The sequence below is a fragment of the Anopheles coluzzii genome, chromosome 2 (genome assembly GCF_943734685.1).
Source record: "Anopheles coluzzii chromosome 2, AcolN3, whole genome shotgun sequence".
Lineage (NCBI taxonomy): Eukaryota > Metazoa > Arthropoda > Insecta > Diptera > Culicidae > Anopheles > Anopheles coluzzii.
In genome coordinates, this window is record NC_064670.1 from 104202604 (window position 1) to 104317226 (window position 114623).

General features: G+C 47.2%; 11 protein-coding genes and 1 non-coding gene across 13 annotated transcripts; 6 read left to right on the top strand and 6 right to left on the bottom strand.

The window, feature by feature from the left end:
• Positions 1-3034: 3034 nt before the first annotated feature.
• On the bottom strand, positions 3035-4327 carry LOC120952687 (uncharacterized). Its single transcript, XM_040372145.2, has 2 exons — positions 4297-4327; positions 3035-4078 (listed from the first exon to the last, which is right to left on the bottom strand). Exon 2 carries the CDS (start codon positions 4068-4070, stop codon positions 3204-3206), a length of 867 nt encoding a protein of 288 aa, XP_040228079.2. The 5' UTR covers positions 4071-4078; positions 4297-4327; the 3' UTR covers positions 3035-3203.
• Positions 4328-53402: 49075 nt separating this feature from the next.
• On the bottom strand, positions 53403-62139 carry LOC120947831 (TBC1 domain family member 31). The gene is made up of 9 exons (XM_040363596.2): positions 61735-62139; positions 61549-61668; positions 61331-61479; positions 60153-61258; positions 57718-58915; positions 54887-55089; positions 54502-54690; positions 54220-54396; positions 53403-54144 (listed from the first exon to the last, which is right to left on the bottom strand). The coding sequence occupies exons 1-9, from the start codon at positions 61812-61814 to the stop codon at positions 54064-54066; spliced, it is 3303 nt and encodes a 1100-aa protein (XP_040219530.2). The 5' UTR covers positions 61815-62139; the 3' UTR covers positions 53403-54063.
• Positions 62140-62669: 530 nt separating this feature from the next.
• On the bottom strand, positions 62670-68306 carry LOC120947835 (uncharacterized). Its single transcript, XM_040363600.2, has 5 exons — positions 67223-68306; positions 64611-64738; positions 64249-64536; positions 64031-64154; positions 62670-63958 (listed from the first exon to the last, which is right to left on the bottom strand). The coding sequence occupies exons 1-5, from the start codon at positions 67263-67265 to the stop codon at positions 63813-63815; spliced, it is 729 nt and encodes a 242-aa protein (XP_040219534.1). The 5' UTR covers positions 67266-68306; the 3' UTR covers positions 62670-63812.
• A 266-nt stretch (positions 68307-68572) lies between these two features.
• Positions 68573-69870, top strand: LOC120947834 (deubiquitinase OTUD6B). Its single transcript, XM_040363599.2, has one exon. It carries the CDS (start codon positions 68851-68853, stop codon positions 69775-69777), a length of 927 nt encoding a protein of 308 aa, XP_040219533.2. The 5' UTR covers positions 68573-68850; the 3' UTR covers positions 69778-69870.
• Positions 69871-70342: 472 nt separating this feature from the next.
• LOC120947837 (protein SGT1 homolog) lies at positions 70343-71232 on the top strand. The gene is made up of 2 exons (XM_040363602.2): positions 70343-70940; positions 71047-71232. Exons 1-2 carry the CDS (start codon positions 70581-70583, stop codon positions 71230-71232), a joined length of 546 nt encoding a protein of 181 aa, XP_040219536.2. The 5' UTR covers positions 70343-70580.
• A 122-nt stretch (positions 71233-71354) lies between these two features.
• On the bottom strand, positions 71355-72684 carry LOC120947833 (deoxyribonuclease TATDN1). Its single transcript, XM_040363598.2, has 4 exons — positions 72561-72684; positions 72320-72499; positions 71632-72229; positions 71355-71535 (listed from the first exon to the last, which is right to left on the bottom strand). Exons 1-4 carry the CDS (start codon positions 72607-72609, stop codon positions 71424-71426), a joined length of 939 nt encoding a protein of 312 aa, XP_040219532.2. The 5' UTR covers positions 72610-72684; the 3' UTR covers positions 71355-71423.
• Positions 72685-72926: 242 nt separating this feature from the next.
• Positions 72927-73965, top strand: LOC120947836 (uncharacterized). The gene is made up of 2 exons (XM_040363601.2): positions 72927-73280; positions 73353-73965. Exons 1-2 carry the CDS (start codon positions 73135-73137, stop codon positions 73798-73800), a joined length of 594 nt encoding a protein of 197 aa, XP_040219535.2. The 5' UTR covers positions 72927-73134; the 3' UTR covers positions 73801-73965.
• A 5-nt stretch (positions 73966-73970) lies between these two features.
• LOC120947832 (DNA repair protein RAD51 homolog 4) lies at positions 73971-75212 on the bottom strand. The gene has a single exon (XM_040363597.2). It carries the CDS (start codon positions 74975-74977, stop codon positions 73988-73990), a length of 990 nt encoding a protein of 329 aa, XP_040219531.2. The 5' UTR covers positions 74978-75212; the 3' UTR covers positions 73971-73987.
• Positions 75213-75729: 517 nt separating this feature from the next.
• LOC120950147 (helicase domino) lies at positions 75730-103057 on the top strand. 2 transcript variants are annotated; one of them, XM_040367954.2, is made up of 17 exons: positions 75730-76112; positions 77355-77464; positions 77553-78607; positions 78943-79114; positions 79249-79480; positions 80389-80490; positions 81211-82694; positions 82773-83773; positions 84060-84246; positions 84760-84896; positions 85016-85202; positions 85303-86880; positions 87233-88147; positions 88722-88946; positions 95490-95525; positions 95747-98995; positions 99090-103057. In XM_040367954.2, the coding sequence occupies exons 2-17, from the start codon at positions 77366-77368 to the stop codon at positions 99813-99815; spliced, it is 11385 nt and encodes a 3794-aa protein (XP_040223888.2). In that variant the 5' UTR covers positions 75730-76112; positions 77355-77365; the 3' UTR covers positions 99816-103057. The 2 variants fall into 2 exon arrangements, with proteins under 2 accessions (XP_040223888.2, XP_040223889.2); XM_040367955.2 differs by lacking the exon at positions 80389-80490 and having other exon boundaries at positions 75731-76112.
• LOC120954304 (small nucleolar RNA Me28S-Am2589) lies at positions 83851-83956 on the top strand. Its single transcript, XR_005751677.2, has one exon. It is a non-coding gene; the product is annotated as a small nucleolar RNA Me28S-Am2589 (small nucleolar RNA).
• Positions 103058-103148: 91 nt separating the features above from the next.
• On the bottom strand, positions 103149-111621 carry LOC120950148 (protein PTHB1). The gene is made up of 7 exons (XM_040367956.2): positions 111537-111621; positions 106754-111471; positions 106216-106689; positions 106004-106137; positions 104781-105931; positions 104538-104713; positions 103149-104465 (listed from the first exon to the last, which is right to left on the bottom strand). The coding sequence occupies exons 2-7, from the start codon at positions 107254-107256 to the stop codon at positions 103868-103870; spliced, it is 3036 nt and encodes a 1011-aa protein (XP_040223890.2). The 5' UTR covers positions 107257-111471; positions 111537-111621; the 3' UTR covers positions 103149-103867.
• A 9-nt stretch (positions 111622-111630) lies between these two features.
• On the top strand, positions 111631-114352 carry LOC120952580 (odorant receptor 4-like). Its single transcript, XM_049606720.1, has 6 exons — positions 111631-111979; positions 112045-112493; positions 112566-112662; positions 113149-113250; positions 113317-113475; positions 113539-114352. Exons 1-6 carry the CDS (start codon positions 111635-111637, stop codon positions 113596-113598), a joined length of 1212 nt encoding a protein of 403 aa, XP_049462677.1. The 5' UTR covers positions 111631-111634; the 3' UTR covers positions 113599-114352.
• The last annotated feature ends 271 nt before the right edge of the window (positions 114353-114623 follow it).

Sequence of the window (114623 nt, forward strand, 5' to 3'; positions counted from 1 at the left end):
ATTTTATTGTTTAATTAAATGTTTCAATGGTAAAAAATCAGAAAGAATTAATTTAAAAAATAGACCTATTAAAAATGAACGAAATTCCGCTCCGATCGCCATCTGCGACCTGGTTTTGTAAAACACATTCAACCCGTAAATCAGTTTTCCCCGTATCGCATCGCCAAGCGCACGAGCAGCGCACCGCCGTGGTAGTACTACGTCCCGCGGATTCGTTAATCAGGCACCGAACGAAGTAATAATCCGCCGGCCTCATAACTCATGTCAATCCTTTCACTAATTTATAATTCACCCTGTGCCACGGTGGCCGGGGAAACGCCTGGGGCAGCCTGCAACCGTCCGGATAATGTGTTCATTGTCCTGCAGCTCATCGGTTCTGGGAGCAGAGCTTCATAATTAGCGAAGCATACGTCGAGCTCAGCTAAGCCATAGCTCATCGATACCAAACACCTAAAACGCACACACACACGCAGACGCACCCACATGGCAGAAACAGTCAACATTTCTTAAAGCACCCTTCTGCAGCTTAACAACGGCGCCAGCGTACAGCCAGCGCTGCTGCGTAAAGGTAATGAGCTCTAACTAATGTATTTACATCGACCACATTCATCACACCGGTCGGTGCCATGAATCAAGGTGATTAATGCATTTGCGAATGCTGCCTCAAATACATACCATATATCCCTGCGTGAATTATGCTCCGAGCCGGAGGTTCTCTTTCGGTCGAAAAGAAAAGAACAAGCAATCAGCGCGCAGCATCAAGTGTTGAGCTGGGATTTGAAGATTTAAGAGCACGGCAGGAAAAAAAAACGGAACAAGACCCCACGCTAGCACCAGTCGATATCTTAATGGTAGCTTAAGCAAACAATCTCACTCTACCTCAAACCGGGACCGAAAAGCGCTTGCATGGTTCATAGAATCGTTTCTTCGCAGCCCGCGGGGCGCATTTGTCGTACATTACGGCAAGACAATGGTGCCACATTTGTCATCCGCTATTCAAACGAACATAGCAATCGGAAATGGCTGGTTGTAAATAAGTGCGCTCGATTGATAACATCAGCTGAAATAAGTATCCCGGCGGTTTCCGGCCAATCCCGAGCCAATGATTGACAATGAGTGTTGAGTTTGTGTTCTGATTAGGTGTCGATGTTAATAAAACATCAATAAACGTGTTGACTAATTGGGTAATTAATTACGCCAACAAAAGGTAAACTATCACGAAGGGCTGATAAGGTTAGCGTTGGTTCTATTCATTAGCGAATTGAATAATTGGTATACCGCAGGTGGGATGGAAATGTTCAAACCATTCACTTATTACATTCATTTACTTGAGTTCTTTGCATGCTCTCTATAATGTTTTCAAGCAATTTAAATGAAAGAAAACCACAACACAAGAAACTTTCAATATCAACCACCCAGACGTCTCTGCTAGACGAAAATCAATTTTCTTTGTCGTAAAATATCGATATTACCCACGACAGCTAACCGAACCTTGTATGTTTGTGGTGTCACTGTCATCTCCACAGCCTACGAGGAACTGATCCAGAACACACACGCACACGCCTACAAGATTTTTACACTCCCGTCGGTATGCTTCTTGCCTTTCCCACAGTTCAGCGTATATTCTTTTCACCGAGCCGTTATGAAGATTATCTTGCTACAAAGCAACAAAATTGCCTCAAAGTCTCAAGCATCAGCATCAAGCCAGCACCAGACCTGGTTGGGCCTATCAAACACGATCGCCCAACGCACTTGATGGTGTTCGCGCCGTGTGTCCCGGTCCAAAGGATTGCCGGCTTCTGCGATTCCGCATGGACACTGGGGATTGGATTAGTCCCGGGGGGGAGGAGGTGATGTTACGACGCACCCGGCAAAAGCTCATCCGGCCGGTCGAAAGTTGATCGAGAGAAAGTCACTTTTCTGTCCGGGCTTGGTTTGCCAGCTGAACGCCTCCGGCCGAAGATTATTCACCGTCATAAATCACGGCGATCTGTACACGGGCACCGTTCCAGCCACTGATGCTGCTGCTGCTGCTGTCAAAGCACCATGAATGGACAGCCGGCAGTTGGGCTGTGTGTCTGCTCAGCTAGCGCACATCCACTACCAATGCCATCACAGTTGTGTGCGAACATTAAATCCGGCAAAGACGCTGGATTATCACATCGTAACACAATAAAGATTGTGCTTTACGGTTTAGCTTTCGGGCGCTAGTTTTGGGAGTTTTGGAGGGCGCGCGGATGTGCATGGGGTGTTGGAGCAAAAGGGGAGGAGCAAGTTGGCCAAATCAGGCAGACATTGTCTGGCGTGCTTTGAAAAGAGCGCTCCACTGTTGGCGAACTGATGCAACAGTCGTCACATTGACAAAAGGAACGTCGAAGTACACAGCAGCAGCAGTTTCTGTCTAGAAGTTTAAGCTTTGTACGTGGACATAACGACACATACACACGCGTTCCGATGGTCACATGCAAACTTATATTCTGCTCGAACAGACCAGCAATATGCAGATTTTTGTAGGATATGTGGGAATGTGGATTTTATATTGTCATCGTACGCAGAGAGGATTAGCTTTCTGGCATACTTTTAACTATCCAGCTGGTTAGAACCCGTAAACGGGCTTATGATACAGATGCGAAAGTACTGCACAGAAATCAAAGTCTGTTTCTTCTTGTTCTTCTGCGGCGCACCAACAGATGTTGGTCTTACGTGTCTATGCCACTGATGGGCCAGGCTTTCTGCGAATGATTGGTGTACCCAAAGCACGCAAGTCAGTCCTACAAATGAAGGAGCCATTACTGGACTTCCCGGACCGGAGTCATGACGGATGTGCTGTCAGGGCATGTCAGGAGTTGACGACTGTACCGCTGGACCCAAGTAATTTTAATCAATGTAATTATTTTTACATAGAACACCCATAATTTTCCACTCTTTGGCATGAATTTCAATAAAATCATTTTAAAGAAGCGTTCTGAATAAACCAAAAAATATAAATTAGCAAAACTAATACAAAAAACATCCACTAACTAACATCTCAAAATTAAAGTGCATAAAGTGCGATGTTAATTACATTTTATTCATAAAATAACAGGGAAGATAATTAAGAAGTAAAAACAAATCCAACATGTGTATTTTCTCTTGCAAGATCTCAACGCTTTTCAAAGACAACAACAAACCTCTCAATTCAAAACCACGTCCCAAGCCCCTGCCTAATCCTTATCATTGACTGCGTCGTGCCGCGCCTGTGTAAGAAAAAATCGCTCCAACGTTGGCTGATTAGCAGCCACCTCTCGCGGAGCTTCTTTGCGCCTCGCCGTACGCGGCATACGAACGGCGCGTGCTGCGACAGGTTGTGATTGGCACTGCTTTTTGAGCCCCGGCTCATCCATGCCACTGGAAGGTGGCGGCGTAGTGCTTGAACCATTGCCGCACACAAACTCTCTCACTTGCAATCCCAGTGGCCAAGTGTTGGGCAGGAAAGCTTTGCCCCGGAGCGTACCCGGGATGCCTACTTTAAACGAGAGCGAACGTACGGTAGCGGCATCGTCACCTTTTCGCAGCAAACTAAAGACAATTATATCGTCGCTCCCCAGCAGCGACGCAACGGCGGAAGTAACGTGCTCGCTAGTAACGCTATTATCCAATCCGGATAGATGAAGCCATGCACGGGATGAAGCCGGTGGGCATGATTTGTGAGCAACAGGCAGTGCCGTGCAGTTTAAGCTGGTACCGATGATGGTGCGAGGGAAGGATGTTGCGCTGGTGGCGGTGACGGTGGTATGCCGTTTCTGAGACAGCTGAGAGTTGTTTACTGAGGAGTGTATGCGCTGCGATGCTTCTGTTTGAGGCTGTACCGCACGTAAAGCCGCCGTAAGTGGTATACTGTGAGGCATATTTAAGACAGTAGTGCATCGACTGCAACTCCAATGTAAATCGATACGCCGTCTTACTTCGTTGGCGAGTGTAGCAGGAAGCTGGGTGCATTGGATGTGAAATAATTTGTCACAGCAGCTACATTTGTTGTAAACCGTTTCTGCAATGATAGGGTAACCGCAGTACGAGCAAATGGATGCCATTGTGGAGCCTGACATGGGATGTAAAATAACAAACAACTGAGTCCACACGATCAATGTGCTACAAATAAAACATAAAAATGGTAATAGTTTTCCTATGCTCTGTCAACTAAAACTGTCGTTTTATCCACTGTCAATTGTTGATAAAGAGAGCTTTCCAATGTTTATTTATATCCAGTAACAACGATCCAAACAACAAACAACTTTAAACAGTATTACACACACATACCCGACAAGAAACGACTCACCTCGAAGTAGATTGAAAACTAACCAACCTGTGCACACTGACAACATGGTCGCCCCGGGGTGCACATCCCACTTGAGAATCTTTATCTGCAAAACTATTAAGATAGTCTCTCCAGTGTCACTCAACTGACACCGTACGCTCCCGACACCACTTGGGTGCCGGTGTGCTTGTGACCGGCAGCTCAGCACCAATCATTCAGCGGTCAGAGAAGTGGTTTTGCAAAGTGCTCACCTCCGGCACCGTTTACTCCAAACGGTTCACACCTTCCCGTTTTGCAAAACGGCAGAGCACGCACACTGGCACAAACTCTTCAAAGCTTCTCCATCAGTACCGAGTGCCGATAAGGCTCTGTCACCATGGCGACGCTTAAGCTCAAGTGCGTTGCCGAAATGAAACAAATAAATGTAAAGTCGCTTAGCTGAAAAGTTGCTTTAAGTATCTTGGTTTGTATGCAGGCGAACGAGCAGCGCAGAACGGGCGGTCGGTGGGGTTTGGTGCAGCAAGAAATAAATTTATCATGCTTCAAACCTCGACAGTTTGGGCGAACTCTGTAGCCATACCGAAAAGCATCCTACGACGTCATACGACTGTCGGGAAGTTGGTGAGCCTTTGCAGGAGTATATCGCTCCCCAGCCACGTGACAAAAGCAGGTGTGCGGTGCAGCGGTGGGAAGCATCATTGAAAAGCTTCTCGCTAAATGCTCCAATCACTGGAACGCTGGAGCTCGACAGCCTGCTCTTGACCCACACACTTCAGGCGGCGACCGTTCAAGTGCTGCAGAAATGCGTCTCGCTTCGAAGTTATCTAAAAAAAGCTTACGCCAAGCTTTGTCAGGCACCGGGAGGAAAGGCACACAGGCCGTGGGGATGATTTTTGAGGTAAGCGTTTTTCGTTGCCAGAAGCAATGCTACCCATCAACCACTTCTACCAACGCATTTTCCCCTCATCGGTAAAGCCGCAGCCCGTAATCTCCCGATCGATTTGTCATCATTTTCTACACCCTCACACCACGCGAATAGAACGGACGGTTATGATAGCAACTGGGGACCACGAAGGAGGGGAACGCAACATTTTGAAGAATTGGAAAAGTTTGTCTTTGACGATGACGATGGCCTAGGGAATGGGATGGGAGCCCTCTCACACAGCTCTCACTCACATCCACTCTCAACTACTCGGGACATTTTCACGGTCTACGATACGGCCGAGATCCGACCGCCCACCCGTTCGTGAATCGCTTGGCTTGGGAAAGCCGGATTTTATCCGGGATCCGTGGCGATGCAACCGTATACCGTCCCAAAAGCGCCAATTTGTCCTGCTTAGAATCCAATCCACTCGTGAATTTCCGCGTGCCGCTCGACTGCGCGCTGCTCCACGTCGGCGGTGGAATCACATTCCAAGAGCCTTGCCTACTTTCTCGGCGCCGACAGGAAATTGGTCGAATTTGCCGTCGGAAGCCGCTGATGCGAAACTGCGCGGCTGCGGATTACGTTAGCTGGAACGGCTGCTGCTGCTGGAGCTATTTTAGTATAAGATAATTCACGTAGGTAGACGCGTGCTGTAGCCTTTGTCTCTGAATTCAGCCTTCTCGGCTTCTTCCCAGCACTGCGCTTCACTGAAGGGTGTATGAACATTTTTGGATAACTTATTCTATTTATTTTTCCCCTCTACTTAAGCTACCTGTTCAAACACGTTGCAGTGCTGTTTGAACCAACCAACGGAAGTACTTCGTTGACGAAAAGGTATCAGCATTACCAGCAGTAGTACCCAGTACTGTGGTACATTCCTCACAGTTGGTCTTTGCACTAGAACATTTCAGCATACCGGCAGCAATTGGACTGGAATAATTGAGCCTTTTCTTGTTGCATTGCTCGCTGAGCAATGGACTACAGTGAAGCTCGCATGCTATAGCAAATGCTGGAGCAGGTTGCAGGATTTGATAACGTCTTTCAGCCAGTGCCACTCGTTGTGCTATCAGGGATTTGAAAGTAGATGAGCTATGCAAGCCTTTCGGAGAATTCATAAAGCTCATAATAGCAACAAAGTACCAAAAACACGAATGGCTAAACACAGATTGTGAATGTTTGAGGAGTGCATTTTTGGGAACGCATCGCGGAACGCATTTAAATTGCAATCAATTCACATCTGGCTACAATGTTGCAGCTGCAAAAACAGTACTGCATTTTTATGCCCGTTATCTGCTCTGGACAGTATTTACCTGCGAGAGATCTATCTCTATATTTTTCCATAACAGCACAAAACCCCGTTGTCAATTTCATAAGTTGAACATAAATTTCAATTTCAATAATCAGCGCATCGCAAACCGCCGGGCTTGGGCGCCACCATACACGTCGAGTTGTGCATGCACGGCGAGTTTACATTCGATTGATTAAATTTCACCGCGTTGCATTATCGATGCAATCGGCAATTATTTTCCGAGTTGTGCATCCCATAATTAAAACGTGCCCGCGTGCATGCGTCATCCTCACCCGGTTGCCGCATAATAATTTGCGTCCGTGTTGCACAGCTCCGCGTTCTGTATGTAAATCCACAGTTCCTGCAATGCATTTCGGATTTTAAGATGCATTTGATTAAATATAACCGGCATCCTCTCTACATACACTGAATTTCGGGCAGGATTTTGCACATGGTACCTGATATAGCCTGCGACTCTGTGAAAAACATCTAGTCCCGGATATTCATAGCACTGCAGACAAAGCAAGATGATTTACACATTTTAGTGGGAAACAAAAATAGTATGATAGAACTAATTCATCGTAACCAGCTGAATCGAAATCTGCGCCGTCTGTCACTCTTGGCAACACTGTCTGGTATGTGTGTGTCATCGGAACCAGTGTCGCCGAGCGTTCGCTATGCGTCTGATGCGATTTTTTTTTGCCGCTTTCCTCTTATTTCTATTGTGACAGACGATCTTTGCAGCGGAAAATCCAACCATGCAAGCAACACGCCACACAAGCAACACGCCACACATGGTTGCTTCTTATCCATATCGGTGTATTGTGATGCACACTGCACCAGTCCGCCATAGTTAGTTTTGCATGCAAAGCACAAAATCTGTTGGTCCGAAACCACATTCGGAATGATGCCATCACAGTACGGTGCACACGACATAACATTCCAATTTTTACTGGCAGATCGTACGTACCTTTCGTTGTCGTTGGAAGGTAAGAGAGAGGGAGGGCGGGGGATTACACGGTATCCATATTACGTGGTGGCTTTCATCCGAGTGAAACCCAGTAGCACGCCAAAGATACTCACGAAATAATAAACAACTAATGCGCTAGTCAGCAAAGCTCCGACGGTGTCAACCTCAATCGTATCCACTGCACATCAAATGGAGAGACAAAAACAGCGACAGCGCCCCCTGGATAGGCGCCGCCGCCTGAATGTAGGCAAAACAAGTGTACCGTACTAGTGATACAATGCAATCAAACCGTTGTTTTAACTCGTACGGGAAAATCGTTACCACAAACAAGTAACGTATTCCGGTGTTCACGTTTTCGATTCGGCAACGAAACGAGATCAATCTAGCTGTAAAATTTGATTAATCGCTCAACAATAGCCAAAGCCTCTGGCATTGCAACTGCCCGTCCGAGGCGTACTCGCTGTCGGTCTGTTTTAGGCTTCCTTTTTATTATGTTGTTTTTGAGAGAGAGAGAAAGAGAAAGTTAAATCGATCGAGAAACGAACCACCCAGAAACTCCGGTCACACCAGTGACACTGCCACTGACAGCAGATTAGGCTCTAAATATAATGATTATGAAACGATGAAAAATGTACCATTGGCGCGCCGGACCGCTTCGCGGCACCCGCACATCATCAATCAACGGAAAATTAATGAAAAATGTGGATTACTACTGCTGCTACTCCCACGGCCAGGGACGTGGGTGCGATGCGGTGTACTTTTCGGCAAACTGGTAAGCTTTTTGGCGCTATCGCTTTCGGTCGATTTGTAGCCGAAATTGGTTTACGTTTTTCACGAGCAATGGTTCGCGGCGCGTCAAAACCGGTACAATACATTAGTCAAATGTTTGATTTCTTAATCGGAGTGTAATGGTTTGTTTAAAGCATGGGCAGTGTTTGTTGTCTTGGCGAGGGTTATTAATGTATATGTATAGTCGTGGCATTCATTATTGGATTCATTTCAAGTTTATTTCAAGGTTGAACAGTTATGTTTGTTGGATCTTAGTATAATATTTACTGTACCAAAAATAAACATATAAGATGGAAACAGTATTATTGCAAAAATAGCCTGGAACCAACAAGAGCCAGTACTCAATCAAACATTACGAACCTATAAACAAAGCCCACGATCAAATTGCCATCAGGTATTTTAAGAATGGAATTTTTAATGGTATTGTTTTACATGAACAATCAGCCATTGGAAGTTACTGTGCTATTGTTTTGTTCGCTGGCCTCACTCTACAAACAAAGCGTTACACGATACGTTCAAGTGGCGCGAGTTGTTTCATTCATTCATGGAGCTCAAATAAACAACACCTTTTGGGCAGTCACGGTGGAAACAAACCAGGATAAAAGCGATGGGAATATCAATGCATATGACTTTGTTCGTTAAATTCATTTCAATTCCAGCCGGAAGCATTCCGCAGTCTCGAATTGCAGTTTAAAAATAAATACTGCAAGCATTGGCATTGAAACTGATAGCATTTTATTCTGAGATAAAATACGGAAAATTTATCGAAATATCTGAACAAACTAAACATAGGGAATAATCTTTGAAAACGGGAAACGAATCCACTCATCTTACCCAGCAACAGCCCTTATTAGGAAAAAACAGATGAAGAGATCTTCAAAATGGTATTGCCCTTTCTTATGGTTTTATGTGTCTTCACTACAAAAATCCACATGAGAAACAACACACAACCAAACAATATGAAAAAAGGACCACTTTCCCACCCATCTCAACACCATTAATCAAGCGACTAGTTACAATGAGCAGCTGAACGCCACGGCCTGCGTTTGGCTTGACGAAGACAACCGGTGTACTATAGATATGCCTCCTGGCAGCTATTTCTTTGCCAAACCACACGACGTCGAATGAAAAATGATCGTCAGTCGAATGAAATATTATGACAACAAAGCAGATACACCTCCTGTATGTTTCTGGTCGTTCCGTGCGGAAAAGCACACGAATGGACGATTTCGTTTGTATTATACCGGGTAAAATAAGTCGCAATCAAAACCCTTTGTCTCGTTTGAGGCTTTGGCTAGATTTGAGGTTTTGAGAACCGTTTTTCGAGGCAAAAAAACTACCTTCACCGCATAATTACCTTCACCCGACACCAATTTGAAAGTCACACTCGTGTGAGGTTTAGATTACCAAAGCAACAAAAAAACTCCACAATCACCGCACATATGCTCCGGATAACGTTCTCAAGAAGTCATCATCATTATAATCGCATATTCACGCCACCATAATGGGGCCATTTGGTGCGAGTGCCTTAAACTTTGTGCAGCTTACAGCTCAAGGCTACCTTCTAATTGCCCAAGATACTAGACTTACTGCTCTGGCGGCAGGAAACGCTCGGAAATAGTATTCTTCATTTTCACCTCATTACTACCCAAACGCAAACGCACCACATATCCCCTGCTCCAACGCCGAGTGGATAAGCGAGAAACTTTCACCCGAAACTGGCCACGAAACGGGTTGTTAATTAGTGTTAATATTCGGGAAATTCTTTCCCACTTTTCAGTAGCCACAAGCAGGGCTGCTAGTTTTGGTTTACTGCGGATCCTGTTGTGATAAAGTTTGTGTTGTATTTTCTGTAGGAAAAGTTGTTGCAAAAACAACGAGCAAGACGACCAAACACAACAAGAAGCTAAAATCGTTTTTCAACACACGCCGAAACGACTTTTGGGAAGCTCGAGAAAGTCGCCAGTCGCTCATTAGATGTGCTCGTTTCGACTGGACGCAAGCGAGCGTGCAAGTTTCTCTCCGTTGCCAAATTGTCTGCCGGACCTATTTGCCATTAGGAACCGGTCGGGTATGCCAGAAGTGACTGAGAAATTAAATCGCGAACTATAGTCATTGCCAGAATGGTTGTGTATCCTACAGTTCGGAGCTGATGATGAAGTGAGAAAGAAATGAAGATCATTAGGCAAACTATAAGTGCGCCAAAATGTAATTAAAATGTTTATTAATTAGCTTAAATAAGCCCCTGCCGCCCGATACGATCCCGTCAGCCACCAAATCTTGATAGAGTATTTTACTTTAAGTTTGCATGATAAAGTGAAGTAAATAATTAATATGGCTTAAGCAAAGCCTTGCTTAATCTTCACTTACAAAATCGTCCCTTCTTTCACATTCATTATCCAAACCTTCGAGCAAATTCGGCACACCGTCCAGCGCAGCGAAAAACATATAATTAAATTGATCAACAAGCGCGTGCAGGCTGGAAAGGTTTTCGGATAGGTTTTCAATTACATTTTATTAACCTAAAATTGCCACGTTTATGCTCGGCAATACGCATTTCGAGGACGGCATGGGATGGGGCGACGAATGAGATAAAAAGATTACCAGAAGCTTCTTGCAACAGCAACAGCAACATCAACAAAAGCACGGCACAGCAAAAAAAACGCACCCAATCTTGCATCGTGATCCCGTGGAGAGTTGGGAAAAATGGGCACGGGAAATAGGTTTTTCCATTCCCCCTTTTTTTTTGTTCGTTGCTTGCCTGCCTAGATAAAAGAGAAATACAAATTCTCACACACCAGGGTAAGGGAAACGGGATTCTTCTTACCATTTATGCCTATAAACATCCCTATCGGGTTCATTTTATCAAACGACCTTTACTACCGACCGTAAAGCCACCGTTTGGCTTCCCGGCGACGGCGCAAGTGGCAGGGGGGGGGGGGGATAAGAGGGCACAAATTCTTATCTGTACGTTCGTTCTTTCAAAGGTGGTGTCGCAAAGTTGGTGAAGGGAATAAAAAGGAAGTAATAATAGTGGCCCGTACGATCAAAGGGTCAGCGAGCGTAAGGGAACTCCGCGCCGGTTTTTGGATACGATACGGCAGAGTAGTACAACACTCGGCGAGATGTAGCAAGAAATGTGAGAGATTTTTAAAATTTATTAAATTTTTATTAAAAAACAGCAGTAAACATTACTCAAATCCACACACCGTACGCATTCAATTGTCTAAACATTTGCCACCACAGGTAGACATATTTTAACCAGCGCTATTTACATTTATTCGAATGAAACACAACACTTCCGAGTAGCGGAGTAGCGTAAACGGGGTTTTAAAGCGAATTTACGATAATCGAATGTCACCAATGTAATACATATCATTAATTCTCGTATTTATACGAAGCCTGCAGCGCATTAACGCAGAAACCGCGCACCGAGCGGGGCCAGCAAATTGAATGATGAACCATCGAACCGTCTTCCCCCGTTTTGCTCCATTCTGCACCTTATTTGCATTTAAATTACAGTCTTTGGTCGGGGTCTCACTTATCTACCCGGGCACGCCCGCGGGCTGCCTACGGTCCTAATACAACAGGCAAGAAACGCCTATGCAGGATACGAGCAAAATTTTCGTACGGCGAGAGAAAAAAGCTCCAACAAAGCTATGCGTGTGCTCCTCCGGTGATCGTACGTTTGGTAAATTTATATCGGTAAAATGGATCCTTCTTCGGATACGCCTACCAATACGCGTGCATTAGAGAAAGAACAACGGCAACCCAACATACAGTATGTGAGTGAGCCGAAAAGAAGAAGGAGAATTGTACTGTGCGCTTTGAAGTGTTCATGTCAATTTGTTTTGCAATGAATTCCAGACTAAACGTTTCAAACCAGATTGAAAAATTGAAGCAAAAAAAACACGATACAACTGTACGAGTAAGCAAAATATTGCCTTCCTTCAGCCATATTGTTATCCTTGATCCGTAGGATAAATGTTTAAAATTAGATTTTTCTTAGCACAGTTAGGCTAGTAGGGCTTTTTTCTGTAAAAAAAAATAAGGATGCTATAAATTGATTGCCAGGCAGCAAAGATTTTAACCATAAATGCTCCGAAAAAAAGTGTCCACAAACTTTTTGAAAGGTATTTCTAATATCACTTAAAATCCCAATTTGACTGTTGATGTCAAATATTTCACATCAATAGCAAGAAGATCATCATAAACCATTGCTAGCCAACCTTACGACGCACTCGTCAGCCATCTTCCAAGCATCAAAGTGTCACCCAACACATTGCGAACGAGGAAAAGTTCTCTCAACCTCATCCCGAATTCAACTCAATCAAACTTTTCAAAGTACATCAGTCACGAGTTGCAAAACTTGCAAAAGTCTTGCATAAGTAGAATGACGCTAACGCGGGTATGCACTGTCGGGTAAAGCGAATGTGTACTGCGAACAGTTGCTCGCATCTTCGCGCACACGCTAAGGGCCGGCAAACTTTATCCGACACAATCAAACTGACGTTTGCTTGTGTGCAAAATGTCTTCACACAGTCCGACGGAAGATGCGGGGAGGGGGGGGGGGAGAATCGAGGAAGAATAATTAAGCATGTGCTTTGGTTCAAAAACTTGCTCTATAATTATACACTCACACCTGGAGCAGTCGAGAGAGACAGCTTGCCAGCTTGTTGTTAACCTATAGCCAAAAACATTGGCTTGCGTTTGAACCGTAATTTGATTCCGCGCGGGTAATTAATCGTTCCATCATTACGCGAGGAATAGTTCCTTTACTTAGCATAATGTTTCACTTTGCATAATAGCATCTACCATGATGGTGCAGGTTGTGTCTCAATCCAAGCTGTTTTGCACATTATATTCAATAATTACCCAATCTGTGAAGAAAAAATACTTACAGATTTGTATAAAATATGTTTAACAGCATACTCTACAGTATGTTTTGTTCTTTCGATATTAAATAATTAAATAAAAGTTTCATGATGATAACATTGAAGAGAATATATATTAAAATAAACAAAAAATGTTCGGAACAAATAGGTAACAGCAATAACAATCGATATTCTGTACGCAATATCCTTCTTCTGTTATGTTTAATGATTTCCGATGCACATGTTAATCGGAATCGCATAACCAATCATTAATGTGAGAGTGATGCTGCTTGTGCGAAGCGGCTTGCTTTGCTCCAGAAATGCTTCAGCAGCGTAACAATTAAATCAGTCACCGGAAAGAGCATCCTGATTGCAGCTGGTCGTATTTTCCTTCGCTTCATCCATATTAATATGAAGTGTGCAAGCATAATTCTGTTCCTGCGAATTTTGAACAAATAGTTTAAATTAGCAACAGGCCGCAACCAACCGGCAGTGACAGCTGACAAATGAACAGATCTATAGGCAAATATCGGGATTTCATGGCAATTGTTTCTCACTGAAGTGCTACAAAAGGTGAGAAGCACAAAGAGCACGTGTAATGTGCAATTACGATCACACTTCCAGTGGCCAGCGCCAAAAATTGTTCACAAATCAAACAAAAAAGTTACTTGAGAAAACAACAAAAAACCGATGTAACTAACCAAGTGGCACACGTGCATCCAGAAACGGTGTTACACGCCAGCCGAGCACACCGAACAGATACGTGTGCGATAATTTATGTCCAGCTCTAAACCGGCAAACGGCAGCAGCAGCAACACTCACCTAAACCACCCACCCAAACCCGCAGGGATAGGGAGAATAGTGCAACAATGCTAGCGATATGCAAAAATTTGCATACAACACACTAACACACGCACGAAGTGAAGTAGCTTAACTGCTCGGCTGGTGTTTTTCAGCGTGCATTCAACTCCTTTCGCACTCCGCACGCTACATAAATTAGCATAATTTGTATCTGGAAACAGCGTTGGGACTGCGTGTGAAAGTGCTTTCCCAGACACACACACACACACACACACACACACACATACGCACTCAAAAGGTCTGATAAGGGTATGATCAATCTCTTTTTCAAGCAAATGTGTAACTGTGCTTGGGTCTAAGTGGGCAACGAGTGGTCCCCAATGTGCAGCTACACTTCCCTAGCCGGGAGAGCAGTGGAGAAGATGTGTGTGTGTGTGTAAATGTAAATTAAGCTACACCAATCCTGGCACCAGATATGTTCAAGGTCAGTGCCATTTGGACGATTTGGAAGGCGGGATGTTTTAACCAAATTCTACACCACACACACTGCACCAGACAAACGAACTTCAAACTTCAAAGACCAATACCACCTCATCTATAGCACGTGTACGCTCATTTGATTCCATATTTGCTCGAATCAAACACCCGTGACCAGCACGAATCCGTCACTACGGAGTGCATGAGACCACGATCCTAGCCTTCAACCTCAAAAACCGAAAGAAAAACTGTCCCACAGCAAAACCGGAACGCCTTTGCCGAAAACCGAGCAAAGCGAGCAAAAATCGTTTCCAAGTGCAGTAGGTAAGTGCACATTTGCACCAAACCAAACCAACCGGCGACAGGCATCGGCCGGAAAATTCTGTTACCCAACGAGCCGTTAAACTAGAACGTGTGCTAGTGAGTTTGGACGAAGCTTTCATTCGATTCGGTGGTGGTTTTGCCCGGAAACACACATCTGCATCTGGACGGATACGGTCGACTGGGTGGATGGGGATCTTGGTTTGATCTCCGCCAAGCGACATGGCGTTTGTTTCGTGCCTGCAGTCCACCGTCCACCGAAAGGGAATCGCGTAAGGAAATAATGAAAAACCACCGTTACCATCACTGCCATCACGCTCACTGGTTGTGTATTTTGTATTACGTGTGTGTGACAAAATCAATGCACATTTTCACTTTAACGACCTGTGGCTTTCGATGGTGGTGCAGCGGTGCATGAGACGGTACGATACTTATTTAATTGCTGCCATCGCCAAACCCGAATTTACTTTTTAAGAACACATTGCGGTTATCGTTGTCCTATTTTGAAGATTGTCTTTCTATAAGATTGTAGTAGCAAAACGTTGCTGAATGATAATGGGTAGATGAGTTGAAACGTTATTGAGAGCACTTCAGTATACTCCTGGCACATTGGAGTCGTGTTAAGAGCTAGAATACCCGATGGTTACTACTTCCCAAAATCGACACCAATCAGCCAATAGTGCTTGCTTTCTGCAATCTGCCAACCAAGGTATCTGGAAATGCCGGAAACTACAAATCAAATCACACCCTCCCAGCTCCAAGAATCACAAGCAGATTGATGTTGTCCAAAATCGAATTTCCATTGATCAATCCGTCCAACCTTACGCCAATGAAATTGCAAACAACTGCACCCAGGCAGCCAAGTTGTTCGCCAAATTACCGCCAGCACACAATGGAGCAGGACAAAATAGATATATACACACACACACACACACACACACACACACACACACACACACACACACACACACACACACACACACACACAGGAAAATCAGTCAAACGAGACAATCCAATTGTCACCGAGGGCGCACTGTCCAGCGTCGTCCAGCGTACTGTCTCGCATCGTAGCCACTGTGCGCCCCATCATACCAGTACATTAGCACCGTGTTTAGAATTACCGGATGGCACCGGAATTATCCACAACGGACCCATCGCCATAATTGCAGCACGTATTGGCGTAGTACCGGTGCTGCGACAACGAACGGTGCACCGCGTGATCGCACCTGCACCTGAAACGAGCTGAGCCATCAACCTTTGCCTGATGTGCTGGTAGCACAAATTCGATTGTGTCCACGAGACCACAAGACATCACCGTCGCATGCGACAGCAGCTTCCCGGACAAAGGTATCGTGAGGATCATCGTGTATAAGGATTGCATCGTGGACGAGATACAATTTGCCTCCCTGCCTCCCGCTCCCAAACTCCTCCTTTGAAGATGCTGCCCCATGCGGAGATACACCCATCGAGGAAGCAAGGATCGCTAGTCACTCTTAATCACCGGTAACACGTTTGTTTGTGCAACGTTCAATTCCGTCTAGATAATCCCCGGGACAGCAGGAAACGACCGGACAACGAGCTTATTAACATTCAAACATTGCAATGATGCAGTTTAGCGTTAACCCTTGGGTGTTGATATTCTACAAACATGTGCGCATGAATTGGATGATGTAGCTACAATTTATAACTTTTCTCAAATTAAATTAACATTTTTATTTGATTTTGCTCTCCTGGTGTACTATAATGGCATTCATACTTTCAGTAACCAATTTTGAGGAGTAAGGCATTAATTACTGAAAGTTAAACTTGTTTGTAACAAAAGTCCTTGAAACTGTTTGATATCAATTCAAGTCGATAGAGCAATAGCTTCATGGCCAGGTGCTAATATATTACGATCATTATGCCAATTTTGAAAGCTTTAGCGTCATTATTTATTACTTTTATACAGCAAAATAGTTGTAAAGTTTTCCTGATTTAGCTCAAATACATGGTAAATGTAATAAGAGATATATTTTAGAGGCCAAAATCTAAACACACTGTCAACCATTGATTTCTTGGAAGAATAATGTTGCGGTAATAACTGTAAGAAAAATGAGAACAAATTGGTTTTATATCAAAAATCATTTTTTCCATCGAAATTTGCACACGGCTTTGCAAGAGCTTTTAGTGAAAATCATCTTGATATAATGAACAAAACTCTCATAGAATAGGAGTAATTTAATTAGATAAATTCAAAATAACTTGAAAACAAATGGGTACAAGCTGTAAAACTTAATTAATATATGAAACTGCCATTCTCCTACATTCAGGTTGTGATCCTTGTGTAAGTCTTAATAAAAATAACCCCGTATTGTATATCAAATTTCAACAAAGCTCATTAGACTAAGCACTACCAAAACTAAAGAAAAGCTAAAAGGGATTAAACGGCCCCTGCCAAAAATGCACCGCTCCGCATAAACAATCATTACCCTGGTATTATCCCGCGTACACATAACATCCGCAACAACGCTAGAAACTACTATCGTCCATACTGATTGCGAAAAGCGTTGGAACATTGTTCCAACTCTGCCTCGCAGCACTGCTCATCCAGCACACATGCATAAGACATGTATGCTTTCCAAAATTCTCTAAATCCCATTATTCGACACCAGCCAGCCATTCCCTACGATGCGTATTTCTAATTATCCTTCCCCAGTCCCCTCCACCTTGATCCGCTTAAGTAAGACTTCGCAGCACCGTATTCGCCAAATACGCCAAAACTTGGCACCATCTTACCTGGGTGCCTGGAAAGCGCCGCGTCACTTATTCCACACAGAGCGCCAGAAGGTAAAACTTCTAATGAGCCATTTGTTTAATACCATTGGATGGAGAGATGGCGTGAGAGCTGCATTCGTTGCATTCATTACACGTACCAGAAAGGGAGCGTTTCTCGCTGCCCCGGGAGGACCGTTCCATTTCGTTGGATCTCCTTGTGTTGAAGCACTGTTGCACCGGACTGTTCCCAAGCTGTTCCGGCAGAATGGTTGTGTGCGCTGCTACCATCGTGTGCCCTGGGAGAATCTTTTCAGCGAATGGAAACATTTAGAAGGCATGAAGCCGAGCGGACGAACACACACACACACATTCGCACACTTTCAGCAACACTTTCTGTTGTGCGAACTCTGTTCCTGTTACGTTCCCGGTGAAGGATAATCTGGCAAAGGTTTCCTGATGTTGGTGCATCTTGCCACATTGCCACATTGCCCTGCTGCTGCTACATCCGCATGCATGCAATCCGTGATCTTCAACGGAAAGGGCATGCAAGCATGGCTAAAGGCCCGAATGCACATACAGACATACAATCGTGGCAGGTGGTATTCTTCACATTTCCTCTGCACGAGTTGCACGACCATGCTCCCTGCAAGCTCAGTGACCGTTTATAGCTCGCGGGTGTTTATCGGACGCTTTAGCGTGCGGAGTCTACCATCCAACGTAATGGATTCGTAATTATCAAACCCCTCGCCGTAATAGCGAGAATTAGAGAACTTACGTTCGGAAGACGTGCTTACAAAAGATTCCTGTGCACCTACGACAGTGCTACACCGAACATTCCCAAGCATTGGCTACATTGATCGACGTCCACCCACCGACTCGGTTGTGTCGTTGCCGTTTGACTGTTCTTCATTCGATTATCTACCATAGCAGAGCAGAGCAATGTCTCGCTGTAGCATTGACCAACCGAAGGTAGCCAAGCATTCCACAAATGGTGACTTCTTGCATTCGCTTGCAAAGCGAGTGCCCACTGGTAACGCTGGTAATGAATGTTTCATTTCCTCATCACAGAAATCACAGACGCCGTAACAAAATGCCACGGGTTTCTGCCAACTGAACCGTGCCGAAGCACACGAAAAACAAGGATGGCAAAGCTTCCAACGATTTGAATACGAGCATAATCAGGGCACGCAACCGACGGGCAATTAACGGCTAAACCCTCAATCGGAAATGGGTGAGGATACTGCGCGTCCCAAACTGCGCTTCAAACGGGAACAACATCAAAGGAAGACGTCGCTGGTTGGAGAATTGCGGGAATCGTGAATTTAATCAAACCACTGTAGGAAATTGTGTAATTAGAACAAACTCTTACACGCGCGCACACTAACTTGTACTTAAAAACTTAAAAATAGGAGGAAATATTCATTCTCTTGTTTGTGAGATTGATTGGAAGGCTTTTTACCATCTTTTTTGCGGAGATGTTGGCCTTTTCAAGACTTATTTTAACATGTAATGAGTCTTGCTAGGAGAACATAGCCAGCAATTCGGAGAGTGTCGTCCGGAATGGCAATCGAAACAGGCCCTTTAATGTACATGACCGCCCTTTATGGATTGAAACGATGTTCTACCTCGTGAGAAACTTTTCAAGTGATCTCCTCAGGTCAGGCAACACGTGTAGCGCGTTTTGGAACCCGATGGGTAGGTGTTGCTATAATTAAAAATCTTTTCCATGTCCATTTTCCCACATAATGCTGGGTTTTGTGCAAAACACAAACTCAAACATTGTTTGCTCTGCATAGCTTCAAAAGATATTCGGATCGCCTGGCAGGCACCGCTTGCAAAACACCTTCCAGGCCAACCACTGCCAGAAACAAAGTGCCGCACTTGTCCCTTACCTTTTGTTCCCGCTCTCCCATCCACCACCCTTCACCCCTCCAAAAACCAAATTAAAATATTATAACATCAAACACGAATGCAGAGTAGCCAGCTTCGGAGAAAATTACAACGTAGGCCATTTTTCTTGGATCGCTTTCAAAGTTCGCCAGCGCCTGCAAGCATTGTTTAGTGCTTGGAGGCCATTTTTTCCACCATTTTTCATTGTTTTTGCCACTTTTCTGGTTCAATTTATTCTTCTCCTTCCCTGAAAAAAACCCCACTCCAAAAAGAGCTTTGTTTACTGAATAAAAATTTCCACTTGTTTTCTAACACGTGTTGTTCCGAACATTACACACACACACAGACGAGACGCTCACTGACATGTTGATGTTATTCGAAAACCCATCGCATCATCCTAAACAAGCAACAGTAGCATAGTGGCATGGCATTCTTTCGTGACAATTTCGGAACCTCAATTCTCGGTTCAGTTCCAGCTTTCCAGCACAAGGGGAGAGCTTCTATGTCACCGTTTTCTAAACACCCCGCTACCTTGTCGCTAGAGTGGAGTTTGTAAATATATAAACTAATCTAAAACAACATCAAATTCTGAAAACATCGATTGACGTCTGGGAACCGGAACTTATCGCAGCGGTCTTCGGTCTGGTAGCGTGAAATTAGCCCACAGACTGAGACGAGACCGTACCAGAACTGTTTTTCGGATGAACGGTAAACTTCTCAACCCGTGCTACCCGCGTACCCGCATACCACACCACCCGTACCCTGGCTGGGGCCATACGATTGAGACGTCGGGCACAAAATTTGTGTCTCCGGCTCATAATTGATGCCGATTGACCTAGCGTAGAGGAAACCTTTTTTGCTATGGCGCGCGGCACCAGCTGGCTGGCCCACCGTGGTGTCGTCGTCGTCGTTCCGAGAACTCCGGAAACTCAATTTCTCAGTTGATAAAGCATCCAAATCAAACTGGTTTGCAACGTTTTCAGACACAGACCACCGCTTGTTGCCGCTTCCACCTTGGCTCCTCCACCACGGCTGCTATCGACAGCTGTTTTAGAGCGTTGGTAAACAGAACCATCCGAACCCAACACTGTGTGAAGGGGGTTTTGTTGTTTCAACTCGTTATTTTACACATGCAAATTGTGGGTACCGAAATCTGGGAGGGTGAAGTGTGCTGCCTTGCTAGCGGTACCATTTTGCTGACAAGTTTTGACAGGTGTCTCCCTTGTCATCAGTATGTTGTTACACGTTTTCCTTAAAATACATACCGTAGTATTTTTTATTTTTTTTTTTTTTGCATAATCCCACAAAAGCTCTCCCACACACACAGCGTCTCGGAGCGTCCCATAGGGAGGGAAAGCATCCGGATATTACATATTTAAGGGTTTACTGGTGAAGCGTAACAGAGCATCTCGAGCTCGAAACGGGCCGAAGATTGACCAGCTTTGGTAGAAAATTTTATAACCGTTCGTGTGCCCTCTGTCAGGAAAGGCCAATGGGAAAGAAAGGCAAAAGCTAACCTTCCGCCCGGTAAGGGTCAAGTCAATTCTACGACAACGTTTTCTGTAAATATTCCTACATGTGCGCTATATCTTGGTGGACCGTATCCTCCATCCAAAAAGAAAGATGGGGCGAACAAAAAGGACCAAACCCACCAAACCACTTTTACTTTACAAGATGGTTGCCGTTCTCGTGTAATGTACACGGTAGACGAAGGTCAAAATCGAACGGTTCGACAGATTTTGCACAGTGCATTGGCACGCCCGGGGGGGGGGGGGGCACCCCAGGTCGGTTCATTTGTCCTGCGGCCCAACATCGGGTTCATTAATCACACCGAAACTACGCCCCAGAGCGCTGCCGTTGAACGGTTTAAACAGACACACACACACACGTTCGAAGAAGGCTATTTATTTGGTATGGATGGTTTGTGAAGATCGTCTTAAAATAATGGCACACCGTGGCGTGGCATTTAAAGTGCTCTTCTTATCTATGTCGGACTTTAAGATAGGAGTTAATGTGCTTTCTGTGGAATAGCGCTCTGACTTGATTAATTGAGGCCATAACTCAAAAGCTGTGTTTGGTAGAGTGTATAGACAGTCTGGAGGTAAAATTAAAAGGCATAAATGAATGTAACCTATTCACTGTGGACTTCCATAACTCATGAAATGTTACTGTTCATCCCGAAAGTAAAGTTCTTGGTACCAGTGCTCCAGCACCTTTACATTTAAAGGCAATCTGAAGGCCTGCAACCGTAACATCCGTGGAGATCGTGGAGCTAATTAACTGATGTCTAAACTTACGGCTAATCATTTCAAATTGACTGTACATTTGCAGTGTATAGGACAGGTCGACTCCAAGGAATGTGACTGAGGGCTTGATTTTTCATGACAGTGATTGTCCTCTTTAGTAATACGTGGAATATGAGCAGTCAGATAAAGGATGTTCTTTGAATGTTTTAAACTAAAACTTGTACGATACAGACCCCATAATTTGGAGTTTGTATTTGGTGCCTGTGAACTGAGCCGTACAGTATATACACACATTTAGAACTAGCATCTTAGTGGTCTATTCGATAGATGCGTTGGTTCCTACAATGTCAACCAAGATCGATTGCAAACTGGATTGTCTCTTCGTAGCAAGAACTTAATTGCCAGTTACGTAGCACTAATCAGTGTCGGAAGCTTGTATAGACCGTATTATAGCTTAAACAGGAGCTAGATTAGAAGACATCCAGCTTTGTTGGTTGGTGTGAGCACATTAAACAGAGCATGAGACAGAGCATGGTGTGAGCATGAGACTGAGTCTACAAAAATCCTTGTGTAATATTACAAACGTCCTCAGTCCTGCTACAAAGGCAAAGCTTACAATAGCATGACCGCGTATAATGTATAAACTTACAAACCCGGGGAAAAAGACTCTGTAAATCCAAACAGGAAGTGCACTTTGGTATAAAGTTCAACAATGCGTTAAATTGTATTGCTGTGCAAGAGAACAAAGCGTAGTTGTTTTTGCTTTCCCGGATCACTTTCGTTTAACGAGCATTCAAATTGACCCACTTTGTTGTTGCTTAAATCATAAAAAAATCTATTTTTAAAGAGAAGCTCTTGAAACGGTGTCCAGTTTTCCCTGCTCCTAAAAGCGTCGTAAACGTGCGTTTAAGCATTCCCGTTCCACAGCCCAATTCTACAGCTGCATTGAGTAATGGTGGTGGTACGTTAAAACTCATTGCTGCTGCCAGCTTCGTTGCGGAAGTGATAAAATTAAATTGTAGCACAAAAAAGTGACCAAAGCCTCCATAAATGAACTTTCACTTTATTCTACTGGACTGTGTTAAATTGTATGCCCGGGTATATTAAATCTTGCTTTGGTCGTAGTAAAAACTTGACCAACTGCTCGTCCTGTGTCATTTTATTTTGTTTTGTCATCCCACAAACCATATTTTGTGGTGTAATTCTTCACCTGTCGAACAAAATTCCACGAAAATACCGAACTTTACCGACGGCACGTACGGTGGTACATTTTGCAGACAAAATAATCAAATCAATTATTCACATTAACGCACACCCTCAAGGTAAAGCGCTTAGCGTCAGGTTTTAAACTGTCTTTTTAGAACAGTTTTGTACTAGACGTGCAAAGGGGAAGGGGGAGGGAGAGGGGGTATACACATCAACAACAACAGCAAAAAGCATACGCACAGCTACCCACACACACACACACACTTCTCTGTGGCAGCATCTCATTTGCAGCATAGCCTCAATAAAAAAAGAAAAAAATGGAAACGAACAACAGGCGCTTGCGGTGTACATGGTACAGAACTTACACTCCCCAAAAAAGGACGAACGAAAAATACGAGCCCATCAATTGAAGAGCGGCACACTGTCAAATGCAAATCCAATTACCACAAGATCCAAGCGGAGGTGGAATCTGGAACCAGCAAAATTCCAGATAAAAAAAAACATCCAGAATAAAAATGAAAATAAATAAGAAGCCACTCCAACGCTCGGTGGGAGACGAAGAATGCTCTCGTCCTTGGATGGTGAAACCGAAATTTTACCATAACGATCTGCTCATCTTTCTTTCTTACTTTTGTCCTTCCCTCTCCGCTCGAAACCATCGTTTCTGTCCTCATTATCTTAATGTCCATAATGTCCATTTTCTTCTGCTAGAGGTCATGTAGTTAGTGCAAAACCGCAAGAGAAGCGCATCCACTATGATTCTTACTTTCCTCCTCTACACCAACACACTAACACAAAGTTGAGATGTTTGTTTTACTTACACACTTTCCGACACTTCTCCAGTAGATGCTCTATTGCTCGGTGACGAATCTGTTCTTCTTCAGCGATCGTCGAGTGCCGGACGAACTTCCGTTAATACCAAAAAGGGACCAAACTCGTCCAGCTCGTCTCCATTGGGGAGTTACACGGGAACACGGTAAACCACGCGGCTACTTGAAACGCGTGACTGACACGCTTGACACGCTAACCAACAGCTTGTCTGTCCAGCGAGCTGACAGCCATCCAGCAGGCCTTGGATTTTATTTCTGTTGACCATTTGGGAATAGAAAGAAGTCGGGGGGGTAGAACGAGATTTTCACGAAGCCAGCGCCGTCCCACAAATTACCAAGTAGCGATGGCGGGAGGGAGCCTTTCATCGCCCACAATGGGATACGGTTCGAAAGTGGCAGAATTTCTTATTCGCAATTTCTAGGAAGCGTGTTGTTATCATACTTCAAGATGGGTTGATAGTGGAAAGTGCGCGTTTGGTTCGCTTTGATGCAGCCAGCTGGAAGAAAGTCAGCACAAGACATTTGCAAGATCATAGGAAGCGTTGAAAAACATCTCACAACGTACATGGCGTATGACGAATACTCCAACGTTAAAGCACCACCAAGTAAGTAAATATCGTAGGATCTAGCACTGGAACTCTTAATTAATCTTCTGTTGTTTTTTTCTTCTTCAAAATCCAAAGAAACGTCAAATATGTTGCCAAGGACCTCTGCTTCAGAGTTTCACCCATTCCATCGCGGCCAAACCTGATGGCTAGTGCGCTACCGATCGATCCATGTAATCCACACCGCTTTGGCCGCTTTGTCATCACCGCTGAAGGTAAAGTTGCTGTCAAAACTTGTCCGACAGGATGATTTCGGTACCGAACCGGAGCGCCATTTCGTCACGCCGCTCCCGCCACACAAACACGCTGGATCATTGATCAAACATTGGAACGATTTTCCTTATCGCCCTCCCAGCACGATAATGCGTGGGTACGGCGAAGGAGAGCCAGGACCACCAAATTGAGCCTCACATCCGTGCTGACCTTTCACCAAATCACCCGTCGCACCACGGCATGGCATTTGAGCAGTGACCCCGTGGTGGCTTTCCGGCTGATACCCCGGCAATGAAAACGGCCCCGGGTCGCGTGTGTGCGTGTGAATGGGCCGTGTTAAAATTGAAATCTCTCACCCTCATCATCAGCTGTCATCCCGATGCGGCCATTAATCATAGCTTAGGTAAGCGGAAAACGTGCGGAATGCGTGTGCCGCGCACGGTCGCTAGATGGCCGGCCAACGTGCCGCGCTGCCGCGACTGTGTGTTGGCGGTGCGGATTGTCACGCGGCATCGCGGCAGGAAGTGGTGACAAATGAGTGTGGAATCGTTTATCACACTGCGCCCTACCTACCTGAGCCTGCCTGGGTGATACCTGTGGTGGTGGTGTGATGGTGCGTTGACGTGGGAGGTTGAATTGCCTTCACTTCCTGACGGTACCACAAATATGCTAACTGCCAAAGACAGTGCCACAGCCCGTGCCTTTCATCGTTGCTGTCCCGTTGCGCGCCCGTGCGCTACCGAGCAGCAGCACAGGAATGCGGGACCGCATTGGAATGCAAATTTATTCCTGGACGATGCTACAACGACGATGCAGCAGCAGCAACAGCAACATGCGGATGCGATGTAATTAAATTAACTTGCCACACACTTTCACTTTAAATCTGGGAGCATTATTAGAGCGGTTGCGTATGTGGTGTACCCAGAGCAACGCCGGAACCAGAGCTTTAAAGAAGGATGTATCAGTCCACATTGTACATGCATAGGACGTTGTAAAAGGTAGGAAGGGTTTATGAAAATTAAGCATAATGTTTAGTCCTGCAGATAAAGTATAAGTAGAAAGTAACAATTAAATTAAAATTAGAAAAACCCTTCCAAATAGCTCAAAAGTTCAGCAGAGGTCTCTTAATGAGGGTTTTGAGATATCCCTTTTCAAAATTTTCACAATCAACCGGCAATGAAACTGCACCCAAACCTATATCGATCCTGTAATTGGTCGAGAAACCATATCGATCCTGTTACTGATCCTGAACTCATACAACTTCTCTAGATCATCCAGATATAATATTGGTTCTGGAATTGATATAGAACCCATACGGGCTCTGGAACTTATCCTAATTCTATACAGATGTTGGAACATATGCCTACATATATGCCCTACATCGATAATGGAACTGATCCTTAACCTATACCAGTAATGGAACTGATCCTTAACCCATACCGGTCGTGAGACTGATCCTGAGCCCATGCATGTCTTAAAATTGATCCTGAACCTACACTGTTCCTAGAACAGATCACGAACCCATGTAGGTACTAAAACTGATCATGAAACCATAATGTTGCTGGAACTAATTCAGACTCCATGGCTGATCCTCAAAATGTTCCTAAACCCATACCGGTCCTGGAAATGCTTCCGAAGCTTCATCGACCCTGAAAACAAGCCTTAATCCGTACCTTAAACCTGATGCAGGATTTTATACATTGACCATAATAGTCCTGGAACTAATCCTGAACTCATACAGGTACTGGAACATATCCAGACCCCATATTGATGCTGGATCTCAATCTTATATCGGTCTTGAAACTGGTCCTAAACTCATACCAATACTAGCAGTTATACAGAACCCAAGATACTTCTGCTGTAGGCGTTGTACTGCTAAATATAATTAAGATTCAAGTAATAAATCAAATTTCACTAGCAAAGCTGACCCTGTTACTACCCCAATCAAACGCATAAACAAGCCCACAAGAAATCAAATCATTCCTCCAACGCTACGCACCTCCCACGAGAGAACTGCTCGTTCAATTTGGAAACCCGCGTAATTCTCAACTTATTGATTAAATTCAATAGAAAATGATGTAATTTCGGTTCCATTCAACGGTGCACCGAGCAAAGCACCAATTAGCTTCCAAATCCCCTGGCCATCCCTTGTTCCCAATTGTTCCTCACCCCTCTCTACAACCTTAATCGCGCATGTAATACCACCGTGTAAACGATTCGCGAATCCTAAACGCAGCAGTATTTTGTTACGCCGGACGGGTTGAGCAAACGATAGCATTAAGCTACTGACCGGGAGGACTGAAGGTTAGAGATGGAGAATGGAGATGGCGGCGAAAAACCCTGCTGATTGAATTTCCAATCATGTGGCACATTAGTTTTGATTTCATGTGCAGCGGGGTGTACCACTACTAATCGGCATCGGGCCGGGGTTACGGCGGATACAAAGTAGCTGCGCTACAAAACGGCTCAATTTAGCGGCACAACTACACATGTTGCTGATATGCTGGGTCGGCTGCGAGACTGCCTACTACGATGGTGTAGAATTTCATTGCCTACACGGTATAGTAACGGTAACCGTTACAAGGCGCATCATCGATTTACACCCTGCCCCCGCTTCGCAAAATAGTCAAACAGTGCTCGGCTCGGTGCGAATTTCAATAGCTATGTTTATTGTGCGTGCAAATTGTAACAAATCATTACAAACATAACCTTTCGAACAGGCGAACCGCAAAGGGAAAGAGGCGAAGCAGGGAGGCTCAAGATTCCGTTTCGCGCAATGTGCGCCCAACGACGTTGAACGCCCGTTATGCCCCGCTATTTGCAGTGAAAATCAAATATACACAGTATAACAAGCAAAAAAACAACGAAAGGAAATTCTAGCCGCTGTCCAATTTGCAAAACGGTTCGGTCCAAACAAAACGAATAGCGCCACCGGTTTCGGCCGTTGTTACCAATTACGCATTCGGCACGCGAAATTCAATTTGCAAACGCGTGTGTCGACAGGCGGCTGGTTTAGTTGGTTCCCGCGGCGGTGGTACCGGATGTTCAGGCAGGGGGATTGTAGCTGAGGCTGGATGGAAGCAGCCCTGCCTGCACGTTGTTTCAATCGCCAAACGCTTTCATTCAGCACATTCATTCCGTGTGTAGGTGTACACGCTCAAACACGAGAGGCCGTTTTGTTCGGACTCTCAAAATGACATCTTACAGTGACTGTAAAAAGACACCCACCAGGTCTGCCCTTCCGCCTGCACAGCTAGGTGACATTTCGCTTGGGGACACACTTCACGAAACGACCATTACGAGATCGCGATTACTGGCGCGAGGCTCGCTGTGCTGTTGTGCATTCATTTCAACCCCTTTCGGGTGTAATTTGTTCAGTCGCGCTCCTATCCTACAGTCCATCTTTCCGTTCACTGCTCAGCCAATGCTGGAAAACGACACAGCGGAGTCGGTGCGTGACAGTGCTCCGCTGGACCGGTACGAAACGGAAACACTTTGCTGTAATGGCCGGATGAGCTGCCAAGGTACAGCCGAGACTGGGCCGTTGCAAGACACCCAAATGCCCCAACCCAGCTAGGTGACGAGGTGCAGCCTGTTGTACCTGAGCGAAATTTTAAAATGGGCTCAGTGCCACAGGAAAATCCTCACAGCCACCTTACACTGTAGACTAAGCCAATGCGGGAGTGAAACTGTTACCATTCGGTCAGCCTTCCAGTGGGCCCATCCGGACCTCAGCTCAGTGCGAGTTCTGCACACTCAAAGCTTCGCCTGGAAGCGTTTCCGGGAGCGAGCGTTAGCGGGATGCTGCACCGATGGCTGCTCTGGTCCCGCTTGCATTCCAAACTTCATTAGCAATAAATCACTGTCAACAGTTTGCACCAGCACCCGTGCAGTTTCGCCGAAGGGTCATACGTGGCTTTGCACACGTTGGGCTCCGAAAAAGGGTGAGCATTGTAAAAAGCGAATGTAGACAACAACAGTACCAAAAAAAAGGCTAGTTCCAGCATTCCCAACGCTCTGGCGGCAGTGTTTGGCACTGGACACGGAAGTACGTAATGAGAAAACGCGAGTCCAGTCGCGCAAGCTTTGCCGGGTTGCGCAAACAAACGCGAGGGCTTAGAAATCAGCTTCTCGCTTACATGCAATGTGACAGGGGGTGGGAATACTTTTTTCGTAAAAGTCAATTAAGCTCACCCATCGGGAATCCGGTGTATGTGTGTGTGTGTGGTTGTATGTGTGCTTCATGTCGTACCCCTAGGGCAGCACACGAAGTGTAATTAAAATATGCAAAGCTAGATATGATAGATAGGCGGAGGAAGAGTAATGTGATGCTACAAGAAACCCTTTTTGCTGTATTTTCAATTAAAATTTGAAATGAAATCATTGAATGAAGCAAGATGCCTCTAGTGGTAATATCACAGATCAACATATTTTAAATAGCAGGCATGGTCTCTTTCTTTCCAAGAAGTCAACTTTCGTCAACTCATACGACTTTACTACATGCCCGTTATGGGTTCAAGCCCCGAAGGGGATCGTTCTGCTTTACGTCGGACTGACTATCCTGCTATGGGAAATTAATAAGTCAATGAAGCATCTTTTACGAAATTTTGTAACCAAGACAATCAAGAATTTTGCGACCAAGAATTTTGCGACCAGGATTTTTGCGACCAAGCTTTTGGCGACCAAGATGTTTGCGACCAAGGTTTTTACCAACAAGATGTTTGCGACCAAGACTTTTGCGACCAAGATGTTTGCGACCAAGAGTTTTGCGACCAGGATTTTTGCAACCAAGCTTTTGGCGACCAAGATATTTGCGACCAAGATGTTTGCAACCAAGATGTTAGCGACCAAGATGTTTGCGACCAAGAATTTTGCAACTAATAATTTTGCGTCCAGGGCAAGGTGGATTAAAAATATCAGGTGATGGATTAGGGCCTTTGGGGGGTCGTCATAGTTGAGGGACTTTACGTCATTTTTGAACCGTTAACCATTGGTTTCCGCACACAAAGCTTAGCAAATAGAACAGATTTCTTTGTTATTATGTGCATTTTTGTGTGTCTATTGATTTTATCGAAAAAAAATGAGATATATTAACAAAAGATTTGATTATTTGTTTATGCACGAAATTTAAAATCATGTGAGTATGAATTCTAATCTCACGTAAATTGTCCATGCAGCTCGTAGATAATAAGGAATCAATGTGAAAATTGAAAAAAATAATGTTTTCTTAGTTTTTATCTCGAAAAATGTCGAAAAAAACAATCAATTATAGAATAAATTCACGGAATAATACAAAATAATACACTTTAATCCATGTTCTAATGTTTAATAAGAACTCGCAAAGTCCAAAATATATTTTTAAAGAATATTTAATCGAAAAAATGGAGTTGATAAATTATATGAACAAATTTAATAATTGTAAACAAAGTTTGAATCCTGGGGACCTTACGTCAAGTGACGAATTGTCAAAATGCACAAGAGTCCACCACCTGATATTTTTAAATCCACCTTGGTCCAGGGTTTATGCGACCAAGCTTTTGGCAATCAAGATTTCAGCGACCAAGGTTTTTGCTAAGAAGATTTTTGCGACCTAGCATTTTGCGACAAAAAATTTCCGACCAGGATTTTTGCGACCAGGATGTTTGCGACCAAAATTTTTGCCAACAAGATGTTTGCAAACTAGATTTTTGCGACCAACATATTTGCGACCAAGAAGTTTGCGACCAAGACTTTTGCGAACAAGAATTTTGCGACCAAGAATTTAACGAACAAGACTTTTGCGACCAAGATGTTTGCGACCAGGATTTTTGCGAACTATTGTAGATTTTTGCGACCAAGACTTTTGCGAACAAGATATTTGCGACCGGGATGTTTGCGACTAAGACTTTTGCGACCAAAATGTTTGCGACCGAGAATTTGTGAACAAGAATTTTTGCGACCAGGAATTTTGCGACCAAAATTTTTGAGCAGCCACGAACATGAACATCTGCAAAACTTACGGACGCATATCTACTGGACTTCAAAATGCAAATCAATGCTACCGCCTCTCTACGATCGAGTTTGGGACAGTGTTTGAAAATTACCAACCGATTGGTTCTCCCGTTGCAAGGACGTCGCATTATATTGCCTGATTCATTAAACTCTATAAAACCTGTAAAGTTCAGCATAACTGTGAAGGTTATTATGGCTTACAGAGATCCATACCTACATCAAATACTATCATGCAGTGGTACACAAATTAATAGTAAACTCGATGTGAACACCTAAACACTCATAAATTGAAAATACTAAATTAATCTTTCACGCAAACAGTGCCCCAAAGTGTTGAATAAACATGCTCGGGTTTGTTAGTGTATGCATCATTAATCGTTTCCAAATGGCATAAGCTTAATTAACTTTCATCTATTCTTACACACACACACACACACAACGTGCAACCATAGACATGCATCCACTCTACCGTTTGGTGAAGCACAATAGTTTCAATTTGCCCATTTCCCTGTAAAAGAGGCACTCGGGCATTTTGTCGCATCAGTGCGCTCGGTCAAACAAAATCTCCCGCTCGCCACCTCCCGCTGAAAGGGGTCTAAACCGATCAGCATTACGCAGCAATGAATAGATTATTTGCAGTCGGCAAATGCACCAAAAGGGCCAACTGCACACAGCGCAACATACGGCTTACGCTTAATGAGCTAAGCTGGAATTTTAATCGACACTAAATCGTGCATAAAATCGTTTCGCTGTGTTAGATGCGGGTGAGCGAATTTCACAACCCGCCCTGCTGCCAGAGACAATTTCCACCCGGAAACCCCGAGACCTCGTGAACCTATATTGAATCCACATAGTCCTGCTTGAAAGAGTATAATTTGCATATATAGAGCAACAGCGCCGGGCTACACTGATTAGCTTTAATGTAGATCACAATCTCCGGCCGGCGGGTTTCCCCCGTAGACCGCTGGCAAAGCAGAGGGGAAAAGTACCGAAAGGTTAACGAGCCCGGCAGTTAACAAACTGACGGGCACAACATTGTCCTCACAAAAGTTTGGTCCCTCACAACACCGGGCTGCAATCGAGGCTAGTTTTGTGAAATAATAGTAGTTGCTTCCGCCTGTTTGTTTCAATCGCGATTCCACACCACACCAGCCAGAGCAAAACAGGAAACTTCTGTCCGCACTAAACTTGCAGCAACTTCACTTCCTGGCACCCGGCTGGACCGTAGCCAATCGTGCCACTTTCCCGGAAACGGCCAATATTAAAATTACCTCCCGCTTCGGTGCAGCAACACATGGTTCTTCCCTGTCCCGGTGCTTCATCCCGGTGCGCACTGGCAGCTTTCTTTTGGAGGTTTCGGGGATGAAAAGTTTTGCCACCGTATCGTGCCGTAAAGTCTTGACCACACACACACACACACACACAACCACGCTCTGGTCGATTGCGATTAAGGTTTCGCTTCCGGTTCCGCCCGTATCTTTCCCGCTTGAACGCATGAACGCAACCGGCACACATAATAGCGAACAACATGGCTAAAACATCGAACTCGAGAGCACGGTTTGAACTGAGCGTTATGAAAAAGAAGAAGAAAAAAAGTGAATGTCCGCAAGACTTCTTCTTTTCACTTTCAAAGTTTGTCGTGGCTTCCTCCCGGGCAGGAGCTGATGCATGCAACCATACCCGTTGTGCTTGTGGCCGGTGCTCCGGGTCCAATCACCAACCCAATGTGGCACCAACCATTTTGTCCGGTTGACTTGTGTTTATGGCCAACGCAGTTTCGCTTCTCCGCCCTCACCGATAATGTTTGTCAACCGCCGGGCCACATGGACACACACAAAAGGCACACGGTCGGGACAGACCCGTACGGGTATGGGTGCAAAGTTATGCCACAGAGTGAGTGTGAGTGTGGAACATCTCGTTCGACGGCATTAACCCCGCACACACAGAGAGAGAAAACCCCTTTTTTCGTCCTAACGCCCATCGAGGGGAGGGAGAGGTTCGGGAACGCCAGCAACGAAAGCGGTATAACAGGAAAGTTATGTCGTAAATTGTTTTTTACGGGACAAATATTACTTTTTACTTGTCGCTGTTCGAGTTGTGTGATTTTTTGTCGTTCTTTGCTTCCCTTTTATTTCCCCTTTTACTTCTGCGGTTTGACCAGTTTTCTCTCTCTATGTTCCCGCAATGCAGTGGCTGGACGCCCCGCACTGTTAGCTAGAGAGAATTTAAATTTATTGAATCGACCTCATTACTACTACTACCACCACCGCCTCGAGCATGGTGGCCAAAAGGTCATGAGGGATTGGCATTTCAGTGCCCCGATGTTACCACGATCGCTTCGCTTCAAGCTCCATTGTGCTCTGGAACAATCGAAAGAATTCATCATAAACGCATGACCACGAGAGAAAGTTTAAAAAAAAGCACACAAACCTCAAAAACTGCCATACATCTTCCCCCCGGGGGCGAATGGAATCGGTTAAAATTTATGTGCTAATATAGAGCAACAATAAAAGTCAATCCCAACATTCCCAGTTGACATAAAGCAGAGGCGGTAGAAGGGTGGAGCGGTTAAAAAAAGTCAGCGTACGTTTCGGTACAATCTGACAACATAATCGATCAATTGTTTAAATCCTGATGTATCCAGGGCGTACTCTTGTTTTTTTTTCTCTCTCATAAGTTTCAAAACAGAAGCGAGAGTTAAAAAAATTGACCACATTTATCCCGTTCATAAGTCAATTCCAATGTGCAGGGAGGTGAATGTAGTGAATGCTTTAAATAAATTAACCCCCTCGCACACTAACGGTCCCCCGGTCCGTTATGGCACGATTTTAATGAAAATAAATCACTTTATTAAAAGTCAATCAAGCTCCAGCTTCCCGCGGATCGCACTGTTTTGCGAGCCTAGGGGAAAACGAGATAAATTTATTTAATTGCCCATTATCGCCCATTTACGATCAATTAATTGAACGGTTTTATATTAAATTTTCCACCCCTGCTTTTCGTGTTTGTGTGTGTGAGTCTTTGTTTGCCTTTACCTGCAACAATGTAATGGGCCACACGTATAATCCTTCTCCCGCCCGGCGCATTCATTTACGCAAAGCATTACGAGCCAACTCATCCAGAATAATTTCCCAGGCAGTAACTCCATCGGTCAACACGCGGCACACAGATAGAGCAACTAACCTGCTCTGAATGTGTGTGTATGTATAAGAGATGGGAATGATAAAAATAACCAGCTGATCTGTTATGAATAAGTACCTAGTTACACAAATCAAAGTAAATAGTTACTCATCCTTTTCAACTAATAATAATAACTTCCGTCGATCATTTATTTGTGACAGATTATTGTCAACTGGTAGCTTGTGCTACCACCAAAGGTCTGTGCCAGTGGGAATTCACCCAAAATTCACCTATCTTGGGTCAAAGGTCACGACAATAGCATGGCAACGACAATAGCATGGAAGCTGAATTGCGCGCAAGGATGCTGGATGGAAACCGGTCTTTCTACAGGCTGAAAAATCAGTTCACCTCGAAGAACCTGTCGCGACGCACGAAGCTGGGACTGTATAGTACTTATATAGTACCGGTACATGGACACTGTACATGGTCACATGGACACTGTCCAAATCTGACAAAACCCTCTTAGCCGTGTTCAAGAGTAAGATGCTCAGAAGTATTCTAGGCCCCGTATGTGTGGAAGGACAATGGAGGAGCGGCTATAATGACGAGCTATACGAGATGTATCAAGCTCGCCATGCTCCGGTGGGCTGGCCAAACGGACGACCCAGACCGTAAAGTCTTTTTAGGCCGTCCGCAAGGACAGAAGAGGCGTGGTTGGCCCAAACTGAGGTGGCAAGGTGGCGAAGGCGCGAGATCGTGAGTGGTTTCGGACACTCCTGAGGCAGGCCAAGACCGCAAAGCGGTTGTAGCGCCGGATAAGTAAGCTTGTAACTAGTTACTTTTGACAATTTTATACAATCCATTGCTATTACTAGTTTTCTAACTGCTTGTAACTAGTTGCTCGTAACTAGTTCATTTTGCCTGTTTCTTTTACCCTTTGAATTCTGTTATTCTGTTACGATCTGTTATTAATTTCTGTTATATAGTAACTGTAACTAGTTGTTTCAACCAGGTACTGGTAACTAGTTATGTTTGCTAGCTACTTTTACTATTTCAATTTATTTCCATCCGACGACCAGTTACTTGTAACTAGTTATTCCAACTACTTAATATTGCCCCTAACTATTTTTGGTAGTTACTTGCTCTCTATGTATTTATTCCAATCCGACGAAAGTATTTAGTTACTCTAACTAGGTAATATCTCCATTCATTATTTATTTTTTTATTAATTTCTCTTAATACTTCTTGTAACTAGTTATTGTAGCTAGTTGTGTTTAGAAAATGAACTAGTTACTTTTTGGTTATTTTTCATTTTCGTACCTCCCATCTCTAGTGTGTATCCGTGTGCACCCGTCAAACTATATTTTCCATCGTCCCGGTATCCCGCGGGCGCTTATAAGCAGATTAGCGGAAAACGGATCCTAATCCATCAACCCACGGCACGGAACAAAGCAATATTATAAAACGAGATCAAATTCAATAAAATGCCCTCGCCCTAGTCGTGGTCCATGCTTCGTTCAGCTCGGCTGACCAACCGCCCGTGGGGGGAGTAGAGCCCGTGTTTCTCATTTTTCAGCACCCTAACCTGGTTATCCAGTGTAATGCAATCTACACCGCGCGCCCCCGTCCAAGGGCCCCAGCTGGGTGCGGCAAATAACATCCAAGCACCGGGTGTACATACCGATTTTGCAATCGACGCTGCTGGCACTCTAGGACAGCAGAACCGGGACAAGAAAAACAACCACCGGCTAATCGAATCGCCAACAAAAACAACCAACAAAAATGCTCACTTCCCAGCGAACTATAAAGAACTATAATATTGCGAACCGAACCAAAGCAGGAAAAAGCGCTGCACTGAACTTCAACAAAATCAAATTGCACCCATTACACCAAACGGGGGAGCTGCCAAACATGTCGAAATCGGTCCAGTTTTCCGGATGCATAATTAACGCGGTAGTGGGCGCTTCTTGCAAAACGAAACGGCTTGCAAGCCATAAGCATCGCGCTCTAGAGTGCATCTCCCGTTAGCCGGTTGCGCAGCGCTCATAGAGATTGATGCTGATGCATTTTTAATCGAGCTTTCAGATGCAGATTTTGGTTTGCACCAAAACATAAAAGGGCTGTAAGCGTTGCTGGATGTTTTTGATGCATCTCGGTGCACAAATAAAATTGTTCATTTATTTTCGGGGATCTTTCAGGGTTTTTAGAACAAAAAAAGTATCTAAATCCCATGAATATTTTGAACACGTAGTATAGCAACTTTGTAACGATTCTATCAGCTTTCAATCAAACAACAAACTCTAAAAGGTTTTATTTTACAAATGTTTGATGTTTGCGACGCGGATTTAACACATTTGGTAATGAACGCAGAGAAAAATGGTTTTAGTTGATAGCTTTTCCAAACTAAATGCTTTGATCTTGATTTTGGTTGCCTTTATTTACCTTTTTTTCTCATTCGTTTTCTGCAAAATTCTCCTTGTTTTAAAAATTGGTATTAAGAGGATAGATTGATTCATTAATTTTTCAAGTTTTTTAGTTCTATTCGGGTTCAAATGCTCTTCGTTTGACATTCAACGGACAATTGGAAACAAAATACCTCCTTTGATTGCTTTTATTTTAAGTGAAAGTTAAAGATTAAAGCGATCAAATCATTTAAGTTAAAAAGTAGAGTAAAAAATTTTTTTCATGCTAAACACAAAGTAATATTGCAATAGATTAAATTAACAAACAAAAGAGAAAAGATAGTATTTAATTGTCATATGAGCTTTCGGATGACGTTAGTTTATAAATTTACGCATAGATGGCGCTTTTACAACTCATCTAACTGATTATCCAATTTATTGATTTATCTTACGATTCACCATTACACTGTTTGCTGTTAATTGCTTGTCCTCTTTCCAAGCAAATTCTATTCTCGACATAACCCAAAATTACGCCTGTAAACGTGCCGTGAGCTACTAAGCACTAGAACAAATGTTATTCGGAAGCACGGCAGCCTTAATTTGTGCATTAGCAAAACTTCACCATCTGTCATTTCGATCGATCTTCTCCATTCTCAGTAAAATGAATATACATCCCACCGTCAATAACAATGCCCACCCTGTGCACTCTTACATTTGCCGACATACAGGCAAAGCTCAACCCAGCCCAACCACCCCCCACAAACCAGCATCAATCGCTGTCTCCCAGCTCCAGGAACGCGAGACGTTGGCAGCAACACACACACACACACCGGGGATGGTGGGTGAACCTCGTCCACAGTCTGTATCTTTGCCGTATAACAAATAGACACCAGCCGGGTGAAGATAGACACCAACGCCGGGTTTGCCGGAGGACTCCCAAGGGCACCTTCCATTATTGGCCCATATGGTTAGGAAATGGGAAATCCTTCCACCAGTAGCGCTAAGGGAAGACGCATCGTAACGAGCGTCTTCCGGATTTGGCTCGCAACCCATGCACAAGCGATTCCATTTCCCCCCTTCGTATTGCCCTTCAAACCCCTGGCAGCCACACGCTGCACCGTCAGCTGTATTTTCCCACGAAATCCATCCTCCCAGCTTCAGCCTTCTCGCGCGAGGCTGGGCTGGGCCAAAAGAAATTGAATTTCCTCTTGGATTAATCTCAGACAGTAAATCTCCTGCTCGCTGGGGCGCTGTGTTGTTGCGGAAGCGAAGATAAATTTCCCATTGTTTCCGATGGACTTTCCGATCGACCGGTTCGGTGGATTAAAACCGGTGGAAACAACCCCTGCCGTGCGGCGTGAGGTGAGGGAATGGTTTCCGAAGGCCATCGGGAACATTTATTCCCTGCTGCTGCTGGGTTTGGGTTTGGATCTCATCTTGGGGAGAGATTCCATCTCGGAACACCGATGCGATACGATACAGCCGGTCCCGATGCAGTCAGTATGGTATACGGTGGTGCATACTGCTGTCGAGAATGCTGCTGCTGAACGGAACTCGAAGCGAGGAAGAAGCAATTTTTGCTTCCATCCCGTTCGCGGTACCATGGAGCGAGCCTGCTTGAATACGCGCGATGCCCAAAAGACAGCGCTTCCGCTTGGGCCTGACAGTTTGCTACAGACTTTTCAATTTTCCAATCAGCTCCCATCAATCGACCGATTGCCTACACTACAGGGTTATAGGCACGCACGGTGATGAAAAAAAAAGAATGGCAACAATTCATGCACCAGCTGCTGTGTGGCACCCATATCGCGAGAGCCGCGAATACTAAACGCAACGCTGAAGATGCTGCTAGCGATGATGCAGACGCTGCACAATTGACAGCAGCAATTGCTTAGCAACGCTGCACTGTGGAAGCTGATACAATTAGTAGCCATATGTAATGGGTTTGCTGTTGCACTCTGCAAGGAAGCAGCCACCAATGCAACAATACAATGGAGCGTTTTAAATGGCACAGCAAAGAATGCACTCCTCCAAGTGCAAACACCGCGCAATGTGAAGCTGCAAAGTTGGCTGTTGATTAAGATATTGCACCCAACGCATCACTCACTCACTCGCCTGCCCGATCCGAGGGCCGATGGCGTTCCATTAGCGCTAAATCAATCAGACCATCCATTTGCCGGAACTCCTCCTCGCAACCAATAGCTTTCCCTTGGGCAGCGTTTCCCACTTTCCGCCTTGTAGCGAGACAAGACAAATCGTTTCATCTGCCATCCAAAGCTTCTGGGCGGTACATTGGCATAGCAGCAACAACAGAAATACGGTGACATTTACACGATTGGTGATTTCAGATGAAAAATAAATCCACCCCTAATCCCGAGCGATGCGTACCGGGGGGGAATTGGTGTTTGTTGGCGTAAAGCAGGGAAAAGGGTGTTTCATGCTATCGCCCCCATTCGCCGGGTGACGCAGCTGTGTGGGAAATTGATCATTTCTTTAGCCACTTAGCGTTTTCGATGGAATTGTTTCCACTTCTTTGAAGCGCACAGATAGTTCTACGACCTGGTAATACTGGTGGATCGTTTTAATGAGCTCCATTGTATTGAACAATCAGTTTTGATGGATTCTGCAATGACCTTTAAGAGTAGATCCTATAGATAAGTTCCTATCTCATTGTAACAATATTCAATACTTGCCTACTATAATCATAGGTTTTCATACTTAGATATCATGTTGGACCTTGATTATCCGTTGGGTGTGCTTCAGTTTTTGATTTTAGTTATTCGTGCTTTTCTTAATTGATCGGAAATGGCTTATAGTAATTCCTGAACCCCTTCCTTCTTTTTCTGATTAATGGTTCTCCTCCCTGCTTCCTACTGTACACAGTACTGTATGAGATTATTTGATGAAGTTCGAATTTGTTTTTTGAAGAAACCTTCCTGATCTGATTTTCATGTTTGATTTCGGACCATTATCATGCCATTTTGATTTTGATTCTTAGTGGATCCTTAGATCTGCATGTTCGGCAGTTCGGAATGGAGCCGCAGAGGTGCACAGCGAACTTGATGGCTGGATGAGATCAAACCAAACCTGTCGGCGATCGGATGTCTACATGAATGGGAGGCAGCAGCCAGGGACCGAGCATCCTGGAGAATGATAGTTGACCGGGCGCTATCACGTCCACGTGCTCTATCGCGAACAGGCCGACAAGAGAGAGACAGAGAGAGATATTAGATCCGATAGTTTTGCATGAACTATAACAAACAAGTGATAAAAACTAGAGTTGTGATTCGTAATTCATCGTTGGTTAAGATTCATTCGCAATGATGAATCATTAGAATCAACTACCAAATCTTCACATACGCATACATCTTTCTGAGTTCAGGAATGGTCCAACATATATTTGAAACTCCAAAGATTTATGCATTTCATTGGAGTTATGAATCTGTAATGGTGCATGAGTTCCCAATGGGTTTCTAGTCTCTAACGATTCATGTAACGTTCATGTGCAGAATCCATCGTAAAGCTATATGTGATCTTCGGATGAGAAGGACCTTCTTTAAAGGTTTTTAAGTTTGAAGACAAGAACTTCAATTCCCAAGATACTCAATTTTGAAGATTTATTTCAGATTCACAGAATCGGATATTCATGAATGTTAAGAGATTCGAGAAGCTTTAGAAGCTCTTGCTTGGAGATTTGATTTAATAGATTCACTTTTAAGCTTTATTCTGCTCTGATTCCTTATCAGAGCGACCCATCTCTAATAAAAACCAACAAGCAAGTAGGATAAGGCTACAGATCTTTCACTGAACACTTAAACATTCTTGGCATTCCTTGGGATTTGTGTAGTGCCATCTGACCCAACAAGGCAATTCATATGAGAAAAGCTCTACTGTATTAAACATACTACTTTGTACTGCCATCTAAAGCAATCTATCACTATGGATTAAACCAGCACTCCACTATCACCCAGTCGTCACGTATTTACTTTAATTGCTCTCACAATAAACCAGCATTAGCATCATTCCATTCCCGTCCCCATGATACTGAGTGATAATTGAAAACTCGCCCATTTGTCAACGATAGATTGTGGGACAGCACAACGGAACACATCACAAGCAAAGCACACCCGTCTTGTCCAATTGCCAGGCTAATCCACTGGACCAAGTGTGTCCAATTCCATTTCAAAACCATTCTACAATCTCACACCGTGATACATCTCGTACGGGAAAACGACACACTCACACGTCGTTCTACAACTATTGCCCGACTAAAACTTTATCATCGACCCTTTCTCCTTGCCCGGGGTTTGTCCTTGCTATAATGCGATGTCATCCGCATCCGGGATTGTTTCTGTATTTATTTGCTACACGCAAATCTTCTCCAATTTCCCATCGAAGCAGTTCGAAACGGATTGCCCATAAAACACATGTATCCTTTTACTGTTTTAGCCCAAGCCCGAATCGCCTAGCAGCAACATTGTACAACCGAGAGTCCGAGAGATCCCAGTAAATCCAGCTAAAGCGAAGAATGTTCCTTACTAGCCACCCACACAACCTTCAAAATGTGTTTGTGTGTGTGGGCGTCACGTTCATTTGTGTTGCAAAATTTAGATTTCTTCGCCGTCGGAAATTACACACCACACTACCACCATACTAGACAAAGCTGCCCGCCATGGCAAAGCTGCCGGAAGTAACGCACCGGAAGGATACGATTATTATGCGTGGTATGGCTGCGTCTCTCCCTCTCTCCCTCGCTCTCTTGCGAGCATGTGTGAGTTTAGCTTAACTATACATGCCCGTTCTATCCCGAATGAGATAATTAAACCTCACTCGGGCACACGATAAACAACACGATAATCAACACCATCGCTGGCAAATATTTAGCTTACGTCGAGGGGTTGAAAGACAGAAAAAATTAATTAAATGTGCATTAAAGCAGTAAGCAGTGGAGGAGGGAGGACCTTACCACCACTTGCTTTCGGTTTTCGCAATATCCCGTTTGCGCTATTGCTTGCGTTTATCCCATTCCTTAAGCCGCCGCCCCCTTTTATTCGGAAACAGGCAACGAACGGATTCCCTCTTCATGTTTAACAAACTGCCAGCAAAAGGCAAACGCACAACAAATCTCCAAAGTCGAAGAACGTACTGTAAAGAGCTACGAGAGCAGGCGATTGTTCTGTTTGCACATTTGTGCTGCTGTTGGTTGTGTGTTTATGTTTGCGTATTTATGTTCATAAACGGTTTTGTGCATTTTGTGCAGGGTTGGAGGGGATGTGCGACTTCCCTTTGAAATATGCAGCCCCCCCTACATACGCTCCAGCACGAATTGCATAAATAAAGTGCAAACGTATCGTCGTAAAACTTGCCAAACACAAACAAATTTAACTCCTTGTCCCCGTACATGCGGCCGTCCTTTTCCTCCATCCGACCCAACCGTGCTGTACCGTGGAAGCAACACAAAAAATGGGCTCCACAAACCCCCAAAGATCAACCAAGTAAGCAAGTGTGTTGCAAGCGACACAAACAATTGCGCCACCGCTGCCTCTGCCAATGGATGGAGCGGGGCTGGTGTAGTCCGTAGTACAGCCGTCATTTGCATAAACTGCTGCGCGAACGAAGAACGCGCAAACGCACCGTGTGTTGCTATAGGAAGGGTTGCTTGGATGGGAAGGATGGGAAATGCTGCATGCTTCCGAGCCCCGTCAACGATAAGTAAACATGTGTACAGAACGTTGGTTTCACGGCGTAGAAAGGTGAAAAAAGGGAAAGGATGTAAACAAGTGCCTGATAGATTACGCGCGGATAACTTTACAAACACACAAACACGTACAAAAGTTACACAAATTTCAATTACCCGAACTTTCTGCAGCACAAACGCGTGGGGGAGGTGTTTTAGTTAATTGAGCATGATGCTTGCGTTCATTGGTTTTGTGGTTTAAATCCTGTACTTCCGATTGATAAACAGTTTATTGTAAAGTTGCATACAGCATGTTTAATGTATTGTTGGATTTTTATTTTACAAAAACATTAGCATTCATTGGTATTGGCAGATGATACGCATTAGGCCAATTTGCCCGTGAATTTGCAAATTTCAAATATATCTTTTATCATTCATTAAAACAGCCCTGAAATTAATCAAACGTTTTTAATATAAATTTGCCCTCCTCTAACGGCCAATTAATTGCCGGAATTCTGCCATTTAATTAGACCTTCTACCCAAACACACCAAGGGCAAACCCACGCATAATAAGGGCCGAAATTTGCATAATGAGCAATATTATCCGCCAAAAAGATGATCTGCCAATCCCACATCACAGGGGACACGTTCAATTGTATTGCCGGTGCCGATCGGTGAAGGTGAAGGCTGCACCTTTTCCACAGTATTAGCCCCCTCATGGCTTGGCGAGGGAGGTTTTTCCCTTCTCATCTTGCCACGATTCGTGCTGCTACCATGCCTCGTTGGCAATTGGCCCCCCAAACACCAGCAAAGCCGGTGTAATGAAAAATTCCTCACTGATAGCCCCCGCGTCTCTAGTCATCTCGGCGTGGCTGTGTCTTGCGTTCTCTTTGATGGAAAGAACTCGGAATACATCAGGGCTTTGATAAGCCACGAACAACAAAAAAACAATCTGATGGCAAAATCAATGCAGAAAACAGTGGTTTTGCGGCACGAGACACGCAAAGCCAAGCGACGATCCTACACGTATTGGAATTCAATTTCACTGCCGGGTCGTCTCTCGTTTGAACTTGCCATGAACGGTACACACACACACATACACATTTATACGGGTGCTGCGGGTTAGGATGGCATGGTCACGGGGGACGCCAATCCGCTTATTTGCTGGACCATTGATTACATGCCGGGCCGTTTTATGGCTGCATAGATCAGAGAGAAAAAGATGTGATTCGTTATTGCAATGTGTTATTTTAGGCGATGTCCTTTTTTTCTCGCATGCTAACCATACCAAATCATCTAAGCAACGCAAAAACGCCTAAAAGTATGCAAAATGTGCGCAACTAAATTGAGCAAATAAACGACACGCTGGTTCTGTTACTAATCAACAGTCCATGGCGGTGCAGTTTGGTTCTGTTGTACTAATCACATTTAGTACACGACCATTTGCACACACACACTGCCATTCGTTTTACAACACCAGTTCCATGAGTAATTCGAATTCACTTAACTTTCGTTTGCAACGCAATAAGGTCGGAACGTTAGAAAACCCATCGGTGGGTCGAATTATTTACAAACTTTTTGCCCCGTGCGCCAAAATATCATTAAAAATGGATAAAAACTTTCGCTTCCAACACGAAGCCATTTCATCGATCACAACTAAATTGATCGACAATTTGCTTAATCCGACTGTAACTCATCGCCTTCCTCCCCCATTCATATCGTTCAGTTTTTCGCAAACCCATCGGCAACTTATCGTAAAGCCAAGCGAAGGTTAACTTATTTTCCAACTAGCAACACATATAAATTCTCCGCGCCTTGCCATGAGAGGACCCTTTTCCAAGCGCTCGCAATATATCCGAGAGCTGGTAGCCGGCACCACCAATCCACAGGATCCAGGGCCCCTTAAAAAAAGTGCTGATCCAACCGTGTTGAACGTTCCAGCAAACATACGTCAACAGGAGCTTCAACGCACCGGAGAATGGGAATGCAACAAAAAAAAGAAAGAGAAACGAATTACTTTTGCCTTACATTTAATTGCTTTTTGATACCATACATGGTACCAGCGCGGCGGCATGATCACCAGCATAATCATCATCATCATCATCATCATCATGCACACCATCTCATCACTATCATTAATCATCATTTCAAACACTTTCAACTTGTGCCTTCTCACAGCGTGTAGTAGAGGAAAAACTTTTTCCCCTTTTACCACACTATGCTTCTGCTGAAATTAAATCGTAGCTCTAAAAATCGAAAAAATAATCACCTCAACTGAAACCCGTAGGCGGGCAGCAGCTCTCACTACTAGGAGGGGACTCTCAGCAGGTTCGTTGATCTCGTATGAGTAAGGGGAGCTTTCTGCTGCTGCGTTACATTTGGCAAAAGTTTGTCCTGATGCCGCCGCTGTTCAGCCGGTGAACGTTGTCTGTATGTCGGGTTGGTTTCCAAAGCGGGGGCTACTCTTCTCAGCGGCATAGTAAGTCTTCAACCGGTCTACGGGATGGTAAAATCTATTTTTTTGTGCAACTACGTACACTTGTGATCACTCATGCCAGGTGGAGGCAAGGGCTGTTAAAGTTCTAACTATCAGCAGGAAATGGTGAATCCTTCCAAATACAGCTACGATTCAGGAGGTGTTTCGTTATCACTGTACTACTACTTATGCGTATACTAAATATTTTTACAGGATTTTTTTTTGTTTACTTATTATAGTAAATACATCTTGGGAGAGTAGTAAAAGCACACTTTTTTTTAAATTCGGATTCAGATGGTATCGACTTACCGTAATGCGATGGAAGTTCTCTTTATACTTTCAATGATCCTCTTCTATCCTGTTTCAGGTTGTTTAACCACTTTTATTATCTCTTTGATTTAGACTCCTCTTTTAACTCTTTGCGTAATCGTCTTCTTTCTTCTAATTTTCTTTGATTCTTCTTCTTAGTTTCTCTTCTACTCTCTTTTTTTCTCTAATTTTATGATAGTCTCTACGCTCTACCTTTTTATACTTTTATTTTTTGCTAGGTCAGGACTAGTTTAGCTAGGCTTAGTATTTTCTGAACGATTTTGGTTATTTGTTAGTTATTAATTAGTTTCAAGTTTTGCGTTATTTAGCCTTCATGGTGGATATTGAATTTACTAAGTGGAAAAAAGTTCTATTTAAAACAACGAAAAATATGTTAAATTTTAATCAAACGATCATATTTCGGCGTTATATTCTTTTCCATAATCAAATAATGTCGTATATAACGTCTAGTAACACTAGCGCCTGATTTTGTATCCCGTTCAGTTAAGTTTTTAGTACAATGTTTCAGTTTCAGTTAGAGTTATTAGTACAATGTGTTGTTTAGAACATTTTAATGTATTTTAAGATTTTTTATTTTAAAAGTCGTTTTGAATATTTCGACTATATTCTTGCGACTTGATTGCCTGCTAGCTTATGTCTTTCAACGATCTTGCATGGTTTTTTGCTAACTCTACTCTTGAGAAACCGTTGAGAACGTGTTGATAAATTTTGTTATTTTTAATCAAATTTTTCATACTTTTGACTGTTTTATGCCGAATGTGTACTTCAAATATGCCATTTTTATGTATTTTCAACTCTTGATATTTAATTTTCAAAATTAAGCTACTCGAACAGCTTTCATGAGGAGCTTCTTCAAAGTGATTGTATTTAGCTTCCGATCGCATAGACACAGTAACTTAGCATCTTTACCAATTGCAAAAGGAAACTTCCAAACAGCCACTCGAAGAGTGGAAAACAGAAATACAAAACACCATAGTGTATGATTTTTTTTTCTTCCAAAAGAGAATTTAACTCCGCGACAGCTCGTTAAATAACATTTACGCTCAATAAACATACATACCGCTTCCTGCTCCCAGCTGCTTGTACAGCGCGAAGGTAAACGAAGCATATTTGCTCGCTCATAAGCTGGCAGCTTCCGTACACTAATCAACTATAGCACTATTGCAAACAGTCAAACACGTATTCGTTCCCATTTTTTTGCCTGTTTTCCTTCACTGCTACTCCAGTGCCCTACTACACAAAAAAACAACAAACAAAAAAACTCTCCTGCACACTCTGTCCCGGTAGAATCTGGAGCAGTTCTTTATCCTTTTCCCTTCCCCCGTTTGCAAACTTTTTTACACTTTCACCGAGCACAAAATGCAGCCGCGTACGCTTCCGGAATCAACATTTGTGCGAAAGTTTAACTACAGCAACGGGCCAACCCAACGCTTCATCGTACAAGCGAACGTATCCCTGAGTGGCGAAAGTGTCTGGTTTTTAGGCAAAAGAGCATCTGCAAGCAAATGCTAGAGAAGAGGAAAAAAAAGCTCCGGTAGTCGGACTCCTCAAATACATCCTTTGCACTACAGCCCTCCCTCACCCTCGCTTGGGATGGGATTTTATCACTCATAATTAAATGCACCAGCTGAATGTACCCGAAAATACTAACAAATGTTTGAGGAAGCCAAAAGGAACGCAGCTAGCAAAGTTTTACTTCTGGGAAGAGTGTGTGTGTGTGTGTGTGTGTGTGTGTGTGTGTGTGTGTGTGGTTTTTTTTTCTTTTCTCGGGTTAAATTTTCGCTCTCCGTTTTCATGTCGAAAGGCAAGTTGGAAAAGGGTAACTATCCGCTAACTAGCCGGTTGCCCGCAAGCCACACCACCCGTCGTAGGTCAACTTGTGATTTATGGTAAATTTGTCTTCCGTTTTTTTCCTCTCCTCTCTTACGTGGTCAATTTCTTGTTCCATTTTTTTTTGTTTTCTTGCTTTTCTCCTATCCGAGCGAAAGGACGAAATGAGCCATGCACAAGCTTACCAATTTGCTGCCACAGCAGAAACTGGCAGAATCACCACCACCGGTAATACCGGCACGATCACGGCAGCATATCGGGGCCGTGCTGAAGCTTAATTTGTTGATCCTTCGTTCGAGCTACCACACTCGGCGACGGCCCCTCCCACCCCAAGGGAGCCCAAGGGAGTTGATTAATTGGCCAACAAGTTTTAGAGTAAATCGCACATAATTAGACAAACTTTAAGGTAACGAGACGGAAGCAGCATACGGCACCGTCACGTGTAGACCGTCACCAGCCACCACCAGCCACCACCACTGGGTTAAACTTTATCGTATAATTTTACCAACCAACCGACGACCGCCGTGGGAGCTCCTGGGCAGCTACCACCTTTCGGTCAATTGATCCCATCGAAACTGGTACAGTGAAAGATGGGGATGCAAAAAAAACAAGGAAAACTGTAACTAAACTGCATACGAGCGGGTCAGGCACTGGTAGGGAAGGTGCAATGCGCTCCAATCTGCATAAGACTCAATTAGCACTTTCTAGCAAAGAGAGGAGAGCAGGCGGAGCAGGGGGGAGATTCTTCTGAATCTTTAAGCGGCAAAAAATGTGATCAAAGCTACGGTTGGATTTTAATCAAAGTCAAACGGATCCTACCCCCAAGAAGGAAAGCTTTTACGGGATTGAGGGTTTTTTTTTTTTGGCGATAAACTTTTCTAATTGAACGCCTCTGGACCTGGTGGTAGCAATTGTTTTGTTCTACATCGATACTTTCAAGGCATTGTTCGATTGTAGTAGACTACTGTTTCCTATGACACGTGGGTTTCATGCAGGGATTGCCGATATTATTTTCTATTTAAACATCGCACAATTATTTTTCCAAGGTCCATAAATGGCGAGTGTACTTTGACAAATCTTCATTTGACATATAGGGAATCCAGAGTTACTTGGCAACTCATACAAAGTCCTTAGCAACCATAACTCCCAGACTGTCAATCTCCGTAGAAATCTCCATTCATCGTAGCTATTAAAATCAAATCTAGGAACCCACCTGTAGTTTATCTACCGACCTTGGTTATGTGATCATTTTCAACAAGTCACTGGTGAAGTGTCTACTCAAAGTGTATGAATATCAGGTGGTCTCATAGCCTGTTTTTTATAGCAAAAGTTGAACGTCACTTTTTGACAGCATGGGTGAAAACATTTCCCCAAACAAGCTTTCTGACGACTTGCCTTACACACAAACAATCTTAGAATCTTCGTTATTTGCACTGAAATACCTTAAAAAGCACTCAAAATATATATTACTGTAAGCTAAATCAAATCTGAACTAATTAAAATCCATTTTTGGATCAAAATAATGTCGTCGATGAGGACACCAATGTGTACTACGTATGTGTTGCTAAGAACAAAGCGAACGGTTCCTATGGAAATTCACTTCACCCATTCTGTCAAAAGGAGATTTTTTTGATTTCGAAATTAGTTGTCAATTTGTATAGGACGAGACCACCTAATATTCATACACTTTGTGTCTACTAAACAGCAGACCTAAAAGCAGACTTTCGGCCTCAGTACAGTTTACTTCCTACGCATAGTAGGCTATGCATTCTTATGCGTAATAAATAGTTCATACTTAACCGCCCACCGAGCAAGTTGATTTAATAATTGCTCTCCAACTGGACTGTAACATTGGTAACAAGGTAAAGTTCTCCAAGCATCTCGAAGGTCTTTTAGAAAAAGCATCAATATCAAGAAAATGTCCGAAGCGCATATGCGGAACGCCATCGTCCTGCTAACGAATCTCGTCGCAAAGCAGGAACGGTAGCAGCAGATTGAAAATTTAGCAAATCAAACTTTTTCAACGACAGCTAGCGAAAGCGAGAAGATTATCCACTCGTTAACAAAGTGGAATTCAAGATTTCCTGTACAATCACGACGCAGGTGTTATCTTTGATGCATCATGGTACGCTAGATACGAAGACGTCTTCATTCAGGACGGTCATTCTCTAGACGACGCCGCCCGTGTAGGATTGCTTCTACGCAAATTTAGCAGCCCCTGTGCACGATAAGTACGTCAACAATATCCTTCCAAAGCATCCCCAAGACTACACTTTGGGTGAGACCGTTACAATACTAAATCAGTTGTTTGGTCGCTAGAAGTCGGGTTTTCACTCCCGTTACCAGTGCCTGTGATTTTACTTCCTATGCTGCCATGGTCAACAAGCACTGCGAAGCGTTTCAACTTTCGCAGCTGAATTTTTCACAGAAAGGCAACGCTCGCGTTTCGCGACATTACGATCGAAGTAAGCCATACATTCGTGCTAAAACAAGGACGGTTTGACAGATAGAAAGTGTCGCACACAATTGTCGCGGAAGATGTTTTGGGTCGTCTAGAAGCAGTGTTAGCAGAGTGAACTTCCTGGACATAGTAGGCTATGCCTTCTTATACGTAATAGATAGGTCATAATTAACCAAGCTAAGCAAGTTTGCTTTTAATTGCTTCACATAGAGAAACACATAGTGTGATAAACATAAAGCATACAAAATGCAATTTTCAATGTCTTGTAGATAAATGTATAGGTATATTTACAAAAACGAACTACAATTAAATTCAAATAGCAAAATTTTAAAAGAACATTCTAATAAAGCGATAGCTTTCGTTTTACTTTTCAAAAGTCAATGGCATATAGGGGTCAATGCGCAAGGCCACCAGGACAAGGCACACTGCTTACTACATACTGTTCCTCATATCTACAATTTTCACTCGCACTTTATCATTTCACATTTCGATGCAGCACCGCACTCAAAAGCAATGCCATTGCAACAACTCCTACTTATTTCGTAAATAACGTGAATTTGGTCTCCCACCACTCGATAGTGCTCTGAAATGGAAGGCAAACAGCAAGCACAACGGAGCAACTTTTGCAAATACTCAAACCCCCAAAGCGCAACATAAACTGGTGTTGGCATCTTCACATTTGCGTCCTTTCAATTAACTGGCCGGATGGTGCATCGGAATCGTTCCAATGTGTCCCCAATTTTCCCTCCCAAAGGCAACCAAAACCGAAAACACCAACTGCATCTTGAACCGAACGAGCGAGAGATAGAGAGAGGGGAACGAGAAACACGGTTCACATTGTAAGTGCCGATCCAATTTTCCTCCGCCCTCTCATGGGAGTCACCAAATCGTGCAAAGGCAGAAACGCAGGGTGAGACATGATTTCATCTTCAACACAACGAACTGATGTTTTTTTTGCCAACGCATAAACGTCCTCTTTGCTTGCCACTGTATCACCATTGTATCCTTTCGCAGCATGGAATCACGCAGCCAACGTTTGCTTAACCGCGCCACCCGTTATGGGAGGGGGGGGGGGGGGGGGGGGGGGGGGTGGGGGAGGCTGGATGGCTCGTATGCACGGAGAGGTCGTGTTTTGCATATAAATTGCCGATTGCCATTACAAAATGCTGTCATAAATCTAACGATAATGTGGCAGTGATTAGCGCGCCCCCGCGTGCATGCTCTTCACCCCTTCTTCTTCTTCTTCTTCACGCCGACCCGATCGCACTGCCAATGGTCAAATGTAATATGATGCATGCGAAACTTACTGCATACCACAACTGCAACTGCAGCTATTGTGTAACAATAAAGGGGGAAAGATGAAGTGGGGGGTTTACCAAATTTGCATACTATTTTGTCGATGTTCGCCACTTTGCTAATGTTAATGCTCCCGTGTCGCCCGCTGCAGGGTCGGGTGTACGAGTGTACGAGAAGCACATTAAGGATTGCTCCGCATCTCGGACTCGCGCGCACGGCACGGGATAATGTCAATGTCTCGCGGGACAGCGAATAGCTATTATGATGATGATGTAGCTTGGAGAAACAGAGAGAGAGAGAGAGAGAGAGAGAGAGAGAGAACATAAGCAGTAAAAAGTTAATGGACAAATTCAGGGAGGTTATCTAAATAGGTTGACCCATTTCTTGGCGGATGTTAGATAGTTCGTGCATAGGAATTGTTGTACGAGCTGAAATGTTTCCTAATGAAACATATTTTCCATAATACAAAAAAATATTTAAGAAAAAGTAAAGCAAACATGTTTTCAGCTACTTTTTTCGAAACAAAATTCTCTTAAGAGATACTCTTATTTAAATTGTGAGTGGTTTAAAAGCACGACTAACGAACGATTTAAAAACAAAGAATTCAACGCCTCCTTTGATTACAGTCTTTCCCCGAGTTACGCGAATAATGCGTTCCGGAGACATTCGCGTAACTCGGATTTTCGCGTAAATCGAATATCACATGTTACAGCAAAAATATACTTTATTTATCATAATTTTTGATTGAATTTTGTTCATTTATGTAATTTAATACTTATTTGATGCAATTGGTGTAGAAAATTTGGTTATTTATCGGTAATTATTTTTCATTTGACAATTGATGGAGAAAATTGTACTGATTTGACATCTGAACTGTCAAAAATAAAAATTCGCGTAACTCGAATTCGCGTAACTCGAGTGTCGCGTAACTCGGGGAAAGACTGTACACTACTCTGAACTGTCAAAATTAACTGTCAAACTTACTGTCAAATTTCTACAAAATTAAGCGAAGGAAAAGCTTGTAAAATCAGCAACTATTTTCCATTCTGTAGGTCTAAATGGTCTAAAATTAAATTCAAGGCTCACGAAATGTGTTCCAATAGCACAGCTGTGTCCAACGTGTGGCTGCTGTTGATAAACATCTCGCGAGCGTTCAAATAATGCTGTTTACACTGGAAACTGACCCAGAAAACTGTATAAATATTTAACCAACAAACCATCAAAGGTGGCACAAAAAGAAAGACACGGACCTCCCCCGTAAAATCAGTATTAATTAGTCATTCCGGGTCATCACATGATGCACGGTATTCTTTGAAGATTTGCTCCCCAAAATACATTAGCAGAGAGAAGAAGAGAAAAAAAAACGATAACATACGCTTCGAAGGATTCATTTTTGGACCTTCCCTTAATTAGGACTCAAACTCCGGATAGCTTGAAAGAGAAAACATGAGCTTTAGCATAGTATCGCAACACTATCATGAAGATCATCATCCGCCGCAGGATTCCTTCCAGGTACCGTCGCTCCAAAGTCAACTCAATGCCCGTCTAAAACCCAACCCCCTTTTTATCCAATGTGGGGTACGATGAAATCTGCTTCCGGACATCGAAGGGCGGTGCCATCTGCATCTCGGCACCGTTACTGCTGCAGTCGATTTTGTGGATCGTTTGTGAAAACTGAGCACAGGGTTTTTCTTGCACCATTCCTCGAGCCAACCGAACGAATGGCTGTGTAAGAAGCTTATGGCCATTCGCTAGATGGAAGAGGCAACCCGCTGGCAACGAACCTCAGCCCCAGACCTTTAGAGCATCCTTTCGATTTGGCAATCCGCTTATCGGGGAGCGAATGAGATCATTTTTGTGCATGTGTGTGTGTGGCTTTTCTTTTTCTTCATCACCGCTTCAGCCAGGGGGACATTCCGAAATGGGGAATTGCAAATGATGATGTACCGCACCCGTCGCTTCGCAGGTGATGTGTGGTGTAAGGGAGAGGTACGCTTCATTCATTATGCATAGCTTTTATTGCATTAATCAGCTAGTGTGAGTGGCAATGAATTTTTATTACATGTGCAAGTGTCTTGTCCCACTTTCGCACCACCACGGGACGGGACGAGCAAAATGCTGCTCCTCAGATCGTACCGGATGGTCAGTGAGCAGTTGCCGGTACGGACGTACTCTTATCTTAGATCCAGCGACACACACACATACATAATCCTTCGATTGGCAGATGTTCGTCGCTCGGAATGGAAGGTGTTAATGGCCTTTTGTGTCATCCTTGGCCATGGTAATGCAGGCCAAAAATTTCATCAATTTCAATGTCCATCTTCCTTTTTTACGGCAAAGGAATTTGAGTGTAAAATTTGAATCATTAAAATGAAATATGGTTAAATGTATCCGTCAAGCACACCTGAGCTCGCCCACCGAGATGATCCGCCAATGGCTCAAACGCTCTAATGCTCTAACAACATTTGGTTGCAAACCGGAACGCAGCACGTTGCGAGGAAAAACTAGCTCGCATCCATAATAAATCAGTCGTCAGGCAGCGCCAGCATCAACGGAGACGATGTCACTGTAACGTTATTAAATTACGTGATTGAAGTTCAAATAATCGCAGCTGTGTGGCAGTGGGTGCAATGGGTGCAATGGACACGGTTTGCTGGTTGATGTTTTGCTTGGCTCTTGCAAATTGAAGCATCAGCGTGAATGCATAAAACATCGCCAAGCGTTCAGGCGAAGCAGAAGGTGAGAAGGTTCCCGCGGGTGTACTCCGTTCCGTGCCAAAGTTCACCCCGAACCATATCGGGGTTTGTTTGTCATCCCAACCAACCAGATTGATGGTAATAATGTTCACCCATAGCAACACGTTTTGCATATTTGCCACCGGAGAACACGAAATGAACCGGGGAAGCTGATTTGGCTACACGGATCGCTCGTCTTCCGGCTAATGCGAGCTCGTTGCTAAAATAAATCCTGCAAAGCTCGGCAGCATCGCAACAAACGTACCAAAAACTACGTGGCAATTGGTGCAAGTTACGTGCCCATTGTTGAATTGTTATCAGACCTTTACCCCTCCCAAGCTTTGGAGCTCTAATGCAACGGGCTTAAGAACCATATGGAGGTGTGTAGCTGGTCGCAAGCGAAAAACTGTCCTCCGCTTTATGGATCTTTTTTCCAGGGCTAGAAGCATTATAAATCATGAACCCCAAATGTGTGATGCAAATATTTCAACCCATTCGGTCGCACCACCGACACCGACCGGTATGGATCCTGTGGCATACGGATTTGCTTCTTTACCAGCGGGGGGGGGGGGGGGGGGAGGGGGGGGTTTGCGCCCAATCGAATGGGCAAAGGAAAGTACAAGAAAGTTGAAAGTAACCCAGCACCAGCTGGTGATTGCAAAAAGAATAGTATATCAGTGCACCAAGCAGCAGCAGCAGGAATGTCCCGTGAAGAAGAAGAAGGACACCGTTTGCACCGAATCATCCCGAACCATTTGGCTTCGAAAAGCTAAAAAGGTCATACCGATCGCCTCGTGCGGTGCAGGACTTTTGTTCGCTCCCGGCTTTGCTCCACACCCCTTCCCCCCCTGTGTGCCAATTGGCACTCGGCATGCAATAAATCTTTATTGTGGGATGATCTTGCCACCACCTGCGAGCAGTTGCAGCCCGTCCTCTTTACCCGTGCCAACCGTCGATTGTAACACGAATGGGCGAGATGGGCTAACTAACTAGCAAGAAATGGGATAAAATATGTGCAACAGAGCTGCGCTGGGGCAAGTGCATTTTTCATCGCTTGCATTGGCCCGTCTCTGCCACACAATCCCGGGGGCCATTGGAGTGTGTGTGTTTTTTTAGGGGGGCAGTCGGGCATCGCTGTCATCAGTTATGGATGATGTGAGGCTATTTCTTGTGCTTGTTTCGTTCGGAAATGGTACCAATTTTGTTACGAAAGACAAAACAGTACAGACACAAACACTTAAATTGACCACGTTCGGCTACGTTCATTTCCTTTGGACGTCATGTTTGAGGCGCTGCAAAACCTTCACCTGCTCCTCCATGCGCCGTATCGTGTCTGCGTACACCTAAAACGTTAAATCGATAAGAAGCCGTTTTACTCGAAATTCGTCTCATAAAACCCACAAAACGAACTATTTTACCTGACTGGAGGAATCGCTTCCAATCAGCCCTGGTGGCCGTTCTCGGGTGCGCTCTTCCATCTTGTCGCGCGTTCGCTCGCTTCCATACGCCGCAACAGACGCTACCTTGCGCAGCTCCGACACCGTCCGGTACGCGTACTCGTTCGCACCCGCCGGCATACCGAGCGACGAGTATGTCTGTAGTATGCACCGGTACGCGATACGCGATTAAAACTTGCTCTTGTCTTGAAACAAACCCTCCCGTTGGGGGTCGCTTTGCTAAACACGGATGGCCAAACTTACCCGATCAATTTCGTCGTAAAGTTTCAGCTTCTGCACTGCCAGCTGTTCGAGCGCTACCTGGTACCGCTGATCGAGCGGCCGGGGCACTCGCACTGCGTCGGGTTCCGTCCGATACCGGCCCAACAGTTCCAGCTCCTTCAGCTTAATGTCCTCCTCGGCAAACAGCAGATCGGTTTCCTCCCGTTGTCGCTGGGAAATTGGAATTGGGAGAAAAAAGGACATTAAAGGAACAGGGCGCAGATAGTTTGACACAAAAAAAACCCCAAATAGAGCAAAGAAAAAATCCCTACGGCACGTAAATGGAAAGAAATTCAATTTTTTACCAAACACTCTTTGCTACCGCGCTGGTGGAAAATAGGGACGAATCGGAACCATTCTGACCTACCTCACGGGCAAACTTGTTCAGCAGCGCATCGAGTTCCCGCTCCCGCACCGTCGCGTCGTTGATGAGCTTCGCGTTCGCCACGTCGAGCGAAAGTTCGTTTTCCCGCTCGCGCAGCTGCTTCCGGTGCAGCAGCAACAATTTCCGCTGCATCTCGACCCGCTGCTCCTCCCGGGCGATCGCTTCCTCGAGGTTGCGTTCCACGGCTACGGGGAAAAAAAGGATAAACGAACGAACAACGTGTTAGCAACTACGTTGCTGGGAAGGCCTTCTTCGATTTCTCGTCACGGATGTATCATCATCAGCATCAGGGAAAGGGCGTTGAAGGACGACCAAGAATATTGAGAATATTTCAGCACACTTCGATCCTTCTTTGTCCGTTTCGAAGAATGGCAAATAACGCGTTTTGCATGCTTTTTTTTTTTTTGGAGAAACAGTTGCTGTATGCCGGCCTACTCTATTGGTATTACTAATTCAGGGAAATGCAAGTGCCTTGTTAAACCTAAACGACATGTTTTATGTCGTGAGTTCCCGGGAAGAGACAAAATATACATATTTGATGATATACATTTAAGTGACAGCGTGTCCCCGGTTTTGCCAAAGACAAACAGCACCAGAGTACATGGGTACATTCTAGAGGGAAGTTGCTAGGAATCTTGACTACCAAGGAGCACACTCAATTTGCTGGAGCAGTGTTTGTGTTACTGGGACAGCCAACATCCTGCCCTGTCCATGTTTTCATTGAGAGGTACATCCAATTTTCTGGAATCTGTTGGACATGAAATTGTGTAGCAAATTCTTGGTATAAAAGGGGATAGGAAAGCACCCAGTGCTTAAAGCTAGGCAACCAATGCGCTTATAAGCGCATTCAACTTTATATTGCAAAACGACGCAATCATTCCGCATTGGGGTTCGGTTTCGGTAGGAAAAACGCCATAACTTTACGCTGTTATTGTGCGCACCCTAACCATTGTACTTCAATAATGGGAAAAAGTTGGATATGATCAACACAAAAAAATTGGAACCAATTCCAGAGGGTCAATCAAAATTGTCGAAAACGTCCGGACATGTCCATAACCGTTCGGAATCGTCCAGATTTGTTCAGAATCGTCCGGAGTAGTGATGGGAAAATTATGCTTTTGTCGATATCGATTCCGGATAGTAGGTCCTAAATCAGTTTTCGAAATCGATTCCGGAATCAGAATCGGCTCCGGAATCGGAAATGGCTCCGGAATTGGAATCTGCTCTAGAATCGGTGTCGGTTCCGGAATCGGAATCGGTCCCGGAATCGGAATCGTTTCCAGCATCGGTATCGACTATGGAATTGATTCCGAACACGGAATCGGAATCGGATAGGTCCGATTCCGAGCTCCCACCACTAGTCCGGTGCGGTCAGAATCCCGAAGATTTCGACGTTTCCTATAATTCTGACAACTCCGACGGTTTCCAACTATTCAGGTAATATACAGACGATCCTGAAGATTCCAATAATCCGACGGTTCCGGACGATTCCAAACGATTCTACACGATTCCGGACGATTCCGACGGTTACGGACGATTCCAACGGATCCAAACGATTCCAAGCTATTCCGAACAATTCGTAACGATCCTAGAGGATTTCTAAAGTTGCCGACTATTTTGACAATTCCAACAAATTCAAAGTTTGTCGACGATACCGACCATTCCGACAAAACCGACTCGGAAATTGCCGACGATCTGATAATCGGTCCAAACGATTCCAATAATTCAGATAAATCCGACAGTTCCGGATGATTCCGACTAATCCAAAAATTCTGAAAGTTTTCAATAATTATGACGGTACCAAACGATATCGCACGATTCGGAACGATTTTCAGCAATTCCAGACAATTTATAAAATACAGACAATTCCGACATTGCCGAAAAATTCAACCGTTCCGGACGAATCTGACCGATTACAGACGTTCTCCAAGATTGTGTCATATCCGAAGGTTAAGAGAAATCGTGCAATTCTGGACATTTAAAGACGTTCCCGAAGATTCCCACAATTCCAACAAATCTGACGATTCTGGAAAATATTGACGAACGACGATATCCGAACAATTCAGTCAAATCCTACAATTTCAACGGTTCCGAACCATTCCTGACCATTCCAACAAATCCGACAACGCTGGAAGATTCCGGTCGATCGTTCCAAAAGATTCCGGACGATTACAGACGACATTCCAAAGAATCCGACAATTCCGACAAATTCAACAGTTCCGAACGATTACAGATGATTCCGGACAGAAGTGGCGAAGTCGGAACCTTAATCGCACTAGCCGGAATCGGAGTGGATCCGTCGATACATCCAGAGAACCTATCTCTACAATGGACAAGAATCACCCGTAAAACGTGTTTTTAACATGGCCGCTTTTCAGAAGATTTAGTAAAGCATATGAGAAGCACGTACGCGGATGGACAACAAACACACACGCACACAACACATCACGTAAGCCTCTTATTTCATGCCAATGCATCCATCGAGCCTGGACAATGGACAAGAAATATCCGCGGGCGGCGAAAAGGGGACGCTTCTCGGTTTTCGGTTGACTTTAATACGATTAAAAACAAAACTCCCCACGGCCACTCTGCACCTCCACCGAGGCACTCACGGTGTGGCGAGATGACCACCCCCGAAAGGCCAACCCATTTCTCCGGCAACTAAGCTTGATTGCTCATGAGCCTGAAACCGGGGGAGGGCGGTCTGAAAACGGGGAGCCAATGACCAACCCTCCATCACGTTCTTTCCCTTTTGCCGTACAACCACGTGGCGGTCACGCTTCGCCAGAGCGTGGATTTTTACCTGGACTTACCCTTCACACGCTGCTCATGCTCCTGCCGCACCAGATCATTCGCCAGCCGCTCCCGCAGACCGTGCTCCAGCTTTTCCAGCTCGATAATTTTCCCCTCCAGCCGGCGCTGTTCCGCCCGCAGCGTGTCCGTTTCCGTGCGCCGCACTTCGGTCAGCTTGTGCGGAAAGTTGCCAAAGCTCGCGTACGTACGGTGGGAAGATCCCTTTTCCGACGCATTAGCCGCCTCGCCGGAAGGTGTCGGAGAGGCGGTGGTGTGTGCCGAAAGCTCCTCACTTTCCCCAGCGGGCGAGAAATAATCGACGGCGTTACTGGCCGCACTGTCACAAGACGACGGTTTCCACCGGTCATTGACGGTCGGCAGTGCGGACGGCATGTTCAGCGGGGTGAACGGTTTAAAGTAATGCCTCGGATGGGCAGCAGCGGTGCAACGTTCCATTAGCTCGTGCGCCCGCCCTATCAACCGCCGCACATCGCCGAACGCGCTCGATTGGTGGAAGAAAATCCGTTCCACCGTTGTTGATCCACCGTCGGTGGTGGCCTTTAGCAGCGTGCCCCTATGAAGGCTGCTGTACGCGGCGACGAGAAACACGCCAAAGCACGGCTCGTTCGACAGCACGTGATCCCACAGCGTTAGCCACTGGTTGTCGCCATCGGTTCCACCACTGCAGCAGCGCACGAACGCGCTCTCCATCAGCGGCACTGCGTACGTTCGCGGCGCGACACCATTCCGCCGGTAGAATGCCATCAGCCGGGGCTCGCAGTCGGCCAGCACGTTCTCGACCATCGCCAGATAGTTGAACGGTTCGAGCGGTGCGTACTCGAACCAGTGCTGACACTGGTTCATCAGCACCGTGGCCACCGTTTCGAACAGGGCGAGTGCATCGGTTGGCTGCTGGCGGACGAACGGCAGCACAAAGCTCGGCAGATAATCGATGAGCCCGAAGGCTGGGCACCAGTGGGCCAGGCAGGAGACGGTGCGCTTTAGATTGCGCACGGTACGCCGATCGAGCCCGGCGAATCGCTGCTCGTAGGCGGCCACGCACGGATGGGAACCGCGGTTCAGCAGTGCCGCGTAGCTGGCCCGATCACCCGGCAGCTCTAGCAGTGTGCGCCAAATGGTCGCCCGATGCTTGGCCGGATATTCGCCGTACTCCCGCAGTATCGGTAGCAGCCGATGTTTGGGCAGTGTTTTCGAGAGCTGCAAATTAAACACGCAGTGAGAGAGAAAGAGAGAGAGAGAGAGAGAGAGAGAGAGAGAGAGAGAGAGAGAGAAAGGGTACAAAATTGTAATGCGGATGAAATGTATGTAAATCGAATTAGAGATGGGAAAAATAAAACATTTATCGCAATCGATTCCGGAGAGTACGCCCGGAATCGGTTTCAGAAACGGAATCGGTCTTTGATTCGGAATCGGCTGCAGAAATCGACATCGACATTCGGGTATCGACATTGGTATAGAAATGGGTTCGTCCTTGGAATCGGTTCCAGTATTGGAATCGGTTCCTGGATTGTATTCGGTTCTGGAAAAGGTTCCTGAATCGGAATTGGTTTTAGTAACGAAATTAGTTCCGGATATGGAATGAATTCCGAATATGGAATTGGTTCCTAAATCGGAATCAGTTCCAAAATAAGAATTGATCCAGAGCCAAAATCGGTTGCAGAATCATGTTCAGTTTCAGAATCGGAATCTACTCCAGAATCAAAATCGATTATAGAATTGGAATCGGTTCCGGAATCAGAATAGGTTTCAGAATCGGGATTTATTCTAGTATCAACTTGGTTCCACACATAGTATCGGTTCCAGAATATTATTTGGTAATGGACTCAGTTCATGAATCAGAATAGATCGCAGTATCGAAATTAGTTCCGGATACGAAATCGGTACCGGATACAGAATCGGTTCCAAAATCGGATTCAGTTCCAGGATTGGATTCATTTCCAAAATCGAATAAAGTTCCAGAACCGGAATCTGCTTCAGAATCAAAATTGGTTCCAGAGTCCCATTCAGTTCAAGAAACGTGGACGATTCCAGAAACAATTCAGTTCCAGAATCGGAATTAGTTACATAAAACGATTCGGTTACAGAAACGAAATCATTTCCTGAAAGGGATTCAGTTCCAGTTCCATAAATACCGGTACCAGGATTGAAGTATCGGGAAGCTCCAGCATCGGGATCGGTTCCAGAATCGAAATTGATTACCCATTGGAATCGGTTCCAGATTCGAATTCAGTACCCGGATGAAAGTTAATTACATTGTTCCAGTGCCGTTTTCGAGCGCCCATCACTACACCGAACCGACCGGACGTGGTGTGGCTTGGACGTCATGTAATTAGATGCAAAATAAATTCCAAATATCCGCCAGAACCGAGGCTTAACACGGGGAAGGTGGGATGCTAAAACCTTAAAACTGGCTCCCACCCCAAAGCGTACTCACCTGCACCTGGAGGGCGTTTATTTGTTGTTCTAGCTTCGCTTTGCGTGGTGACCGCTGTCGCCGACCCAAACTCCCCGTACAGGACGACGTACCACTTCCGGGGCGTTCAATGTTCCGTGCCGCTTTCCGGTGGTGTCCCATTGCCAATGCTGCTGCATCGATCCGCCGGTACGAGTCCAAATTGTGCAGCAACACCTCACCACTGCCGAGAACGTTCGCCAGCATGCGTCCGTTGGGAGCGAGGGCAAATTTATAGCAATTATGCAGCACACCACCACCACCACTGCCACTCGCAAGCGGTCGCAGTACGGAAGGATTATTGTCGAGACCGGCATCGTTGCCGAAATTTAGCAGCATTAAATCATTGCCCGTGGTACGCACGGTAAGCGTGCAGCAGCGTGCCTTACGACCACTGCCGGCGCTCTCACCGGCCGGCAGGAATGCAAACTGTGCGATAAACAAATTGGACAGCGTAACCACCCGGCAGACGAGCCACGAGTCGAGGGCTAGGACGGCGAGCGTGCTGTGCCCGCACAACGCCACGTAGTACTGCCCATCCTTAGTGGGCTGGGCGGTCGTTATGCGTCGACCGGGCGATACCATCGCTTCGGTGAGACGCTTTACGGTCAGCTCAACACTATCGGGCTCGTCTGTAGTGCTCTCAGAACGCTGCCGCTCGAAGGTGATCGTTTGGGCCGGGGTGTTCTTACGATAAAGCTCGATAAGCCGTGTGACGTTTAGCTCTTTGACGAGTTTGAAGTTGGACCGATACACCCGGATAACCCCCTCGGTGCTGTGCGTAATCAAGGCTGGACCGGTGGGTGCCCCGAACCAGTGCCAACCGTTCGGGCGGAACGAGTTGTCCGCCGCCAGCCCGTACCGGAGGCAGGCCAGCTCGGCAAAGTCTTCGCGCGAGTACAGTTTGGCACAGTCCTGCGATGCTGCCAGCAGATAGGTGCGATCGTATCTTTCAAATGCATCGGCCGGTGAGGATATTCCGGTTGCTTTGGAGCGTAACTTTGCGGTGGCGTGGAGCGGGGAGGAGCTGGCAAGATACACAACCCGACCCGGATGGGCATTCAGCTTCCGGACGCAATTGTTTTCATCTGTAAAAAAAGGAAATAATACCTCAAAATAAGCAATCAGGTGGAAATGCTTGGGACAGTGGAGAGCTTTACCCAAATCAACAATAAACACCATCCCGTCCTTGCTGCCAAGGGCAACTAGATTACCACCGACGAGTCCTTCGATGATGGTTATGCGCTTGAGCGGCTCCGCAACCGTCCAAAACCGCTGGCCAACCAAATCGAACACAAATACATTGTCCCTAGAAACGGCGAAAAGGAACTATTAGCTGCTTTTACGGGCAAAATGGGGCTTCTTTTTCTCATCTTACCGATGATCTGCTGCCACCAGCCGTTCGTTGTTCGCAGTGAATCCGGCTGCTGTGAAACGTATCCGTACCACCGTCCCTTCCGTCTCGTTCTTTACGGTATGGTGAAGCCGTAACAGGACACTACGAAACGGAACAACCCGAAAGATGAAGAGGCAAAAGAACCAAGAAATATCGTACTCTACTTACCCATCGTTCGAGGAGTTGAATTTAAAGCTCGCCTTACCGGTTCGCTTACCCAATTTGCCGGCGTTCACTTCCATTTCCATCTTCTTGACTACTGGTAATCCAATTCACTTCCTTCAGCGCAGCTTCAAGCGTCGATTTCTTCAACAGCGGAGCATCCAAGAACGCACGCACTTTGCGTTGTTTACACTGACCTGCCCCTTGGAAACGAATGGGGCATTGAAAGGTGACGTTCCGCTGTTGACGCGCGTCGTTGTCATGGCAACAGGTGGCAAGCGGACGGTTTGCAAATGCGTTGAACGCCGCGCTCACACCAATACACACGCAGCAAAGAAAACAGCTGACGCGGTGCTTGTATTTTTACTCGTGCGGCATGTGGCGTTGCCGATGCTGGCCCTTGTCGCTAGGAATAGCCCTAAGCAACGCTGTTTGTACGCGGTATACTGCGCAGCGCAATAACCGAAGTGTGGCGCTTATTCATACATTCAACACGTTTGAACAATGTAGTAATGTTTATGTAATTTTTCTTCGATTTATTGAAACGTATTTATTTTTTATTAACGTCTTCGCTTAAAAAAAACTAAGAGTTTCAGAATCTTATTCGATTTCAGAAATAGAATCCGTTCTACAATCCTAAACAGTTTCATAATTGGAATTAATTCCTGAATAGGAATCAGTACCAGGATCGAAGCCAGTTCCAGAAGCGAAATCGATTACAGAATCGGAATCGGTTCCAAAATCGGAATCGGTTACAGAGTCGAAACTAGTTCCAGAACCGAAATCGGACCCAGAATCGGATTCAGTTCCAGAATCGGTTTGGAATTGATAATCATTATCCCTCGGAATCGGTTCCAGAATCGAATATTTTCGAATGACCTCTCAACGGTATTTTTTTCTTTCGATTTATTGAAACAATTTTGCATTTTTTTTAATACAGCTCTTCGCAAAATGTTTATTAAAAAAAAAAAGACTGTACGAATCCGAACAACGAGGCCGCAGAAAAACGGAATAATATGAATGAAAATGCAAGCCATATACATACAATGATGAAGGGTCAACAATGGAATGGGGCGGAAACAGCGTCCAGCAGCACATCGAGATGATTGGGAAAATAATTGACTTTTTGACTTAAACAATAAATATATCGATATGAGCGCACTTGGTGTTGGCATTGGTCTTCGCTTTACCCTTGACGTGTGACGCGTTAGCAGACGCATCGGATCGAATCGAATCTGCACACACATACGCTTGTGGAAGAGATCTATTCAAGTGTCACGGTGGTCACTGTCACGGTGGTGGCAGCTGCAAAAACAAAACATCGTTGCCCCACTCGACCCGAACACAGCTCGCCCGCTTTATCTGCGTCCCGCCCCTTCCGATAGTACTGCGTCGTCATACGCTGGGTGCGCTTGTGAGGTGGGAAACTACCGAAACACCTCCCCCCGTTTTCCTTCGAAACCCTAAACCCTAAGTCCCTCATAATAAGCTTAGAGGAAGTGTGTCGCGTATAGTTTGTTCTGCTCTAAATTCTTGCTGTAAATCCCACTCACATGCGTCTGAAACTGCGAAACGATAAGCTAGCAGCATGTCCCTCTCACTTCTTATCTCTTTCTCTCACAGACAGTTTATCTATCTTCTCGCAGAGCACGTGCTTTTGCTCCCCATTTTTTTATCACACATAATGTAGCGGGTTCAATGAAATGATTTGCTTCCAATTTCTCTAACAAACAGTTTTACAAAGCGAGTTCCAGTCATCGTCACCCACCGAGCCAGCAAACACAAACACCCTGGGGGACTCCCCTGCTTTCGTTTCTACTATGTCATCTAGGAGAGTTGGGTAGTGTTTCTCGCCTTTGTTCATGTGTCCTGGGTGTGTCGGAGTGAGTCTGTGTGTGTGTGTGTGTGTATGTATATATGTGTATATAAATATAAAAAGCTATCACAAATCTGTCTGAAATCCCCTTGTTCTTCACAGGCTCGCGCGGATCCGTGGGCGCGCGCGCGCGGGCGCACTTGTCTATGCGTCATGCCGGTGTGCCCGGTGTAGAGAAGCCGTGTTGTCGTCCAGAGGAGTAACCGTGTTAATAGCAGCACCAGCCGACCCGCTGCTCATCGCCGTGCGCTATGTGGTCCCGGCTCCAGGAAGGCGTCTCCAGCCTGCCCATACCGTCGCTTAATATACTGTCATTTTCCACCGGAATGCCCATCTGCACGACACCGTTTACTCCTGGAAAGTAAAAAAAATAGATTAGCTTTTGTGTGCGAAAGTAAGCAAGACGGAACGTTTGCGATGGCTTACTCGTTGAATATCCGGACAGTACGAGGGAATCGTTCGATTCGTACCGCTTCAGCGACGAGCAGACATCCTCGCCGGACAGTTTAATTAATCCTACCGCTATCGATATGAACACTTGCTCAATACCCTGTGCACAAGCCAAGGAAAAGAGAGAAAAAAGGGCATTAAAAAATCATTTCAAATGAATAGATACGCACACAAACACACAGAAAACGTAGTACCTGATCGTGTAAGGCGGACGTTTCGAAGTAGTTGCCCCCGATCGAGTTCGCGTACAGCATAGCCTCTTCCCGGGAGACGGCACGTTTCGCTTCCAGGTCGAGCTTGTTGCCGACGAGCGACAGTACCATCGGTTCCTGCACGTTCCGTTGCAGCTCCTGTACCCAGCCCTTGATTTCGTTGAACGAGTTGTACTGCGTGAGATCGAACACGAGCAGGGCGGCATTCGCGTTGCGATAGTACAGCGGGGCCATCGCTTTGAACCGCTCCTGGCCCGCCGTATCCCAAACCTGGCAAGTGGTAAGTTAAATTGTAAATAAAGTAATTGAAGTGTTGGTGTGTTTTTTTAAATTAAATTACATACCTGCATCTTTACTTTAAAGTCCTCCAGATTGACCTTGCAGGTGAAAAAGGACGCACCGATCGTGGGCGATATTTCCTTCGTGTACACGTTCGAGACATACCGCACCACCAGGCTCGTTTTGCCCACACCTGGACGGATGAGAAAGACGGAGAATAAAAGCATTAATATATAAAATGATCATAAAAGGTACATTTCCAATTAAATGTGCAATACACTCATGCAAACATTCAACATTCGGCGGCAACATAGCAATTGTGTTGTGTTTCCTTTCATTCCTTTCAGCCCAATTACATCTACAGAGACAATAATATTGATGAGATAATGAATTCCGAACGCAGCAGTGCTTCTGCATTCCCTATGACATGAGAGCCAGATTAGATTTGTCTTTATGATGCTTGTCGGTAATAATGTCATTCCCCCCAGGGATGATTTTGACGTGAATTTCGATATGAGCATGCCCTTGCGTTAGAAAATGTGGTGGTTTAAACTAGTGATGTGCCCTTTGAAGAACACCCACGGCTCCGATCCGACTCCGGCTATTGTTAATCCGACACTGACTCCGGCAAAATCTGAAGTACTAGTTCCGTCCGGAGTCGTCCAGAGTCGCCCGGAGTCGTCTGGATTCGTCTAGAGTCTTCTGGGGTCGTTCGGAGTCTTTTGAAGTCGTCCGGAGTCGTCTGGAGTCGTCTGAAGTCGTTCGGAGTCATTTGAAGTCGGAGTCGTCCTGAGTCATCCGGAGTCATCCGAAGTCGTCTGGACTCGTCTGGAGTCGTCCGGAGTCTTCTGGAGTCGTTCGGAATCTTTTGAAGTCGGAGTCATTCGGAGTTGGTCGGAGTCGTCAGGAGTCGTTCGGAGTCGTTTGAAATTGAAGTCGGCCTGAGTCATCCGGAGTTTTCCGAAGTCATCTGGAGTCGTCTGGAGTCGTCCGGAGTCTTCTGGAGTCGTTCGGAATCTTTTGAAGTCGGAGTCATTCGGAGTCGTTCGGAATCATCTGGAGTCGTTCGGAGTCGTTTGAAATCGGAGTCGGCCTGAGTCATCCGGCGTCATCCGAAGTCGTCTGGAGTCGTTCGGAGTCGTCCGGAGGTGTCTAGAGTCGTTCGGAGTCGTTTGAAGCCGGAGTCGTATGGAGTCATCCGGAGTCGTCTAGAGTCATCCGGAGTCGTCTAAAGTCGTCCGGAGTCGTCCGGAGTCGTCCAGAGTCATTGAGAGTTGGCCGGAGTTGTTTGGAGTCGGAGTCGTCCGGAGCCGGCCGTAGTCGACCGGAGTCGGAGTCATTCAGAATCGTCCAGAGTCGATCGGAGTCGACCGGCATCGGAGTCGGACGGAGTAAATAGGAGCCGTCCAGTGCAATAAACTTGTGATCAGCGATTTCATTTCGTTGTGTTTTTGTGTGTTTCACTTTGCGCGTGCACTTCGTATACAGGCCTTTGTTTCGAAAGCCGACTCCAAACGACTCCGGATGACTCCGACTCCCAACGACTCCAACCGATTTCGGATGACTCCAGGCGATTCCGGACGATTCCAAACGACTCCAAACGGATAAAGCTGAGCGGACCTACATTCCGGAATCTCTTCCGAAACTATCGGAGTCGAATCGGAATCGACTCTGGAATTTTGCCAACATTACCCATCACTAGTTTAAACGCGGATCAATTTCGCAAACTCGGTTACATGTTGCCAAAGTGTTAATTTCATACGTCTCTCTCTCTCTCTCCTTCACACGAGTTAAGATAAGAAATGCGGAGTCTAACTAAAGGGAACACCCTGGAAACCGTGCGCTGAAAGCCGATATGCTTTCGGATACGGGAGCAATGGCAGCAGCAAGCAAACAAAAATGCAAGAGGAATGAAGTAAAGGGAAAAGCGTTTCTGCGAGCCGCTTTCTGCACTGATAAGCACGGTCACGGGTACTGGCTGGAAGGTGTGCGCGACCGACACACAGAGACTGGGCGAATAACAAAAATCCGATACTTAATCCACGGGCGAACTCGGTTGCGGGCAGGTGGGTTAAGGGGAGAGAAAAAAACTTAATTTGCAGTAAGTAAAGCCGCAACCACCACTCCCCGTATGGAGCGAGATATCGTGGCAGGTGGATATGAGAAAGAGGGGCTTGTTGAAATGGGGAAAAAAACTCCACCAGAAAGTGTAGACGCGGAGCGGGTTAGAAAATCCGGAACGCGAAGAAAGATGGAGAAGAAACAAAATGTACGAGAAAAGGCAAGGCGGTTAATGCTGCTGATGATGGTGGCCACGCTAGCGGCGCTTATCTTTCATCCCCAGGTCAGATAGATAAGAAGATGTATCGTGTATCGCGTGTCTTTTTTCTTTCTTTTGTTGTTATGGAAGAATCTAGTGTGCCATGAAAGCGAAAGCTACTGCTGTACAAACAGCGATTTGATGATGGACCGTCGTCGCGGTCGTCGTCAACCGACGTTTGGTGCTGGATCGTACGCAGCAGCTGCTGCTGCTTCAAAAGCAGGGGAAGTAGAATGAAAGCCACGCGTCTCAAGGTGAAGGTCAACCCCTCCCACCCAGGGGCCTTCCTCGCTCTGTGTGTGTGTGTCAGTCTGTCCGTTTTGTGGTTCCAAAAGTCCTCCCCCATTTTCCTCTCACCTTGCGATCCAAGTACGACAATTTTTGCTTCGATCGCTTTCATGCTGGTGAACTTGTGTGGATGGATGTCCTCTCCGAAAATCGCCCGTGTGTGTGTGTCTTCTCCGCCGGTCCACACACTCTTATGGGTTGCCCCCTCTGTTACAGTTACACGGGAGGGTAGATAATTCAATTACGCTTCGACCAAATCGCCACCTCCTTGCTTTGGGCACCCACCGGATTAGTGGCGAGAAAGGCTAAGGAACTGACTGGGGAGTCTTTTCTTCACTCTCTCTCTCTCTCTCTTTCCCTGTCTTCACTGCCTGCCTTAAGAAAGCACCAGTCACTGGGGGTGGGGGAGTTGCGGGAGTTATTGGGAGTGAATGTGAGGTGCCTTTCCCAGCATCCACGTTAGTTACATCGAAGCACGTCACGACGAGCACGAGCACGACAACCGTACACACAAGGCGTTACGTTCCGCGGTACACAACCATGCCAACACGAACCCGTCGTTACACGGTGGAGCTCCCTCGCCTCTCCGCTGCTGCTTCGACCGTTTCCACCACCTGCCAATGCCGTCAATTCGCAGTTCGGTTGCTCCGTTCGGTGCGCTGTTGCTGCCAATGCCTGCCAACCGACGGCACCTTTCACTCATAGCGCACGGGGGCCAGCATGCGTACGGAAAACTTGTGCCAAACGGGGGTGTGGAAGGGTAGCGACAGCGAACAGCAACCAAAGAAAACTTCGAGAACTAGAAACTCCGCTGCGCAACAGGAACACAAAACACACGGAGCTTCACAAACATGCACATCCGGAGGGGGGGCCGCCGCGAGCGGAGTTTTTGGAGAAGGTTATCAAACTGGGTACACAAAAATCACGCTTGAATTTTCACGCAGGCACACGAAAAACTGTTTTTTTCTTTTCACGGTTTTCCCGTAATCACTTCGTTTCTTTTTCTTTTGGTCCGTTTTCACACAACCATGGGGTGCGGGGGAGGAGTCACAGACACGCACGTTCCGCTTTCCTTCTGCTGCGAGCCAGCCAGTCGTCTTCTTGTGTGTGGAAAATCCTTCCTTCTCCGTGTTGACAATAGCACTCTCGTTTCTTCGTGGGTCAGCGTTTTTTGTAAACAAAGGAGCGAGCGAGCGAGAATGGAGTTTGACAGATAAACGGCCAGTTGAACGGATGGAATGAAGGATTCAAAAAAACAACGTTAGTTTTCGAGCTTGTTTTTAAAGTTTGATTTTTTTTCAAACGAACAGCTGTTAAATTTCATTCTTTTATTTTCTTTTTCAGTTTCCAAATACAAATTATCCATGTTCTCTTCTCGGAAGCATTTCTTATCGTTTTTCTGTCAAACCTTTCAATCAACATGCCTGTCATCACGCAGCGAAAGTCTTCACTGCCCCGTTTCTGTGTGCAACAAAACATTTCCTTTTTCGACAGTATTATTGCTGATAAAGAAAGCTTTGTAAAGTGATTGAAACCGGGCTTTCCCTCCCCTGTTCGGTGCCATGTTCCTTTGCAGCAGTATTAGTTGAACGGAGAATCAGGTTATCCTACAGAATCATCATACAATCCGTACCACTTACAGCCGAAAACACAAACCCATCTTCCGGCACAGCGATCAGCATCAGAACTGCCCCGCAATGAGCGATCCACAACTGCCAGAACCGGAAACCGACCGGGAGGAGGTGATGGCCCGCCACCGCAAGGAGAAGAAGGAGCTACAGTGCAAAATACAATCGATGAAGAAGCTGAAGGTGGACAAAAAAAGGAAGAAAGAAATCCAGGAAGAGATTGCGAACCTCGAGCAGGAGATAGAGCAGCGGCACGCGGAAGAGCTGAACCGGCTGAATCTTACCGACGCACCGGAACAACCAGCGGCCCAAGAACTCCCACCATCCACACCGGCCACTAACGGCGAGGAAGCAAACGAAGAATCTAACCCGGAAAAGCCGGAAAAGCCGGAAACGCGACTCTCAAAGGCACAGCGCCGCAGGGACAAGAAAGCGCAGGACAATCGGGAGCGCGAGGAACAGATCAAGCAGGAGTCGGCACTGCTGCAGAAAAGCTCCCCCCGGGTGCTGGAGGACAATCGCATCAATGGGCTGCTGCTGAAGCGGGGCATGCTGTCCCACGCCGTGCCGGCCGACGGTGACTGTCTCTACACGGCCATCAACCACCAGCTGGTGCAGCGGGGCATCGGTTCGTACAGTGTGCCCGAGCTGCGCCGGATGACCGCGGACTATATCGAGGCAAACCGGGACACGCTGATCTGCTACATGAGCCATCCGGATACGGGCGAGATGCTGAGCGAGCCCGAGTTCGACAAGTACTGCAAGCAGGTGCGGTCGACCAAGGCGTGGGGCGGTGAGATTGAGATCAAGGCGCTGGCGAGCAGTCTGCGGTGCCCGATCGAGGTCATACAGGCCGAGGGACCGTCGACGGTGCACGGGGAGGGCGAAAGTGCGGATCGGAAGCTGGTGCTGACGTACCATCGGTTTATGTACCGGCTGGGGGAGCATTACAACTCGACTAAACCGATCCCGGTGCAGGACGGGGAAGGGGAATAAGGATTTATTGCTTCAAATTACACACGAAACACTATTGTACGTCGAAGGAACTAATTAAATGTTAAGCACAATGTAGATGGCCGATTGTAAGAAGAGCGTTGTTAATTGTTTTTGGCCTCAAAATTCTAAAATTTCAAGTATTCTCCAATATTGACTTCCACAGTCGGATCAGTTTCACAGGAAAACGGTTTTGTCGCATCAGCGTGAACAGATCGTTCCGATGTACGGCATCATAATTATTAAGTCCCATTCTTTAGTCTGTTATTGAAAAATGGAAATCAAAGTACATTTTCTCGAGAAAAACGCGAATTTTTCATTTATGTTAAACGAAAACTTTTCCAAAAACACCAACAGATATTTAAATATTTCTGGAAGGTTTTGATTTTTTGGATGAAACAAACCCATGCAGCAAATGTAGCATGCCTTCTCGCTCTAGCACGATTCGTTGTATGTCGGGTAGAGCGAGCAAGCATGCTCTGCCAGAGAAACTTATCGTTTTTACGTCATCCCTCTCACACGGAGTTTTACGCACGCACACACACACACACACCAACACAATGCGCTCCTCGGGAACTGTCAGTTGTGAGGAGGAGGAAGAAAAAACAGTTTCTAGAAAATACAAAACATCTCGCAGTCGTCGCAGTTCCGAGAAGCAGCTGTTTGCTCAAAATCCGTACCCGCAAGAGTTACTGCGTTGTGAGACAATTAGCTTTTATCGTTCGCTTTACAATAAGTGTCGCCATTTTTGTGTGGTGTGTGTGTTGTGTGAAAAGAAACACGAAACCCCACAGCAGCACACAGTGATGGCAAAGGTGAAATACGACTGGTACCAAACAGAAACGGCCGTCACGGTGACGATTCTGCTGAAAAATGCGGCCGACAAGAACTACTCCGTCCAGCTGGAGCAAAACACGCTCACGCTACGGGCGGACGATACCGAACCGCTCGTCCTGACGCTCTGGAACCCGATCAACACGGAGCAGAGCACGCACAAAGCCACCCCGAGCAAGGTGGAGGTGAAGCTGGCGAAGCTGATCGGCCAGCGGTGGGAAGCGCTGGAACGGAAGGCACCGGAGCAATCGGCGGCGGCTGGCAGTGCGGCCGCGGCCAAGAAGAAGCACGATTGGGACAAAATCACGAAAGAAATCGAAAAGGACGATGAGGTAAGTGGTTGTTGTTCCGCGTTGCACGACGGCTTCCTTGTTTACGTCTCGCTGGTTGCTTTGTTCTAACCGATGCTGTTTTGTTTGGCAAATGGGCTAATTTTAGACAAAGGACGACGTGAGCGACCTGTTCAAGAAGATCTACGCCGACGCTAGCGAGGACACGCGGAAGGCGATGATGAAGTCGTACTACGAGTCGGGCGGCACCGTGCTCAGCACCAACTGGGCGGAGGTCGGTGCCAAACAGGTCGAAGTGAAGCCTCCGGATGGATGCGAATACAAAAAGTGGTAGAGCGGTGGCGCACCTCCCACCCCTCCAAAAGGAAAATCTCTCACCCTCATCGCCGCACTGTGTAAACAACGCGTGTGCTGTTTAAAAATCGTTTCTTTCATCCATTTTGGGCGTGAGTAATATATCGTTCATCTCGATTTATTTATTTGCCAATCACACTTCCGACGGGGGAATCAGCATGATCGTGAAGTTCAGTCAGTACCCTTCGATGGGAAGAACATTTCTGCCGTGTTTTTGTAGTACTGATCGGCCAGCTCGGCCGCCGGCTTTCCCTTAATGCCCGCAAGCACTTCCAGCACTTGGCTAAAGAAATAAACAAACAAAAAAAAACGAATTGAATTCAAAACCGGGCACGACGCCCAGCTTTCCTGCAGAAAGAAAGCCTCCCTCCCTCCTCACCTGATCATGACCGGTTCGCATCGTCCCGCGATCAGTGAACCGGCTTCCCACTTTTCCTTCTTCTTCACCGTAAGATATTTACTGCGCACGTACTTCGAGCCGGCATGGGACGGCCGTATCTCGCACCACGGGCTGTCCGTTTCGAGCATGATCGATTCGTCCGGAATTTTGGCCGCCACGGACAGATTTTCCTCCGTCTTCAGCGAACAACCGTTAATGCCGATTGCGTACCCGTCCGCTATAAGCGCTTCCGCCACCTCGAGCGAACCGTCGAACGTGTGCACCACACCACGCCGGGGCAGCTTGTCCCGGTTTCGCCGCAGTATGGCGGCAAAGTCGTCGTGCGCGTTGCGGCAGTGCAGGAACAGCGGGAGATCGTACCGGGCGGCCAGCTCGAGCTGCTTCTCGAAGTACTGCTGCTGGATCGCTTTGTCGCAGAACTGCAGCCGGTCGTAATCGAGGCCACACTCGCCGATCGCTACCACCTTCTCCCGGTGCTGCTCGATCTGCTGGCAGAGCGAGGCGAAATAACCTTCCGGATCCGGCAGAAACTCACCGCACCGTGTCGGATGGCAGCCGACCGTGGCGTACAGTCTTTCTTTGAGGTATCGGGTGGGAAGAAAATGGATGTTAGGTTGTTAGGGACGTGTTTTTGAGCAAAAGAATTGAATGGCAATTCCAACCCTACCATCGTTCTTCACTATCTCAAACGTTGGCGCACAGTCGGCAAGCGTCCCGACCGTGATGATGATTTTGTCCAACCCACCGGTCCAGCTGCGCTCTAGCACATGCGGCAGATCGGGTTCGTGTTTGGCCGATCCGTTGTAGATTCCTTGGTACATCGGATCGGTTAAGTTGGCGCCAATGTCTGAAATGATGGACATTAGTGTAGTTAATGGTTTTTTAAATGTACATTTGTATTTTCCTACCGATAAACTTCATGATTTTGCTTATATTTGTGGCCAGCAGTCGTTTCATGCGAGGAAGTATTTCGTGTTTTTGTTTTTCCCCTCGATCATCTGCTCGTTGTCACGGTTGGCACAGTGGAAGAAAACTTGTGTATGATGAGGTTAAAACAAATTATTATCGTTAAAATTGCATTATGTACTTCATTTATTGTTTTCTGCATAATTTCGTCAGCCAATTGATTAATTTTAGAACTGAATTTGCTATTTTTTACATAAAAGTTTACAAAATAACGTCCCAAAGCGAGACGGTGTTATCAAAACCGTTACCAAAACGATAAGTAACGGCGTTACGAAGTTCGAACCCGTAACGCTCAACTGTCACCGAGCTGTAGGAGGGAAAGAAAGAAAAAAAAACATCAACAAAACACAACCAAGATTGTTTGTAATTAAAAGCAACGAAATAAAACACAAAAATCGTAATAAAAAGAAACCACAACAGCCGGACGACGGACGCTGCGCTTACGTAAAGGCAAACGAACGCGCCTTTTAGCGGGACAGAAAATACACTCTTCCTGCAAATGAGCTTGCACGCGACATGTTCTCGCTGGTAGCAGATTATGGCGATAGTGAGGAATCGTCCGCATCGTCCGACTCTTCGTCCTCCTCGGACGACGGTGGCGGAAAGAAGGAATCAAATCAGCCACAGCCTGACGAAACCATTCAAAAGCAGTCTAGTGATTTGTGAGACAAAAAGAAGCGCTCAATTCCATTGACCCATTGGTCCCTAAACTCTCAACCTTCTCGAATTCACAGAAATGGTGACCAATCCAGCCCACTTCCCAGTGCCAGCGCCCTGTTCCAGTCCGGCACGGCTCGCATCCTCCCTGGGAGCGTGTTTAGCAACCCGTTCCGGGAGGCGGAAGAGGCCAAGCTGGCCAGCCTCGAGCGCCACGTCAAGATGGTCGATCCGGAGGCGAATGCGGCCGAGCAGAAGCGGAAGGTGTGCTGGAGCTACAAGAAGGGCCGGTGCCGATTCGGCAGCAAGTGTAACTTTGCGCACGATTCCGATTTGATACTGCGCAAGGAGCAGGCGGAAGAAGTTGCGCAGGATGGTGCACCGTCGGACGAGGTGCCGGTGGTGATGGTGAGGAAGCCGAATCCACCGGACCGGAAGAAACGGCCCGGGCTGAGCCGGGAGCTGGTGCCACCGAAGAAGGTGCTGAAGATGTACCACAAGGAAAAATACGGGATGCTTAAGTAGGAGGACGTTGTGCGGAGTAAAGCTCCCCCATTTGCGCGCGTTTTGTTTTAATGATTTACGTTTTACACGCTTTTGTAAGATATATTGTAGCGTCCCCGAAGGCGGGGGAGCGAATTTTATTTACAGTCGAGCTAGAAATATACCCTCTTTTTATGTTCTATCGCACTCCGGCCTCCTGTTTCGGCCACTACCGAACGCCCGTCTCAGTCATCCGAACGATCACCCGCTCGCCCGATCGTAGATAGTTGCTCTTCCACACCTGCACCGTGTGGTAGCGTGTGGACGATCCGGGATGGTGCTCGTGTCGCTCGAGAAGTAGCCTCGTACCGGGCGCACTTTCCCAGTACCGTCCCAGGGCAGAATAGTTACCGTTTGGGCACAGTTTTCGCTTGCCCTCCGTCATTCCTTCCACCACGCGGACGGTCAGGTTAATCAACACTACTGCGACGGCCCGTTGCGCGGCCAGTTTGCGCAGCGAGCAGATTAGCTTCGTCAGCAAGCCCAACGGTTCTACGGAGCTTTGCGCATCCTGGTACAGGTACCACAGCGAGGGCAGGGAATCGATGATGAGCAGCTTTAGATTCGTCCCCTCATCGACATACCTTCCCGACGCAAGCTCTTCCACCGTCTGGACGAGAAGGTCGGGTGAAAATATACGCTCCACCCTTACACGTGCCATTGCGTGGCCCAGTTCCTGCTCGGACAGTTTGCAATCGTCGCTGTCCAGGATTTGCTGTATCTTTCTGCCGGAAAAGTCACACTTGGTGTCGATGAAGTAGGCCATGCTGCCCGGTTGCTTGACAACGTTCGACGCCATCGTCAGGGAGAGTAACGTTTTGCCCGTGCCGGATTCACCGCACAGCTCGTAAATGTGGCCGGGAAGCAGTCCTCCGCCCTGCAGCAGCGCATCCAGCGATGGAACTCCCGTGCTGAGTGGGCTGGGGGCTGGCTGCCACGGGTACGATTGAGCGTTTTGGCACCGACCGGCAAACTGGTCGATCAGATGATTCTTCACCAGCACGATGCTTTCGGCGGGAAGGTTGGTGATCTTGAGCAGCTGTTCCGCTTCCACCTTCACGAAGCTGTACACCGTGGTGAGACGATTCTTTTGCAGCTTTTTGATCACATACTCGGTTAGCAACGGGTGCAGATCGGCGGTTAACTGTGTGGCGGCCATGAAGGTTGCATGGAATGTTGTTGAAGGTGGATTGGTGGTGCTTTGGGAATTTTTGTTCGATGCTTTGTGTGGGACTGGCAGTGGGACGAAATATGGAGCAAAACAAAACAGAAAACCAAACACAACTAAACATGTGTCAAGATCACACGATTCAAGTCTAGATCAAAGAGATTCGATGGCGGTTAATTCGCTTTAATATTAAAGATCTGGCTTGAAAGCTTTTATTTGAAAAAAAAAAAAATTGTTTTTTCCCAGTTGAAGGTCATTTTGTTGACGATGCCATCGTGGTCGGTTTCAAGTGAATACATTTGCTATTTTAATGAGTGGAATAAAAATAGTTACTTTTAAATAATAAAAACATATTCCTTACTTACATTTTACGAAATAGTTGAAGGAGAAACGAATTGAAAAGGGCAAACTATAAAAGTGGCTGATTTTATCAATTTTCCCGGGTTTTCAAACGTCATTTTTGAAATGGCGGATGTGGATGGGATGTAGCTCTTCTCGGATCGGAACGAATCTTGAGGACAAAGGATTATTTTAATAGATTATCTTTGTTTATTCCTATTCAAAAACATACTGTTTTATGGAAATTAATATTTATTATTAATAATCTGGTTTTATTTCCTGTGTTTGTCTAATTTTTCATCTACAATCATTGCCACAAACTCCACCAAGATTTGAACCCGCCGCGCTAAACGCACCCAACTGACAGGAGCGATACGTTCCGGCTGGTGAAGCGCACCTCGGCCCATCGCCACCATTTCCGGGGGCAGCGCAAGGCAGCAGCAGCAGCAGCAAGCAGCAGCAGCAGCAGGAGAAAAGAACGAAGCATTCATTTTGCTGCCGTCGCGTTAGTTTCGCACATTGTGCTGGGCAGAGAGACGCGTGTGTGTGTGCGTGCGTGCGTTCTCGTTCGTGTGCAAAGAAAATTAGTTTCTGCGGGCAGCCCTTCCCCGACGCAGGAAACAAAGAAAAGTGCGAACATTCGGTTTGGTTGGTCGGTGGTCCCAGGCGGAATTGAATGCGAATGCGGGCGGAAAGCGTAAAAGTGCGTCGTTGTTGGCTGGTGCAGCCACTAGCATGAGTGTGTGCACCCTCTTCCGCTCGGGATCGAAATTGCCTTGCAGTTGAGGTACGGAAGCAGCGCCGTTTTTTCTTCTTTCTTTGCTTATATGCACAGACACATACACACATCTACACGGGCGGGCGCCGCGGCGGACTCGCCCGAATGTACAGACGAGATTGCGCTGCGCCGAAAAGCAAGATGGCTGCCGCTGGGGTTTTGTGTGCTTTCTGCCAGGCTCGCGCACAGCGCGTTGCTTTAATGGCGTGTGCAGGGAGAAAATGAATTTTCTGGTGCGTTGTGCTTGGGTGTGTGAGAAATGGTGGAATTGAATTCACGATTAGTTTTTTTCCCCCTCTTTCGGTCACTGAAATATGGTTTTGTAAGGCGCCGCAAGGTGGTAGTATGGGCGGGAGAGTAGGGCGGTAGGCCGGTGAATGTATGGCATCTGTTCCTTTTTTCGGTTCGTTTTTTTCCGCGTGCGAATTAGTACGACAAATGCTGTGATGAAGCGGAAGCAAAGGTGGAACAAATTTCAAAGTGTGCTCTCGTACGTGGCTTTTAGTCTCGTCTCTTGCGCGCGTGCATATAGAACGGGAAGAGCATCTTGTGTGTCATTGTGTGTGTGTGTCACATCCGCCATTCCGGAAGGCAGATTACAGAGCAAAAGCAAACTGCCAGTACCGCCCGGAATGGCTTTGACCGTTCCTTTCTGTATGCGCTCCCGATCGTCCGCGGGTTTTTTTTCCCCTTGCTCGCTCTCCTCAGCATACGGCGGCCGGAAGATGAGCGAGAGAGAAAATGTGGCGCGTTTCACAGTTTGACAGCTGCGCTCATACACACACTCACACACACCGCGCCTAGCGGCTTTTCGGCTGTGGCGTTGTGTTCCGAGCGGCTGCTTCGTCCGGCCGCATTATGATTTGTTTACAGAGGAATAAGGCTAGGCTTCGGCCAACTACGATGGTAGCGTGCGGCTTATTTTATTTAATGAATTTATTCCCAAGCTTGCAAGCAAAATTATTGAAAGCACAACCCAAGCGGCGGACAGGCGGCACGAGGAGGAGAAGGAAACACGTTAGGGTTCTTACCATGATGTTAAATTTTACTTACTTTTGTAATGAACGGCCCGTTGTTCTATTCTGGAAGAGCGGAATCTGTTAACAAGATTACAATCGAGGCATTTGTCTGATTTTTATGAACCTAACGGAAACAATTATTGTGAACTATTTTATTTAACTTATCTTCAAATGTTCTAATTGTATTCTTTCTCACTCTTTGTCTATTGCCCGGCGACACACACGCACACAGATGTATAAAAAATGAATGAAGGCGATACGGCGGGAGGGCAACGTGGTCGAAACCAGGCCCTTCCTGCTGGAATTGATCGAAACACATCAACTGCAACTAACACTGTCCAGGTAAGTGAGCGGCGTGTGTGGACAATAATGTTCGTTCTATTTCATGTTCGTGTTGTTTGATTGTATTTTTCTTTTTCATCCCCAACAGTTACCTACTGGCACGCTCGATTCCATTACACCAATGTCGCGCTCGTTAAATGAAGACCAACAACAGCAACTGGAACAGTCTCAGCAACAGCAGCAGCAGCAGCAGCCGCAACACCACCAGCAGCAGCAACAGCAGCAGCAACAGCAGCAGCAACAGCAGCAGCAGCAGCAGCAGCAGCAGGGTCAGCAAATGCAGCCTGCCGGCACACCGACGTCGTCGTCATCGTCATTGTCGTCACCTCACAAAAGCTTACCACAGCAGCAGCAGCAGCAGCAACCGTCTCCCAGCAGTAACGCTGCTGGCGGCAACGTAACGGTCGCAACCGATGCATCTAGTGTGCCGCTGTCGTCATCGGCACCGTCTCATCATACCCTCCAGCAGCAGCAACAAAACGTCGCCAACAGTGCGAGCAGCAGCAGCAGCAGCAGTAGTGGTGGTGGTACCAGCAGTGGCAGTGTTGAGGCTAATAATGCTAACATTACCAGTACGCCGGGTGGTGAACGAACAGGAAGTGGTCTCTCGGAAAGTGAAGGCGGAGGACGGGGAGGACGGGGAGGCGGATCCATCGCGAGCGGCGGCGTGGTGGAGGGCGGTCTAGTGCCAGCGAGTGGTGCAAGTGGTGGCGGTGGTAGTACAAGTGAAACCCCCGGCAGTGAGGAAAGTACGTTCGGTGTCGTGGTGGGCGAGAAAAGAGCAATAGAGGATAGTACGGGTAGTGTAACGGACGTGGCGGGCGGTGGTGGTGGTGGTGCTAGTGAGGAAGGAGGAATCGTTGGTGCGAGTGGTGCGGTTGGGAAATTGTACACCAAAACAAACACTACTGCGTCAACGTCATCATCATCGTCATCGTCGTCCTTTTCGCCGGTGGTTGCTGGTGGAATTGCTGTCGGAGGGCAGGCGGCCGGAGGAACTGTTTCCGCTGCCGTCGCTGTTGCTGCTGCTTCTGTGTCGAACAAGCGCATCAAGCTAGAAACGGAACCGGAACATGATATCAGCGCGCTCAAGAAACTGATTCTAGAGCACAAGTATATGCGATTACGAAGTATCAAAGAGAGGTAAGTTTGTGCGATTGGTTACACATTTGATAGCACAACTTCTAATATTCACTTTAAAAAGGAATAGATTTTGTCGAATTCGTTACATTTGTCACATTTAAATTTCGATGTACGCCAAATCTTTTAGTTCAAAAGAACAGTGTAAAATCAGAGAGCTCCTCTTGTAGTGAATGTTAAACCCCCCCCCCCCCCCCACACACACACACACACACACACACACACACACATACATATTCCTCTGTTTGTGTATCAGTGGAATTGAGTTGGAATTTCATCACATGTCGTCATGCTTACCTTATTGTGCCCTCCCCCTTGCGTGCTGTCGTTTTTCGCAGATACAATGAGCATGTAGCGGAACTGTTCTTTCTTCAAACCGGTGGCAATATGATGGAATATCCCGTATGGAGAAAGAAGCCACCAACGCCCGCGTTCACCAGCTTCGTTCGCTCGTACAAGCTGGAACCGTTGTCTAGCAATCTGGAAGAGGCCGGCGAAGCGCTAAAGCAGGTTAGTACACACACAATTGCGTTTTTGAATGCTGTTTTTAACCGCCCAACTAGTACAGGGCGAACGAAGAGACCCATCGGATCAGATGAATAATGGTGTTTTTTTTTTCGTGCCTTTCTTTTCAACTTTTACAGCAGTCAACCCGTGCGCTGAGCGGATTTTCTACCACGCCCGGAAGCACCAATCTTGGCAGCGTCGTGACACCGGTGGTGGTGAGCGGCAATGGTAGTAGTAGCAGCAGTGGTGGGGATGATACCTTAACCGGGCTGCCACAGGGAGCGGAAATCAAAATACCCGGTGTCGGTGCCACGCCGGTAGCCGTCTCGACCACACTTCCTGCCGCTGTCGCTCAGCTCAGCCAGCAAGGTAACATCATATTCGTGCTGTATTTTTGTGTACCTCAATTTTGATAAGACGTCTGTTGGTCGCGTCTCTAAGAATCAATTTCGTATCATGAGAGTTACAGAGAGGAAGGAATTATTCTTTACTCACAAAACATCATTCCGAGACATTGATGAGGGACATTGAAGCTTCCCGGTTACGTTCCTAGTTTAAAAATAGACCATACATGCAGTACTTTTTAGCTGCCTACATAATCCTTCTTTGAATTTCTCCACCTACCTACTAGTGCAGCGGACAGGCGAAAGAGAAAACACGTCAGGTTCTTATTCTGATGTTACATTTTACTTACTTTTGTAATGAACGGCCCGTTGTTCTATTCTGGAAGAGCGGAATCTGTTAACAAGATTACAATCGAGGCATTTGTCTGATATTTGAACCTAACGTAAGCAAAATCTCTTTCAACTGTTCCCATTCCGAGATATCTAGAGAGGGATTTGGAAGCTTCTTGCGGGGTTTACATGCCTAGTTCAAAAATAGATTCTATATACAGTAGCTTCCCGATGCCCCTACACAAAGCCCTTCTTTGCAATTCTTCACCACGTTCAGGAATTTCTTCCCTTAATCTCGGCGGATTTTCAATGAAATGACGTTAATTTTCGGAATTCAATATTGTGTGTTCCATTCCTTATCGTAAAATTGATTACATTTTTACCCTAACACTAACCTACAGCAAATCAAACTTATTTAGTATTTTATGTGTCCCGTTCTTCTCTTGTTCCCGTTTTCTCATCAACACGCTCTCTTTCAATTTGATCCCTGCCTGTTTTCCCCCAATTTGCCACACACTGCTCAATCGTTCTTTGAAACACACCACCACCACGGTAATGTCCCTTCCCACTGTAATGCTCCTGGGCGCGGAAACCTCTGTGTAGGACATGTGCCCGGTAGACCGCAGGGTGGTCGCCATGGGATGGTGTTTGGGCAAATTAGCGTACCATCCACACTAGGAACCTCTCCGCCACTGCTGGTGCCAGGTAGAGCGCACCCTTGTTTTATCTACTTTGTTTTTTTTTACATTGATTACATTGTTACAATAGCTGTGTTATGCATATGATATTTTAAAATATTTACGTTTGTTTTTACTTTTTTTAGAGCTTAGTTTTGGCATTTTGTTATGTTTTTATGTTCATTGTTTGAATATGATGTAACCTTTTGCCGAATGGTTTTAACATTTTGGCCAGATGTTGTGTTGGCCGCTATAGGGCATGCTGATTATTAACTCATGGCCTTTACTAAAGCATATTCAATTGTTGCTTTCTCTTGGTTATCAGTTGCTAAATGTTTTTTTTTCTTCAATTTTTTGATTCGCCTTTAATGTTCCGTAGTATGTTACACTTTACGTTCGGAAACGCATGCATATTTATGTTTTCAAACCGTTCGGGAAAAAATAAATCCCAATCAAATTGAATGTCTTTTCAATTTTATGGCACTATCGGTAGCTTTTAGTACTAGAAACGTCGATGTGTTTTACTTCAAGCTTTTATAAATGACACCTTTTTGCTTCCATGCAAAGGATGTGGATGTGGCTGTTCTGTAATGGTTAAGAATTGTGAAAAATTTGTTTTGGAATTTACTCAAAATAATTTGTTTTTGTTGCTTGTTTTTTCTTTTGTTTTATATATGTTGACCCGAATAGTTGTGATTATTTGTAAATTAAAACATCTTTTTCCGTTTTTGTTCCGATTCTGTTTTAGGTGGTACGCCGATCATTCCCGACCGGGTCGGTATCGGCATCTCGCCCGCCGCCGCATCCGCCGTCGATCGGAAAAGGCAAATCTCCTCCGCGTCCAGTGCCCTCGGCGGGCATATGATCAAGAGCGAACTGCTCGAAACGGCAAATGCATCGCCCAGTGTGACCACCATTGGCACCAATGGGCCGAACGTGCCGAGCGTTCGGCAAGGTGGAAGCCTCACCGGTGGTGCCGGCGGTAGCCGAGGCAGCGGCAGTACGGCCGGCGGCAGTATTACCGGCTCATCGTCCCGGGGGCTAAACAACGGCCAACAGAACGGTGCGGTTGGCAATGGACGCGGCAACGCACTGTCGTCCGGGTCGTTGGCTGGGCAGCAGCAGCAGCAGCAGCAGCAACTCGGTGGAGGAGTGCCCGCCGGAACCAATAGCAACGGTCCGCCGGACCAGTACACCAACAAAGCCCGGCAGGAGGTGTTCGTGATGCAGCGCATCCAGGAGCTGCAGAAGGAGGGCCTGTGGACGGAGAAGCGCCTGCCGAAGGTGCAGGAGCCGCCCCGGCCGAAGGCGCACTGGGACTATCTGCTCGAGGAGATGGTCTGGCTGGCGGCCGACTTCGCCCAGGAGCGGAAGTGGAAGAAGGCGGCCGCGCGAAAGTGCGCCCGCATGGTGCAGAAACACTTCCAGGACAAGGCGCTGGCGGCGCAGCGGGCGGAGAAGGCCCAGGAGCTGCAGCTGAAGCGGATAGCCGCGTTCGTGGCGAAGGAAATCAAGACGTTCTGGTCGAACGCGGAAAAGCTGGTCGAGTACAAGCAGCAGACCAAGCTGGACGAGCGGCGCAAGAAGGCGCTCGATCAGCAGCTTAGCTTCATCGTGGACCAGACGGAGAAGTACTCGCAGCAGCTGGTCGAGGGCATGAACAAGGCGGCACCGGTGCCGGGCGGTGCTGCTGCTGCTCTCCTCCCACCAGGGAGTAAGGCGGAAAGCCTGAACTCGTCGCGCCTTTCCTCCCCGCTGCGCGGTAGCGGTGGGCTGGCAGGCGGTTCGGACGATGAGTTCTGCCCGGAGGCGGAAAGCTCGGACGATGACGAGGAAACGATCGCGAAGGCGGAGGCCGAGGCGGCGGCAGAGGCAGAGGATGGAACCAAAGACGAGGTGGCCGCCCTGCAGAAGGAGTCCGAGATGGATTTGGACGATTTTCTGAAGAATCTGCCGAAGGACTATCTGGAGAATCGTGATAAGATCGTGCTGTCCGACTCGAACGACGGTGACGGTGACGGGGAGGAAGAGCAGGAGGAGGAGGAGGAGGAAGAAGAGGCCGATGAGAAGAGGAGGAAGAAGAAGCAGGGTGCTACCAGGGAGGGGGAGGAGGAGGACGGAGACAAGGACTTCAGTGCGGACGAGGATAGCATGGACGATGAGGATACCATCCGGGAGCAGGAGAAGAAGGAAAAGAACCAGGATCACAAGAAGGAAATCGATGAGTTGAATGTAAGTGTGTACAAACATGGAATGGAGTGGAATACAGAAGATGATACTGATTTCCCTTATTTAAAACCTTTTTCCCAGGCCGACAACGACTTGACCATCGAGGAGCTGATGGCAAAGTACAAAAATCTTCCTCCCGCGGGCGAGCAGATGGACATCGATTCGGATGACGATGCGGACGAGGTGCCGGCAGTTCCGGCGAACGATCGCAAACGGCGACGAACGCGAAGTCAGCCCATGTACGAGTCGTCGGACGATGAGGACAAGGAGGAGGAGGACGATAACGACGAAAGTGAAGGTCTGACAGGCTCGGACGACGATGAGGAGGAGGAGGACGACGATGATATTACCGAGGATGAGTCGGACGAAAGCGAGGAAGCGATGGACGCCGAAGAGGACGCATTCGGGCTGAAGCATTTGCTTGACGATGAGACCGGGTCCGGCGAGACGGCTGCTACATCAACAGCAGCAGGCTCCAGCGGGGCATCGTCGGCTGCCAAAAGTCAAAGCGACAAGGACGATATGCTGAACGATGCGGCTGCCATCGCGGAAAGCATCCAGCCGAAGGGTAACACGCTGTCGTCGACCAGCGTCGTGACGCCGATACCGACGCTGCTGAAGCATTCGCTGCGCGAGTACCAGCACATCGGGCTGGACTGGCTGGTGACGATGCACGACCGCAAGCTGAACGGCATACTGGCGGACGAGATGGGTTTGGGCAAGACGATCCAAACCATCTCGCTGCTGGCGCATCTGGCGTGCGTGAAGGGCAACTGGGGCCCGCATCTGATCATCGTACCGTCGTCGGTGATGCTCAACTGGGAGATGGAGTTCAAGAAGTGGTGCCCGGGGTTCAAGATACTGACCTACTACGGTACGCCGAAGGAGCGCAAGCAGAAGCGCACCGGCTGGACGAAGGTGAACGCCTTCCACGTGTGCATCACGTCGTACAAGCTGGTGATACAGGACCACCAGAGCTTCCGGCGGAAAAAGTGGAAGTACCTCATTCTGGACGAGGCGCAAAACATCAAAAACTTCAAATCTCAGCGCTGGCAACTGCTGCTCAACTTTCAAACCGAACAGTGAGTATGCGTGTTTATTGCTTCTTTTGGTATCAAGCGTGTTCTCCCCGTTGTATGCGAATGCGTTTTACCCATGATGTTAAAAATATTACGTTTCTAGCTGATTGGAGCTGGCAATCTGTTCTAGAGTGCCTTTTCCATTTGCAAGATGACCCCTATACGAGGCATTTGTCTGATAAAACAACGCATGAAACAGGGAGCGAAATGTTTCCATTACTCTCTCATTGTATCCTCCCGAGTGCAATTCCCCATTGAATGAACATGTTTTTGTTTTCCGTTTTTTCAGACGACTACTGCTCACCGGCACGCCGCTGCAGAACAATTTGATGGAACTGTGGTCGCTGATGCACTTCCTGATGCCGCACGTGTTTCAATCGCACCGCGAGTTCAAGGAATGGTTCTCGAACCCGATGACCGGCATGATCGAAGGCAACTCCGAGTACAATGAAACGATTATCAAGCGCCTGCACAAGGTCTGTACCCTGTACGTAATGTAATATTATGATTATTTACGCATCATCACCCCTCCCCATACTGTGCGCGCCGGGGGCTGATGCTTCCTCTGCTGCGTGCGGACGTGCGTGCGTGTTTTATCGTGTCACATACCACCTTTACACGGTGCTTTCTCATAATTTTGTGTGTGTGTGTGCCTTTGTTTGTCTTTTTTTGGATGGGGTTTGGTGGATCGTAACCTTTTCTTTGTTACTATGTGTGTTGTTTAAAGGAAAACATGTGGTCTGGCGGTGGGAATTCATAAGAAAATTGGTATGGTTTGGTTTGGGGTTTGCAAAAAGAAGCATTACTTATAATTTTACCCGTTTTTTGTTGTGGCGTCTTATGATTTTTTTTTTAAAATGTGATTTCGTTTTTTAACGGTTTTGGTGGTGAATAATCATAATGTTTACATATATATTAAATGGAGATGTGGTTAATTCCTAAACAACTAATTAACGCTTGCGGTATGGCGGGCCTTTTTTTCTCTTCAGGTATTGCGACCGTTTTTGCTGCGGAGGTTGAAATGCGAGGTGGAAAAGCAGATGCCGAAAAAGTACGAACACGTGGTCATGTGTCGACTGTCCAAGCGTCAGCGCTTTCTCTACGATGACTTTATGAGTCGAGCAAAGTGAGTAGTAGTACACGGGTGTAGTTGGGAGTGTGGTGTGTGTGTGTGAGAGAGAGAGAGAGTTCGTTAATGGTGCTAATGGTTGGCTCTTTACCTTCTCTTTGTCCCTTTCTGTCTAGAACGAGAGAAACGCTAGCATCGGGCAATCTGCTGAGCGTGATTAACGTCCTAATGCAGCTGCGCAAGGTGTGCAACCATCCGAACATGTTCGAGGAGCGACCGACAATATCGCCCTTCCGCATGGAGGGCATCAGCATTAAGACGGCCTCGCTCGTGTACAACATGTTCAGCTACGATCCATTCACTGTGAGTTTTTAAGCACCGTTTGCTTCGCTTTGGTTTTGCGCTTTCGCGCCAATCGGAAAGAAGATCTAATTTCGTGCCTTTCCTTTCCTTCCCGTTGCAGCAAATTGATCTGTCTTCCTTAAACTTAGTACTAATTCAGCTGGAGCTGCTGCTGCCCGCGTACGTGGCGCACCGTGCGCAGCACCTGTGCATGCCGAAGCGGCTGATCGAGGAAATCGATTCTACCCCGCTGCCACCGCCCCGGTGTCCCACCGGGAAGCTGCGGCTGCACGTGCGCATTCCCGACGTGCGCGTGCAGGAGTCGCTCGGCGGCAATCGGGCCGGCGTCAGCATCACGACGGGCGTGCGCGTCGGCACCAGCCCGGCGATGAAGACTGAAGGGACAAAGTTTGTTCCGCTTGTAAATCATGAAGCATCCCTAGATAAGAAATCATCCCTCATCGGTTCCGGCGGCAGCAGCAGCAGCACCATCCAGTCGCGGGTCATCGACATACGGCGGCGCGGCTCGTCCACGGTGATGATGATGATGGGCGGCGGCAGTTCGGCGGGCCTCGATTCCAGCAGTATGGTGGCGGCGGCGGGCAGCAATAGAAGCATGTCGCCCGGGCTACTCCTGCGCAAGCGGAGCGACATTGCCGGCGGTGGTGGTATCGTGTCTATGGCCGGTCCACTGCACCAGCAGCAGCAGCAGAACCGGTTAAATGCGGGCCAGGTGGTGCAGATCATTCCTCAGGTGTCATCGGGTGGTGGAATCGGCACGAACGCGTCCCAGTCGTACATCATCACCGGGCGACTGCAGCCGGCAGCCGGTGGTAGCGGAGGTCAGGCCATATTCCATCGACCCGCACTAGCGGCAGGTGGTAGCGGCGGTGTTAATGTTTTGCCAACGCAGCGAATAGCCACACACCAGTCGATGGGAGGACAGTCGAGCGCCGCGGCCACATCGGCGGCAGCAGCAGCAGCAGCGACAGTGAGCGGTGCCACCGCCAACCGGATGGTACAGAACGTCGGCCAAAAGACGCAGATCTCATCGACGCTGGCCGCCACGATCATGAAGCAGCTAAAGCACTCGAAGAGCGTCGCCGGCAGTAGTGGGGACGCGGCGGCCAGATCGGCGGAAGCGGCCGAAATGGACGAACGGCAGCGCACCGAGTTCTATCTGGCCTGCATCGAGGAGTCGCGCAAGGAGCGGCGCCGGGAGGTGCTGGAGCTGCTCGGGCGCATCAATGCGAAGCGTTGCGATGCGACCCCGATCTATGGGCGGGATCTGCGCGAAACGTTGTGCGCTTTGATCGAGGAAGAGTTCCGGCACCGGCCGGACGAGCTGATTCCGTTCGGTGTCGCCAGCTCGTACCACACCCGGCGCGCAACGATGGCACGGTGCGGCGGCGGCGGCGGCTGCGGTGGGACGAAAAACGGTGCGCTGTTTGCTGCCGCCAGCTCGTGCCTGTCGGAAGCGATCAAAAGCATCGATCAGCGGGCGGGCGAGCTGCGTGCGACGATCTCAAACTTTGTCCTGTTCGTACCGGCCGTGTGTGCGCCGACACCGTACCTGCAGGTGTCCCATCCGCATCCATCCAAGCTGAACGCCGAGCAGCAGTGGGAGGCGACGATGGCGGAGCAAATCCAGCCAGCCATTCAGCTGCTGCATCCGATTATTTCCGCCATGAGCACACAGGTGAGTAAGATAGGAAGGGGAGAGATGAGTTGATTTGTTTAGAAATAGTGAAATTTTGATCCCAAAATGGGTTTGGGAGAGGATGGGAGAGTTGCTCTACAAATCAATCGTTCTAAGTCTTTATTTGAATGGTTTTTGCAATAGAGCTATATCATGCTTTAGGCATTTCATACCTGTTGGCGTATATACGTCGCTTTCTTAGCAATATATTAAGAAAGCATTAGAATTGTCGTACAAATTAACATAAATTATCCTTGTAATTGCACTTGTAGAAGCATCTGAACGACTTTACAAAGTGTATGTTGTTTCAATCCACTTTAATTACCTTCACTTGTCTGTCCTTTTACTCTAGTTTCCGGATCCCCGCCTCATTCAGTACGACTGTGGCAAGCTGCAAACGCTCGACCGGTTGCTGAAGAAGCTAAAATCGGAAGGCCACCGCGTGCTCATCTTCACCCAGATGACGCGCATGCTGGACGTGCTGGAAGCATTCCTCAACTACCACGGCCACATCTACCTGCGGCTCGACGGCACGACGAAGGTGGAGCAGCGGCAGGTGCTGATGGAGCGGTTCAACAACGACCGGCGCATGTTCGCGTTCATCCTGTCGACCCGGTCCGGGGGCGTTGGCATTAACTTGACCGGCGCCGACACTGTGATATTTTACGACTCGGACTGGAACCCGACGATGGACGCGCAGGCCCAGGACCGGTGCCATCGGATCGGGCAGACGCGCGACGTGCACATCTACCGGCTGGTGAGCGAGAAGACGATCGAGGAGAACATACTGAAGAAGGCGAACCAGAAGCGCATACTGGGCGATCTGGCAATCGAGGGCGGCAACTTTACCACCGCCTACTTCAAGAGCTCCACCACCATCCAGGACCTGTTCACGGTGGACAGTGCGGAGCAGGACGCGTCGGCCCGGCTGGCCGAGGTGCTCGACCGGGACCGCGAGCGGAAGGAGCGGTTGAACGCGAACCTTGCGACGGGCCCGGGGCAGCCGCAGCCGGCGACAGGCGGCGAGCCGGCGGTGGACAGCAGCAAATCGGCCATCAATGTGTTCGAGTCTGCGCTGGCAGCCGCCGAGGACGATCAGGACGTGCAGGCGGCTAAGTTCGCCAAGGCCGAAGCGTCGGCCGATCTCGACGAGTTCGACGAAACCATTCCGATCGACGAGGAGAAGGTGGCGGCCGCCGGTGACGCCGAGGGCAAGGAGCCGGAGCTGAGCAAGGCCGAAAAGGAGGTGCAGAATCTAATTAAACAGGTAGGTGGAAAGGGAAATGTCCTGATTAAAAAAAAAACACCCAACTTTAGTAGAGCTTTTTCCCTGATTCCTCGGGATTGGGGAAAGGCGGGTTGAGCATCATCATGTATTGCGCTCAGTTCATTGCTAGGTTGGAATACAATACTCCAATGACGTCCCAGACCGCACCCGGCTTGCAACTTTTGCAGGTAGCCGTGTGCTATCATAGTTCTCGTACAGCTTGATTATTTTGTTTTCATTTTACAAGGTTTTCCAGGAGTTCTCATAGCTGTGGGACACTTTATTGACTCTTTCTGACGCGAAATGCACTTAATGCAATGGGAATTGGACTCTATAGCTCCCGTGTTGGACAAATCCAATAGCATTTTTCAAGGAGCCTGTCCAAAAAGGGTGCCATAGAGTTCAATTTCCATCATATGAAGTTCACTTCCAATAGGAAAGAGTCAAGGAGGTGTCTCACAACTAAGAAAACGGCTGGAATCCCCTGTAATGTATGAATCTGTGTATCACAACCACACACACCGCTCGTTCAAATGAATAACAAAACCCCTCGTTTCGTTTCCTTTCCCTCCAGTTGAGTCCCGTCGAGCGGTACGCGATGCGTTTCGTCGAGGACACCGAAGGTACCTGGACTGCGGTGCAGTTGAAAGCGGTGGAGCAGGAGATCGAGCAGCAAAAGCGCGACTGGGAAGCGAACCGCCTGGCGGAGCAGCGGCGCAACGAGGAGGCGGCCCGCAAGCGCGAAGCAGAAGAGCACGCCGACCTGCTCACCTTCTCCCGGGAGGATGCCAAAAATCAGGTTAATAAAACTCATCCTAGTAATAGAGTTAGTAGTGGTGGTAGTAGTAAGCACAGGTTGCGCACAATGCGCCGCAACGACCGGACTTCGAGGGTGACGACAGCGACGACGACAGCAAAGACAATGACCAACCGTGACGGAGGGACACTGAAGAATAGAGCGAACAGCAGGGGCCATCAAGTGGCGGCAAGCAAGTACGACGGTGGTAGTAGAAGTGGTGGTAGAGCCGATGGTGGGCAGAAACTGACGACTGCAACCGGCAGGAGAGTGTTGGCTTCGGCGAAACAGCAGTCGAAGCATCATTCGGGTGGTGTTGGGGCAAAACAATCTGGCCTTGGTAATAACAAAGCCACCGGCAGTATTTTGGGCAAACGAAAGTATCAAGAAAGCGCCGTTGCTAAAGGTGGTGCCCGTTCACAGAGCAGCAAGGCGGCGGTGGCGGCGGCTGCAAATCAGCGTCGAGTGAAAGGTGCAACGCGCAACGCCAAGCACGCTAGAAGGAATGTTTCCAAAGCTTCATTAACAGACGATGAGGATGAGGATGAGGATGAGGATGAGCTCGAGTCGGACGAAAGTTCGAATGAAACGGTACAAGATGAGGGCGAATCAAATCGGGAGGAAAATGGATCCGATTCGGAAGCGGCTGACAGTGGGGAAGATGGAACAGAAGAGGAAGAGGAGGAAGAGCAGGATCCTTTGGCAGACGTTGGTACGGAGGACGATCGAGGGAAAAAGCAAGATGATGCTGTGCAAGATGGAGAAAATGCTGCCATTGTTATGCTGAGAAACACGCCTAGGCGAGCCTCGGTGGCAGCAAGAGCAGTTATAGGCTCGATGATTCAAAAGACAGGAGTCAATGTAAAACAGTCTCCGAAAGCCGCCACCACTACCAACAGTGGTGGTAGTGGTGGTGGTGGTAGTGCGCGTGCTAAGATCACTCGTCAGGTGCCAAGTCCTGTTCGAGTGGCCAAGAGCAGTAACAACGCGGCCGCCGATCGTTCTACCGTTTCCTCGGCCAGCAGTTCATCCGCTAGTGATGCTGCTGCTGCGGTGACGGCGTCATCATTGGCCAAGCCCCTGGACGAGTTTGACAGTGAGTGCAGCCTGGACGTGATGGTCGATTCGAACGATGCGCCCGATTCGGATTCGAATCAAATGAACAGCTACTATAATAGTGGTAATTCCGCTGGCCCGGGTATGCATCACGATGAGGACGCACGGGCAGGAGGGACAGTGGACGGCGGTGGAGGTGGAGGTGGCAGTAGCACCAAGGACCATCAGTCTTCCCGTCCCACCTCTCGCGTTGGCCGCGCACGGGACGGTCGAAGCAGGACGCCCGTCGTCAGCTCGACCTCGCCCATGGTCGTCCCGGCCAGTTGCGATCTTTCGGTCGATGAAACGTCCGACGATGTGGACGAGTCGTCCAATGCTAGCAAAACCACGCCCCGAACGCGATCGCGTGGCACGGTCAAGATCAACCTTTGGACGCTGGACGACAGTCCGATGCTGCCGGTGTACAACCGGCGGCCCAATCGCTCGAAAACGCCTCAACTTTCACAGCAATCGAACCATCATCATCATGTACTGGGCGATGATGGTGGCGATACTGAGGAGAGAGAAAGTGCAGAGTGTAGCAAAAAGGACGCTTCGTCGTCGGCGGTCGAAAGCAGCTCCTCCAAGCCAGCGGAAGCGAATGAGTGTAACAGTAGTACAGTGGTCGATAATCATCGTGACCATCTAAATCATAGTTCCGACTCATCGGCGGCTCCTCTTCCTCCCGCTACCACCACCGAACAGCAGCAGCCACAAAAAACGGTTACAAACTCGATCGTCCCAAAAACCACCAACGTAATCAGAAACTTGAAGGTCGTTGTGAACGATTTGCTGCGCACCCCCGACACGGCGAAAAGGGTGGCAGAGGTGAGCGATGGATTCCGGGCTCCAACGCCCACGAACACGAAGCTGCGGCGTTTGAAGCGACTGTCTAGAGGGGTTGGCAGCGCTGGCGGTCGTGCAACCCCATCCATTGTGATGAACGCGGGTGGTGCCACCTACAATCGCACACTGGACGGTTGGCTAACGAAGGCAGGCACTACCGGTGCTGGTCGGAAAGAGGAAGCAGATGGAGGCAGCGAAAATCACCGAAGTGGTGGTGCTGATGGAAAGTTGCCAGGTGGTGAGGAGGGATCCGCCTCCAAGTTAGCACCCACCGTGGCACGTAGTAGAACGGCGATCGCAGCTGCTGGAGAAGGTCAGCAGCACGAGGAAAAGGATCCATTAGAAAATGGAAACGTTTGATGGTGGCAACTGCCGTCGTCTGCCAAACTGCTGCTGGTGCTGCTGCTACTTGCCGCCTCCGTGTAAATGGACACTTGTTAATGCCTAACCCCGAATTGGGTTTATGTTTTTTAATCTACTTTTTTTCCTTTTGCTGTCTGAAAAAGCAGAAGAGTAATTCCTCCAAAGGTTGGATGGCATTTGGTTTTGTACACCTTATTTTGCCTACCCGGAGAAACATCACACAGTTATATTATTTGAATGGACTTTTTCACACATTGACAATTGGGCTCTCGTTTGCTCGCTTCTACCTACCCACCACCATCACGCATCCTCACCGCACTGTTAGACACTGACTGGTAATGGATAAAAACACACACACACCCAATAATAACGAAGTATTGCTTACGTAAAAGGGCAAGCGACTCAACAGTGGAGACACGATCACGATAGGAAAGGAAGGAATGTGTGTTATGTTTTATATTATATCGAATTTTATTTTATGTTTTTTTTTTTTGTGTGTTGTCATCTAAAAATCATAAATGGACAGCCAGCTTGGCAAGAGTATGTTTTCCGTTTCTCCCTCTCCCATGTACCGTACGTTTGTTTCATATTTTGTTTATAGTGCGAAAAGCTCTATCTTGGAAATAACATACACAGAAAAGCCAATCGTTTCAAGGGTTCTAAATTTGCATACATCTCAAAGCAATAGTGCACACAAAATCGCTATTTTAACAGCATTTGACAGCTTGTCTGTTGTACCAGTGTCTGGCAATAATGCCTGTCCAGTTTTAAACATGTGCTCTCTCTGTTTGAATCCCTATCCTCGTCTACTATCTCTGCACCCTGATGATCGATCCTGCTCCCCATATCACTGTCTCCCATCATTATGGGGCCAAGTGGCGCAAAACTTGTGCGGACACACACCCTATCGTATCGTTTAATTGTGATAGCATTATTCAATAATGTACATTTGGAGGGGGCGTGCGTCACTATTTATTTCCTATCATACATAATTCCACCCGTACATCCTTCGTTTTGCGTCATCGCCGCCTCACGCTTAACACACAATAATGTGCAGGAGAGAATTAGGTGTAGTACTAAACTCGTTTTTTGATCGATCGGTTCGCCGCAGCAGTCGCGGACGCACGATCAAAAGTGTGTATCACTCAGTGTATGCGTTTTCTGTACGCAGCTCTTTTTCGTATACATCCCATACCTCCCCATCACCCCCGCATCCACAGGTTAGTTTATTAAAAATATATATGCTAAGGAAATTGAAAGTGAGAGATTTTGGAAATGTTACATTTCTTTTGTTCAGTTGTTTAAGTAGGGGGGGAAAGCAGCATACTTTTATGCATTAAACAACACTATCTACTACCCAAAACAATCAACACACACAAACATACGTATGTGTGTGTATTGTGTTTGAAGGTTGCAAATCTTCGCAAATCTATAAATATGCTCGGTGTAGTTCAAGATGTAAATATATGTAGAATAGGACACGAGATTATTTCTACGGACCTCTAGGGGGTGGTGTACAGCTCATTAGAAATCACTGATCAACGCAGTACATATGTGCATATTTTATCCTTAATATACACACACACATACATACACAAACACGGAAGCTGTGTTCGTGTTAACCCGACTGCTGGTGGAAGGATTTATCATGTATTTATATGCAGCAGCGCACACAGGAAATCAGAACAAACGGAGCCATTAGTTCGCCTAGATTCCAATTGGTTCTTTCCAAAATTCCATCAGATTTTGGGTTTTATTTTTATTTAAGCAACAATGTCTGTGGCGCATTGTAGTAGTCTCCGCATGGTTAACATTTATGCTGGTTAACATATGTGGCTGCCTATTATTGATCGCGATTAAAAATCGCTTATCAAAATGGCTACCCAAACACACACTGTATGCGCATCCCAAAATCCATCCTCATGCTGTTGTGCGTGTAGAAAAATGATCGATAATGAAAAACAACAGAATAGCCCAGAACAACAACAAAACAGAGACTGTAACATAGTGAGCCCCCCACACCCCTAACACGAATACTAGTTGACTATTTACGGACGGGGGAAAGAAATGCGTGAAGTACCAGTTTTACCAGTTTTCATTTGGGAAAGGGGACAATTATGACCGGCCAAACGATGATCAATAGGAAAACCCAGGTTTGTTGTAGGCAGATCGAACACACGATAATGTTTTCACCGCTATAAACCGTGTGCCGCGTGGAAAAAGGCAGCATAGTAGAAAGAGAGCAGAAGCGAAAGTAGAAGAAAACAAAAGAGAAAATATTACTATTACGAAAGTAACAACACATCCCAGGGAAAACAGAATGCTCGATCGATCGAAAAAAGCGCCGCCGTGTAATAGTAAACAGCGCGCGCGCAATAACAGAGAGAAGAACATAACAAAAGCAAAACAAAACAAACAAACAAAAAACCGCGCATATTGCAAACAGAACAAGGCAGAGAGGAGAGGTGTGTTTGCATGTTTGCGAGAAAAAATTAATAGAATAAAAAATTATCCTTGCTGAGTAAAAAAAGAAATGCTTGAGTTGATGAATTCATTCGAATAATGCGAGAAGAAAGCGATTATTACACAACGTTCAAACAAAGAAGAAAAGAGTAAGAGAAGAAACAATTAACTGAACCTGAACAGTTTCATCAAAACAACGTTGAACATATTTTCCGTTGAAAAGTAATGTGAACAGCTTTTGGTGTCACAAAACAGAGCGAGAGAGATATGTAATCCGTTCGTACAGATTTTCAAGAACGCACGACGCTTCCTCTTCCGGTGTGACGGAGTGCGCAATTGTCGGCGGGCACGTGAACATACATCATATGTGCCATGATGTTGTTGATGTAAACAGAAAGAAAAGGCAAACACACACAACATTCCCCGCGTGTGGCTGCTTTTTACTACAGTTGTTTGGTTGCCGGGTGGTGGTAGTTGCTATCGATATCCTTCTGTATCTAGAGAGCAAGAAATATGGATGCAAAAAGAAAGACGTAGACGGAGAGTACAAACGGAAACGATGCGCCAAACGGAGAGATAAAGAGAGATACACGAGAGAGAAAGAGAAAGATAAAGAGAGAGAGATAGAGAGAGAATACTAATTATCTATGCTAAAGAGAAGATGTGAAAATCCAAACCATAACTTGCTGTTTATTGTACGTTCTTACGCGATAATTCCTGATACCGTTACAAAAAATACGCAAGACCCAAAAATCTAAATTATTACTTCAATCGCGCGTGACTTGTAACCTTCTGATAACGAGTAGTGCACGCTAGAATGTCCTTTTGAATGGCACCAAAGCAAAAAAAAAAATAAGTTTTCTGGCATTAAAATCATAAAAAAGAAAACGCGAAAAACCATTTGAAATTGTTTGCGAACGTACATATAAGCAACATTATTCAGACAACTCAACACAAAAACAGCAAGGTGATGATTTATTTTGTTAATTTTTTCTTGTAATTTCTGATGCATTCGAATAACAATGATTTGATAAAAAATGGCCAAAGAAAAATATAGGAAATGAGCGTTGGGGGGTGTATGTGTGTGTGGTGTGCGTGTGTAGTGGAAAGCTAAATATTGAGTTTTTTAAAAATTTATTAGGATTGCTGAACCACGCTGTGTGGTTCCTTGTTTTGTATTTACGTTACAACCTCGTGGTAGAAATTATTGTCCATGTACTGCCAAAACACACAAATTTGGTTCGAGAAAATCAAAAAGTGAAGCAATTGAACGTGAATCGGAAAAAAAGAAATCGAAGCTAAAACACAATAGTCCCCCCCAGATCCGATGTAATTTACGCGCGCCCTCTACATGGTAAAAGGATCAGAAAGCATCAGAAATTCGAAAGCATCAGAAATTTATAAAGAAGAAGAGAAGTTTTGCTTGACTTGCAGCTGAGAAAGCAGCAAACAACTCCGCGCGCCCGTTGCTGAACGATGCTGTGGAAAGATGGAAAAAAATCAGCACACACACAGAGAAGAAGTACGTGGCTGTGTGTCACGGTCCACAGACCTGATCGGTTTCAGCAACGGGCGCGCGTGTTGGCAAACAAAAATTAACAAAATAATTGTACGGATTTGTAATATCTCTCTCTCTCTCTCTCTCTCTCTCTCTCTCTCTCTCTCTTTTCTCTCCTCCCTACCTCTCTCTCCCTTTCTCTCTGTTTTACTCAATCATCTCGTTTGTTCACTCGAAACACGTGCTCTTCCGATGTGTGCGTACCGTGGAAAATGCTCTAGATATGGATATCGGATAGCACGATGGAGAAGATGCCGGTGAGTACTCCACATCTGTCTTTTATATCCTTCTTTGTGCGTGTTTTTGTACTGTGCAAGATTTAGTTTCCAACCTTCACTCGCTCCCCCTAAAAGAAAGCTAAATCTCTCGCTCTCTCCTAGTACAGAACACGCAGCGTGTGTGTGCTCCATTTGCTAATAATCTCATTCTACTCTCCTTCCTCGCGCGTGCCCGAATGTGTTTTTCCACGCCTGCACAGATGTGGTGTCCCCCGACGCCCCCACAAGATGATAACGATCTGTACGTGGATCATTCGCTGACGTTCCTGTACGACACGTCCGACATCATCCCGGAGGCGGAGCTGCCGCCCGTGTACATCAAGAAGGACTACAAGCGCAGCCGCTCGGAGGCGGGCTTCTATCCCGATGGGCGCCGGCCGCCGAAGATACGGCGCGAGGACACGTACTACGCGCCGCGCTCGCTGTTCGATCGGCCCACGCCCCAGATGGCCAAGCTGCGCAAGGAGTACAAGCTGCAGCGGTACAAGGGTATCATCAAGCCGTTCCCGCCGATGCTGGCGATGAAGCCGACCACGCTGCCGATGAAGCCGCCGGTCGAGCCGGAGGGCGGCATACCGGAGTGGACGGTGTACGAGGATATGGCGATCCTGAACGTGATACAGAACCTGCAGGGTTTGCCGCTGAACCTGATGCTGATCTCGCCGGGCCACGTGCCGAACTGGGACCTGGTGGCGGACATTGTCAACCAGTCGTCGCGCACGTACCGGCTGCCGAAGCAGTGCCGCTACCGGTACGAGTCCGTCATAATGCCGCGCGAGGAGGGCAAGCTGCTGGAGAGCCCGAAGAAGCAGAAAAAGAACAAAAACCCGCAGAAACAGTCGCCCACGACGTCGTCGTCGTCGCCTCCCCCGCCATCGAACGCCGCAGCCGCCGCGGGTTCGTCGCCTCCGAAGCAGATACGGTCGATGCGCACCGGCCAGCTGTACACGAGCGATGCGAACAGTTCGTTCATCAAGCTGATGCGACAGAAGTTCGAGAACATCCGGACGGCGTTCGGCAAGAAGCCGGTGCCGGGCAAATCGTCGCTCTCGAGCACGCTGCCGGCAGCGCTGAAGAATCCGAAGCACGCGCTCGTGCTGGCTAAGCACGGTATCACCGGGTACGATGCGCCGCTGACACCGGTCGAGATAGCGACGCGTCGGGCCGAGCGGTACTTGAAGGAAAAGCACAAACTAACGGTCGCACAGGAGCAGCAGCAGCAAGCACAACTGCAGCAGCAGCAGCAGCAACAGCAGCAGCAAGCTCAGCAGCAGCAACAGCAACAGAACGCCCAACAGCAGCAGGCTGTTGGGGCTGTGTCGCAAGCAGGCACCGTCGTAACAACCATCCAGCAGCAACAGGTGGGCACGACGACGGTGGTCGGTGTGCAACCGATTGTAACAGCGCAGCAGGCACACATCCAAACGGTCGTCCAGCAGCAGCAGCAACCATCTGCCGCCACTGTGCAAGCGGTCACGGTAGCAACACCGGCCCAGCATCTCATTCAGCAGCAGCTGCAACTGCAAGCGCACGCCATCTCGCCACAGCAACAGGCGACCACTGTGCAGGGTCAGCAAATTGTAACCTCTGCGGCAGGGCAGCCAACGACGATCGTTGTGTGCGGCGTGTCGACCAATGCGACCCCAACCGTGGCTACGATCATGCAGGCGGGTCGGGTCGGCCAACCGGTAGTCAACATCTGCGCCAGTCCCAGTCAGCAGCAGCAGCAGCAGCAGCAGCAGCAGCAAACACAGCAAATCGTTAAAGCCATCGTCGCAAGTCCGGCAAGTCAGAATCTGCTTTCGCAACAGTTGGCACAGGTGGCGGCACAGCAGAGCGGCAACGCGCAGCAACAAGTCGGGCAGGCGGGCCAAACGCAACAAGTGTCGGTCGTGCTGACCACACCCGTCACTACCATGTCGGGCGTAAACTCGGTCCAGCTGACGTCCCAGCCCCAGATCGTATCCATCCATCAGCCCGCATCGTCGCAGCAGCTGCTGCAGGGTGGCGGTACTGCAACGATCTCGCCCGCCTCACAAGCCACGTCGATCGTGAACCAATCGATCCCGCATGTCGTCTCGGTCGCACAGCTCGGCAGCGTGATGACGTCGGGTGTGGCCAGCAGTGCTACGATACAGCCGGCGCAGGTAACCACGCTGACGACGTCGGCACTGCGCGCCCAGCGCATCGTTGCGCCGACCGGTACGCTGCAGGAGGTGGTGCTGCACCAGCGATCGGGCTCCCAGAGCCCCACCGTCGTCAGCGTTAGCAGCCTGGGCGGTGGACTGACCCAGGCGCAGCTCCAGTCCGCCCAGCTGCGGCTTTCGATGGCCGGCGGCCAGCAGGTGTCCGGTGTGGTGGCCAAATCCATCTCCGTCGGGACGGTGTCCAGCACCGGCAAGCCGGGCAACGCGCCGCAGATACAATTCTACCGCCAGCCCCCGATGCGCCAGTCGGTAAAGGTGCTGCATCCGGCGACGGCGGCCCAGGTCGCTACGAGCGGCGGAGCAACGGTGCTGCAAACGGCCTCCGGCCAACAGACGATCGTCAGCCCGGCCATCCTGCAGGGCAACATCATCCAGACTGGCACGGTCGGGCAGACGGTGCAGGTGCAGCAGGCAACGGCTGCTGGTGCGACCGGCACGGCCACCGCTGGTACGGCCGTGGTGCAAAAGGTGTCCGGCGTGACCACGGTCACCGGTGGCAATGCGGTGACGCAGGTAGTTTCGGCCACCGGTGGCACGATCGTGTCCCAAACGCCGACGGTGACCGGTGCCGCCGGCAGTACGATTGCGACCGTGCAGATGGTACAGGGACAGCCGCGCATGCAGTACATCAAGCAGCTCGGCGGTACGAAGCACATGATCACGCGCCCGGCAACGGACAACGAAATGCAGCTCATGGTGAAGCGGCAACTGATCAGCCAGCAGCAGCAGCAGCAGCAGCAACAGCAGCAGGCCGCGCACAACAAACAGCAGCTCATACCGCAGGCACAACTGTTTGCCCAGGCCGCCAACCTGCAGGTGCAGCAGGCGGGAACGTCCGGCGCACAGCAGATGACGCTGGTCAAAACGTCCGGCGGTACGGTGGCGGCCACCGGGATGACGCTGTCCCAGGTGAAGCCGGGCCAGCTGAAAACGATCGGGGCCAGCCAGGGCCAGGTACGGCAGGTGCATCTGCAGCAGCAAATACTGACCCAGCAGCGCAAGGGCGCCGCGGCCGGCAAGATGACGCAAATCACGCACGTCGCCGGCAAGACGGTACAGCCGACGCAGGTGTTTCTGCAGGGGCCGAAAAATATTGCCTCCGGCACGACCATGACGATGCAGCAGGTGCAGCACGTCATCCGTCACACGCACCAGGGCAGCCAGATCGTGCTCGGGAAGACGGGTGTCAGCCGAATGATTCCCGTGTCCATGTCACAGTCGCAAGGCCGGCAGGCGATACAGGTAGGCAGTGTTTTGGGGGCAGCAGTCACGCCCGAAGACATCCTTCGATAGGCGATGAGGGTTTTTTTTTAATACATTCAATGCATTGTTTCAGGTGGTGTCAGCAACGTCCGCCGCCCAGGCAATTGCAGCCGGGAATATACGGACGCACGTGCCGGGGCAGAACATCGGCACGATTAAGGTGGCGGGAGGGGCCACCTCGGCCCAGCAGCAGCAGGTGATACTGAACGCTATCCAATCGCAACAAGCCGCCCGTTCGAATGCTAGCCCGGTACGACTGCAAACCACACCCGGTGGATCGCTGGTGGCTGTTACGGTGCAGTCTCCGCAACAGCTACAGCAGCAACAGCAGCAGCAGCAACAAGTGGTGGTCGGTACGTCTGTCACCTCCACACCGAACGTCGTGTCTCAGACGGTGGTAGGCGGCTCGGGTTCCACCGATTCTAGCCAATCGACAGCTGCTGGAGGCAGTGGTGCCGGTGGAAGCAGTGGTGGACCAGTCGCTCAAGTTGGTACGACCGCACAGCAGCAGCAAGTGTTAGCCATGCAGCAGCAACAACAGGCCACTGCGCAGCAAACCGCTCAGCAGCATATTACTGTAAGCAGTAGTGCGACTGTCGGTGATGGTGGAGTTACCGTGTCTACCGCCAGTGCCGGCCCGGCAGCGACCCAAGTGTCATCTGCTGCGGTAGTCGTGAGCTCGGCGGCCAGCAGTGGATCAAACACGGGTGCTGGTGCAACTAGCGCCACTCAGCCGGGGCAGCAACCGTCCCAGGTGAGTATGATCAAGAAGAAACAGTCACCGAATGTTGCAAAGTAAAGTTGTAGGTGGAGAGTTAGGGTAATTATTTGAGGGTGAAGTTGTAAGCATGTGAGATTAATGATAATTTAGTTTGTAAAATTTAAGAAAACAAGAACATCGGTAAAAGAGGAAGGTTTTGGGGACGCGTTGGTAGCGAAAAAATAAAATCGTTTCGATTTTAAATTAGTAAAAAATCTATTAGGATAAAACTGATCGCGATCATCAACCGAGAGAGAAAAATAGAGAGGGAGAGTCGGTTCATTCATTCGTATAACCGTTGTCCAGTCGGCATGCAATCCATTATCTTTTTAATCAGAAGAAACCTTTCCAAATAGAGTGTATTGCTTGGAAATTAAAACATAACAGTTTCATCGCGCTACATACAATTCTTAATGGATAGGAGATGTGATATAGGCATCTTATCATCCCGGGAGTACTCGTTATAGTCCAGTTCAATAGATCCATAGTTTCAAACTCTGTAATTGAATATTCCTGACATATTCCTGAGTCTTGAATGGGAATTGAAGGATCCAAGCAGGACATCAGGTCTTCTCCATAAGCTTGAAATAATTGTGGCTCACCATTACATATTATTTCTTGTGGTTCTTAACAGCACTTGCTGGTTATTGTCAAACTGGACTTGTTTGTCTCTCGAATTGGCGACTATCTCCAAGAATCTTAAAGAATATTCGGGTCGGGGTCCAACCATGACCGTTAATGGATCCACAGTTTGCGTGCACTTTGGGATTGTTTTACAATCTCTGCAGTAGATTATACCACTGCTCTCGGGTTGTCCAGTTCTGTGGACTTCGCCATTCTGCTGGCCATTAAAGGATTAAAGGAAACACTGCGACCACTCCGGAATGGCAGTGTTTCCTCCACGATCTCTACAATGTTAGTCAAATTCATAAGTCTTTTTAAGCTTCTGGATTCTTACATTGCCTGCTTCTGGTGTTCTTCACAGCATCTTGTCTATATTTTTGCCTCGGCACAGGAATTGCAGTATCATCGATGTGGTGATATATTTTGTTCACATCCTGATATCTTCCTTAAATAGTCCTTAACATGATCCGATTAGCAATGGCCAGGAAATTCATTCCTTGGTATTAAAATTCGGTCCACTGAGTTTATAAATCTACATCTTTAGCACATATCCTAGTGTTACATTCGTTCCTCTCAATCTATTGTCGGAACTCAGCATCATGGTGAGGTGTGGGACTCATCATTATCATCATCGCTTATAGATTTTTTTATTTTGTATTATCCAATACCAACTTCAGGGACTGATTCCGGTATCGCCACATATTATCCGAGCTCCACAAAAGGCTGGAACTTTGGAAAGATCCGTTCGTTGCAATCATGTTTGAGACACATTTTTTTTCAGTGTGGAATCCAATGATGATTGACTTTCTATTTGAGCCCACCTTTTGGGTCGCTTCAGCAATTGCAACCATTGTTTCAAAGTCGATGTCAATGAGTACGTCTCTAATCCATCGGTAAGAGTGTCCGCTAGGAGCTCGTTCGTAGGCTGGGAATCCCCTTCCAATATCTCCATACATTTGCTCATATTCTGCAGCATAGTTTTGGTTGCCAAAGTCGAGGTCAGTGAGAACGTCTCTAATCCATCGGTAAGAGTGTCCACTAGGAGCTCGTTCGTAGACTGGGAATCCCCTTCCAATATCTCCATACATTTGCTCATATTCTGCAGCCAAGTCTTGACTAATTACCACCGTTCTCGTGGGGTATCCAAACTGGGAACAATCTCGACTAAATCGTGATTGTGCAGGCAGTCGGGCTTGAGACACACAACCTTTTCCGTGTGGAATCCAATAATAATTGACTTTCTATTTGGGTCCTCCTTTCGGGTCGCTTCAGCAATTGCAACCATTGTTTCAAAGTCGATGTCAATGAGTACGTCTCTAATCCATCGGTAAGAGTGTCCGCTAGGAGCTCGTTCGTGAGCTTTATCCTTTCTGAGTTCCTTCAGGAACCTGGAGATGTCGTCAGCTTGTGGCTGACTGCTTTTAGGCACTCGGCCCTTTCTCGCGTAGGCTGTGAACCCGTCGTTGTCCATAACTTGAGGTGTTGATGTTTGCACCTAAGCAGTCTGCACCGTCTTGTTCTCGAGCAGTCGCTTAAACTCTTCGTACATTGTTCAAGCATCTCACACATGATTGGGGCATGCAAGTCATCTTCGTGGAGCCGAATGAGGCCAATAGGTTCAAAGACTCTATGAATTGAATCCAGTATATATTGAGCTCCCTGAGCTTCCGAGTTATTAATATCTTTCATTTGTAAATAGGATATGGTTGATAGAAAATGACCTCGCCTCATTATGACACAAAATTCCTATAAATGAAGACATTACTGACTTCATTCCCGAGTGATAATTACTCTAGAAGTTCATCATAGTTGGGGTCACTGTAATGGGGCACCGGACGTATTCTAGCATACCGGGAATGGGTAACATCGTAGATGTTCATAGAATCGTCATAATAGTGTAATTAAATATTGAAATAATAAATAACTAATAAGTAACCACGAACTAGAGTTCTACGTTTTTAACTACGGTACTCTTGTCCTGGGACTACGAAGACGCTCGTTCTCCTTTCTTCTTAATTTCTTCACCCTGTGAGAAAGGATTGGTAAGCTCTTCGTTTATATGGGATGTCTCGATGGTATTTCGTCTATTCATGAGCTAAGGTCTGATGCATTCTTTTTCGCGCAGTTGCATTTGGGAGCATCTTTTGAACCATACCCGCGTTGTTGTGTAGTAGCTGTTCGAGTTTTGTTATTTTTATTTTTAGGATAATCATTCTATTTGGAAAGCGTTTCCTTTTCCTGCGTAAATTCAGTTCCAACCAGATAATATTCCGACCGACACAACGTACATACGATGATCTGATCCTATGGAAATTCAAACAATCTCTACTATCTTTCGATGACATAAACACTTTACGACCGACGATAAAGATTGGATGACATTTTTCCTACCCACAAATACTACCCTGGAACAACTCTCGGTTCGATAGGATGCGTTCAGTGTGTGTGCTTAGTGTGTAGTTTTACTTATTTTAATGAAATTGAATTGAGCTTTATTTAGAACGGCGATCAGAGAATGCGCCAGTTAGCATAAGAGATTTTGTTGTAAATAGTTTAGACAAAAATGTGCAAGGAAAACGGGGATATGGCGTAAAAAACAGAATCTTATCATCGTACTATAATTAGGAGAAGAGAACCCCTCCTCCCCCCCCCCCCCCATCATTATCGGCAAGATAATGTTGCAAATGGAAAGCAAACTAGAAGCTTCTTACCCGCTAACAACGAAACACGAAGGCATATTTTTGATGCTGTTATCAAATTACAACGCTACGTTTTTGCGTAAATAGTAAGGTGTGTGTTCTTTCAAACAAAAAAAAAAGGAAAAAAAGAAAAGACAAACAATTACGTTTTCTCTTTTTATATACCTTCCCCCGGGTTCATGCGCAACAATATTATACCAAGTGTTCATTTGTAATAACGTTACGATCAATCATCTTTCGCGCATCGGTTTCGGTGAGTTGTAAATTGTACATTAAGCTTTAGCACACGTTCTACAGCGGAAGAAGCGTTCATGTTCTTCCTTTTTGTTTAAATACTGCTCTTTATTTATCGCCATAGTTAGTTTACAAGACAGCGCCGACACTAGCGAGATAGCGCTGGAGCGCGCGTTCTACTTACATGAAAATATGCATAAATGAAAACACACAAGGGAATATGTTTATACTAGGTGTAGTCTGTCGTAAAGTATTAATAGTAAATAATTTAAACAACAACAAACAAGCAAGGATATAATACATCATTGTGTGACGATAACACTCCCATCGCGGGTGTGATCGGGGTGAATAATCCCCCTACTATCTCTAAGGGGGTGTGTGTGTGTGTGTGTGTGGTGTATTCAAACAGCGATATACCCGCGCAAAGTTTGTGGTCGGTGTGGGGAGGAAAGTGGAGTGAAAATAAAAGCAAAAAAGAGAAGAAAAAACTATTGACAAAATAACAAAATTCATTCCAGGTGGAAAGAAAGACTCTTACAGCGGCAAATCGGACATCTTTTCGTAGTTAACCCACTCACTAGCGGTGGCACTGAGTTGGGCGAACTCCTCTACACCGGCGCTGCCATCGGTCGGGCGGTTCGCCTCTTCATTCTGTCCCTTTTCATTCTCCTCCTCTTCCTCCTCTGCCTCTTCGTTGTGCGCTTCCGGCAGTGGTTGATCCTCAAAGTCGACACTGTTCCGACCGCTGCCACTTCCGGACGTTCGCGCCGTCGTACCGGTGGTAATGCGATCGTTCACCCTGCCGAGCAGACGTTGCAGCTGACCCTGCAGCAGCTGACTGTGGGCGGACAGGTCGACCGGATCGCGGTCGGTTTGTTTGGCAGTGTAGAAAAACTCCTCATCGAACGGCGTTCCCTCCGACTGTTCGGTGGAGTTTTTCAGTGGTCCCGTCTGGTGGAGAAAGCGTACCACTGGCAGCATCATCTCTTCGTAGCTCTGCTCCGTACTGTCCAGCACGGAGTGGGTTAGCAGTGCGGTAAGGTGCTCGAAATACTTTCCGCCCGGTGCATTGGCCGCATGGCTGTAGCAGAGATGAAACAGGCGCAGGATGGCGGTCAGATCAATCTGCGCGCTAATGCGACAAGGAGAAAGAGATGTGTTAAGGGCGGGGTGAGTGCGTTGCAATTCCTGGCCCCCTACTTACAGTTTTAGCTTCTGACGCATGGTTTTTATTTGCAGGCACACTTTGGCCACCGCGGTGTGGTTCCGTTTCAGCAGCATCAGTATGCCGTCGAGTGCGCGCAGCGAGCGCTCCTGCAGCTTGACGACGAACCGCCGCTCAAACAGTCGCATCTGGCCGGTGGCAATCTCGAGATCATTCTGAAACAAGGCAAAGAATGGCATCTCTTGTGTCCCGAAGATTGCCGGACTGCGTGTGTGCGCTCACCTCTAGCTGCTTTACCGCTTTCCTCAAATCACAATGCACCTGCAGCGAACGTATCAGCCCACTTACCGAAGGAACACCACCGATGGTTACCTGCACCCTGGAGGAATGGTCTTTCCTACCAGCAGCTTCATCCTGTTCGGTCGCGTGTCCCACACTCTCCCGGCCCTGGAGCCGTCCTATGAGACACTCCAGCACGAGCGCCATAAGACCAAGCTCGTCCGACTGGACCCGAAAGCGGTTCGTACTTTTGGCCGCAACTATCGTGACTTTCCGTCCATCTCCTCCACCGGCAACGGGCTGCAGGGCGAGTGCACTAGCACTGCTGCCTTCGGGCGCAAACTCTGGAAACAATCGTCCGAGCACGCTGCCGGCAGTGTGCTGCGCTGGCGGCGGTACGACCGTTAGCGTTAGCTTGTGCTGTGCCTCCTTGGACGGTTGTGCCGGCTTGAGGAACAGCCGCACCGGTAGCAGAACGCTCCTCTCCAGCACACGCGTAATGCCCTGCTTGCTGGTGTAGGAACAGTAGACGGTCGCGGTACGACTTGCCGGTAGTGACGGTACCGCCGGGTACAGCCACACGTCGAACCGTTCCGTGCTGTGGGCCGCGACGTCGCGGAACAGAAACGCATCCTTCGAGCAGCCGATCGCCTGATCGGTAGCGACCGTCAGCTGTAACATCTCGAGCTTCGGCTCCACCCGCACCGTTACGCTCAGTTGGCACATTTCGCTAGAGGACAGCAGCCCCGTCACCTGCTGCTCGGTACATGGGACCGGCTCGCCCTGGATCGCAACCTCCAGCTGGACGTCCCGCTCGGCGGCAGCATTCGCAATGCTAGCGTCGCTCGGATCCACCCCGGCCCGGATCTCGCGCTCCAGCTCGAGCAGCTCCTTCTGGCAGCGGGCAATCTCGAACGGGGCCAGATTGAGGGCCGGCACACGGAACAGCTGCGGCTCCGAGCCGAGATAGCCTACCGCGAGGGCACCGGTTGGCCCGAGCGTTACCAGCGCACCGGGAAGGCCGGCCACATTGGCACGGCCGATGGCTACCGGTACGTGACCGAGCTGTGCCGACCAGATGATTTGATCGCTTTCGTACAGAAGCAGGGATCCACTTTCCGAGACGACTGCCAGCATTAATCGAGCGCCCGGTTCTGTGGGAAAGGGGTGGAATTGGGGTGAGAGTATTGGGGAAAATGGATATAAGAGGCCCAGCCCTAACCTACCCCAGTACCATCCGGTGACGAAGCTGTGAAAGCAAACCGGTGAGTAGTCGAGCTTTTTGATGAACCGAACCTTCCCAGTGTCGGACACGCACAGCAGATTGTTCTCGCCCAGGATCACAATGACGGATTCCGTGCTGTGGGAATTTTGGGATTAAAATAATTCTCAATTCCACTATTCCTTCTTTTAGGGGGCAATGCAAGAAGAATCTTACTTGGAAATTTGATGCACCTGCAGATCGAGCGCATACTCCCCGATGCACAGCGCCCAGATCGGATCGTGGCGGCGCAACGTCTCGAGCGCTTCCGCCACGTCCTGGTAGCGGTAGCACTCCAGCACCCAGCTCGGTGCGACCGTGACGAAGCAATCGACCCGCGGCACATAATGCAGCGGCGCCGGTATGAACCGATCGGTGGCCAGCGTACGCTCATAGCTAATGCCGTCCTGCTCGAAGAACCGCAGCGACCCGTCCATATGCTGCACGCAGAGAAAGTCCCGCCCCTTAACGCCACCGAACGGGCCGTGGCACAGCGAGAAGGCCGGCTTCGACAGTGCATGGTCGTACAGGGTGACCAGGCGCGTGTGATCGCCATGGTCTGCGAGCCCATCGACCGTTACCAGCTGGTAGATGCACAGCTTCATCGGATGCAGTACGGCGAGCTGCAGCCGGGGGTCGGTTTTATTCGTGCTGAAATTGAAAAAAAGGCTCTATTTGGTAAGCGCTTCCGGAGAAATCGTACCTTGATACTTACGTGGTAAATTTGCCACTGCTAACACCGAGCACTGGAAGCGGCAGCTGCACCTCCAGTATGACGTCCGCATGCTGGAACACATTTTCGGCCAGCTCGTTCGCGCTACCGTTCGCGCTGCCCTGCTCATCATCCTCCGCGTCCAGGTCGGGCAGGTTGGTGCCACCCGACGGGCGATAGATGCACAGCTGACCGGAGTGTGACCCGACCACCAGGCTGTCCTTTTCGCCCTCCTCAATGCACAGCCGGGCGCAGTGCAGCGAGAACGAGTCGTACGCCGGCTCGATCGTTGGGCATTGCGTTTTCCACCAATTTCTTACCTTAAACAGTGACATTACTATGAAAAGGTAGTGTGTACGCACTGGCAAACTTTTGTATGTCTCTAATGCTCTGCGTGACAGGTGCCACGGGCACAAACTTTGCTTTGTTTGGCTGCTTCCGTTGCCATGGCGATGGAGTAGGGACGATATTGAAGGCATTTTTTCGAAAAAACCGTTGGTGCGCATCGATTCGAAAGTAAATGACGTTAAACGGTGACTTTTTAGACATTGGAGCTTGGTGGAGAAGCGCTAGTATTAATTCTACCTTCCATAAATCCTAAACCCCGACAACGGAAGACGCTCAATGCTTTATCTCTGCGACTTCGTGCCATGCGTAAATGTTAATATGTGAGCGATTTGATAGCGCATGTGAGCTATATTTAAATGCGCATCAAGTGCGTCAGAGTCGTCCCGTGGGCCCGATAACACCCTCCCCCCGGCACGTACTGTACTGTATCAATTTCTTGCATCCAGGGAGCCATAAACATGATGAAGGGGGGAGGGAGGTTTAGTAGGTGAAACAGGTGATATGTGTTCAGGCACGCAGCGAACAGGAGACGGAAATCGAATTCCAATAAATAGCACGCCGCAATAAATCGCTCTTCTCATCTTTGCCTGGCCACGCACACGCCGGTGGACATGTGGTTTGATTTTTCATGTTCGCGGTTGTCTTCGAATGAATTGGGCAATGTTATTACCCCTGGGCCGCCCCAGCAGCTGATTGGGTGGATCGTTCGCACGCGCCTTGTTTTTTTTTGCACACTTTTCACCCCGTTGATGAGGTGAAAAATGAACCCAGCAATAGCAAGAACGGGAAGAGGGACACGTTCGATGTAAATATATATATTTACCGTTTTCATTAGCGCTTGGGAAATGAAAAATCTACTACCGTTCTTTCTTTTTTTGCTGTTGTTGCTGTCCCGCCGGCGTTTGCCAACTTCCCTCCGGACCCGTAACCGGATCTTCGTGTGCAGTTGCTCGCTCGCTCGGCCTGACGTGGGATGATTTATGTGGCTCGTGACACACTTGCGATTCACAAATCACAGCACACACACACACACATACATCGTGAAGGAAAGGAAGGAAAGGGTTGATGAGGGCCAGGATTTCGGTTCAAAGGGAATGTGTGTGTGGGAAGATTTGGTTTATGCGATTTTTGAAAAATGAATAAAAACACACGCACACACACACACACACTATTTAGCTTAAACTACGTCACGACAGTGCTGGTAAATGGGTTTTTCCAACAGTATAAGTGGCTTCTTCCCTCCCCCCCCCCGCTTTTTTGGGTTCAGAATCGGTGTACACACGACATTACGGGTGAACTATCATGCCGGATGATTTAATGCATTCTTGGGCACGTATTAGAAGGGGGAGAAGCGCTTCTTTATTGTGGTAACTGCTATATTACCTGCTCTACTGCTCTACCCTCGCACTGCCATTTCGGGGGCGATGGGAGGTGGGGACTGTAATTATACCCATAAATAATCAAACTCAAAACTGATAGAACACGTGCGCTCGCGATGCGCCAGAGAGGAGGGAACGCGGTTCGCAAAACCCTTCGCTACGCCAAACAAAAACAACAACCAAAAAAAAAGAGAGCAATTGTAACCCATTGCTGTTGCGTTCTTGCTTTTGGTGATGGGGCGAAGAAGCGACTCACGTACTCTTAGGTTAGACCACGCAAAAAATGTGAAAACTGCAACACTCCATTTCCTTTCCCCGCTGCATTATGATTAATGTGCACTAGAAGTGGTGCTTCTAATGCGTCTTTTCGGAAGGGGTTGTGGGGACTGGTGTGTCCTTCCACGCGATGTTGTTCAGCATACCATTCCATAGGTGGGTTCGGGAAAGTGCATTGAATTGCATCGCGCTAGGTGCGCTCACATTAGCGATAAATTACGCAGCGTCAGGTATGGGAGGTATGCACACAAACAGGGGGTAGTGGGTATAGAGCGACAAATAGTGCAATGTGGTGTGAGGTATTGTGAGGATGCATTCTAATGGAGGATTCTAATGGAGGTTATGACACTGGAATTCAACGCTATACAGGAATGGGACATATTTTGGGAAGATACTTCACTGTATTAATGGTTTATTTAGTGTTAAAAGTAAATAAATGCATTGAATTGAGACAATCACTTTTCGTGCCTAGTTGATTTGCCGATCTCGTAGTACAGTCGTCAACTCGTACGACTTAACAACATGCCCGTCATGGGTTCAATCCCCAAATAGACCGCGCCGCCATACGTAGGACTGACTATCCTGCTATGGGGGGGAATCAATTAGTCACTGAAAGCCAATCCCACAAGTGGGTACAGGCAGGCCTTGACCGACATCGGTTGTTGAGCCAAAGATGAATGAAGCCTAGTTGATTTCACATTTTCTTATTCTAAACATTTTCAAATTACTCGCGCTTTAAGAAGGTAGCTGAATTCATTTAAAATCCTCGTATATAACTGTCTGTACATAGAATAGAATAAAATCAGCATAGAAGAAACACAAAAAGCTATCCATCGGCTGAAAAATAACAAGGCACCCGGAACCGACGGAATTGCAGCTGAACTGGTCAAGAATGGAGGTGCACGACTAGAAAACGAGATTCATCAAATTGATACTGAGGTGTGGGATAGCGAATCAATACCTTGTGATTGGAATCTCGGCATCATCCACCCCATATACAAGAAGGGAGACAGGTTGGACTGTAACAACTACAGGGGTATTACGGTGTTGAATACCGCCTATAAAATATTCTTCCTGATCCTTCAGGATCGTCTTGTACCTCACGTCGAAGAGATAGTCGGAAACTATCATATAGGATTCCGAAACGGAAAATCAACCACTGATCAGATCTTCACCATGCGGCAGATCTTGGAGTAGCTGGCTGAATACAGACACGACACATACCATCTCTGCAACTGACTTCAAAGCCGCATATTATAGCATAGTCAGGGTAAAACTGTATGACGCTATGAGCTCTTTTGGAATCCCGGCCTAACTGATAAGGCTTGTTAGAATGACTATGAACAACGTCATTTGCCAGGTGAGGGTGGATGGAAAACTCTCAGGACCTTTTGCTACCACCAAGGGTCTGCGCCAGGGGGACGGGCTTGCCTGTCTCCTATTTAATTTGGCGCTAGAGGGTGGAGACTACGGGATCCATCTTCTGTAAGTCAACTCAGATACTGGCATACGCGGATGATATCAACAACATTGGTCTGCGGCTCTCCTGTGTAGCAGAAGCTTACCAAGCAGGCGGCAGAGAACCTCGGATTGCAGATAAACGAGGCAAAGACCAAACTGATTGTGGCAACATCAGTCAATAAATAATCAACACCTACGTAGGCGTGACGTACAGATAGGTGAACGCACTTTTGAAGTCGTCCCGCAATTCACCTATCTGGGGTCAAAGGTCAGCAACCTATTATCGTTGCTGACAGCTGAGTTTCGCCCAAGGATGCTGACTGCCAACCGGTCATTCTACAGCTTGCTAAATCAGTTCACCTCAAAGAACCTGTCGCGACGGACGAAGCTGGAACTGTATAGTACCTATATAGTACCGGTACTCACATACGCCTCTAAGACATGGACACTGTCTAAATCTGACGAAACCCTCTTTGAGGTAAGGGATGTGTTTTACCGAAGTGGTTTTTGTACTGGAAGTTTGCTTACTGGAGTGATTCTCCATTAAAAAACACATACATGTCAAAACATGAACCATCCGGAATCTTACGAAGAGAAATTCATAGCAAATGTGCATTTTTCTCACAAATTTAACCTCTCAGTTAGCTGTCACCTACTGTAGTAGTAAAGGGGTTTTGTAGTCTAATTTTTTGATGAACCTTTATGCGTTGAAGATCGCCAGAAAAGAGTGTTGTATTCTCATCTCTACTCAGCATGTGATGAGAATAGAGCCAACCGGCTGTGAGGAAGAATTATAAAGTGAAACGAATAAAATACCGCTGCTGTTATTTTGGTAAGTTCACAGCTTAAGTTAAGCCGTGCCATTGGAGTTTAAATAATGCAATTAAAGCTTCATTAGAGAGTTTGACAGAGAGGATTAGTGCAAGAGGAACTATGCTTGTGTAATTACATTATACTAAACATACTAGCAGATACATTTTAAGCTTTTTGGTTCCTTCTCTTGGCGATTTATTACTATTTTTACTTCAGCTTTAATTCCGTAACGGTCACACATGTACATCCCAAGGTCATTAGATATGAGTAAAAAGACATTGTTCGATTTTATTGTGCTATCCTTTTTCTGATTTTTTTCTCCTATTCATGGAACAGTGTGTTTGAAGAGCTGAAAATAGTATACTATCGAACGGGAGGTTACTCTGGTTGCTGGCTTGCTGGTTGGCTTAATTATAGCATGCAGTCACATGCTAAAATTAATTGCTTAATAATGGAATATATAGCTCAATTAATAATGTAAAACCGACATGCACGATTCAATTATTTACCTCGTTGAAAGGGAAAGGGAAACGATCCGAACACACATCTTCAATGTCGAGAATGAGAATAATCCCGTTGTGACATTGCCACTGGAAAGTCGACAAAGATGGTACGTCTCAGCTTTGAAGAAACGCTTCGAAACACCAACCTGATGCTACTGATGATGGGCATTCCACCGTGCGAGGAGCCGTACCCGCCGGGCGTACTGCCGTCGCTCAAACGCAATGCGGGCTTTATCGCGTCCTTCCTGCTGCTCGCCTACACCACGATCGGTGAGCTGATCTATCTGAAGCAGATGTTCGAGCGGGACGTTACCTTCCTGGAGGTAACCTTTCAAGCGCCCTGCATCGGGTACTGCACAATCGGTGTGCTGAAGATGGTCATACTGGCCCGGGGAAGGAACACGATCGCCGAGCTGGTCGGTTTGTTTCGCGCAAAGTGGACGTCGGCGGTAAGCATTGTCTTGTGCCAGTGCTGGAAAATGCTTTTAAATAATGTAAATTCTCCTTTCACCAGATTGTAACCGGTGAGCATTGGGCGGTGTGCGAGGACACAATGCGGCCCGCCATTCGGGTCACCTCGGTAACGGCGCTCGCGAACGTCGTGATGGGGATAGCGTTCACCATCCTGCCGATCGCGGAGATGATCTACACCCATCACTACACGGGCCGGTGGAACCGTCAGCTGGCCTTCAACATCTGGTGGCCGTTCGATGTGCTGGGTGGCGTAAAGTACTACTGGTTCGTCTATCCACTGTACGTCGTGATTGGGTTCACGGGCATCATCATCCATATGGCGTTCGACTGTTTGTTCTGCATACTGGCGGCCCATCTCTGTATGCAGTTTCGCATCCTGGCGCACAACTTTGGCCATGTGGTAGAGGTTGCCAATGGTGCTGGTGAAGGTGACAGTGGCAGTACGAGTCGGCTACAGGATGCGATCAGAATCCATCAGGAGTTGATTGGGTACGAAGGAACCCCATTGGATGCGGGAGTGAATCAATGGCGTAAGTAATGCATCTTCATTTTCGTCCGCAGCTGCAGCGTGTTCATGCAGAACGTGTTTGGCAATGCGCTGTTTATTAACTTCCTCGGCAGCTCCATCATAATCTGCATCCAGGCGTTTATGATAACGGTAACATGTAGTGTTGTAGTGACGCACCTGGAGTCGTCTGGAGTCTGCTTTATCAAAGAGGCGCCCACCACCAAAGCACCCCCAAAATGTTGTACGTGAATGTACAGGAATTGCAGAAACCCTGGCGTTAGATACACACCACACGATCGATCTAATCATGGCACGTGCAACATCTCAAGCAAATTGCGCGCGCGCACACGCACCCCAAGCTTATCTTATCGGCAAAATTAGTATTTACCGTTTGAAAGCGGCTTCCCTTCCTGGCTGTTTCTCACTCTCTCTCTCTGTCTCTCTGCGTGATGCCGTATGCGCCGCGTGCTATAGGCTAGTTATGCTTACCGGATTTTGCGATCGCGCACGTGCTTTTCCGCATACGCCAGTGCACACTTGATGGCGGTGGTGATGACGTCTGCTGCGCACCGTTTTCTGCTGTGAGTCAGACCTTTTCATTTCCTGCAATATCCTGTTTCTTTCCCGACCCCACAGACGGTTAGCGGATATATGCTGGTAAAGTTTGTCCTCTTCATGCTGTGCTTTCTGATCGAGCTGCTGATGCTGTGTGCGTACGGTGAGGATATTGTGGAATCGGTAAGACACCAGGCGGCGATGAGCGAGTCGCGAGTAATTGAAGCTTTTGCTTTTAAAACACATCAGAGCCTTGCGGTGATTGATGCCGCTTACGGTTGCGAATGGTACCGGGAAGGGTCGGTGGCGTTCCATCGATCCGTGCTGCAAATTATACACCGCAGCCAGCAGCCCGTCATACTGACGGCGTGGAAAATCTGGCCAATCCAAATGAGTACTTTCAGTCAGGTGAGTGGCCAATTGATTGCCGTTTGCGTTAATATTTCAGTAAGAGTGCGCTCTTTCCCTTAGATCCTGCAAGCTTCCTGGTCCTACTTTACCCTCCTGAAGACCGTCTACGGGAATAAGTGAGCGCTAGAGAGAGAGAGAGAGCAGTATCGTTCACCCTTTGGATGAATCAATACATTTCTAATCAAGAACCATTGAAAAATGAATCAACATTTTCGCTAGTTGCACAATATTGTACCATTCTATACAGCTTCACCACGACCAAGCGTTTGTTGCATCAGGACCAAACACGTTTCGACAAGCCGCGTCACCTGCTGGCTGGTAAAGGTGGTAAACACAACACTTTGACTCACCGTTTGTGTAACGTAACGTTACAAAAACAAAACACAAACCCCTACACCGCCGTCTATCAGCTGTTGAGGTGGGGCAGTCGTAAAAATAGGGAGTATAAAAAACAAACAACACCAAGCAAACCCTTATCGCGTACCGGCGCGCACCGGCAAACCCCAATAATGGCCGACAGAGCGAGTGCGATGAGGAAAAGTGCGATGACCAATGGGAAAACTATTCGCGAGCCATAAGCTTATCAGGTTTGATTTGCTTTCGTCACTGTTTCGCCGGTCAAGTCACGAGTTTTGGGTGGGTCGAAGTGGTGGTGGTGTTGGTCACCCTTATCTAATCGCGTTGCGCACCCGATCGGAAACCACCACCACGTCACAGAGATTCCAACCACACAGGCGCACAACACACATATTTAATCAAAAGTTCTATGAATTGGGATGGAACAGAAAAGGTGCGCTTTGTGCCCTTGTTAACAGCACAAATTAGAGGTGATGAAATCAATAAAAAGGTAAAAAAACAAAGCTTTACAAAGAGTTACGAAATTCGGATGACCTAATTTGTCCGTTCATTCTTGCCTGTCCTGGAGGAACTGGATTCTTTGACTCTTAGGCGGTGAGGGAATTTTCTGATAAGCAGTTACAGGTCCTTACATCACATTGACGATTGGAGCGGTAAATTCAAAAAAAGTACTTCAAACGCCGCTTCCTTTTGTCTTTGCCCGCTATCCACGCCTGGCCGGGGCCGCCCGGGTGCTTTTATCTTGACCCGGGACCTTCGAGCCCTAGACGATGCACATTCCAATGGTC

Excerpts from the sequence above, each read along its gene's own strand:
- LOC120952687 (XM_040372145.2), bottom strand. The coding sequence starts at position 4,070 with ATGGCATCCATTTGCTCGTACTGCGGTTACCCTATCATTGCAGAAACG.
- LOC120947831 (XM_040363596.2), bottom strand. The coding sequence starts at position 61,814 with ATGGAAATGGAAGTGAACGCCGGCAAATTGGGTAAGCGAACCGGTAAG. Across the intron at positions 55,090-57,717 it reads GCATGAGCAGCGTGTGAAGG|CCGTGGAACGCAACCTCGAG; the intron begins GTAAGTCCAGGT and ends TTTTCCCCGTAG. Across the intron at positions 54,397-54,501 it reads TTTACGACGAAATTGATCGG|ACATACTCGTCGCTCGGTAT; the intron begins GTAAGTTTGGCC and ends TGCATACTACAG.
- LOC120947835 (XM_040363600.2), bottom strand. The coding sequence starts at position 67,265 with ATGAAAGCGATCGAAGCAAAAATTGTCGTACTTGGATCGCAAG. Across the intron at positions 64,155-64,248 it reads CGTCCGCCTTACACGATCAG|GGTATTGAGCAAGTGTTCAT; the intron begins GTACTACGTTTT and ends GCTTGTGCACAG. Across the intron at positions 63,959-64,030 it reads ACTGTCCGGATATTCAACGA|GAGTAAACGGTGTCGTGCAG; the intron begins GTAAGCCATCGC and ends TTTACTTTCCAG.
- LOC120947834 (XM_040363599.2), top strand. The coding sequence starts at position 68,851 with ATGAGCGATCCACAACTGCCAGAACCGGAAACCGACCGGGAGGAGGTG.
- LOC120947837 (XM_040363602.2), top strand. The coding sequence starts at position 70,581 with ATGGCAAAGGTGAAATACGACTGGTACCAAACAGAAACGGCCGTCACG. Across the intron at positions 70,941-71,046 it reads AAATCGAAAAGGACGATGAG|ACAAAGGACGACGTGAGCGA; the intron begins GTAAGTGGTTGT and ends GGCTAATTTTAG.
- LOC120947833 (XM_040363598.2), bottom strand. The coding sequence starts at position 72,609 with ATGAAACGACTGCTGGCCACAAATATAAGCAAAATCATGAAGTTTATC. Across the intron at positions 72,500-72,560 it reads CAAAATCATGAAGTTTATCG|ACATTGGCGCCAACTTAACC; the intron begins GTAGGAAAATAC and ends CCATCATTTCAG. Across the intron at positions 71,536-71,631 it reads TGCGAACCGGTCATGATCAG|CCAAGTGCTGGAAGTGCTTG; the intron begins GTGAGGAGGGAG and ends TTATTTCTTTAG.
- LOC120947836 (XM_040363601.2), top strand. The coding sequence starts at position 73,135 with ATGTTCTCGCTGGTAGCAGATTATGGCGATAGTGAGGAATCGTCCGCA. Across the intron at positions 73,281-73,352 it reads CAAAAGCAGTCTAGTGATTT|AAATGGTGACCAATCCAGCC; the intron begins GTGAGACAAAAA and ends TCGAATTCACAG.
- LOC120947832 (XM_040363597.2), bottom strand. The coding sequence starts at position 74,977 with ATGGCCGCCACACAGTTAACCGCCGATCTGCACCCGTTGCTAACCGAG.
- LOC120950147 (XM_040367954.2), top strand. The coding sequence starts at position 77,366 with ATGAATGAAGGCGATACGGCGGGAGGGCAACGTGGTCGAAACCAGGCC. Across the intron at positions 77,465-77,552 it reads CTGCAACTAACACTGTCCAG|TTACCTACTGGCACGCTCGA; the intron begins GTAAGTGAGCGG and ends CATCCCCAACAG. Across the intron at positions 80,491-81,210 it reads TCCGCCACTGCTGGTGCCAG|GTGGTACGCCGATCATTCCC; the intron begins GTAGAGCGCACC and ends ATTCTGTTTTAG.
- LOC120950148 (XM_040367956.2), bottom strand. The coding sequence starts at position 107,256 with ATGCGCACCAACGGTTTTTTCGAAAAAATGCCTTCAATATCGTCCCTA. Across the intron at positions 106,690-106,753 it reads AGCAGTGGCAAATTTACCAC|CACGAATAAAACCGACCCCC; the intron begins GTAAGTATCAAG and ends TTTCAATTTCAG. Across the intron at positions 104,466-104,537 it reads ATGCGTCAGAAGCTAAAACT|CGCGCAGATTGATCTGACCG; the intron begins GTAAGTAGGGGG and ends TTGTCGCATTAG.
- LOC120952580 (XM_049606720.1), top strand. The coding sequence starts at position 111,635 with ATGGTACGTCTCAGCTTTGAAGAAACGCTTCGAAACACCAACCTGATG. Across the intron at positions 111,980-112,044 it reads GCGCAAAGTGGACGTCGGCG|ATTGTAACCGGTGAGCATTG; the intron begins GTAAGCATTGTC and ends TCCTTTCACCAG. Across the intron at positions 113,476-113,538 it reads AAATGAGTACTTTCAGTCAG|ATCCTGCAAGCTTCCTGGTC; the intron begins GTGAGTGGCCAA and ends TCTTTCCCTTAG.